This window comes from Phoxinus phoxinus (assembly GCF_949152265.1).
Source record: "Phoxinus phoxinus genome assembly, chromosome: 11".
Classification (NCBI taxonomy): Eukaryota; Metazoa; Chordata; class Actinopteri; order Cypriniformes; family Leuciscidae; genus Phoxinus; species Phoxinus phoxinus.
The window spans coordinates 11073044-11196265 of NC_136886.1; the positions used below are offsets into that span (position 1 = coordinate 11073044).

The following is a 123222-nucleotide window of genomic DNA, read 5'->3' on the forward strand; positions in this document are numbered from 1 at the left end:
TACATGCTAGATTATTTTTCTTTATGTTGTATAAGAGAGTAAAGTGCTAGAAAGATTAATCACATGCAGAGATGTTGTTGGTTATCAATAAAGATTGATCTAAATCAGAATTTGAAATATATATACTATAAGGGTCATTTAAATTTGTAGACCAAGAACCATTCTCAAAACTGGTCTTAGGCTGCACAAAGATGTTGATCCGTTAGACGAAAGATCCGATTCATCAGTCTAAGATTAAACTGCTCACACTGAGGCGAGAACAGTATTGAAACTTCTGAAAAACAAAGCGCTGAGGGGTGTGTGTGCTGGGAGGTGGGGGGTGGACGGAGAGAATAGAGCATCTGTCACACTCTGCTGCACAGTGACTGCAGGGAGCGCTTTTGGTTGGGGGTCGCCATAAGGAAGAAGTGGAGAGTCAAAAGTCAGCATCTGTGTTTAGTGTTTAGTTTGAGAGAGCTGAGGACTTCCAAAATAAAAAGATTATAATAGAAGGAATATTCTATGATTTTTAAGAGTGATTAAAAGGTTGGCCACTAGAGGGCAACACACAAATAATACACTGTGTGATAACTGTCAATAATCGAAAAGAACATAAAATTGTATTAGAATTATAGAATAAAATTAAAAAAATACAATTCGGTTGTGTGTGCTTTCCACGTAGGAAAAGAATTGAGTAGGTGGTTGAGAAAAGAATTTCACTTTATCACTAAACATTGTTTTAATAAAAGGACAATGCAAATATTGATTAAAAAAGAAAATAGCCTATAGAATTAAAAATGCAAAAAAAAAAAAAAAAAAAAAAAGGGAAACACAACCCCCCTTGACCTTTTCCTCGAAAGACCATGCGATTGAAGGGCGTATAGAGACACATCTGCACAGCCATAAGGTTGTGATTTTCTGTCGGGAGTTGAAGACCATGCTATGTGAATATCATCCTGGACAGGATACAAGGTGACCTAACGACACCAGCTGTGCATCTGGCCCTTGTGGAACTACAGTGCTAAGCATGAATACTGTTAACGGTAAAGCCTGTAAAAGCCTAATACTAGCAGATTGTGCAATAATTAAATCTCTGTGTATTTGACGACATGATTTTTTTAATATCAATATCAGTTACATTTATTTTGAAAGAAATTAATACTTTTATTCAGCAAAGATGCATTAATTGATCAAAAGTGCAGTAATGACTTTTAAATTATTACAAACATTTCGATTTCAAATAAGTTACGTTCTTTTAAACTTTCTATTCATCAAAGAATCCTGAAAATATATTATGGTTTATAAAATATAAAGCAGCACAACTGTTTTCTACACTGATAAAATAGGAAATGTTTCTCGAGCAAATCCAATTCAGCATACTAATGATTTCTGAAGGATCATGTGACACTGAAGACTGGAGTAATGATGCTGAAAATTCAGCGTGGCCATCACAGGAATAAAGTACTGTATATTTTCAAATATATTAAAATAGAAATTATTAAAATACTTGTAAATTGTAGTAATATTTAACAATACTACTGCCTTTGTGAATAACAACAAAAATCAAAAGACCAAATGCTGTATTGGTACAATAGTTTTTATTTTGTTTATTTTTCTTGAGGTAGACATTTAGACATGTAATACACAATTGCATACTTTGAACATACAGCAATGTAACAGTGAGGTAGATGAAAATTGTACATGTCCCATATATTGCATTTGTGAGTGTTAAAATAACATAAAAATTCGACTTTCAAATATTAGCTACACTGTCATTTTCATTTCGGTTTGTACATTTCAGTGTATGTCCCGCTTGCCTCTCCATAACAAAAGCTCTCTATTCTTTTACTTGCCTCATTTAAAACAGAGAAGGGTCAGAGGGTCAGAGGAAAACACATCCAGTGATCAACTCAGGGGGCTGGGACAGCTCAGTGGGTTTCCATAGTAAACGTCACAATAGGTGAATTGTGGAAAAGACTGCAGACCCTTTTAGCCTTTTTTTTTTTTTTTTTTTGCAGTAGCCCCTGTGAAATTTTTATTATGTGTTCTGTACGCTTTGCATTTTAATCATTGAAATGCTGTTTGTAAGGTTACAATTTTTTTTTAAATGATGGACATGGCAAAGAAACTACACTAACTAGACAATAAAAGACAAAAATATCTGTCAAACTCAAAAATAGGTATAAGATAAACATTAAGTATGGCTTCATTCACAATTCCTGAGGGAAATCAGATTTACATTCAAAGCTTATAGAGGAATCTTAGATAATATTCCTAAAATAAAAGTTTTATCCCACCGACTTCAGTGTTGAAGAACATCCATGACAATTACCACTGACATGCTCACTAACAAAATGTATGAAAACCATATGAAACTTTCATATGTGTGTTTTGATTTACCATATTTCTCTCTCTCTCTTCCATTCCTCTCTTTCAGTCTTTCTTTGGCTTGGATTTCATTGATTGAAGCGGTGGATTAGTGCTTGCCACCATAATGTGCTTCACTGCACAACATAATTATAGAGAGAGAGAGAGAGAGAGAGAGTAAAAGAGGAAAGGAAGAGAGTAATTTCAGGGATATAAAAGAGTGTTTGTGCTACAGGTCACATGGAAGCTGCAGTCAGGAATAATGATAATGTGCATAAGAGAGACATCTATCTGGTCTCCTACCGTAATAATAATATTCGCCCTGATGTTTGATACGTTCAAGTATTGCTATAATCATGTATAATAAAAAATAAAAAAGATAGACTGACTAGGCCTACATCAAGTAGACTCAGGGATACGTGTACTGTCCCGGACCTCCGTAAGACCTTGTCTCCGGAGGCCGTAGATGACTGGTCTTGCCCACAGGATCTGCCTCGAGATCGGACTGAGTGGAAAGTCTATCGGGCCTGTAGCTCTGAATATCCGTCCCACCACAGCTTTCATTGACACTTCCACCACCGTCGCTGTTCTGCCGTTCGCTCTTGTCCCTGATTGTGTAAGGTGACACTCTGGCAGTTTTGGACTGGTCGAAGCCAAACTTCCTGTTGCGTGGGAGATCAGCAGCAGCGTGGCTGCTGTGAAGAGGTGTGGGGGTGTGTAGACCCGAGGGCAGCAGAGCAGGGGTGCTGTGGGGGTAACTAGCCGTCAGACCGCATTGCTGGGGATAAGCGTAGCCTGGTGCGGGGGGCAGGTATGCAGACGGCAAGGCAAACGCTGGTGACGGAAGATAGGATGGTTTAGGTAGCAGATGTTGGCTGCTGTAGGATGAAGGGTACTCCTGAGACGTGGGTCCGCTGCTGTACTGCTGCTCTGAAAGATCACTTCCGCTCCCCTTAAGTGGGTCTAAACCGGGAGGCCCGTCCGTGCTGTACCCCCCAGGCCACGGCTCCTGGTGCTGCTCACTTTTCAGGAAACCCCCATGTTCTGGTAAGGCCGAGTTGAAGGAATACCTCTCTGCATAGCGCTTTAGCAAGCTAGAGGCACTGAGGGCAGTGATGTCATCAGTGTAGCCTGAGAACGCAGGACGACCGGGCTGAGGAAATGGGAGGGGCTTAGGGTGAACTGGAGATGATGTGGTGGAGGAGACATCATAGTGTTGCTCCGCCCACTCAGATGACCACATCATTGCCACACCTGGAAAATCAAAATATATAACGATAAATGAATAAAGCTTTTTTTGTTGTTGTTGTTGCATATTGTACATGCTAAAATAATACTTGATGGCATCTGTTTTAAAGAGATAAAATTCAGAAAATTCTGCACAATGTTACTATTACTTTGTATTCATCGTTGAAACATGATGCACAAGATAGCTAAGAGGTATTTAAGGGACAGTTTATGCAAAAATGAAAGTTTAGAAATTCTGCTACTTTTTATTCCTCGTTGAGAAATAATGAAAAAGATAGAGTAAAGAGGTGATTAAAGAGACACTTTATTTACTATTAGTTAATTGTTTATTTACTATTAATTTGTATTCATAGCTGAGAAAAGATGCGCATTATAGCTTGAGGATGTATTTAAAGGGATAGTTCACCAAAAAAATTAAATTCTGAAAATTCTGCATGATGTTACTTTGACTTTTTATTCATTTTTCACTGTAAAAAAAACTATGATCACTAAGTCATGACATAAGTCATTTCTTTAACTCATCAAAATAATTTAAGCAATTTAATTTGTGTTACGAGATTCAACTAAATTTCAGTTTAATATCATTTGAGTTGAAATGAGTTGTAAAGCCATTTTGATTATACTTCAAATGTAAGTGCAAAAGATAGCTAGAGGAGGTATTTAAAGGGATAGGTCACCAAAAATTTTAATTCAGAAAATTCTGTATTGTGTTATTAGTACTATTTATTCATCCCTGAAAAATAATGCACATGACAGAGAAAGGACAGTTTACCAATGATAAATTCATAAGCACTATCATTTACTCACCGTCATTCCAAACCTGTGAGTAAATGATGACAGAATTAGAATTTTTGAGTAAACCTTCCCTTTAAATAGCTCCTTTAGCTACCTTGTGCATTGTTTCTCCACCAGGAATAGAAAATAATAGCAAAATCACGAGGTTTAGTGGTTTTGCAGAACCACTACAAGTTCACAACTGGACTGCAGCAAGAATTCACCATATGGAACCGCTTAGTAATCTGGACAAGATGTGATCTATTCTTTGCATCTTAATCTGCGAGTGTAATCTCAGTAACCTTGCGCACATCATCCTCACACATTTTGATGAGGGGAAGACGATTTAAATGAGCGATTGAACGCTGGATTTACAACCAGTTATATTTATATAGGGTGTGTGTGCATGTGTGTCTATTTTTGTGTGCCTTCTGGAAGATGAAGGCAGATTAGAATCGACAGATTAGAGCAAAGTTCTAGAGAGGGTATAGGAGACTGACAGCACACTAAGGATTTAAGAGCATTTTAAACAAATATAAACGAACATTAACATATTAGCCAGGGTTCTAGAGAGTTGAGATTCCTCGCTAATCCCAACAAATCCTTGCGGAACACAACTACTCTTGTTCATTTAAAAATATTTCAAATGCTTGTTTCAACATACAAATCTGATTTTTATCTATGTCTTTATATCTTTATGCTGCTTCCCACCAATTGACACACTTCCTAGAACTTCCGCTGAAAACAGAATCCCATCCATAAATATGGCTGCACCCGGAATGTCAAGAATTCAGCCTGGAATCTTTTTACAAAGCACATCCTCCACACACACAGACACACACACACACACACACACACACACACACACACACACACACACACACACACACACACACACACACACACACACGCTCCAGGTTGAACATCATAAACGGCTGAAGATCTGTGATGCTAAATGTATTAGTCATTATATTACATAATTCCATGCACTGCAAATGATCTTTGATTAGATGTTGGCCGTCATTTAGTTTGAAAATGTAAATCTAAATAAAGGTTTTTGTTTTATCAGTAAAAAAAAAAAAAATACAAGACTTCTTATTCTTCCCTTGATATAGTGAAAAGGCTAATGAGCTGAAAGCAAAGAAACAGCTGGTAAAGTCATTACTCTTCCCTGGCTACTGCTGAACACACACTTTCCAGCAGAATCTTACCCAACATATGCACACATCTAAACAGAGATATAATAAATATGCAATTATTAATATGATCATTTTTGCATTGTGCATTAACTCACCATGCTGTTTTAACCAGAATTCTGTACCAGCGTGTTATTCTTGATTGTAAATACTATTGGTGTACACAAATCTTTCCACCATTGCTCATAAACACGGATACCTGAAAGAAAGAGAGGTCTAAATTATTTTGCATGATGTCACACTTTCTTAAAATTAAAATGGCACCATCTTAAAATCTCACATACCTATAACCAAACCAAAAGGAACAAACAGTAGACATTATAACATATAAACACCATGTGCAACCAAAACGTTTTTTTCTCTCTCACTCTCCTTAACTTCACAAGCAAAATACTATTAACAGATAATGAGAGACAAAGATGAAGACAGAGTGGTTTTAAAAATGTAAACAGATAAAAGCTGTCATTGTATTCCACATGCATTAAGAAACATACCAGTCCCTCTCTGTGAATCCCCATTGCACTGTTGAAGTTATAAGTAAATTCCCAGCTTTACGCTGCCATGCCTCTCACACTCTCTTTTTTTGTCTCTTGCCTCTTCTTTTTTTTCTTCTTCTATCCAACTCTGCACTACCTCCCTCTGTCCCTGTGACAACAGCCCACATGCACAGCCCCTCCCCCACCCAAATCCTCCCCTCCCCCTGCCCTCCCTTTTTGTTGAAAGTATTTAAGCAGATAGAGAGAGAGAGAGAGAGAGAGATAGAGAGAGAGAGAGAGAGAGAGAGAGAGAGAGAGAGAGAGAGAGAGAGAGAGAGAGAGAGAGAGAGAGAGAGAGAGAGAGAGAGAGAGAGAGAATGGAACTCTCTTTAGGATATTTTATAAATCATGCACACATGGCATTGGTGTTGCATTTTAATAAGTATAGTTCAATGCAATAACTTATGTTTGTTTAATATATGTCTGTGTTTCTCTGAGGGCTTTGTTAAACAACCCTTGTGAAAAAATTATCTGGATATCAAAACATAACTTCTATCTAGTAAACAGCTGAGGGCGCTGTTGGCTGTAATTCCACTGCTGAGGTGTTGAAGATCCTGGAATGCGAAGAGGAATCCTTCCACATAAATGAGCCTCGGAGAAGCTCTCTGTTGCGTTCTAAACACTTCCCCCTCATCCAAACAGCTTTCATGTAATCATTTGCATTCTTTTTATTGAAGTCACACAAATAATGACAAAATTGATTTATTTTATGTGGAAACGTTTCCCTGCATAGTAAAATATATTAAATAGAAAATTCATATTTAAAAGTCAAAACAAGACTGAAAACCTTAACGTATGTGCTTAACATATGCTTGTGCTTGTCATTGTTTGAACAGCCGCTATATGTCAGTCTCTGAAGGGACACTTGATAACCACCGGTCACTCTGACTCTGAAAAATAAATAAATTATGAAACTCTTAATTAACATGCAAAGTTTCATCTGTAGAAATACTTTTGCTAACTCTTGTTAGAAAAGCTTGTAAAATATGTTTTCTGTGGAACACTATATTGCCCAAAGCAGAGAAACAGAATGCCATTCATGTCATTACGTTCATTGGACAGTTAAAAAAAGTACTTCCATAAGTGTGTTTTTTTTTAAACACTGCTGCTCTCTATTTAAATTTATAGCAATGATAGGTTTTTCAGCAATGTACAAAAAAAGTTTCCCTTATTTTCCTTTGACATGTGATCCGTCACATGACAAATGTTCCTGTAGCAAAGATGGCAGCCTTCAGGCTGTAGGCTACTTCCAGTAAATCATGCAACACTAATTGGGAGTGCTATCAACTTTTCTTCAGGTATGGCTATGGGAGGTTTCTATTGTTAATAATGTATGCTTGTATGGCATCTTAGCCATCAAAATACATAAATTAATATGTTTTAAGCTATTCACCAGACATCAATTTAGGCATGACATCCCCCTCCCCACAACAATTTAATGTAAACTTTTTTTTTTTTTTTTTTTACATATTCTGTACGTTTACATGCACTCTCTGTTGTAAGTTTAAACTCTCAGTTGTTGCGTGATAAACATATATTATGTATATATGGAATACCCACTTGCAACAGGTCATTGATGGCATTAATGTCATTTATTTGTATACACTGTATACAGTTGTTGTATATTTCAGCTGATTTTACATTGCTTTTTGTCTAGTTGCAAATAGGCTATAATAACTCTTTCAGAATATTTTAGATGTGTGTGTTTAGTAAAAAACTATTTTATTTATTTATATTGTAATTTTATTTTAAAATAGCGTCCTTCGTGAAGCCAAAGTGTAACTGTGCAACATACGGAACTGTTATCAAATAAGCAGCTGCATTATATTTCTTGTTGATTAATTAGAAATGGGACTTTTGGAGCTATTCACAGTGTCTCAATCTTTTTGGAGACCTCAAAATCAATCCACCTAAGCTTTTCAGCTAATCAGTTTAGTTAGAGACTTACAGGACCCAAGCAATGGATCTCTAGCAAGCTAATTAGCTATCATGGCATTAGCTCATTGTGCAAAAGTCAAGTAAACAAATCCCAATGACTTTTCCAGATTGATCTATGCTTCATTGTCTTAGAGGAAAATTAGCTAACATGTAGCACAATATCATGTACTATTACTGTTTAATTTTTTCTTGATAAAATTAAATGTTTCATAAACTAGAACTCATATGGATTTGTAGTAAGAGGTTTTTCTCGGAGTGAAACCAGATGGCACTTCACAGCTCTTCAAATGTCTAACATTAAATGCTAACAAGCTTGTGTGTCTTGTTAGTGGAAGTTAACAGCATTAGCAACTAAAACATCTGTACCTATATATGATTTTAAATGTTGTCTATCAAATGCCTTCTTTTTGTATCCTGTCTTGGTGTTAGTCAGCTAACAGCTGACTTTAAACTAGACCACAAATATTAAACCAATCACTTGTATAAATCCAGAGGAATTGTAATGCTCGGTAAGTCCTGCCTTAAAAGAGCCAGTTATATTTTTGATAGGGTTTGTTTCATTTGGAATATATATAAGCATATTAATTTTGACCCACCTGACAACTGGAGACCGAATACTGAGCAGTAGCTAGACTAAAACTTGACTTTTTTGTAATGAACTTTTGTGTGAAATATACCATCCTAGGACCCATTTATGCTAAGAGCCATTCAATCTAGTGGACAAAAGTACAACTTCAAAGAGGAAACCATTGTACTGTGTTTAAAAGATTTTAGATGTCTGTTCATATTTGCTTGACTCCAAATTTCAGTTTCACAAATTTCAGTTTTTATTTCATTCCTGCCTTGGCTTAGAGAAGTTCACATTTCTCTTCACATTTAATGGTAATGCTTAGGTTTACTGTATAAATGTGCGATGACATGAGATTGTGTATTATTAAGACTCATACTCAACTGATGTTTAAAAAGCTGCCTCTGTTGTTCTGTAACTCATATTGTCTGTGTTAAGTCAGACTGTAGGGTGGAACAGGCTTTGTTGACGTAAAGTAATAATTAACCTGTAAATGACAACCAAATGAAACCAACATGACAGACTTTGTTGTCTAGACATAGTGGAAAGGGACTTTCAAATGATGAAGATTTGCCACAAGTTTCAATGTGAATGCTATCTAAAATTGTAACTTTATTTGAGGAGTCGTTTAGCCCACATTCTGGGGTCTGCTCTTCAAGATTCCCGCTTGTAATATCACTCTCGGCCGTCTAGTGCATCCTGGAGACTAAACAACAAAGAAAAAATCAGAATCAGCAAGTGTGTATTTATGATTAACTGTAAAATGTAACAACTTAAGTTTTACTTCATGTCTTTACTTGAAGTCTTCTCCATCTAGAAGTTTCTTGTAAGTGCTGATCTCTGCTTCCAGTTTCATCTTCATATTAAGCAGGGCTTCATATTCCTGACCCTGCTCTGTGATATTTGACCTCAGCTGTCCCAGCTCGGCTTCAAACTGCAGAATGATGCTATTGTACTTCTCCATCTCTGCATTTGAACGTTGCTCTGTGTTCCGCAGGGTATCTTCAAGTGACGCTTTCTAGAAAGTTTGGCATCATATATTGTCAACATGAACTTATTATTTGATTAAAAGTTCAGCTTTTATAGATCTGAAATATGATATCTGAAATGTAAAACATTCGTGGCGTGTATGTGCACGTTACCAGACTTTGTTGGGATGCGAGCTCTATTTGTAGTGTTTGCATCTGTCGCCGAAGGTCATTAATCTCCATCTGAGCTCCTTGTAATGCCTCAGTGTTCTGAGCGACCTGCACCTGAACTTCTGACAACTAAGGAGAAAGAGTTTGATGGTTAGATTGGTTAGATCATGGCAAAATTGCTGTCATGTAGTGGTCAAGGGTTCTGTACCTGGGATTCGTGCCACATTTTGAGTTCCTCTGCATTTTTGAGAGCTTGTTTTTCATAGTTAGACCTCATATCTTCCATCACTTGAGCCATATCCTGGCCTTTGGGTGCATCGACATCCACCTGGACACCTGACTGGGAGATCTGGTTTCGCATCTCCCCAACTTCCTGTCAAAGTTGAACAGAAAAGAAATCTAAAACACTTGGAGTAAATTATGCCTTTTCTGAATTTCGATGATGTTAATATGTTGTTGGAGTAAAAACAGACTGTGATCAATTTAAAGGCCCCATGAAGTTTTGTGTCTTTTAGTCTATGTCTGTAAGTTATAAATCCACATATATGCTAGAATACCCCTAAACGCTTACACAATATATTTTTACATTTTCAAATTTCCCTTCTGAGAATATCCATCTGATGACTCATCTTGCAAATCATGGTTTGTGGTTACTGACCACCCTGATTTGCCCCGCCCCAAATGTCTTCTTTAATAGGAAATAGCTACATCAACACAGGTAAAAAAAACTAAACAAAAACACTCGTCAAATTGTATCATGGGGTCTTTAAGCTTATTCTGAGAATCTCTTTCTGTGTGTGTTAAGTGGCTCTTATGCAATGGTTGCTTACATTTTCATGGTTTTTCTTGAGGAAGACAAGCTCTTCTTTCAAAGACTCAATTTCACCCTCCACATTCAGGCGTCCAATATTGGTGTCATCAATGACCTTCTTCAGACCTGCAATATCTCCTTCCACAGACTGCCTGATGGCCATCTCATTCTCAAACCTATAACACACACACACACAGACACACACATAGAAGTAAGTAATGCACTATAATGTTTCTGTGTGCATGTCAACAGTCCTCCATCATGCATCTGTCAGGCTGATGATTTCTGGCTTGTCTGTTTTGTGATTCTAAAAATGACTACATTCTCAGAACATGTTCATTTGATTTCGAGTTACAAGCTGCTTGTGGTGTGGTGTAATAATGGAAACTAACTTGACTCTGAAGTCATCTACAGCCAGACGAGCGTTGTCAATCTGCAGAACAAAACCAGCATTGTCCACAGTGGCATCAAACACCTACAGGCAAAACAAAGCACATATTTCACCAAACAAAACCTGTTTTTGACATCCATCCATCTTTTTTTTTCTTCTGTAAAGATAAGATTTGTCAGATGGTGTTAATTACAGCGTTCTTGGAATGAGGTTCAGACGTATGAGTTCTTATCAAATCATAATTATCTGGAATCATATTTTGTATTAATGAATTAACTTTCTCTATGAAATTCTGAAGCATTAAAGGGTCTGATGATTGAGCAAGACTATAAAATATGAAAAAAGGCAGAAAGGGTTTTTTGGTTTATTGCTATATGTTTGATGTGTGCGTGTGAGAGGATGTCTGTATGTATTCGCTATGTGTGCCATTACATATTTAAAACAGTAATATCCTATACTAAACCTAAACTAATCTTGACAAACTATATAAAATTTGAAAGCTTACAATCTCTAGTTTACATATATTTCAAAATAAATTACAGAGGGGCCGTAATTTATCAATTTGCAACAAGAATATTTTCATACTCCTAAGGCGTGTTCAGACCTTTATTTTGAAATAGTGATGAACATAAAATCATGAAAGAATAGAAACCTCAGTTTGTTTTCATGCCAAGAGTTCAAAAGATAGCATCCATTCAATTCTTTTAGAAAAAAAAGGTCTGAAAATGTTTTAAATATAAAGAAAAAAAGAATGGATTCACCATTTGTGATGTGGCAGCGAGCTATAATGCACATACGTGTTCTTTTTGTGTTTCTTAGATGTTGAATTCATTTTAAAATCTGCCAAACTTTTGCCAAACCATCCTATCCTTCTGAATAGGATGTCTACTTCATAAATTGTATGAAAATTAAAAAATAATGGTTCAGATCACTCAAACGACATTATATATGGGCAGTAATGTCAACTAGTGAAAAAGTTTGGTACTGCTCCCAAACAAAATCTCACTGAAAGCTTATTTTTTGAGATATCAAAAACTCTAGAACTCTAAATGTTCTGTAATGACTCACATCTGCTAAAAATGATGCAGTTCTTCATTACATTCTTGTTGTGCGAGAGAGTGTTGTTGTGACTGTGTGTGTGCATGAGCGTGTGTGCGATTGCTCATCCAACATCTGTTTTGCATCATGACTCTACTTAGAGACGGCAGGAAGTTTCAGCTGGCTATAGTCCGTCAAACATACTTCTAATGTTTTAGAAACAATTGTGAATGTTTTATTTGTGTTGACCAATGTCATGGTTGCTTATTTTTTAAAACCAAATTGGAAGGTTTTGAGGAAAGTCCTGGTAACCAGAATACATAATGAAAAGCAGAACAAGCACAAAAGAAATAAGAGAGAGAACAGCGTGCCACACCCTCCATTGAGATGTACGGAAATCTGATCATGCATTTTTATTTCACTGAAGGGTTCTCATGAACACATTTTTTGTTAACATATTCTTAAGACATGAAATAGGCTCAGGTTTTGGTGTCAAACAAACAACAACAAAAATACATATAGTTTTCATTAGTTTAATATCCACACAAACTGGAAAAAAATACCTAAAAGAAAATTATGTATGTTGTAAATTGACTATATTATATAAATTTTTACATACCATACATTTCAAGATGTCTACAGTACACTACACTCTAAGACTTCATTTTAAAATATAAAATGGCTATTTTCTGCTTGTGCAAAACTTTTACATAACTTCTAAGTTTTGATTATGATTTTATTTTTAGTTCAAAACACCTGGTATCTCCTCCTAACATAAATAACTCCCTGCTATTTCTCAAACTCTGAAATGCTCCCCACACATGGAAATCATATAAACCTAAATGTCTCTCACCTTCCTCCTCAGGTCATCCAGGATGGCGTTGTACTTGCTGTAGTCGCGAGTTTCTGGTCCACCTTTCTCCAGGGCCTCTCTGATCTGCATCTCCAGTTTGCTGTTCTCCTGCTCCAGCCTGCGCACCGTGTCCAGGTAAGTGGCCAAACGGTCATTTAAATTCTGCATCTGGCCTTTCTCATTGCCCATTTGGGCCCCTGAGGAGCCAGCACTGGATCTGAGGGACCCCCCTGAACCAGCACCCATGCCGGCTGAGCTCACCTTGAAGGCCGAGGAAGAGGAAAGGCCACCACTTCTAGGGGCCGAACGGAGAGACATGGAAGAGACGGACGAGATCCTGGTGCCCTGTCCTCCTGCCCCACCATACGTACTTGCAGCACGGTGTGTGGGCACAGAGCGGGTGAAGGACATGTGAGAGGCCTGAGGTGCGTAGTAGCTCATGGTGGTGGAGAAGTGAAGTACTGGCTGCACGAGAAAATGAGTGTACGCTGAGGAAGTCAACCCTTGAGAGCCGCAGGAAGAGAACTGTGCAGCTTATATACCCCCACTAAACTCTTTCTGTTCCTCCTTTTCTCTCTCTGACTCACACACACACTGACCAGCTAAGACCCTGCCCACATGGTCCGTTTTTTCCCTTACTTTTTTTCTTTTTTCGGTGTTCTCTAACGCCCTTCCCACATCCTCTCTCCCTCCTTTCCTGCCTCAATCTCACCCCTCTGCCTCCCTCCATCTGAACCCAGTCCCTGAGCTTGTCTGGCCCCGGACACATATACGTACTGCAACAAGATACAGCCTTGAGATCAGGCTCATTTTGTGCTTTCAGTCTCACAATGCTTTTGTGAAAGCTTAAATGACAAATCCAACTGAGAAGAACAGGGGTTGAGAAAGAAAACAATGGTTTATGATTTTGATCAGGCACCTTTGGGACAGGCTACACCTATGTACGTGCATTTTCTCAAAAGAATGGCCACATGTAGACATGTTTTTTACTCAAGTTCTTAAACGGATAGTTTAGCCAAAAATGTCATAATTTACTCACCCTCAAAACAACATTGGACCACATTGACTTTAATTGTATGGACAAAAATTTTTTTTTTTGTTATACAGAAGTAAGTAAGTTATACTGGTGTGGAACAAAATGAGAAATTAAATTTGTTGGCCGAATTATCCCTTTAAAACATCTAAAACTGTTTCTGCAAACTGCAGTGCTACAAATAGTTTCACTAGCTTTTGACCTTTTAAGGTCCTGCTCAAAATTACACAACTGTTCAAATATGTGATGTGCTATGTATAAAAAACATTGATGAAGTCTAAACACTCCAATTTAAAAAAAAATAAAAACAAGGTTGTTAAGGCAAAAGCTCAAGATAATGTCTGAATGTCTGGAGTTCAGTGAATAAGGAACAGTGTGAACCTCTATTTACCAAGTTTAAACTTTACGATTTTGGTAACAATTTTGCTGTCCGAGACCAAATTCAGAAGAGACATCTTATGGCACAAAACTTGGAAAATGTGCAAACCTGTAGTCTTGCTGCGATATAAAATGTTGTTGATGTTGCACAGCATGCCATTGCTTTTACCCAAGATCATATTAAACAGTCTGACAGGCAACAATTATAAAGGATTGTAAAAATCGTACAGTATGAACCCAGCCTTAAACAACAACAACAACAAAAAACCTCAGGACCTTAAAGTGATGTCATAATTTACTCACCCTCAAAACGACATTGGATCACATTGATCTTTATTGTATGGATTTGAAATTTGACAAGGGCAAAAAACAATAACAGCTAATTGTTGTGATGAAGATGTTGCTTTGAAATGTCTGTGATCCAAAGAACAAGACACCCAGAGGCCTAACACACCCAGGAGATAAAAGAAACATGAGGAGTTTTCAAAAAGCATTTTGAAAGCTGATCTATCTTTCTTTCTTTCTTTCTTTCTTTCTTTCTTTCTTTCTTTCTTTCTTTCTTTCTTTCTTTCTTTCTTTCTTTCTTTCTTTCTTTCTTTCTTTCTTTGAAAAAATAAAACATTTAATTATGAAGGAATGTCTGTTTTACCTTTTTGTTCTAATTTACCTTTTTTTTTGCGCAACAATAATTGAATCTCTGATGACTCAAGTGCAGTTAATCTTTATTCCTCAGGTGGCAATGTCTTATGCGCAATAATGACGTGATGTTTCACTCATAATTACTGCAGGCATAAAACAAAAGAATACATAAGTATCATCAGCGAAACTTGAAAGGAGAGTTTTATACTATTGCGGCAGTAAGAGATCCAGATCCATCCGTGTTAGATATAGATCCGGGTCACTAAAGACCCAAATATGTAATAATGGTGCAACATTCATGCATTTAAAGGTTAACATGCTTATCCAAACGTTTATCTGTTTTCTTGAGTTCAGTGATCTCAGCAGTACGTGTATTGTATGAATTTTGTACTGACACAATGTTTGTAAATTGCTTCAAACTTTCAACGGGCATCAAGGAACAAATCGTGACTCACTTTTTTCGATTAAACATTTGCATATGCAGCTTTAAATACATGTGATGACGGAACAGGCAGGAGACTGAACTCATTGACTTCATGGAATGTTTCTCTGACTTGGATCAGAATGTTAACTCCATCTTGTCTGTGGCTATAGTACTTTCTCTGTCAAAAGTGCTATCTGCAGTGTCTTTGTTTGGATGGGATGTCTATAGATTCCAGAGAGCTTTGGTTACCAGATGAGTCATCCATCCCATGATTTCCGAGAGCTCTGAATACAAATCACAAACTGCCCTGCAGGGGAAAAGTGCATGGTTTGTTCAACCCTCTCTTCTTTCTTCTCTCTTCTTCATGCTTTAAGTCCCCTGCATGCTCTCAAGCCAGAGCTTTTGCTTTATATGCACGGAAGGACATTGTCGTATTCAAGACCTTGAAGATTCAAACTGAGTGTTTGTTTCAATCATACACATGGCAACCTTATGTGTGTGTTTTGTTGTTTCCTAGCAACATTTTCGTTTCCTTTTTTGTGGCTACATCACCAATGCGCTGTGCACATCAACAATAGTCACATTGAGATACATCACTTAAATCAGGAGGATAGAACGCTGATCATAAGAAATTCTGTTTACAGCTTTTTCTCACTTCATTATTTAATTATTTCCAGTCAGTCTTAGTGGATGTCACATGTCTGAACAAAGATCTTCCTTGTGTTGATAAGGTCTGCAGAGCACAGACAAGCCATCGTGGTTTACAAATGAAGAGTCTAATGAAAAGTTGGCTACCACATCTGGCAGAAAGCAAGCAGACAGAGTTAGAGGAAAAGCAGGAAAATAGAGGGACAGCGAGTCACACTTCAGAGTGAAGGAATTTCACCACCCTGCCCCCTTTTTCAACATGTGACCACCCCCACTCCTAAACTCTTTTTCTTTATTTCTTTCTCTCAGCCACAAACGTGCATGCTTTATTTCTCAGTTACATGAATGCAATGGTTTAGGCTTATTACTTAACTAACAGGCTCAGATTTACATTCATTACATTTTATGAATCTGATAAAAAAAACTTTTTTTAAACTAATTTTTCATGTGTCTGCTTTGAAAAGGGTGGAATCACATTTTTAGTTCAGTTGCACCCATTTCCAGATGAAACTGCTCGACGGGATGTAGCAAGAACTAAATAAAAGTCCTTGGCAAATCAAATTAAAAATCAACTTTTTATTACTCTTTTGTGTTTTTTTTTATTTTATATTCATGTTTCCACCCAGTCACCCTCTGCTTTACCCGCTCATTATCTGCAACTCGGGCATACTCAGGAAAGTGAAATAAAAAAGAATAATGAAAAGAACAAGGAAAGGAAAAGCTGAATCATTCAGTGAGGGGAAACTGGAATCATGGAATCATCTTTTTTCTTTTTTCTTACTCACCACCAAACCAGCAATGTTTGTAGAATGTGTTTTAGCTACACACACACAGATCAAAAGTTTTGGAATCGGTAAGATTGTTACTTTTATTTATTACATTGTGACAGTAAATATACTCAAATATATATATATAAAAAATAAAAAATATATTTGTATATAAAAAAAGAGACTTCTTTAAAAAAACAAAATGTGAGTACAATGAGAAAGTAAAGACATAGGTTCTCTCATGACACAAGCAGTCAGAAATATACACAACAATGGCGACACCTTTAATGATTAATGACAATTAACGACTTAAATGACAACTCTTTGTAGAGGGAATGTGTGGCATGATGACCTATGGTAATGCTAATTAGGCAAATGTTTAAATGTGCACTCAGAAACATCATAGGCTACATCATACACAATCAACAGTGAATCTTTTATTTCAACATAATATTTGATATAAAGACATTGCCATGTTAATTTAAATGTCAATGAGATTTTTACTTCATGAGTCACCTGTGAGACTGTGAGATGTGTGATTGGTTCGGGTGAGGTCAGATGTTATGATGGATTAGTGGAACAGACACACCCTGCGACATGCTACATTTAAATTAATTTTCTCAGCAGATTAAGAAATAATTTTCATGATTGGCCTAATTCAGTTGGTGAGAAAAGGCAAAAGAGGGTGAAGCTACAGGGAAATGACGTCCTGACAACACTGAATGGCACCGCAAGAGTGCACACAGACCAAACCTTACCTCTTCTTTAAATTCATGGAATTCTGTTGCTTGCAAAAATATTTTTTCTTTAGCCTATACACTTACTTTTGGATGGCTGCTTTTTGCAAAAGTTGCTTTTTGCCCAACAGATTAGCGTAATATCTATCTAAAATAGTTATTTAGCCCTTGCTAACCTTGCTAAACCTAAAACTCCTTGGTTTAAACCAAAAGTCCTGTCAGACTGTCAATCTTCTGTTACTGCTCTGTAGACAAAATGCAATTCCAAACTCAGCCACTAGGGTGTGCTCAAATCCGCCACAAACTGGGGAAACACAAAACAGACTTACCAGAATGTCATTAGTTTACCGCTAGCACATGTTTTTGCTTAGCTTCTTTTCTACTTCAGCTCTCAGACAGTTTTTCTCTCATGATTCACTGGCTCAGAGCACTTGAGAGCTATTCATTCGATTCTATATTTCAGTCTGCTAATGGTTGCAATGCAACATGTTGCAGTCATCCAACATTACATATTTTCAGATTGCTTGTATCTTTATTACTGTATTGGACTGTTTTGCAACCGTTTCCTCAGTAGCATAGGAATACATGGATGTGGTATGCTTTATTAACATTTGTCTTCGTCTATTACGCCTATTAACACAACAAACTCATTGTCTGTTTTCACTCAAACTCACCTGAGTACTGTTTATGTAAAACAGCTCCCTCCTTCAGTTCAGCACCTTGTACTTACAAAGAAGGCTTTCTCCTTTGGTGAAACATTTATCCAAAAGCAAACAGATGTTATGCCTGCCTTCACATAGCTTGTCACTCATGAGCCAATTATTTCTTATTAGTGTTGTTCATAGATTTACCCCTCAAAAGGGAAACCAGTTGTGGTGCAATTCTCCATTTTAAAGATCTGTTTTAACGACAGCACCTGTTTTTGCCTTCGGGACACCACACCCTTTTAAAAAAAATATATTACAGAAATACAGACAGTGCGTATAAAGAGTATACAACCAGAATTACTACTGAAAACAAATGAAAGTGATTGACACACATTCCGTCATCAGAATTAACATGAAATAGTAGAAAGCCCTCAAGGAGAATTGTGTATTTATTATTACTCAGTGTCTTGTCTATCCCCATACTCTCCTCTGTGGTCTATTTAGGAGCACAATGAATTTACTAACAATTATTATTATAACTATATTATTCATCAATAATTAATTAATATATTTTTGATGAATAAAATAAGACACCACTCTTCTCACTCAGACCCATTTATTCATATTATAATTTTAATAATTTATTAGTTTTACAGGCTGTGATGTGTGTATTTGCTGAGAAGTGCCTGAGGGTCTGATATGTCAGGACTGCAGTATTTACTTCTTTATGGCGTCTGCCAGAGAATAGATATGCAGTTATGTTGTACTTCGTTTATTGATTTTTGTGTAATCATGTTTAATCATTAATTCCAGAGAGCGTTTCGATTTATATCTTCTTCTTTTTTTCATTTTGATGTGCACTGAATATATATTCAGTTTTGCCATCACGGGAATAAATTAAATTTGAAAATATCTTCAAATAAAAACGGGTAGGCCTATTTTAAATTAATATTATGTTTTTTGATCAGATGAATGCAGCCTTGGTGAGCATAAGAGATTTTTTGAAAACATTAAAACAAATCTTACCGACTTTACACTTTTGATCAATAATATATTGCTAGCTAAATGTATATAGAATGTTTTCTCTCCCTTTTTCCCCTCCAGGTTTCTTTGTAGACTGTTGTTAACTTGGCAGTTAGTCCCTGCTGGAATGCATCGTCTTGCCAATAACTTGGAATATTCCTGTAAAATGCGATATTTGTTCAATAATTTCTCATTTTGTGTATCATATGTCTAGACTGTCACATCTTATCGCATACAGTTTGCATACAAGTTGTTTGTTGAGTTCAGCTCGAGTTCCTACAGAGTCTGTCTGACCATAGGAGAGAATCCTCCTTTCTAGCAAAAGTAACAGTCATTGCACTTTTATATCTAATCTTACAAAAGAGTGCCACGTCTACTACTGTCTGTCTAAACGGCAAGCGCCCGGTATATTAATAGGTTTTCTGATGTCACGACAAGCCTCTCACAACCTACGTTTTTTCTCACCTATAGAGAAAAGACAGTAAAAATATATGTTTTAATCAACTGCCTTTAGTCTGCATTAACCTGCATTGGCAGAGGAGAACTGAAATGTGTCTTCAATCACACGTGACCTTCGTGAAAAAGGGGAACAAAAGATTTAGACATTTTTATGACAGAAGTACATAGACTTCTCCCCTATAAATTACACTCAGCAACAACACAAACATGATACACGTACATTATGAATATATCAAATATTGCCTTAAAGGCCATAACTTATTACCCTTTACTTGGATGGTGCCCTTTAGACATTCTGTTGACTATAAATAACGCGTACCTTCATGTCAACTAACTCTCATTGAAGTAGTTGAGTGTTAGACTGTTAGGGTTAATAGAATAAGGACTTGTGGGTTGGTAGAAATTTGGGAAGCTGTCACATTTAAAAGGGAAAGTCTATCTACTAATGAACATTTTGTCATCGTTTACTCACTCTCATGTTGTTTCAAATGTTTATGCATTTCTTTCTCCTGCTGAACACAAAATATGATATTTTAAAGAATGTTGGTAACCAAACAGTTTCAGTTCCCATTAACTTTCATTACATTGTTTATCCATATGATGGAAGTCTATTGGAACCAAAACTCCTTGGTTACCAACATTCATCAAAATATCTTCCTTTATGCTCGGCAGAAGAAGAAAAAGTAATACAGGTTTGAAATGACATGAGTGTGAATAAATAATGACAGACTTTTCATTTTTGGGTGGACTCTCCCTTTAATAGGCGCTATTATCCTGGGACCATGATTGTGTCTTTCCTGCTGATTCATAGTTTAGAGATCTAGAAACAAATCGGAATGCTTTTTCTGTAGGTTCACAAGAACATATTAGATTCTTAATAACATTATATGAATATATGTCATTCCATTAGGTAGGCTACTCATTTTCTACTATACTACCTATATGGCCTGGAGGTCACAGTTAAAGGGTTGGCTGCAGTTAGACTGTAACTTAGCTAGAAATATGCACCCAGCAGTTGAAAGGACTGTTATCTTTACAACAAGTTGGATGGATCAACCCATTATGCCTTTTGCCTCCGGAAAAGTACAACATACAACCAACCAATGGAGTGTTTGTATGGATAAGGCTACGAGGGGAAATCAGACTTGTTTTTATAATGAGTTTAAAGGGTAATGGTTTTTGCATTTGTTGATAGTAGGGACAGGCTCAAGTCAGCAATTAATGATCCATTCTAAGAGGGTGGGTATAGAACTAAATCTGTCAAATATCATACATACAACACTTATATACTCGTATGCACTCATGAAATGTTATACACTTGTTATACATGTTATACACTTTATTTGTGCAGTTTTTTTATTCTTAATAATTGACATAATATTTTTGGCTGGTCTTTGATTCGTTTTCTCTGATTGGCTGATCCTGGATCTACTGTTTCTGTGCTCTCATGTTAATTAAGGATGCAAAGTAAAAGTATAGATTTGCTTCATGGTGTCTTAGCATGTTCAGATTTCACCAAAACAATTATTGGAGTATTCTAAGCATTTCCCCTTTGCTCAGGGATCTAAGTGAAGCAGTTAATATATAACTGTATGATTGTCTTTTGACGTTCAACCCCATAACTCCACATACATATCTTGAAAATAGTTTATTAACCAATACACTGGTCTTGAGCCACTCCCTGCACTCCATATAAGAGTTTGAGGGCACGTCTGTCATCCCACCACTCCGACCACTCCGACCCCTCAACATCCTCTCCAACTCTGACTTCTGTGTTTTCCAGAGATGCTGAACACAAAGAAAACCGTGAGGTCTTTCAGCAGTCACTCCTCAGCGGGTGTGAGGAGCAACAGGCGGACCCCCCTCACTCGTTCAGGGATGGTTTCGAGGGAAGGTTGGGGCTCCAGTCCAGTTCTCTACCCTCCAATTACAGCTGTAAAGGTCAATGAAAGTCTTCTGGCACCTCTGAACCTAGAGATTGACCCAAACATCCAGGCCATTAGGACTGACGAGAAAGATCAAATCAAGACGCTCAACAACCGTTTTGTTTCATTTATTGACAAAGTAAGTTACTTCCTTCATCTTGTCTTCATTTTAACCTTTTGCGTGGGCCTTTTATTTTTCACTTCTAACCGAATGCATGTGCATGTGTGTGGTTCATATGCTGGTGTGAGGAAGTATGTGGTTGTAATAATACGTCAGTAACAGTAGGTCCAGTCCTATCAGTGTCATATTTTATCAGGACCCCCACTTCACTGACTTGCCGAAAGGTGCAATGTCCATTCTCTGCCATAAACACACCTTTGTCGTTTTTTGGGGCAATATCGGTTTACTATCAGGTGCAACGGCCGCTCCCTTATACATGCCTTTATTGAAAACACACACACACACACACACACACACACACACACACACACACACACACACACACGCACACACACACACACAAACACACACACACACACACACACACACACACACACACACACACACACACACACACACACACACACACACACACAGACACACACACACACAGACACACACACACACACACACACACACACACACACACACATCTTTGAACTCACAGAGAGACATTTGCACTTAGGCTGCATTTAACATTTCATTTGAAACTCTGCATGACTATAGGAAATTTTTTTTTTGTAATCTCAGCTTATTTCAATTTTATTGCAAAAAAAATATTTTATTCTTAAATAGTGACCTGTTACAGTATCTTAAATACACTGAACAAAATTATAAATGCAACACTTTCGCAACTGACCGAAAACCAGTCAGTATCCGGTGTGACCACCATTTGCCTCACGCAGTGCAACACATCTCCTTCGCATAGAGTTGATCAGGTTGTTGATAGTGGCCAGTGGAATGTTGGTCCACTCCTCTTCAATGGCTGTGCGAAGTTGCTGGACATTGGCAGAACCTGGAACACACTGTCGTATACACCGATCCAGAGCATCCCAAACATGCTCAATGGGTGACATGTCCATGAGTATGCTGGCCATGCAAGAACTGGGATGTTTTCAGCTTCCAGGAATTGTGTACAGATCCTTGCAACATGGATTGGTCTCAGGCGATCTTGGAAGTGAAGATGCTGGATGTGGTCCTGGGCTGGTGTGGTTACACGTGGTCTGCGGTTGTGAGGCCGGTTGTATGTACTGCCAAATTCTCTGAAACGTCTTTGGAGACTGCTTATGGTAGAGAAATGAACATTCAATTCACAGGCAACAGCTCTGGGGGACATTCCTGCAGTCAGCATGACAATCGCACGCTCCCTCTAATCTTGCGACATCTGTGGCATTGTGCTGTGTGATAAAACTACACATTTTAGAGTGGCCTTTTATTGTGCCCAGCCTAAGGCACACCTGTGCAATAACCATGCTGTCTAATCAGCATCTTGATATGCCACACCTGTGAGGTGGATGGATTATCTCGGCAGAGGAGAAGTGCTCACTATCACTATCAGATTTAGACATATTTGTGAACAATATTTGAGAGAAATAGCCCTTTTGTGTACATAGAAAAAGTCTTAGATCTTTGAGTTCAAAACAAAAGTGTTGCGTTTATAATTTTGTTCAGTGTATATCCATATACATAGACCTAAGTCAAAATAATGGCATAGGCCTATTTATTTTTTGACAAACATTAAAACAAGGCTGTACAGTTGAAGCATGGTGTGTTTAATGGATTTTACTGTTGTTTAACATTACAATTGTTCAGCTTGTAAGGAACACTTTTAGTGGATAGAAACTCCATAAAACAGTTCTGTATGGGATATGAAAATTAAAATTTTCATCTAGGTTAGTTCCATTGCAATGACTAAGTTTTTCGCTCACAGCCTTGTTTTCATTTGTGTTAAAATCAACACACCCTGACAGGTTTATACAAATTTTAATCTAAATCTTGATAAGTGTTGGAAAAAAAGTCAATTTATATCTATGTCATTTGTCAACTACCCATATGCATGCAATTGTATCATAATACAACCTGTAAATTCTTGTGTTGTCTTTCCCCAGGTTTGCTTCCTGGAACAGCAGAACAAGATGCTGGAGACTAAGTGGAGTCTCCTACAGGAACAGACCAGCCGCCAATCCAGCATTGATGTTATGTTTGAGAGCTACATTGCTAACCTGCGCAGACAGCTGGATGGCATGGGTAATGAGAAGCTGCGTCTGGAGTCTGGCCTGCAGGACATCACCGGCCTGGTAGAAGACTTCAAGATCAAGTGAGAGCATTGGAAACGTCTGCACAAATATTGCGTGTATTAAAGAGTTTAAGGACATTCCACACAAACTTTGTACATTTGTCCTCAGGTATGAAGATGAAATTAACAAACGGAATGATTCTGACAATGAATTTGTGGTGCTTAAAAAGGTCAGCACAAAAAAAATTTGCACACAGCTCAAACACTTTTACCCCCGGTTTCACAGACAAGGCTTAAGCTAGTCCCAGACTAAAATGCATGTTTGAGCTGTTTTAACTGAAAGCAACTTGCACTGACAAATCTTAAAATATGTCAGTGCCATTGTTTTGTCTCAAGATGCACACCAGTAATGTTTTTTAAGGCACATTTATAAAAGCTACTTTAATGACCTAATTGAACTAAGGCTTAATCTAAGCCCTGTCTGTGAAACCAGGCCATAAAAACTTGACAACTAATTATAATTACCATAATTCTATTATTAGAAATATATTTTGTACTGTTTTACGTTTGTTAGAATGCTGATGGTGTATACCTGAATAAAGTGGAGATGGAAAGCAAAGTGGATAGCCTAACTAATGACATCAACTTCCTTTGGCAGATTTACGAGACGGTAACATTCACTCACTTCACATTTCTAATAAATCTTTTCCTACAGTCACATATTCACTTTGCAGATAGAATGCATTAAGTTAACTGATAGTAAAACATAACTCGTAAGAGCTTATAAAACGTATTAAGTCTAAGCAATGTAAACCTTTAAAAATAGAGGTAAATGGACGCATAAACAAGATTCAGAATGAGCGTTTTCAGTAATTATTGTTCCATGTTTGCAGGAACTGCGTGAGCTCCAGACTCAGATCAAGGACACGTCCGTTGTTGTAGAGATGGACAACAGCAGAAACCTGGACATGGACTCCATTGTGGCTGAAGTTCGTGCTCAGTATGAGGACATTGCCAGTCGCACTCGTGCTGAAGCAGAGAGCTGGTACAAACAGAAGGTGTCTTAACTTTCTTGCAGTGTGTGTGCATTAAGCATATGCGAAATAAGCGAAATAAGCATTTTTAAACATGCTTATTTCATTGCATTGTAATATATGAGTTTTTCTAAATATGCTCTATTTTTTTGTGTATGTGTCTGTACATGAATGTTCATGTGTGCTATAAAATGTTAGTATGAAGAAATGCAGTTGACGGCAACCAAACATGGGGATGACCTGAAAAGCACAAAGGCTGAAATCGCCGAGTACAACCGAATAATTGCACGTATACATTCTGAGATGGAACTTATAAAGGGACAGGTAAGAACACAGGGCCAACTGTCAAAAAAAAAAAGAAGAAGAAAAAAGATGAATACTTCAAAATGTCAGTAAACAATGCACAGCATACTTAGAGCTTGATTGTTTTTTTTGTGACATTTGACAAGAATAAAGCAAGTGTATTATATGTGAGTTAATCTCAGATGATCTAAATTAATCCCAGTTGATCTCAGGTGCCAGAGGGTGGGAATGATGTAATCTTTTGTCTCCTCTTATTTTAGCATTCAAATTATGAGGTGCAGATCAAAGAGGCTGAAGAACGTGGTGTACTAGCTGTGAAAGATGCCAAACTCCGTCTGCAGGAGCTGGAAGCAGCTCTTCTGAGAGCTAAACAGGACATGGCTCGACAGGTGCGCGAATACCAATCATTGATGAACATCAAACTGGCTCTGGACATTGAGATCGCCACCTATCGGAAACTCCTGGAAGGAGAAGAGAGCAGGTGGGTGCAGCTTGAGACATCAGTGCTCTATGAAACTTTAGTGAATCACAATGGATATGAACGTCATATACTTTTTGTGTGTTCCTTCACAGAATGTATAGTTCATTCCAGACTTTCTCCATCTCTAAACCAAACTGTGAGTTTCTTTAGGCACATAAAGCATTTCTTTTCATAAAGATGCTGTTAGTATTTCACGTTGCAGCCCCACATATAAGACGCTGCATTTGAACAGCATTTGTGACTTTTCTATGTCCTTTTTTCTTAGCGTTGAACTACGACGTTGAAAGCAGACACTTCTCATCCCAAAGTGCTGGGAAAGATGTTCATAACACAGGCCTGGTTAAGAAGGAAGTCACGATTGCTAAGGGTGACAGCGCTAGCAGCTTTGTCAGCAGCACTGCCACTGTTACCAAAAGCACAAAGACCACCATCATCACCAGTGAGAACAAACTTGCAGCTATAGAGGGAAGTATGCAAGTGATGGATAAGTCTGCAGGCCAACTAGAGGAGGATGTTTTTGAATGACGGAAGAACAGATGAAAGGATTGTCTTGTGCACAGGGCCCAGGATCAGATTTTTATAGGTTGGCCTCCACCCCCTCCCCCGGGCTCCGTTAGCATGTCGAGTTTAGCATCTGTTGCATCTGTTGGTTTGGCAGATCAAAATAAATTACAGTTATACAGTATATCAAATTAAATATGTTGTATATTTTTAAGGCCCTACGACAAACTCATATATTCTCTTATTTGTACTTTGCTCCATATAACTAAAAATGACTTAATGTATGTCTGTCAATCTAAGCACAACATTAAAACAATTGGAGAAACACCATTTGTGCACTTTTCTGATTACTATTGTGGCATATTCAAATAAAGCAAAAAATGTATTAATACATTTTCGACCATGAGTTTTGAAGTCTTTATTATGCTTGACAGTCAGTTATGAAGTGTAGAATACAAATTAAGTGGTCAAGATCGTATCCATCCCTTCAGTTGATTTCTCTAGAAAAACCTGGGATGCAACGCAATAAAACTAGCCTACTTCCTTTGAGCTTTCACACGTTTGCAGTTCAGCAATTTACTTTGAATTTGCCTATTTGAAGGTGAACCAACCTTGATGGCACTTCCATTCTTAACCAACAGGAGGGGTTGTGCACAGAAAAAAGTAACCTAGAGTTTTCAACTTTAAAAATGTAAAAAAAAAAAATATACAAATATTTCTGGTTCAGATTATCTCAAGAAAATCCAATAAATTGCTTGCTCTTTTAACTCAAATAAAAAAATAAAAAATGCTTTTGCACAGACTAATATTGGCGATTATTTTAAAGCAAATGTGATATCTTACTCTGTGAGTAGACTGGTAATCTGTATTTATGACAGCGTCTCCTCCCCTTTTAGCTAACACTGCCGTAAAAGGGTTTGCCGGCGTAAGGGAATTTAGACTCCACACCTATGAACAGGTGTAATACTCAAACTGCTCAGACCCGACTTACATTCTTCACAATCATTTTAGCACTATTGAATTATTTTAGAGATAAACAACTAGGCTACTTTTACAAATCTATTAAATTATTATATTAATGTAGGCTTATGTATGCACATGATGTTCACAGACATAGCCCACTTTTGCGATTTTAATCCCGTCCCAATCTGCCAAGTTTGTTTTTTGTAAAAATCACAACCTCTGTAAAAATTCCAGGGCAAAATTACCTGCTATAACACAACGGTCCTCTGAGAAATCTAATGAGAATGTCTGTGATAGCTGATGTTGTATTATCCTAACTCTTCTCCTCATGTGTTGTGACCTACCCGAGCTACTGTCTGCAGTGCACACCAATCTTCGGCATTCTTTAATTTCGTTTCGATATGGATGGTAGCCTATCCGACAAAAAAATAATAATAGGCCTATTATAGAGCCAAATCACGGAAACTGCGAAGACTACCAATTAGGCTCTCAGGTACAGTAAGATACTTGTCTATATTTCTCTGCTCACTTATTTATAAACAGCCACTGAACTCGTGAAGTTTACTTTAATGTTTTTTTTTTTTAAATAATAAATTAAAAACATATCAACAAATAATAAATTAAAAGACATATACACACGCACAGCACATGACCTTCTGTAACGTCCACGTCTAGAAAACACTCCTACTTCTGTAACCTACGGAGATGTTAGTCCAGTCCGATTCGGTATACATGAAATTATCACAGACGTCGAGTGATAAGAATTGTAACTCAAACGTCGTTTAGAAAACTAGTCGCGTCCGAATAGTGCTATTGTTAAAAAACAAAAACAAAACAAAAAACCTGCCCTTCTGGTGATAAATGTCCTTGTGGTGTAGACAGTCACAAGTAGTTGCACTGGAATTTCTCACGTCTTGCCACAACATGCACAGAGCTATTATGTTCTGTTTCATGTGCCCTGTTGACTCCAGCTATGCAGTTATTACCATGAGATAAAAAACAGTTATGGCAGTTATTGTTTTCTGTGTTTTGTTATACAAAAGGTATAATGAGCTGAAAGGTGAGGTAAGAAAAAAATAAGTGAACCCTTGTAGAGAATACCACACATAGCAACAGTTCAGTGGATGTCTGATTTTGGTGACACATGTCAACGCTAGCTGTTTAACCTTCTTCCTGAGTTGTTCCACACCTAAAAAACACCCACCTAACCAGTCCCCTCAGATCCATATCTTCCCTCCCCCACAGCCATCTTGCAACACATCCATCTTTATGCACTCTGACTTTCTGCTATCAACAGCTGCAATCTGTTTCTCTTTGTTTGACCTTTCACTCCTCCCTTTTATTGATATATCATATTATTATTTTTATAATCTCCTGTCAAGTAGTTACAAAACCTTCTCTCTTTCTTTCACTCTCTCTATGTCAGTCTCTCTCTTTCTGTGCAGGCCTCAACAGGCAGATACTTTTTTGAGGATACCAACAGAAACTCAAGGGATTACAGGGCTGATGGTCTGGTCAAGCCTCTCCATAAGCCTCCGAAATATGCTCTCATTCTGCAGTCACATATTGCTCCTGAATTTCATTTCCCATTTATGGATAATAATTTGCAGTTTTTCTGAATTGCTAAAAACACATTTCTCAAAAACATCACCCACTTTTTCAAAACCAAATCTTCAAACTACATTTAGAGAACATCTGACTCTTCTGGTAAAATCAAACAATTGCCTTAAAAACATTTTATCTGTGCTCAAAATCAAATAATGCTTTCCAACACAGCCAGTCAAAATATAAACACTAAAGATCATTTATTAGACAATATACATAAAAAAATGGAGAACATAGCATCTCTAGAGCATGCAGTTACAGAAAAACACAGTAACACAGTAAAGAAAAGTTTGCAATTACGTAAAAAAAAGTATAGTAATTGAAACTTACAGTGGTAAGATGAATAAATTGTATACTGTTTACACTGCAAGTATAGTATTGTACTGAATATTACTGACTGTCTGTATATTTTGTAATGCAGAAAGTTCAGTTATAGGATTCCTGTGAAAAATGAGTTGAGATAAAAGATCTCGAAGACTTGTAGAAACAAGCTAAAATAGCATGATTGCACTTTTGTTTCATGTATGGGGATGACTTGATGTAAGTGGTAAGTTATTTGCATATAATGTGATAGAGCATTAACCATTTAGCGACATTCACCAGACATTAATTTCAGATCTGCCATGTTACAACAATTAACGTAATAAATTGTTGCCAGATTATCGTTCATAATTATCGGCCCGGTCCCTAACCGGATGGACTGAGGACAAGGTAACGCGCTTGGGTTGCCCGCCCCATGTGTTTTTCCAATGGTTTGCAAAAAACATACTTAGTAGTTAGTTCAGCCTAGACACTTAAACGGTGTATAAACCATTTAGAGCCAAAAACCTGCAAAGATTTACAGTAGGCTAATCTCAAAACATGCTGCTGTCTGACTTTTTTCATCATAAAGTGTAAGTGTGCTGTTTTTGTCTGTTATCTATTTCTATTATCTATTTTTTTATTCAATATTGCCGTGATTCAATGTGGGGAGGTCTATTCGGCCATATTACATTTCAAAGTAGGCTACATTTGTGAGATACCTAACAAAACATTCTTTAAAAATTTGACATTTTCAAAATGAACAGAATCGACACCTTAACTTCACGCAACGCACGCACGCATGCACACACACACACACACACACACACACACACACACACACACACACACACACACACACACACACACACACACACACACACACACACACACACACACACACACACAAACTTTTACATGAATATAACATAAAAAGTTTTTTTTCATACTCAAAATGCATACAAGTCAAGTCACCTTAATTTCTGTAGCACTTTACACAATACAGATAGTTTCAAAGCAGCTTTACAAGAGTAATAAATTACAATTCTGCTTTAAAGCAACTCTAACAAGCCAATGGTGTCGTTATTCAGCTAAAGTTCAGTGTTGATTCAGTTTAGTTCAATAACTGTAAAGTTGATCAATTGTGCAAACATATGTCCAGTGTATTTGTGCATACATGTATATGTGTGACAAACTGCACAATGAACAAGCAAAACACACAAGATAGTTGTGTTTTACATTTTTGACATCTGTGTGTAGTTTGGCGTGTATGTGTGGCTAATCGTTTAATGGTTTGTGTGTAAAGTTACTAGGCAAAAACACAATTCTTAGAAGAGTTAAAATAGTTCCACAGTTTGTAAATAAGTCCATTTAGGCTACATGCATAATTATAATTGCAGCAGATTTTGCATAGTCGAGCAACAGTGTTCATTTCTCTGTCCGAGTTTACATGATACAGCATAATTGAATGTCTTTCGGAGCAAAACGTGTATGCTTGCTGGATGAAGCCGAGTATTATTGCATTATCTCAGTCCTGTTATTACGAATTCACAAAAAATGTATGGGTAGGAAATATTTAGTTGGGTCTAAAGTGTATAAATGCTATTTTATAAAGGTGAATTATTACTTTTAGTCAAATTTAAGATCTACCTAAATTAAATGTCCCTTCCATTGCAGACAGCAATCAAAACCTAATTACCTCAGGCAAAAACACACACGAGAGAGAGAGAGAGAGAGAGAGAGAGAGAGAGAGAGAGAGAGAGAAAGTTTTGTTTAGCATGAGGTTCCCTCATCAAAATTACCAATAGAACCTGTTGTTAAATGTAAACATAAATCTGTGTACTGTACATTAGAGAGAGAAATCTAAGTGCCCCCCCCCCCCCCACACACACACACATCACACATTCATGAAAGACAAAACAAGGACAATTTCTTTACATCATAAATTTGCATAATGTTTACTGACATGCTGGTATTTAATCCCTTTGGCCATAGAAATACCGATAATATTTTCATTTTTAATTGAGCCGAAAGTGTTTTCAGTGCATTTTTAGAGTCATTGCACAGTGGGCAGAGCACATGCAAATGTCTGCTTTCTACTGTCCTATTCTGTCTTAGTTGAGGAAATGCATAGTTCTTAAAACTTTAGGAAGTACTCATGAAAAACTACTGAGGTTTGTCTGCAGAACAGGTTGCTTGCAAGATCACACAGAGACAAAAGCGTTATGTGAACATTTGAAAAGTCTATTGTTATTTTTCCATTTCTCCCAGCAGAGAAATGTAATTTATTGGCTCTGGATTAGCTTTTTGTCTTTCTCATGTTAAAGGGCCTTGAGTAACAGGTTTGCGGTTTCTTGCATTCCTTTTACTTTGGCTGCAGGGGCACATCAAACATTTTTCTCTTTCTCACTCTCATACTCTTTCTTTGCATAAGCTGATGGATATTTCTGACAGGTGTGTCTCATTCTTAAGCTGTGCTAAACAATGAAAGGAGCTATTTCAGATATTCTGCTCCATTCTCACAATCAATTGCTCATTAAGTGTTAAGATCCACCCGATACTGGAATGAAACTTGAGAAACCAACAAACCAAGGAGCTGAAATGACTGGCTCAAAGTTTTCTTGGTTTTAGGACTGTTTCAGTTGCATTAGATTTATTGGTAACACTTTACAATAAGGGTGCACTAATAAGCATTAATTCATGCTTAACTAATGCACAGATAATACTGAATTAATGTATTACTAATGATTATCTAAGCTATTCATTAATGATTGCCTCATTAGCAACTAATGAAGAGTCTGTCTGGTTAATATATTAGTTCATATATGAATTGTTATTAATTAAATATGTAATTGTGGATTAATTCCATAATCACTTATTTTATTAACTAATAGTGTTCATTAATTTGTTAATTACCACAATGAGCCTAATATGCATTAATACATTATTAATTACAGCATTAGTAGAGTGTCAATTACTACAATTACTAGATGATGAGTTAATAATGATGTGCATCAACAAGTAAAGTCACAACATAATGATTGTTAGCTAATGATTAATTAATCATTAATGACCATCACTAGAGTTTATAAAAGCTGTTTATTAAACACTGGCTTCCAAAAACATTGTAGTAATTGTATTCCATAATTTTTATTTATTTTTATGAAAACCTAAAAAAAACCCCTGGTTTTTACAGACAAGGCTTAAGCCTATTTCCAGACTAAAATGCATGTTTGAGCTGTTTTAACTGAAAGCAACTTGCACTGACAAAGCTTAAAATATGTCATTGCCATTGTTTTGTCTCAAGATGCTCACCAGTAATATTTTTTTTTTCTAAGACACGTTTATAAAAGCTACTTAAATGTCCTAATTGAACTAAGGCCTAATCCTGGCTTAATCTAAGCCCTGTCTGTGAAACCAGGCCAGAATGTTTTCCATAGGGATGCACCGATACGAACATTTTGGCCGATACCGAAAACCGATCATTCTTTGAATTTGAAAGCCGATATATCGGCAGATAAATCAAAATTCAAATTTGTTTATACTTTTTGAGAGCCTGATTACAAAAACAAAAATCTCACCATTCAAAGCCATGTCTCATAATGTTCTCATTATAATTTAATGTAGTCTATATGACAGACTTGCGCTGCACATGTTGCACTTTACTGTATTTTCCTTTTTTGAAGGGATTCAAATCATATTTCAAGCAATTCAAAAACATCATGGAGAACAGTGCACATCTGAAGTGTTTCAGCTGAATGAAATAATCCATTATATCGGCCGATAACATTGAAAGTGATCAAATATTTGCTGATACCGATGTGATATTTATAATAAAATCATTATGCCTATGGAGAATCCTCATAAAACACAAACACACACTCCCAGCATAATCAATATTACTGTCATATGACCATATTGCTTTTTTTTTTTTTTTTTGCAGAGGCAAGGGTGAAAGATCTTATAAAGGTTTGGAATGTAACATTAGGTGTTATTTGTTTTGTATAACTCGTTTTTTTTCTTCAATCTGGTTAACCTTTTAAACACTGTCACACTTTAAGATACACACACCGTCTTGTGACAGCTACTTGTATAGACTGTGTACTTAATTTTCTTATTGTCAATGCTGAAAACTGAAGAAGTTTATTTAGTGACATTTCCCTTCTGCCAGGAGCGGTAAATCCTCACACTTGTCTATCTTTGAGACAGTGGCGGCTTTGTTCAAGGTCTGTCAGCTAATCAAACTTCCAGTGTCCCATAAAGGCGAGTGTAACCTGTATGGGTGTAGATGTGTGTGGAAGGAGTGTCCACTTGTCCAAACACATACCCTCATCAGGGGTTATAGGTAGTTAAATCTTTGATTAATGTAGTGGCACATATGAGTGTGATAAGTAGTATACTTTTTTATATATATACAGAATATGTGAAGAAATAAAAATAAGTGAACAAACTACAAGAGTGAAACTAGTAATCCCCTCGACTCCACCCGCATTTTATGAGTTTGGATGACTGCACTCAGAAAGAGATAAGCTTGAGGAACGCCTCAGCGTGGTATGATCCACACCCTCAAGGCCCGGATTGAACATTCACTAACCTGTCACTTTGGGTAAAAACTGTGTGTCAATGTGTCAAACAGATTGAAAAAGTTTCATGCCACATTTGCATGCAGTACAGATACACCTTCCCACTTCAGATATTCTCAGAAATGAATCTGTTGTGCCTGTTGAAAGGTTACAAAAGAATTGCATGTGATTGGTTGGAGCGGGTTGCTGAGAGATGTTAAGACTGTCCACTGCCATTTAAAGGGCTTGTTTTATAGATAAGAAATCAATTATTTCACAGATATGGACTCAAAATGATCACATTAAGTAGGCTACTTTTTCTAATCCAAGCATCTCATTCTGCAATGTTCTATTACGGTGATTTTTTTTTAAAAGCTAACGTTTTACAATATTGCTCCTTAAAGGGATAGTTCACTTTGAAATTAAATTTTGGTATGTTTTAGCTTGCCTGAAGTGCATCCAAGATGTAGGTGTCTTTGTCTCTGCAGTAGTTTCAATTTTGATATTTTTAGGTCAAACCGTTCTTGTCTGTCAGTCATATAATGCAGGTCTATAGGCACTGTCTCCAAAAGCATGCAGAGATGTCTCTAATAGCATGCAGAGAAAAGTCCAAATTAAAAAATTCCCCATCGTAAGTGCACATTGATGGCCTAAGACACGAAACAAGCGGTTTGTGTGATAAAACGAACAGTATTTATATAGTTTTTATCTCTTTTACACAACCACGTCCAAGTGATCGGTTTACTTAGTCTGCGCAAGCCCCAGAAGGCTCCGGAAGTGATCTCTCGTGCGTGTCCGTCACTCATTGTTTACACCAGAACCTATGCACAGAACAGAGATTGGAGGTAGGACGGCTAATAGAAATGGTACTAGTTTGCGCTTATCCGGGATGTTTAAACCGATGTAAAAAAATACATTTACGTAAGCTCGCGCAAACTCATCCGGGAGACCACTTCCGGCGCTTGCGCAGACTAAGTAAACAGATCACTTGGACGTGGTTGTGTAAAAGAGATAAAAACTATATAAATACTGTTCGTTTTATCACACAAACCGCTTGTTTCGTGTCTTAGGCCATCAATGTGCACTTACAATGGGGCATTTTTTAATTTGGACTTTTCTGTGCGTGCTATTTGAGACATACCTGTATTATATGACTGACAGACAAGAAAGGTTTGACCTAAAAATATAAAAATTTAAACTACTGCAGAGACAAAGACACCTACATCTTGGATGCTCTTCAGGTAAGCTAAAACATTCCAAAATTTAATTTTAAAGTGAACTATCCCTTTAACGTTAGTTAAAGCATTAGATTACCAATGAAAAACTATCTTTTGAACATAATTTTTTTTTTTTGCATTTGTTAATCTAGTTTACTGTTGTTTCTGGTGAATTCACGTTCCTTCATAATAATGTTAATTTATTTTAAAAATGTATTATGTAACTTTCTTTTAGATTTAAAAATGCTGTAAAAATGTTCATTTTTTTCACACCTAATACTTTAATGTTAAAAAATAACATTATTGTAACATCCAGTAATATTTGTGCACCCAATTATCCATTTGAATATGAAATTATTCTAACATTCAGTAATCCAGCCTTTATTAGTCCAAAGTAATGACCAAAAATTAAAGGAAAGTTGACTAAAAAGTTCAAAATCTCACAGGATTCTTCCGTTAGTTTTGATTGACAATCCATTATGAATCCTTTAACGGTCACGGTTATGCTCCGTTTATGAATTCCTAACCATGACATTACCGTGACATTAACAGAGTTCTGAATAACTGGGTAACTAAAGACTGAAATAAAGGATGGGCTGGGGGATGGGGGGGGGGGGGGGGGTAATAAGAAAAGTAATGGGGGGGGGGGGGTAATAAGAAAAGTAATGGGGGGGGGGGGTAATAAGAAAAGTAATAAGAACAATATGCACAAATACAAGTGCAACAGATTAGACAGAGTAGAACAGATTACAAGCAGCAGATGTTTTAGTGGCATTGGGCAAGAAAAGCTAGAGTTTGCATGTTCTACTTTGAGGTTGATATGGTAAAAGTGCTTGGCTACGGTTGGCATGTGTTACCACAGGGGTGTGTGTGAATTGTGACTGTATGTTGCCATGGAAATTGTCTTTGGAATATAAGTGGAAACAATGATTTTAGATATCAATTACCACATAATTCTCCTACACATTAATGAAGAACTTACAGGAAAAACCTGCAAGTGAGCTAAAAACCTGTTTTTGTTTTTTTTGTTTTTGCAGGAATCCCACCCCCTTTAACAGAAAAAAAGTCTAGAAAAAAAATCTAGAAAGGCTGGAGTTAAGAAGACTGTTGTGTGATTATCTCTGTATGTTTATATGGCAAAAGAGAGTCAAACATATTTAAGCTACAGCAATATATTCACTGTGGGCTTTAGTCTTATGAATGGAGCATATGATGTGAATCAAATGGAGAGTAGGACTGAAAGCTCACTGTGTGTTACTGTGAATGGGAAGTCTTCGTCATAAACTCTGTGGTTGCTAGGCACTGAAAAACAAAAAAGCAACAAGAGTAAATGCTACAGGAATACCCTCTTCTGACTGTTGAGACAAGTCAGGTCTAAGATATTTTATCCTTTGTAAAGAAATATGATCTGACTGCTTTATGCAAACACTTCAAAATAGGAATCCAAAACTAATTTTAGAACAGAGAAGCACTTCCATGGGAAAAACATTCTGTGGTCATGTCACTGTTGACTGCTGGATTATAGGGGCATTACCATATGATGGGAAAATATGACTGTATCTGCTACTGATGTAGAAATCAACAGTTGTCCACCACCCAGCCGTCCTTCTCTGACTTCATCTCTCTGACTCCATCACTACACAAAGGACTGTCAAGACTAGACAATGTCGTTTAGGGAGTCTCCTCTAGACCAAGGGGTCCGTGTTTAGTGCGTCAGCATGGTCTAGTTAAAGGGATAGTTCAGTTTAAAATGAAAATATTTTGAAGAATGTCAGTAACCAAACAGTTAACTGGTCCCATTGACTTCCATTGGAAAAAAAAAATACTATGGCTACTACAGTTAACTGTTTGGTTACCGACATTCTTCAAAATACCTTCTTTTGTGTTCAGCAGAAGAAAGAAATGCATACAGGTTTGAAACAACTTGAGGGTGACTATATGATGACAGAATTTTCATTTTAAACTGAACTATCCCTTTAAGTCTGGCTCACACTAAAAGATGTTTTAAATCTTATCAGATTTTCTAAATGTCAGAGTCTACAAACATGACGATTTACCAGTGTGAAGTTTCGCGATGTGACCCAGTCAGCACAACACACAATAACAGATTCCATTCACAAACAACCAGATTATGACTGAACATGGGAAATCTCGCAAGATCCCTCACGGTCAAACGTGAGTTTAGAGTAAACAAACATGGCGGACGACGGGCAAGATATTTACAATTTGAGATCGGTGTGGCCCCGACGACAAAGGTCAGACCCAAAGGTTCCCTTAATGTAAAGTGTTACCATTTCCTTTTGAAAGCAACATTCATCCATCTATCCATTTTCCAAACTGCTTGTTCTAGGGTCACAGAGATGCTGGAGCTTATCCCAGTTAACATAAATCATAATCATAATTATCTTAATATTTTATTATGGTGTTTGTATTATAGTGGATGTTCATGACAGATTGTGAAAGAAATGCTGGTGCGGTCAGAGCCAATAGCCTTGTGGGTAGCGTGCCGACATATAGCGCAGTTGCGCTTCGGGCATCCCAAGTTCGAATCCCAGCTCGTGGACCTCTCTCTCTCTCTCTCTCTCTCTCTCTCTCTCTCTCTCTCTCTCTCTCTCCCTCCAACTTTGCTTCCTGTCAACTAACTGCCCTGTCATAATAAAGGCAAAAAAAAAAAAACGCACACAAAAAAAGAGAAGAAATGCTGATGCTGAATAAAAAAAAATAAAAAAATAAAAATAGGTATAAATATATATATAAATATATTTTTTATATAAAAATATAAATCAACTTTGCTCATCTCATCTGTGTGCTAATGTTTTGAGCTACTGTACGTGTTCTGTTTATCTCTGGTTCATACCAGCCAACCACACCTGCTGTCAAGGCCCTTTCTCTTCTTATAAGTTTAAGTATCATTAGTTTATTACTTAATTTTTAACTGCACCTTTTTAGGCTTACACTTGTTCTGTGTATACCTATCATAATATGGACAGCTCTGAACCTGTTTTATTTGAAAACAGAACAGATTATATGAACGAGTAATTGCTCAACATCATGTTGAACAAGGTAATTGCTCTCTGTAGTAATGATATCCCAGTCAGTAGTAGAAATGGCCATGAGCTACTGGCAATGAACTGTCTTAAAGCAAATCCTTTCATTCATGAAGTGAAGTCTTAAAGTCTGCCTGGAGCTGCAATAATATTCAAACACTCATATATTTCCATCTCACTCTATTTTTTTATTTCTGTTCTTCTCTGTGTATCTTGTGCATTTTTATAGAATGAATCACACATATTGTGAAAAAAGTGAACCTTGTCATTTATTTTGGTCAAATTCCATTGCCTAACCATTCCAGCTGTTTTTAATTCAGTGGCCTTTTGAAATGGTGTATAAATGTCAGAAATGCTCTTAAAACAACAAAGTCTTAAATTTCTAAGCAGATTTACTTAGTTTCTGGATAGGTCATAGGCTATACCTTAACATCTAAAGTCTAAAACAAAACATTTCCACATTTATTACAACGAGAATATGCTGCTTTATACTTATTGTATCATGTTTTTTAAAGTCCAAAAATATCTATATTTAAAATGTTTTATAGGCTACTGGATTTTCATAAATATTTAAGCAGAAAACATACAAATGTTTTAAAGCGAGTAATATACAAAAATGTCAAACCATGCATGGTTTTAATTAACATCAATAATAATTAATGGATTGCATAAAATAAAAATGCAATACATATGCCCTGACATTACATTTATTGTAAATTACTTTTTGGGTAAAATCCACCTTCAAAATATAGCTGAACCTAGCCTTCCCAATTTGTGTGTGTGTGCGCAATATTTTTTCCCTAATCTTTATTGAGTTCAATAGTAAATCTGTTGAGATTATGGGTGTGCCTGAATCCCATAAACGGCGGCTCTGTGAACTGGCAGACTTAGATGATTGTGGCTGTTTATATGAGCACCCTCGTTGTTTCAAGGTACATTGGTGGTTCACAGCATTTTCAGAAGTTGGCAACTCGCTGAGTGAGTAATGAGATACTCCAGAGTGAGTTCTCTAAACCAACACCCATCCACTATAAGAAGGCATGCTCATGTTATGAGGTAGGAGAGGGAGGAGAAAGGAGGCATGTAGAGACAGAGCCATTCATACACTTATTGCACTCCTTGGCCTTTAAAACAAACAAAAAAACAAACAAATGAAAATAAGGAAAATAAAATAAATCTTGAATAGATACAAAATCATTCTGCACTTATAGTCATGATGAATTAAAATTTGTATACCATCTCTATTGTAGTTTTTTAATGATATGATATCTAAAGAAATGGTTTGGCAGACCCCTAATATATAGACCCAACAAATTAAATAACTCACAAACTAAAATGCACTTCTTACTGCAAACATTAGTTTTTTTTTAGGGGGTTTCTGGATCCACCTAATAGATTGCGAACACATTGATGGTCACGATGAGTGTTGTAAGAAAAGTCTTGTCTGTGCAGATGCATGATGTACTTTTGTGTAAGTGTTGGTTGTGTCTTTAAGGTCTCACTTTCGTTAACATTATTGCGTGTGCACAAAATATCTGATACAGTACATATCATGATGGCCTTCAAAAGAAAAAAGGTTTGACAATAGCAGTTTTGGGTGGATGGAATGTGTGTGATTAGTGGCACCTTTTTATTGAGTGCTTCTTAAGAAGCTCAGTCATGCCAAGCTGGGACAGGTTAAGCAAATCATGGGAAGGGGGCTTCAGTACCCTCCATAATCTGGAAATACAGACCCGACTGGTTTTATTCATCTGATTTCTTACTAAAGAAACCTGAGATCTATAATTTAATTTAGTTTTGCATATTGGGTACAAAGCTGGGCGGATTTACTTTATGCAGTAAATGTGAGTTGGATCTAGTCCCAAATAAATCTTTACAAAACAATGCTGTTTTTGCATGATCAGCATACCTCAGAACTGACATCTTTTATTAAGAAAACATTGTGTAAACTTAACATTTTATATTCTAGAATGCTGAGTGACTCTCCATTGTCCATTTAGAAAAAAAACCCTGCTTATATGCAAATTATAGGCCTACATATCACAGCATCAGCATCAGCATCTAAAGTTCAAGTAAATCCAGGTATTCAACATTTAACAGTAGACAGACATGTTCTGTTCTTGATATTGTTTAAAGGTCAGTTCCAAAGATTTGAAAGATCTGACTGTGGTGTTTTAAAGTAATTGTTGACATCTCTACAATCCAGACATGCTTAACGTGAAAAACAAAACCCAAAATAATTAGTCCTTTTCAAAGTGTGTTGAAATGGAAATACTGAATGTATCATCCATGAATAGGACAATGAAACGATAATAACATCCCATCCACACATGCATTATTAAAAATGATTGTGCAGTTCAGTTGTGTTTTTGTTGTATTGACTTTTGTTTTGCACGCTTTTAAAATGCCGAAAGGTGTTTTGTCTGTTTTTCTTGTTAATTCCCTTTAGAGAAACTACTGCGACTAGACTTAATTGGATTAAAAACAAGATTTTGGCTTCATTTTATCAGATCTAGACTATTGGGTGCCATTAAAATACCTATCAGAAGATATTCTGTTCTGTACCACTGTTTGTTCTGCAAATACGGCGCTCATCTGAAAATGATTCCACCCTCGTGACTGAATGGTGGCCTGGCACCTGGAATGTGCCAGATCTCTCATCATCAAACATGCCCTTTACAGTTAAAAAATAAATAAAATAGCTTACACACAATTTCTGGAACTATGGCTCCATTTCTCAAAACTCTACACACAAAACCTCAAAACATGCACACAAGATGCAAAACGTCACACATCTCTTGCAAAAGCAAACACTTTTTTTCATTTTCAATTGATTTGATTTCATTCACATTCATTTGAACTCTTCTGAAAATGTTTTTGCGTAGTAACACTACACAAACCAATAAATGATTAGCCACATACAAGCTAAACTACACACAGATGTGAAAAATATAAAAACACTACTAACTGTACCGAGTGTTAGGACTTAAACTTACATCTATGTGCACAAATACACTTTATATAGAGTATGTATGCACGATTGATAAACTTTACAGTTATTGAACTAAACTGAATCAACACTGAACTGACTTGAGCTGAATAATGACCCTATTGACCCTAGTGTGTGTGTGTGTGTGTGTCCGCATATTATTTAGTAACTACTGTCATCACCCTTGACTTGACACAGAAATATTTGCATATTCTTTTAACAATACTAGCAAAGAAAATGTGGGTGCTGCTTACTGCATTGCAGTAATTCCAAGGTGCCAAGCCCTGTTACGTTACCGAAGCAAATAATGTACACATTGGAAAATATGCATAATACACCCTAACTTCAGATCTGCTAAACTTGCAAACACAAAAACACGCTTGCACACCAATATGTGCATATGAATAATTTCCAAAAAGTTGATGATGAGTCTGCACCCTGCAGATAGCCTACAGTCTCTAGCCAAACCCCACGCCAAACCCTTGTCTTATTACTGTAATGGTTTGTTACAGTAAACTTTCTCCACAATGTCCTGGAGATCCAGCCCGGACATGCATTCTCTTGCCTTACCTTCCCGTCTGACGTCTTTAAAGGGGCTTGTGTATATAAGACATATAAGACATAGCTAAAGCTTATTACTCATCACAAACATTCAGACAAAGCGATGATTGCTGTACCATGATCTCATACCTTTCACACCTGGTTTATACTATCATAGTGTCATGATAGTTGTAGATGATTGTTTAATACTATGCAATGGTGGCTGTGACACCCAACGTATGTTGACTTGAACTGGAAATGAGAAATGGTCTGACTATGCAGGGCGTATTGCGTGGGAACGCTGTATGACTGATCATATAGAAGTTTAAAGGTAGAGAAATGTACTGTACTTTTGTGGCACATTGTTTTCTCCCAGCTCTATCACACCACTTTGCTCCACCTCAAACACACACACTCATATGTACACACATATGGTGGAGTTTAGAGTCATAAAATGCATTAGCCACTAGCGCTACAGTGCAGAAGAATGTGTGCACATTTTCCCAATATCAATCCTGACGGAAACTCCGCTCGCTGTTCTTTTTCCCTTGCAAATCTCAACAATGCAACTCTTCTTCTCTTGGGGGGAAAAAGCCCTGCCGGTTCCAAACACTGGCAAAAGTAGATGGAAAAAGGCCATTCATAAACGTGAAAGTTGCAACGTGCCCCACCCTGCTGAAAAGAGCAGAGGTTAACTCACTCTCTACGGCTGCCCAGCCAACCAGATACTGAGGCAGAAACACTCCCGCTGGCAGACTGTGAGAATTACACAGTCTTGTCTGAGTTTCTTCAAAGTTTTACTGGAATGTCTGTCCTCAAGTCTCTGCCTCTCCTCTCATTTTCTCTCTCCGCCAGGGGCAAAGCCTAGGGCTGGGTGTGACACCATTTATCTTGAACTTTTTCTCCGTACCTGTTTAACAGGTAGGGTGTGTGTGAGAGTAAATCTGTGTGTGAGTGAGTGTGTGTGTGTGTCAAGAGGCTGGCTCCGCCCCCAAACCCCCCTTTCAGTGTGTATATAAAATCGGTCAGCCAGCTGCAGAGAGACACACAGAGGGACTTTGACTCTCCTTTGTGATTAACCTCCTCCACTCCACTCCTCTCTCAAAGAGCACTCTCGTACCTCCTTCCCAGCAACTGAAAAACACAGGCACCATGGCAAGCACCAGATCTATCAGCTACAGCATGGGTGGCAGCAGCGGTGGCTCCGTCAGGAAGAGCTACTCCAGCCAGTCAGCCTATGCAGGTCCCGCCGGCTCTAGCAGGATCAGCTCCGTCAGGAGATCTGGCGTGGGTGCCGGCCCAGGCTTCGGTGCTGGAGGCAGCAGTTACGGCTTCAGCAGCAGCAGCATGGGTGGAGGATATGGAGGTGGTCATGGTGGAGGTTTCGGTGGAGGCTTCGGTGGAGGCATGGGCTTCACTCCAGCTCCCATCACTGCTGTAACTTACAACCAGAACCTGTTGACCCCCCTCAACCTGGAAATTGACCCCACGATTCAGGCTGTCCGCACACAGGAGAAAGAGCAAATCAAGACCCTCAACAACCGCTTCGCATCATTCATTGACAAAGTGAGTATTCATGCATTTGTTCACTCTCATAATGACAATGTCTTTTACATATTATGCAAATATATTAAATGATATAGCTCTGCACAGTACCTGGAGTGCATTAAAATGCGGAATTCTCATTTTATTACTAAGTATGACCTTTGAACCAGTGGCTCTTAATACTGAATGCAGCAAGTGTTACTACACACCATAATAGCTTGCAGCTGTAAAACAATAAAATGAGTGACACTTAAATATGGTTTCCGTTGCACAACAGCATTCTTTGAGAATATCTGCAAGCTAGGCTTTTTGCTTAGTTGTAAAAAAAAAAAAAAAAATCATCTGCTTACACCAGAGCCTGTGTCGTACTATATTTACTAATTGGGGAGTACAAGCATAGTAGTAGTTTTCAGCAAATAAGCTAATGTAAATTCTACAAATGTTAAACCATTTGTGCTAGTTCTCTCTCCGTATGGCTTTTGCCTTGGAAAAAAGTACTCCAAAAAGCAATGACTGGTGCTATCCAAATATGGGTGGAGTTTAGGTAATAACCTAGCAACCATGTGAGTCATAGATGCAACCATGTGAGTCATAGATACACACATACATAGAGAGTGCTACTAGTAGCCAGTGTGTGCATAGTCCAAAGTCTAGACTTTTTTACACCACAAAAAAATCACACAGCTTGTGAAATGGATAGTCAATTAGATCCCTTTGTGCTGTGCATTTTTTATTTCACTTGAGTCAGCTGTATGTTACACCCATATTTGGCTGCAAACAAACACTTCGTAACTTTCTGAGTAAATGTGGACAGAAGACACACCCTAAAGGGCATTCAGTCCGCACACACACACATACACCTTTTTTTAGTGCCTGTGGGAGAATTTGCAGTAAGCAGTGTGTGACCAGGATGAGTCACCTCGGCCATAGATGCTATATGCTCCAAACGTTCACTCTGCTTTATAACTTGCTAGCAGTTTACAGGTCAAGTTACCTTTGAGCCTTTTCTGAGGTTTAAGATAACAGGGAAATGTAAATCATTGTTAATTTAAGATGAATAAATCAAGAAGTCTTGAGGAATAGGGCATTAGTATTTTTAGGGTACACTCATACTGCAGACATCTAGAAAATAAATAAAATTAAGTAGATTAGCTAGACTGGTACTGTCAGGTATGGCTGATCTCCAAAGACCACACACAAAACCTGCCTTAGGGTGTGGCAGGTATGTCTTGTTTCTCTGATGTTGCTGTTTTATCTAAGAAGCAATGCCGGTTTGGGGCGAGGCCATTACTGAAAGTTTTTTCCAGCCTAGGAGTATGTAGTTTGTGTACAGCTCTGCCACACCCAGTCAGTCCACTCTCACCTTCCCCTCCCCCTTCCCTCACTCCACCCTGGAGAAAAAAATGCCAGCTTAAATGACTCATGACTATTTGTATTCCCTTAAACAATGCTTCCAGAGAGCATACACAAAGAGACTTAAAGAGCCAGCACTACAAAGGAGTCATACAAGCCAGACAAAACCATCAATCCACTTTATTCATTCTTTTTTTTTTATTATAACAAAATCCTCCTCAACTACGTTTAACCCCAAATTAAGAAGCTTGACATTGAAAATCATTAAAAAAAACATAATCACTTATTTCTTTCTTTCCCCCCCCTCCCCAGGTGCGCTTCTTGGAACAGCAGAACAAGATGCTGGAGACCAAATGGAGTCTCCTCCAAGAACAGACCACCACCCGCTCTAACATCGATGCCATGTTTGAGGCCTACATTTCTAACCTGCGCAGACAGCTCGATGGCTTGGGAAATGAGAAGGTTAAGCTAGAAGGAGAGTTGAGGAACATGCAGGGCCTGGTTGAGGACTTCAAGAACAAGTGAGTGAAGTTGTAATTTTGAAGTTGAATAATTTAACCGACAAAACACTGAGAATAGAATTGATTTGCTCACATTTTTCCTATCTCTTAACAGGTATGAAGATGAGATCAACAAGCGTGCTTCCGTAGAGAATGACTTTGTCTTGCTCAAGAAGGTATAATGCCCATTCATATTTTTGGAGGGGTGGAGGGGGGATGCCTCCTTTTTCACTACATTAAGCTTTTTTTCGTCTTATTTTGTAATAGCAATGGGGTATAATGTATAATGTCCTCTCACTTTTTTCAGGATGTTGATGCGGCCTACATGAACAAGGTTGAGCTTGAGGCCAAGGTTGATGCACTTCAAGATGAGATCAACTTCCTCAGGGCAGTCTATGAGGCTGTAAGTTCAATTCTGTTGTGTTTGGCCAATAAAAACTACTTAGCATATAGTACTGCTGCTTTGTTATGGCACACAATTTACAGATTGTTTGGTCTGTGTTTGCAGGAACTGCGTGAGCTCCAGTCTCAGATCAAGGACACGTCAGTTGTTGTAGAGATGGACAACAGCAGAAACCTGGACATGGACTCCATTGTGGCTGAAGTTCGTGCTCAGTATGAGGACATTGCAAACCGCAGCCGTGCCGAGGCAGAGAGCTGGTACAAACAGAAGGTGGGTCAAGCTGTTATAGGTTCAACTCTTGAATCCCACCTCATCTGTAGCTACGTATGTGCTCATTGTCTCAATATGTGTTACAGTTCGAGGAGATGCAGTCCTCTGCTGGTCAATACGGTGAGGACCTCCGCTCAACCAAGGCTGAGATTGCTGAACTCAACCGCATGATCGCCCGCCTGCAGAATGAGATTGATGCCGTCAAGGGACAAGTAATGATGAGCAAGGATTGATACACAAATATTTCACATTCTTTTTATGTGAAAAAGCTGACCCTATGTATGTTGTTGTCATTTTAGCGTGTCAACTTGGAGGGTCAGATCGCTGAGGCTGAGGAGCGTGGAGAGCTGGCAGTGAAGGACGCCAAGCTCCGCATCAAGGAGCTTGAGGAAGCCCTCCAGAGGGCCAAGCAAGACATGGCCCGCCAGGTGCGTGAGTACCAGGAACTCATGAACGTCAAATTGGCCCTGGATATTGAGATCGCCACCTACAGGAAGCTGTTGGAGGGAGAGGAGAACAGGTAGGAAGTGTTAAAAGAGTGTTTCTCTGATATTTACACTCTCAGAACTTTTCCACCAACCTCTGGGTGTTGAAAAACATCACTCAGCAAATATGTCATCTTCTTTACTCAGACTGACCAGCGGTGGATCTTCAGCCACCATTCATGTGCAGCAGACCTCTGGAGGTCAATCATCTGGTAAGTAAATCTTCCAAACTCTCTCTCAATCAATCCACCTTTCTTATAATCTTATTCTCCAGGTCATGTTGGATATGTTTCTGAATCTTCTTTCTCTTGCAGGTTTCTCTGGTAGTGGCTCTGGATTTGGCTATGGTGGCGGTTTTAGCAGTGGTTCAGGATTCGGAGGTGGTTCAGGATACAGTGGTGGTTCAGGATACGGTGGCAGCTCCATCAGCAAAACCAGCGTCTCCTCTGTCAGCAGCAGACGCTATTAAGAAGAAGCCCTTCAAGCCAACCCAACTGAGCGTCCCACCTTCCTTACCTGCAAACAGATCACTTCAAACCTTTCTACAACTCAAACCATCTGCCGTGCTATATTCTAGCCAGACAGCTATCAGCTATTAATGAGGAGATGAGGACAATGATTTCTAAAAAAACAAAATATGTTTTAGGTTGTTCTGTGCGTTGATGGTAGTGAGCCATAACCTGTTGTCTGGCGGTGTCACTGCCACTTTAAATCATCAACGCAACCACACTTAAATGACACCAGGAAGAATTTAATGGAGAATCTGTATTCCCAGCCACTGAATTTTTATTTCTGCACTGGTATATGTATGGGGAAAGAGAAACTTGAATGAAATACACATAGAAACCACTGAAGTGAATTAGGCATTTCCCAACAATAGGATTTCAAGTCTCATTAGCATGACCACAAGCAGTACCATGGTTTCACTGGATCAGGGATGTGCTATACAGGTCCTGAAAGTCCTGGTTGAATGTTCTGTGCTGTGTTACAACTCCCTGCTGTATTTTAGTTGACTAATATGTCTTTTATCATTATGCAATGGCTGTCAGTGTCCGTTTACCGAATTGCTATAAAAACATGATCTACAGCCTGTAACTGATGACAATGACTTGTGGGCAACCAAAGTCCAGTTACCTCACATTCAAGGGAGATCTGTTACAGCAAAAAAATAGGCACAATGGAATTTCTGTGGACCATCCCTCTTTAACTTTGAGTACTTGCTGAGTTGGAAGCTGAGAACTCCATTTACTGTGTGGTGACTGTACTACCTTACACTTTCCCCAGTATTCAAACTGATTCCAGATCATATTTTACAATCCCTGTTATAAATTGAAAAAAGCAACAACACTGAAATCATGTTCAACCAGATTAATTTTGTATTGATTGACTTGACACCAACTTAAGATCTAAATACAATAAATCTGAGACCACAAGTTTTGCCTTGCTTTGTCTTTCATTGCTTTTTTTGTTTGGGTCCCTTACATTTTCAAATCATCAAATAGCTGCATATGGCTTCAAATTTGACATTGGAACCACCAAGAAACTATAAATAGTAAAAGATATTTCAACAGATATATATTTCCACTTATGTGTGCCTTAAACTATGATGATGACACTTGGCTCTTGGAAATCCTGCCTAACATGTTAATCTTCCAAGGCAGAAGTTACTTATTGGAACCATTACAGACTCCCTTATTCTTAATACTCTTAAAACACCAGGTTAGTTAATTTTCAAGATATAGTTTTAGCCACGTTAACTTTGTCCCACTTTCCTTCATGAAGCCAAATTTTGATGTCTAAAATTTATCTTAACCCTTTCACGCATAGTGGACAGCTATTCAAAAAGCCATTTTCTTGAGTATGCATAGGTTTTGATTGCATAGTTGCACATCAACCACTACAGTGGACACTAGTGCATCATCCTATACACTGTCACCAAGTGGCAAGCCGTTGTATGCAGATTTTATTTCTACAAACCAAGATGTCTGACAGCTGACTTGCTCCGGAAAATCCATCTATTCCTTATTTCCTAGGAGGCACTTGCAGGTAGAAGAAGAAGAAAAAAATGTACCATCTAAGGAGTCATATCATTGTTACATTTTCCAAGTATTGATTTTAGATCAAGAGGAAATTCTGATTAATCATCTGTCCACTAAATTGGACATCATGTATCACTAGCTATATTTCAGATACAATTCAAACTATTACTGTGACTGTTGTTCTTTAAAATACTCCAGATGTCAAAAAGTAACCTGATTACATAATGTGCTACTTGCAATGCATTACATCAAAGTAGTAATCTGATCACGTAATGCATATCACTTTTAATGAGTTACTTTACTCATTATTACATCAAAAAAGTAATTGATTACATAATGCACATAACTTTTAATGTGTTACATGAGGTTAAAAACACTTGATCACCAGTTTTTAGTCTGAAAACATCAATAGATCAATGTAGATTTTCTCTGAGAGGAGAGCTTTGGTAGAAATTTGTCCATTTTGAACATAATTTAAATGATCAGCAACAGGTAATTCAACGTGGGAGCATGCGCATTTTCTACATAGTCTGAGTTGGGTTTTCACAGAGTTGTATCTTGACCGCAGTTGTAGAGATCTTTGATAGAATCACGTGCTTCTATGTCCTAAAATCAAAAACTCGCAAAGTTCAACTTGTATGAAGTTCTCGGTCTGCTGGTCGAACGGGAACACACTCAATTGTGTTTGCAATAGTTGAAGCTGTATTCATTTTTTTGTATATATTTTATAGTTTTCACATGATTTTATATAATTGTATTTATTGTCTTGTTAAATACACACAGTTATACTATTTTATTATGTTTAATACAGTATCTTAAGTCAAAAATAAAAGCGCTTAGTATCCACTCAATCTAAAAAATCTTTTTGAAAAACGTTTTACAAATATCTTGTTCAAAACTTGTTTTTCATGCCCTATAAGAGCAATAAAAACACAGAGAAAATTCATGACTGAGGTTGTCATAACTAATGCAAGAAATGGTTAATGAACCTTTCCAGGAACTCTTTGTACAACTGCATTGCAAAATTCATCTCTTAACATTTCTCAACATTCATCAAACATCATATTTCAAGTGGAAAGTTGTTGGGATGATATATTTCTATAGTAAAGTTTAACAAATTTCAAGCCATAAAATATTTGTATTTGGTCTACAGTTGCTGTGATATGTAGACATTGTTATCTGGGGTTTCAGTATTTGTTGCTGGGTCCTGGGAATGTGCTGGAAACTCATTGCCCTGTACCTCTTGTGTCGTGGTTCTATAGACACAAATATATGTCAGAATTGCTACCCCAATAACAGTCGTGAGAACACCTGCAACAATTGGTACTGGATCCGGAGGATTGTAAACTGCAAAAGACAAACAGAAGTGAACATCAAGTATGGAAAAGTCAGGACAACATTTGGGGACACAGTCAAAGTTACATTTTAAACCAAATGACCTTGCCAGTGTGGCGGAAATGAATATTGTGGCAAACATTGTTAAACCTTTGTTATCAGTCCTTAAGAAGTGACCTGCTCCATTTAAAATAAAACAGCTTTTATTAGGTTACTGATATGACAGGGGTCCTGACAGAACGAACTTAATTCTTTAGGTGTAATTTTTAATGATGTAAAAATTACAAATTAGTAGCTCAGCACTGACCCCTGGTGTTTGTTCTTTAAAACTCTACATTAAACATGATAGATTATACAGATCAAGAGCATGACTAGACGCAAAAAAAGTGCTGAAACAAAATAATTCATGTTAGTTATCATGGATTAAAAAGTTAGTTGTTTATAGGCACTCACTGTAAATGAAGACTGTATTGCTGGGCTTAGACACAGGTTTAATTTTTGAAGAATAAAGTTGGTATACACAATCATATTCTCCAGCCACTTTGTCATACTGTGTGATAGACGCAGAGGTGCCTGGATTACGGTACATTTCACTAACAATAGCACCATCCTTTCTAAACACGATGTACCCCTAAACAGGAAAGAATAGACTACTGTAAAGAAAACTGCAGCATATGTTCCAGAGAAAAAAAATTTGCAATGTAATTATAAAACAATTCAGTGTAACAGTATAAGTGTGAATGGGGTGAGTTACATAGTCTCTTGGTTTTAAATAAGTTGAATCAATGGAGCAGGAGATTTCCACATTTTGTTTGTCCGTGACATACAATTTAGGGACAGGACCGTAAGTCATCACAGACAGTTTAGGAGGGGGCAATGCATCTGGCAAAGAGGAGAGTGAAAGAAAGACATTTATTAGAAAGGTACAAAGTATGCGGAAATTAGTCAGACCCCATGAATTGGTGTTTTGTGGCTTTTGGACCATTTTTATAAAGCCATAAGCATGTAAGGTATTGTACTCCTAAAATTTGACATGATTAACCTTTAGCTGATATACAGGACACATACATTAAAATTGGCATGAAAAACTCTCTCTTCTGGGAAAATGGGACAAAATGTTGATCATTCATCTAGCACAACAACGATTATTGTCCAGTTTTACCTTTCTAATAGTCTGTAGCCAACTAGCAAGTAGCAAATTATGGTTCATGAAAACATTTAATAGGGTCTTTAAATTATTTTTGGGTAAAATGAATTTTTTTATTTTTTATTAATCTCAATCTGTCTCACCTGAACAAATTATGTAGAGAATGCCTCCCTTTTTGCACAATTCAATTTCATTCATTGGGCAATCTCTGGTCTTTTCTTCTTCCCCACTGCATCTGATACCCCCGATTGTGTCTGAGAAATGCCGATTATTTTCCAAAATCCTCTTCCACTCCAGCACATGCCCACATCCCAGTTCCCTGCACACCACTTTAGCCGTAGCAATAGCGGCAGATTCATCGGCTACGGTATCAGCTTCCTTCTGACAAACCGGTTCCCACTTGCCTTTGAGCTTGACATCCAGGTATCCCAGACAACTTTCTCCACGATCTTGCTCCCAGAGGCGAACCGGAAGCTCTTCTAATGGAGCACAAGGGAAGACAATGCACCATGTCTTTAGAAAACATAGGTGCACTTGAAATGTGTATAAACATGGGAAAGAAAATCTCAATAGTTTTTTCTAGGCGTCAGTTAAAAAAATTGGTCATAGATTTGGCATCTCAGATCTCAAAGCCCATGTTAATCTCAACCAAGTCTCCTTCTTTCAGAAAAGATCTGAACAATCTAAAATTATACTCCGATTTCTCACCAATTTCCTTCAAGACAAAATGATCTAAAATATGCTATCCACAATTTTACAGTTTAATACTGTTTAATACTGTTTAATACTGTTCTCACCTGGAAAGGCTTGCTCAATTTTAGACTGCGGTGAATGCAAAACTTTTCCATTGTACAACATCTCCATAGTGCAGGCAAACTCTATTTGGACGACTGCTTTCGTCTGTCTTAAATAGATACTAGTGCCATCTGTGAGAAACACCGAACCAGCGAAGGTCCAGTTGGTTCCGTGTGGGACAGGGAGGATGCGGTAATACAGACTTAATGTGAAGTTTGTGACTGGATCAGCGGTTGAATTACAGTACACAGTGTAATTCCCACCCACAAGAAAGAGATTGGGGTGCAAAGACACTTTGGGAGGTGGGAGGGCAGCTGGTAAAGGGAAACAGAGAGAAATAGTGACATTTCAGTAGAACATTTCTAATATATATATTTTAAAACACACTTATCTATGCATAATCAAACTTACATACGACTAAGGGAACAGTGTTACTGAATTCAGAATAAGAATTCTTCAGTTCAGTTCGAGTGGATTGGTACCAGCACACCATTTTCCCTTCGTACTTGGCTATTGCGGGGATACTGAAGCCGACTGAAGTCGGATAACTGACGACATCAGAGGTCGCCCAGGGTTCTGTGGTCTCTGGGGTCTGTGAGGGGCTTTCCAGCTTGCCCACAGACACAGTTACAGGATACGGAGCACCTCCAGGGGCGTCACAGGAAACATGTAATAAAGTGTTTAGCACAATATTACTTTCATTCACACTGTATGCGAACATGAGTTTAGGGGCTGGAACAGATGCTAGAGGTGAGAGACAGAATGAGAAAGGAACAGAAAAAGAAAAGGGAGGACAATAAATATTAATGCAATATTGGAACAGAATTTATAGTTTTTCATTTAGTTACATGTGTGCTTGTTAATTTCGAATCAATCAGCAAACCGCATAAGCAACACTAAATAAAAACAAAACCAATGATGGGATTTGTTTTTATTTAGTGTTAGGATTTTATGTTGCACTGACTTTAACAGGCCATTTGAAGTCACACATACACTACGGTTCAAAAGTTTGTGTATTTTGGAAAAGAAGAGAAAATAAATTACTTTCATTAGTCAAGGACATTGATCAGTAAAGACAGAAAATGTTAAAAAAAGATTTCTATTTCAAATAAATGCTGTTAATTTGAACTTTCTGTTCATCAAAGAATCCAGAAAAGAAAAATGTATCACTGTTTCCACCGAAATATTAAGCAGCACAACTGCTTATGCACTATATCAGCAAATGAAAGATCATGCAACACTGAAGACTGGAGTAACCAGCTTTTAAAATGTCAATATATATTTTTTTTTTAGTATAAATTGTAATAATTGAGACTTCTTTCAAAAACATCAAAAAAATGTATCGACCCAAATCGTTGAACTGTAGTGTATTGCACAATAAAAAGAGAACCTGCATAAGTTAATGCATGGCATGATGAACTTAACATTATGAATTCTGTTATTTATCAGATTTTATGATAATTCACATTTTTACACATTTACTGTATGTATGCTACTTTTTAGGCTGCCAGACCCCTGATTTTTTTTTAGATAAGGACAAGTTGGTGAGAATACAGTACTTCTATAAACAGCATGACATATGTAAGATTATATGACCTGTCACATAACTGGAAAACAAAATTGCCATTCTTCCCTCGTACTGACCCATATGTGTGCTTCTGCCTCAGTACAGGAGTAGGTTATTCAGGTGAAATGTTTCTTACCCTGGGACACTGTGATTCTCATACACATTATCCAGCACAGCACAGCTAGCGCTATGAAGAAAGAGAAATTGCAATGTGAAAAACAGGACATTCCAAATGAAAGTTCATGAAATGTGCAAGTTTCAACATCTTATATGGGGAAACAAACAAGACATTATTTAAACCCAAATAAATTATTTAAACCCATAGTAAATGCAAATACATTGTATATCTTGTTGCAGAAATAATTGGGGGAGAATAAAGCAAGTTCGGGTAGCCCTGATTCATACCTTCAAATGTATACCATTAGTTGCAAATTTAATGAACTGAAAACAACAAACATTAACTGGAAATCAGAGCAACATGTTTTTGCAATTAGCTCAATGTAATTAAATGTTCCACTGATGGACATTGTACAGCAATAAGATGCGCCAGATTTACTTTAAAAACATCAGTAAAATGAAATAAACACTTACTTCTTGTGTTGGGGAGAAACATCCTGACAGAAAAGTACCGGTAAATGACACAGTACGAATGAACACTTAAATCCACAACAAAGCTGAGCTGAAATACCCGACTGGCGAAACACTGCATTGAGTAACTAACAGGAAGTCCATTGGCAAAAAAAAGAGGATATTGACCCTAAAAAAGGATGTGACAGTTTTTTTTATTTATTTATTGTAAAATATCATTTTAGTCCACTATACTGTGCGCAATGTATTTAAAAGAATTCTATTTAAAAAAAATGTAATCAATCTTGAGTATTTTTTGCATTATATTTTATTTATTTCCTTTAGTTTTGCATTAGGATGATAAAGGCTTAAATAAATCACCAAGAACAGTGTTATTTGCACACCTGAGATATTTAGATTTTTTCCCCCCCAGCACAATTCACTTATATTCTCACATTAGCCATAACTTGATACCTCTGTCCGTTGTTGTGGAAATTATCAATATTAAAACCTGGATGAAGGAGACAAAATCGATTCTCAAAAGATTAAACAAAGTATTTTATTTCATGCATGAAATAAGACGTTCCCACACAGACAGCGTCTGATATGAGAAGCCCCATGGCATTCTCACGCAGAGAGCATCTGACATGAGAAGGCAAAGGCTAGTCCCTTTCGCCAATGTTATATACCCTAACACATCCTGTGTAAAAAACCTTTGTTACCTTAAACCCAGACTTCTTAGCTCATGGTCTCATTCCAACTTTATTTCTATCTAGACAGAACACTTGTCATGTCAGCAAAAAGTTTCCTGCTTTTAGCTACAGATCTTAACTGCTGATCGAAACTACGCACACACATATTGTCACATTTCACATGACCCAGAGAACATTTCGTTCCTGTAAGTTTGTCCTAACTTATAAATTTCTAAAAGCTTGGTTTTATATCTTTAATAATGTGCTTTTTGCTTATATGATTATATTCCTTTAAATTCTTATGAATAAACAATACATCTTCAATGTTAATAAGAGTTGTACCCATCTAAAAGTAAAAGAACTCATTAAAAAGTAAAATTTCCATAACACCGTACAATAGCAAATTAATATCACATAATTTTTCCTTTTAAATTGTATACCCCTGGACATTCCCACATTCTGCTTGTCTTATTTCAAATCTAGTCCTTTTTCTTTGTAATACTGGGTGTACGGTATTTCTCTCCCCTTGTTGATGAAGATCTTATCACTACAAAAGTGATTCCAAAGCACGTCCTTTAGAAGCCAAACTTAGACCGAGGCCTCTGCTTGACCTGAGTGACCCGGTTAGATCTCTAATCCTGCATGGCTTTAACTGCTGCTCTTAGGATGGTTGTGTTGCATAACTTAAGAGAGCAGATTACTGACTGTTCCGTCACATTTGTCCCTGCCGTTCTGTCAGAGATGCTACACAGGTGGAATGTGGAGAGTGTGAGGAAAAGCCTAATAAGACCATTTTTGTGTACTACATGATACATAGTTTATTCAATCATATTTACAGCATCTTACAATGGATCATACATATTTACAAACATAATACATGATCAAGTCAGTCATGATAGCATTGTTCACAGTACAAAACCTCTAAATGTTCATTTTATTAGCAGCTGAATTACGACTGCACCTCTGCTGTAGGATAATTTAGCAAATATGGAATCCACAGCATTTAAATATATAGTAATTTTATAGATAAGCTATGGTTAATTTGTTTTTTAATTGTTAGTGATGGACTATGCTTAATTAAATTGTTCAATGTATGAAATTAAATATTTATAGCATAATTCAGTTCTGATTATGTTGGTATTTATTTAAATACATAATGCAGAATTAATTTAGGAACTACCCTACATTGCAAGTCATCCAATCAGATATCTTAAACTGAAGGACTGAAATGATAAATTTCCCCTTTAAACTGGCAATTATAGTAGGAAGTGATTTCGTTAGACAGGACTGCACGGCTGAGGTTTCAAAATGCACTTCTCCTCAGGACCCATGTGTTCTTTACTGCATTGCTTCACTGATTCATCAAACATTGCCCCACAACACTGAGGGCATCTACACCCTCATTGAGACCAAGTGCTTATCAGAATTTTGCAAAGATTTCATAAAGTCCTTTGTCATCACTTTTTCTTTTTTCTTTTATCCGTGTCTTTGCTTTTCTTCTCCTTTTCTTTCTCTTCCTTTTCCTTCAACGCTTTCTTCTCTTTCTTCTTCTCTTCCTTAGCCTCCTTATACTTCCACTTTGGAGGCTCCAGGTACCCTTTCTGTCTTTTATTCTTCTTCACTTTCTTTGGGGTGGGCTCAGAGGATTTAGTGACTTTGATCTGTGGGATACAGCCTGAGGGAAAAACACTGTTGCGCCTTGACGCTACGCTACGAGGAATGAATGTGCGCATACCGGACTGAGCAATGGACAGCACACTTCCACGCCTCTCTGTATCGGCACAGCAGGACACAGAGACGGACTCGACAGAGCGGATAGATGGAGAAATTGAGGAGACGGAGTTGTTTCGATGGCACAGTGAACTCTCCTCCAGCTCTTTCTCTGAGTGCTTCTGCATCAGCTCAGCCACAGCCAGCCGACGTTTACCTACCTGTGGAGGGCTGCTAGGGCAAAGCGGTCGTGTGGCCGTGGCTATGAGCGGGCTGTGTAGGCTGGTGGTCATTCGCACCATGTGATCCATGACACCATTTTCCTGTGGGTCGCGTGGGAAACTGAAACCGAACGTACTCTTGAGATGATGAGTCAACTTCTGGCCAGCACTCTTATTGGCTGTTGCTTTGCTGACCAGCAACTTAAGGTTGGGCCACTCTGGGACGTAGGTGTCACAGAACTGTTCCGCTGTGGGATGGAGTACAAGGTGGCGCAGACGTGTCAGTGTGTCAAAGCGACCTGTTTTCAGTGCCCAGTCACGTGCACATTTACCACGGTTGGTGTCTACAGCATTTACATCAGCACCTAAGACAGAACAACACAGGGAATTAAAAAACGAATAATTCAAAAATCCTTGGCAGATATATTGTGTATTAGAGGATGCTGCTAAAGCAGAGTATAGCTGGACATTTAAAGACTACATTAAAATGTGACTGAAGCCTGAGTAATTTAAAGAATAGTGTGGAGAGAACATGATAGTCATGTCATGCAAACTGAGAGGGCTTAGTTTAGCTGCACAATTATCTTAAGTAAAGGAAAAGAAAAAAATAGTTTGTCTAAAATGCTGTCAGAACTAATTTTGCGCCTTCCACAGATCTTATGCTTGGCTGCTTACTTAATCCAATAGGTGCCACTGAGGTGAACTGGGTCAATGCCAGCATATGCCATTCTTGATTGTGTGATAGGTGATTTATTCTCCCTACCAACCAAGTGATATGATAAACTATAAGCAATAAATGCTCATACCTCAGAGATAATTTCCAGCATATCAGCATGTGTGTTCAATTACTAACCGTGCATTATAAGAGCTGCCACCACATCATTCCTGCCCTGTATGGCAGCTTTAATGAGGGCAGTAAATCCTCTGTTGTCTCTGATCTCTGTCTCTGCTCCAGGGAAGTAATTCATGATGTAGTTACATATGGAGACATGACCTGTGTATAGAAATATTTAAAACGTTTTCACATTGTATTTTCGAAGATATACAAAATAAAGAAATGGGGTGAATTCCCTAAACAGTAAATATTTACCTTAAATAGTATTTAACATAACTTTAACACATTTAACATAAGTATTTAACGTAAATGTAACATTTATACAAATATACCTCCATTTTATGTAAATTATACTTATTAAAACCATATTCACAGAACTCAACAATATTATGTATATACTGTAACGCTATTAAAGCCAGCAGAATCCAGGCAGTAGCTCCTCTAACTACCATAAAAAAAGAATTGACATCACACGTTAACTGACCAGCTTGAGCAGCGATCATTAGAGCAGTGTTGCCATCATTGTCTTGGTGGTTAATGTCCAGGTGTGGACAGCCGTGCAGCTCATAAACAATCGGAAGAAATCCTTTATATGCAGCCACCATCAGTCCATTCTAGAAGAGAGAATCATGTTATAAGCACTTCTATCAATTTACAGTTAAAAAGGTTAGAGACATAGACTGCAGCACATGGACACTGAACATCAACAGGCAACACTTTCATAATCAATCAAACCATAATAACCCAGCAACACTTTGAGGCATAGGTTTCTTCAGGAATTTCCAACGATGATTTAATACGTGTTTTTTGATTCATGATTACGATAAGGTCTGTTAATACTCCTTAAATTGACTTCCACAAGCTGTTAAATTTCAAATGAAATGCAGTCATACCTCAAATATTAATTTTGTTAACATGTTGCTACATAAAGACTGCAATGGTTGTCCAAGTTGTAGTTTAAACTAAACATAAAAGTATCTTCAAGAAATACCCCAGACCCCATTTTACTCATAAAAATGTGAAACTCCCATAGAAAACCATGTCGAAATAGCCTTTTTCGATGACCTACAAATTTGTTTAAAACATTGGCCAGACTTTATATTAGGTGGCCTTAACTATACTTAACCGTTTGATGCAATATACTTATTACATACATGTGGGTGCATTTGCAATTGCATTTAAAGTACTTTCATTTAAATATGATTTGTTGTTGCACTTTTACTTTTCTTCTAACTGTAATCCAAACCCTTATCCCCAAACTCTAACCCTGCCTTTACTCCTAACCAAAAACAGTAAATGTGGGAATTTTCCAGAACAGTTACACAATAAACCCATAGTCTTCTTGTAGGTATTTAATGTTAGCAGTTAAGATCATCTAATATGTTCCCCATGTACATATTATAGTAATTACAATAACTGGGTAATAACTAGGTACTAACCCTGAACTTTCCCCTAAACCTACCCTTAACCCATGTTGTTACCTTATATTACCCAGTACATTCTTAGGGAAGAACATGTACTGCAAAATGAAGTGCAACCAATATGAAGGTACACCAAAACATCATTGGTTGACAATGATGTTATATATTTTTAATGAAAGGTTGCCGAAAGTTATTTTTAATGGATTACCTCAATCTTTCATAGCTCACTCCTAAACAGACTATTGCCAGAGCAACTTACCTTTCTGCTCAGTGATTAGACAGTCAGTCTCATGCTCTTTAATACTAATTTGCTACATCTTATAATATCTTACCCAGCCATTAATGTCAACTTCCATGACCTCATCACGGGTCACACCACGTTCCAACACTCTCTTCAGTGCTTCTGTATCGTTTTGGACACACGCCTCATATAGTGTGTTGGCAATTCCCCTTTTCCTGTCCTCTTGTTCATAATCAGGGAGAACAGAGTCCTCAGAGAGCAAACTACCAGAGTCAGACTCTTCCAACAATGATATTTCATCGTCAGCTGGGCCTGACCCCAGATTTGGGTCCTCAAAGGCAGAGCTATGAACTGCTGCCATGTCTCAAGAGTTTAATGTTGTCTACATCATCTTTTCTGGCATTTTAGGAAAGTGTTCCAACGCGACTGTAGTAGGTCAGCAACTTGAGGTGAAGGAATGCACTCCACGTGTTTACGGCCCCTGTCTTGAGGCAAACAGACCAACAGAGATAAACCACAAGACTCTCTAACCAAGTGAGAACCTTCATAAAAATAATTAATTTGCAGTGATTGCAACTATTACAGTTCAATTGACTCAAAAGCTTCTGATGCGAAACAATTGGGAGTTTTAATAGCTCTGGATTTAGCCTGGGAGAGCTGTGCTTTAATTGTCAGTGCTAAATCTGGCCTGCTCAGGCTTTAAATACACAGATACCAATAAACAAGCTTACGTACTCTTTAAAAGCATGTTACCTTAGTGAACTGTAGCATAAATACATATATACATTTCTGCAGCTATTTTAAGTTGTAAACCTATTTAATTTTGCTACAAAAATGGTATTTCTATTTCTCAAAACAGCAATAAATAAAACATTTCTCCAGTTGAGCATGTCACAAAGCAAAATGCAATCCAAAGATTACAATACAGCAATAAACATTCTCTTTAGAGCTCTAATGTACCAATATGAAGACAATCAGATGCTCTTTTTTAACTTTATTTAACAGAGATATTGTATAAATAAAGAGTATAACTCACCTGTGTCCACCTTTCAGAAGAAAAGAAGAGCCTTCGGTGAGCGCTGGTGTACTTTGAATCAACTTTCACATCCTTATTATCAGAAACCTCAGCTCCCAGAAAATACAACAGTCAGCTTCATGTCTTTGTAGTGCATGCGTGTATTTGATCCTAGAGGGGTGTATACATGCTCCGTAACACCTCAGGTTTAGACTAATGCCTTTCAGGATCAGAAAGGACCCAACACAGGCACTCTGAGCGTAATCACCTTTCACAAACACACACACACACACACGCTTACTTATCTAAATGGGGACATTGCATAGACTTCTATTCTTTTTATGCAGCTACTTAAAAATACTATAGGCTAACCTAACTGAAAACGTTCTGCATTAAAATAAATAAATAAATAAAAAATAAATAAACTTTACTTTCTTTTTATATTACACCCTCAAAATGGTCTCCTTTTCTTTCTCTCTGACAAACATTTAAATATAAAAATGATTATGAATCCAATGATGCTGATAAAGTTAAACATGCAGTGGGTAGGTTTCAGGACTTTGTGTGTATTTGTCTCATATATTGCTTGACTTATGTCACTGGGACCCTGAATTTAGTTTAGAGGATTTTATGGAATGTGAAGCTGTCTTTGATCAAATATCAGGAAACTTTTTACTTGAACTTCACTACATTTGAAAGACAAATATTGTACTTTTTACTCCACTACATTTCTGCCAAGGTCCTTGAGTGGAAAGTAACGCCAGTCAGTTGCATTTTGGTTGGAAATGAAAGTCGGGTTGACGTCATAACCCAACGTTGGATTGACGTCAGAACCCGACTGATGTTGGTTTCTGACATCCACCCAATTTTAATTTTCAACCACAATACAATGTCTGTCCAACGTTGGAGATTAACATCAATCTGACGTTGGATTCTGACATCAACCTCATTTTCAATTTCATTAATATAATTGAATTATAATCAAATTCAGTTGTACAGAAGTGTATAAAAATAGAGAGGAAGCAACATTTTTATTATTATTGTCACGTAACTGAACTCTGCTACTTTCTCAAATGAATTATTCATTTAAGGAAAATCTATTATTCCTAAACCTAACCCTCATAGGAACTTTTCAACATTTATAGATTTTTTTTATGCACTATTTACTATGCTTATTGAAATGTTTTCCTTATGGGGACAAGGATAATAGAACCAGAATATCCTAGATCTAGAATAACCAACCCCCACCTCCAAAAACCCATACAAACACATGGACATTGTTTTTAAATCATGTCGGTGGCCTCCCACTGACTTGTTCTAAATTTAAGATAATTAAACTAACCCTAAGGAAGAACCCTAATCCTACCTTTTGGGACTTGTACGTGTTAAATAATACATGTCTGAGATTTATGTCTGAGATTGGACGTTTGTAGGACAACATGTTGAATCTTTTCTCTTGTTTCCTCACGTTTCTCTCTCTCTCTCTCTCTCTGAGGTTAAGATGGAGCAAGAGGGTGTTGGAGAAACAGGAGGGAATGGGTGGTGGACAGCAGAAGGAGATAGATAAGAATGTGTGTCAGTGAACCAGGGAGAGTAGAGATTAAGCTGGACAGTACTGGACCAGTATAGAGAAGACAACACGCAGCCAAACATTTCCTTCATTCATCTGGAGACAAAGAAAGAGGAAAATGAAGAGTTTGGCCAAACTTCAGGGAAACCCAGAGCAACTGCTGATGTCTTTATCAAACCCATCCTTGGACTTGAGTAACCAGCAATGGGTGAGCAAACACATTCACACACATTTAAGTATAAATGGGAACACACTTTGTAGACAACCTTTTTGTACAAAATGTATACATTCTAAGGTCACTTTTGGAGACCAAACCATATTGTAAAGTATATACACATATTATTGACTGCTAATAAATATACACTGAAAAAGATGAAATTATTTTGAGGCCTTATTAAGTATGGCTGTTATTGTATGTGTCTTTTGATTTATTACAAACACTGTAACACTGTAAAATCTGTTAGCGCTCTTTAACAGACACGTTTCTACATGAATTTTTTCGCTTTAAGTTCAATGGTTTATGTTTTAGAGATGAGTTTTCAGTTGTCTTTTGAATGTAGTTAGGGAATCTGCATTCCGGACGAGGGTAGGGAGATCATTCCACCAGCATGGAACCGTGAATGAGAATGTTTTGGAGAGTGATTTTGTGGCTCTCTGTGATGGTACCACGAGCCGTCGCTCATTGACTGATCGCAGGCTTCTGGTAGCATTGCCCTACTAAATGATAAGTATATGGGTAGTTGATCCCCATAAATGTATATGCATCAATTAATACATTTGAATCACTGTTTCTTTTATAATGGTTCTGTAGTGTAACAATGAATAAATATTCCATGCTGTCTCTCAATTAATATTAGATCAAAAGAACTGTATTAGTTACAACATAAGCTAATAAACTAATTTATAACAACAATATGCATTAGTAAAAATGTAGTGATTTATCTGTAATACACCATATCACACCACAGGACATGACATGACCTGACTATCTTAATCAGTGCACTACACTTACCCCCGGTTTCACAGACAAGGCTTAAGGCTATCCTCCCAGACTAAAATGCATGTTTGAGCGGTTTTAACTGAAAGCATGTGCTAAAATATGTCCGTGCCATTGTTTTGTCTCAAGATGCACACCAGTAATGTTTTTTTTTTTCAAAGGCAAGTTTATAAAAGCTACTTAAATGCACTAATTTAACTAAGGCTTAATCCTGGCTTAATTTAAGCCCTGTCTGTGAAACCAGGCCTTAATTATTATTATGATTTACCCTTCTTGTAGTTATTTCTCAATTGTTTGTGTAAATAGCTTGAATGCTTTAGCAATACTCTAATAACTCAGATCAGCACACACCAGTCAAAACAAGAGTGACTGAAAGCAGGCCTGTGTCTCTTATCTTATGCCTTAGGGATGCTTCTTATTTTTGCCTATTCTAAATTTTCAGTCTCTCTTACCAGCATCAGATCAGCAAGAATTACATGGACCACGTGATAATTTGTCCCAAGTATTTTTTTAGTGAGTTGTTGTCTCATTGAAAGACTTTTTTGGGCTTCTTTGTACTTCCAATCAGAAAATGATTACTTCATGGTTAAGACTTAAGCCTTCAATAGAAATTTGCCAAACTTGTCACAACAAGTCATCAGCTCAATACTGATATTGCTCCAACTAGGCCAACTTACCAAATGTTTACTGCAAATGAAGGAAACAAGCACAAAAGATAAGGCCTCCTCCAGTACACTGTACTTTGGATGTATTTCTCTACAGTAGATACTCAAGATAAAAAAAATAAAGTGTTATTCTAGCTTAGGTGTTGTCTGGAGTGTTTATATGGAATTACATGTTAATACCAATTAAATGAATGCCTTGACAGTGGCAGAGATTTACTTTATTTAGATTGTCAATGTTTTAATAGAAAGGTCAATTTTTTTATCAAAATGTGATGTCATAGTACTATAGTATTATCTTTAATTTATGCTTATTTAAATAAACAGAATCTAAAGGAAATTACCATTGAGAACTCAAATATTCAAAAGCATTAGGTATTGGGTATTTAGAAGGAAATGGTCCTTACATTAGACTTAATTTTGTACATGCAAAATATATTTTTTATTAAAATTTTGGGGTGAATACTCTCAAGATTTAGTGTCTTGTCGGTCTAATTTGAGGAGATATGTGTTTTTTTTGTGGTCATACATGCATATGAATTGCTCAGGTGGTATAGACATGTATGATAGGAAAGCTAGTTACAGCTCTACCCCATCAGAGCTGAAGGATAACACTAACTTTTATGACCCGTTTCAGATCCAAGAAAGCAATGAAGGGTGTACTTTACTGGAAGACAGCTGTGGTTGTTCAAAGAAGGGCGCAAAATTGGAAACTGGAGAACAAAGCTGTAACTCAAGACCCAAACGCATACCTGAGGGCAAAGGTGAGGGGTCAAACATACCCTTTCATAATGTTTAAGAATTTTGAATTCTTTTTCACACAGTCAAAACATGCAAGCATATTCTTTAACTGGTTCCACACCAAGTGCAAGACCATTTTTTTAAATATTTAATAAATATACTTTGTCAGTTTGTAGGTCTATGTCTTTGAAAGAATGGTTAAAGGTCAAAAACGATGAAAAAAAAAAGAAAGAGAGAAACATTTCAGAAAAATCACGATTTTATCCCCATTCTCTTTCATGTTGGTTTTACTATTTTGCAAGTGACTGAGCATTACAGCCAAACTAATTTCCCTATTTTAAAAACAACGCCTTACAAAATATAAAATAAAAAATGAATGGGTGACAATTAGGCCAAAGTGGCGCAAATAAGAATAGGCTCCAAAATGAAAATGGTCATCATTTGCCCTCTCAAGTTGTTTTAAACCTGAATAAGTTGCTTTCTTCTGTTGAAAATAAAAGTTATTTTTAAGTAGTTTTTCCCCCCTAAGGAAGTCAATGGGGGGACCAGCAACTGTTTGGATAGCCACATTCTTCAAAATATATTCTTTCTTTTATTTTTGTTCAACACAAGAAAGTAATTAATACAGGATTGGAACAAGTGAGTAAATAATGAAATAATTTTCATTTTTGGGTGCAATATCCCTTTAAGGTCGGCAGCATGTTTACTGGGCTACTGTCACTTTAAGACCAGCGCATCTAATGGACACGCACCCTATTTTCCAATGTGTGCTTTCATTTTAGACATACAAAACTGTGTTTATGTAAACGGTGTGTATGCATGCTACGCGCTCAGAAAAGCGCATGTTAGTTAGAACCGCGCAACAGCACGCGAATTAAACTTTTATGAACTGCAGTATCCCGTCCCGTGATGTACCGGTGCGTTAACATGTGATGTGTCGATCATGTGTGAATGTTGAGATGGAGATGCCAGAACGGCAACTGATAGAATGCACTGTAGCACGATACTACAATATTTCTTCAAAAGCAGATCGTGGAGGCATTTTAATCGTCCACTATCAAAAACCGTGATATCGCACACCCTTAAAGGGCACCTATTATGGAATTTTGAAATGTACCTTTCATGTAGTGTGTAACATAGATCTAAGTGAACAAAAACATCCTGCAAAGTTTGAAATATGAAAGTGCACCGTATATAAAGTTATTGTCTTTCAAAAGTAAGAGTCGACTCTGAGTCATTTTTATGAATCGTTAGAAGACCGAAGCTTTTTCTGACTAGATGACGTCAACTTGTCAAGTTATTTGAATACGATAGGCCCACTTATTGCGCTCCAAGGCCAGGGGAAATATCATGGCGACGAGGCGCTGTATTCTGAAGTGTGACTCAAAAGACAACTTTTTTCATCTGCCCAAGGATGAGCATTTGAAGACTAAGTGGCTACAATTCAAATATACAACTATACCACAGAAGTATAGTCCGAGCCTTGTGCTTTGTTCACGCCATTTTGAAGACGATTGCTTTACCAACTTAAATGCAATCAAACTTGGATTCGCGAGCCGGATGATATTGAAGGAAGGTTCAGTTCCAAGTGTATTTGCATCAGCTTCCTCCTCCGTATCACAACCTGTAAGTGTTATTAATAATTGTTGATTTTATGTTTTATGTAGCATGCTTAATAATTATTTTGTTTGTTGTGTAAGCACCGTTTAGCTGCTAGGTCTTCAATGACAATTGTATTGAGATATGTGAAGTGTTTGTCGTTGTTTTCGGAGTTGTCTTAAAGAATAGAGTAATACCTCGTAGTAACGTAACTGCATGTTATTTTTTTTATTTTTGTAAAAACGTTATGTTTATGCATCGGGCTAATGCAAACAAAGACTGATTGTGCTTTTACAATATGAACTCTGGGCTATATGCTCGCTAACATAACATTAAATTCTTTATCTTATTTTTACTTTTTTACTACAAATTACAAAGCAGTGGGCTATAATAATTATTATAACACAATTTAATTGATAAAAGCATCATTGTACTCCGTGTTAAACAATAAGTATTATCTATGTAAACACTGCTGGGTCATCTGACCAATCAACGCAGATTAGCGTCGCGCAAAGGAGGGGTTTGAAAAATGAGTCGTTGAACGATTCATTTGGGAGTCGGTGAGCAAATCAGGTAAAAATAAATGCATATTATACGACAACAAAAGTGTTTTTTGTCATTGCATGCACGTAAAACTGTTGTTGGGGACTCCCAAAACAACATTAGGAACATTTTAAATGTCATAATAGGTGCCCTTTAATTTGACTGTTGTCTGTACAAAAATAGGCAATACATAGAAATGTTTCGGATGTTTCTCCACAAGATGGCACTGTTCCTTTTTAACTAGAGAGAATAGGCCTAGTTTTGACGTCTGTCGTTACGTTGTACGCGAGCAAGCGTTTTAGCTTTTCTAACCTCCATATCAACCATTCTACGCACGCAAACCACAACTGTTTTGTGTTAATCTGACCTGCATAAAACACAGGTTGCTTTATCTTATAAACAAGAGTTGTACAAACGGGTACCTTCAACCTCGCATGTCCACTTTGTTGCTTCTGTCTTCTGTGGATTTAGCGTTTTTCGTCTTCGATTAGTTCCAAAGACTTTAGAAGACGGTGCACTTATTACTTATGGTAGAAAGTTCAACACGCAAATGCAGTAAGTCCCGCCTTCTAAATAAAATGCAAAAGTGGTGGTACATTTTTTTTTTCTTGTTCGAGAAGCGGATGGAGAAATGTGCTTTTTCTTTTGGTGTTTTATGGCGGTTAGCAAAACGATAGGTGCATTCCCGCCACCTACTGGGCTGGAGTGTGGAGTGGATAATTGAATGGGAAGAACTAAACGAAAAAGAAAGAAAAAAGCCTGTATATAGGCAAGCTTCCGTTTCAAACCGCCTTTAAACGGCTAACCACATCCCCACTCTTTCACTCTGACCCTCCTCAATGTCTCATGGAAGGTGAAGAGGCATGATGAACAGTACCAGTGGGTCTATGTGGATAAAAGCAGGGATTATACAGATGTTGCGTGTGAATTCAGAGCTCAGGGATTACCTCTGAACTGAGAGTAGGAGTGCGTCTCCCTGTAAACATCGTCACAGTGTCATGCTGTAAATTATACAGCAGTGTTTACTCGGCTGGTATGAAGGGGCATCGTGCCTCACGGGTGTGTGGCTGTGTACGCTTCTGTCAGAAAGTTTTGCCCAGGTGTGATTGCTGCTTCAGACAGCAAGGTAAGAGATCCGTGTGTTGCTCTGTTACTTTTGACTAGTCAAATGTTGCATGGTCAGATTTCTTCAAATCTTATCTGTATTTGCATGGTGTTTTGGTAGGCTTTGCTGTTTTCAAGGGATGGAAATTCTGAATATGCCCAGCATACTTGATTAGGCCAGAGACATTAATTCATACTTTACACATTTTGGAGCTTGAAAAATATTATTTGCTCGTAAACAGAGTGTATTAATTATACCATTGTTTTGTTGCTTCATCATAATACCTGCAGTTTGTAAAAGTGATGAACCATTTCTTAATATTATTAGTATAATTTTGCACAGATTATCTATAGAAATGCTGATGCATTGTGTGTGTAAATTAATGTTTTATAGGTTATTGCAGGATTATGGTTATGCGACCTTTAGAAACAGCTAATCCATGTAGCCTACAGAAAAAGTAGAATCCTTTCTGTTTTGTCCCTCATTCTCTCTCTCAAAGTCTTTCCTTTCCTTTTGCCCTTCAGATAGGGCATGCTTTTCCCACATTGCGCTGTAAAGCTTTTAAATCAGGGAGGAAAAAAACAAACCATTTTTAAGCTGTATCATCTGCTTATAAGGCAGAATCTCATGTGTTGCCAGTTATATTTAAATTCCACCTTTCATGACTATGTGGAAAATTCAGGACAAATAACTGCAATATGAATATTAATGGTGGAGCTGGAAATTCCCTTGTGATATATGTCATTACTACTCCCGATTCTCTCCTTTTAAATCATTGCACAACATACACTACTATTCAAAGGTCTGGGGTCAGTAAGATTCTTCTCATTATTATTTTTGGAAGGAATTTAATTATGCATTAAATTGATCGAAAGTTACAATGAATAGACTTTTACCTTTTTTAAATAATAATAAATACAAAAGCACTTTATTTATGGCAAAAGAATGGCCAGAGTTGATGGAAATAAAGGTCACTTCTAATGAAATTAGGTAAGTCTTCGACCCCTTGTTTTATCATGGTGGTTGTCAGCACAATCGAGCAGTGTATATTCACTGCATATCATTTAATTATGCATATACTTAATGTTTACCTAAAAAAATGCCATCTAATAATTTGTCAGGTTATTATAATATTTTTCTAGCAGAGTTCTGACAATCATAGCCTCCATCCATTTTTTGCTTTACCATAAATATGACTTTTTTTCAGTGCTGTTTTTTGGAAGTGTTGCTTTAAATATCGAACAATTACCTTTCTCCGTCTCTCTCTGTCTCGGTCTCTGTAGAGTCATACTCATTGACAGGGCTTGGCGATGTCTCCTTGCCTGCTGATACACCTTCGACCTCCGTCTCCATTGATGACCTCTCTCCAATCTCACCCGGCAAATATCAGCCTCTTTCCACTAGACGACCATCTACAACATCTACCCACTCTCTCAAGGCCCTCAAGAGATGGTTGAGCAGCCCAGTTCGAAGGCTGAGTCTGGGAGGAGGTGGCAAGGGTCAGAGCTCAAAGGTCATTCAGAGCCCAGACAGGTCAGCCTATATGTTTCTACCCCTCTCACCAGCTCAAAGCCCATTGAGCCCAACAGAGAAGTCCAAAAAACTGCAACACTCCTACAGATCTCTGGTATGCACATAATTTACACTACTGTTCAAAAGTGTGGGGTCAGTACGATTTAAAAAAAAAAGAAATGACTACTTTTATTCAGTAAGTATGCATTAAATTATTCAAAGTGACAGTAAAACATCACATACCTTTACATTTTAACCTAAACATTTTTAAATTAACGCTGTTCTTTTGAACTTTCTGTTTATCAGGGAATCCTGAAAAAAAAGTGTGAGGGTGTCCACATAAATCTTAAGCAGCACAGCGATTTTCAACTGTGATAATAATTTATAAAAGCACCAATCAGCATATTAGAATGATTTTGAAGCATCATGTGAACATTTTCAAATGTATTAAATAGAAAACACTTGTTTTGAGTTTTAATAATATTTCACAATATTACTGCTTTTACTGTATTTTTGAGCGAATACATGTTGCCTTGGTGAGCTTGAGACCTCTTTCAAAAACATTTAAAAAATCTTACCGACCCAAAAACTTTTGAATATTTAATGTATATCACAGATAGAGAGGGAATAAGTGTCATTTTTTCATACTGCATTTAATACCAAAACCGTACACTTTCTTTTCCTGTGGCATGCAGGACTGTGATGCCCTTTCAGGGCCAACATCTCCTGACAGTCCCTATTACCCAAGATACCTAAATGATCTCTTGCAGGTAATACAATAAAACTGAATACTGGACAGTACTGAACAATTTTACTTAACTGTCTGTTGATTTGTGCTTGTGATGGCTAATGAGTCCAATTTCAGAGGCATCAGTCTTGCGATGTGCATTATGGGGAGAGAGGTGCCTCCTTAAATGATGAGACACACATACAATCGCTGAGCCTGGAGGATGAAGAACAGGAGAAAAAAACTGCATTAGAGAAAACCATGTAGGTATTTGATTGATGGTGACCCCAAACCCATGGTTAGTGGAAATAAATATTGTTAATAATCCTTCTCCAAATCTGACATTCCTCATATCTTACTCATAGATATGTGCTGACAGAGCTGGTCGAGACAGAGAAGCTGTATGTGGAAGATCTGGGGCTTGTAGTGGAGGTAACACATAAATGCATTCAATCCCACGCATCGAAGAGCTTAGTCATTCTCTCTTTTTAACTCTCGCTTTCTCCCTTCTTCAGGGTTATATGGCTACAATGAAAAGTGTTGGAGTGCCTGAGTATTTGGTAGGAAAGGATAAAATAGTGTTTGGGAACATTCATCAGATCTATGACTGGCACAAAGAGTAGGTCACCTATTGATAGGATCTGTGCCCATTAAGATGTGCATACATGCCCTTCTTACAGCTCCTACCTTTTTTTTTTTAAACAGCTGTTTTCTTGGAGAGTTGGAGAAATGTGTGTCTGAACCTGATCTGCTGGCACAACTGTTTATCAAACATGTAAGTCTGTTTTATTTCCTTCATCTGCTAATGATACAGTCATTATTTGTGTTACATGATGTGTTACATTTGGAGAGGAACAAATATGTCTGTGTGTTTCCCAGGAGAGGCGGCTCAACATGTATGTGGTCTACTGTCAGAACAAGCCGAAGTCAGAGCACATCGTCTCAGAGTACATTGAAACCTATTTTGAGGTAATTTGTGCTGAAATGAAGTCAAATCTGAGTATAGTTATGTGACCATGTTTACTATTTGATGTATGAGGGAAAGGTCTATGACTGTCCTGTGCTCTTTCTCAATGTAGGAACTGAGACAACAGCTGGGTCACAGACTGCAGTTAAATGACCTGCTCATCAAACCTGTTCAGAGAATCATGAAATATCAGCTGCTGCTGAAGGTGTGTTAGTGTGAGCTTGTACACAAGTACACACTCGTTAAAAATAGATACTTCTTATAATAGTGCACCAGTTTTTCCTCCTGTCAACCTAACAGAGTTTTTGGCCATAGTTGAAATATTATTATAATTTGAAATAATTGTTTTCTATTTATATATTAAAAAATGTAATCTATTCATGTTTTTAGAAATCTTTTGTAACATTGTAAATGTATTTACTGTCACTTTTAATCAATTTAATGCATTGTTGCTGAAAAAGTTTTAAAATCACACTGACATCAAATTTTTGAACGAATATGTTATTCAGCAATTCCCATTACAGAAAAAAATACCTAAAATTCCTACTGTATAGCCAATATGTCATACATCTTGCCATTGCTTGAACTGACATTAAGTGCATAACAACAAACAGGTATTTAGGAAATTATTTTGATGGTTTTTGTTACTTCTTAGTGATTTGTACGAAAATCAATGATTAAAGAGTCAGACTGGTAACCCGAATGTTGCGGGTTCGACTCTCAATGACGGCAGGAAATGACTGAGGTGCCCTTGAGCAAGGCACCAAACCCCCAATCGCTCCCCGGGGGCCGTAGCAAAATGGCTGCCCAATGCTCTAGGTGTCTGTGTCCACGGTTTGCCTGTCTGTTCACTACTCCTAATGTGTGTGCACTAACTTGGATGGGTTAAATGCAGAGGACTTCTAAAAAGTATGGGTTACAATACTGGGTCTTCACATGTGACTTTCACTTTTTCACTTTATTTAACCCTGATATATTATATATATATACACATAAACTGTTAATTCATTGACCTTAATTAGCATATTTATGCAAATTATGGAGTTCAGTTGAAGTCCACATGCCTGTTTGTTGGTATTCTGCCTAAATGTTGTTTATTTACAGGATTTTTTGAAGTACTACACTAAAGCAGGCAGACAAACAGAGGATCTTGAGGTAGGTACAGTCTGTACTGGCTTCTATAAGCGAGGACAAGAGAATAAACTCATTATCAGTTGACATATTGAATTATTATTCCGTTCTCGTTTTGTGTCCTTATCACAGAGGGCAGTGCAGGTGATGTGTTTTGTTCCAAAGCGATGTAACGACATGATGAATGTTGGAAGACTACAGGGTTTTGAGGTAGGATGAGACTCAAATACACTGCAGAAATAGAAATGGTTTACTTCACCTTGGACTGCTTCTGTATTTAAAATGAGCACAGCATGAGTCCATTATTTATAAAACAATTATACCATTTATAGTTCTTTTCTATTTGTATTAGCTCTCTTACCGATATTTGAAGCTAAAATTTCACTCAGATCACCTGTCATTGATTGTGTTCATAGGGCCAGCTGAGAGCACAAGGGAAACTCTTGCAACAGGACACCTTTACATTCATTGAGAATGAGAACAGCATCCTCTCCCGTCCCAAGGAGAGACGGGTGTTCCTCTTTGAGCAGCTTGTCATCCTCAGTGAGCCAATTGACCGCAAAAAAGGCTTTTCCCTGACAGGATACATCTATAAAAACAGCATCAAGGTGAAAAGAAGGGAAGGAAAAAGTAGGAGATTGTAGGCAAAATAAATATGAGGGTAATATTTCCATATATATATTTTTCACAGATTAGTTGTTTGGGCATTGAGGATCGTTGCCCAGACGACTCATGTCGGTTGGTGTTGACGTCTCGTAATGTAGATGGAAGCATGCAGCAATTCATTCTTCGTGCATCAACTCCAGAAATCAGAATGTCCTGGGCAAATGACATCATACAGATGCTGGAGACACAGCGCAACTTCTTAAACGGTACCAGCATCATACTTTCCATGACGCTTGTGTGACCTTGCCATAGATCAGAACTCCTAATGGACACTGTTCTCTTTCATCTCTTCTATCGCACCCATCATAGCTCTGCAGTCTCCTATTGAATTCCAGAGAAAAGAAATTAAATCCCTCAGCCTGGGAAAGAACATGACAACATCACCCTCACTGAACTCTGACCTGCGACCCTATAGCTCTGCCTCAGTGGACCGCCAGGGTCTGCCCTGCCTGCGCTCCTGGAATTCCTCACAACCTTCCACGCCTCATTGAAAGGTCAATGTTTGCTTGATTTGTGAAGTTATCATAATTTGTTCATTAAAACCCCCCAAAATATCCAGAGGTCCATCTGGTCTCATAGCGTTGTATTTTTGTAGAGTATTTGTACTAGCATATGTTTTCACTCTATTCCTTTAATTTTCAGCTTTCTGACAGTCCTGCAAAAGGCACTTTCTCATCTTCCTCTGCCCTCAACCCAAGCAATGGACCATCTGTTACCCTCAGGAGAACATTTTAAAGAGATAAAGGAAGACTTAGTCCATTTATGAGTTAGGTATGTGCAATAAACAAAGACTGAATTGATTATTCATTATAACTGAATTATTCTCTCACCTGCCATTTCAATATGATAATTCACACAAACCATAAATTCAACACGACCTTCATTGACAATGGTAAAAAGTATTTTGGACATACAAGACTACATTTTCTGTTACCATAACAAAAATAGAAAGAAAGTATTAGACTGTATGCACTAAACTTTGCGTCAGTGACAATATCATTTACAAAAGATTGAGAATGTATATGTAGCTACTGATAATTCTATATTACTGAAATTGTGCATGGGAAGGTTAACTTATTCCTTGTTCCATATGATATATAATGTGACAGTACTGTAAAATTTCAGGTATGTGTTATACCTGAAATCATGCTATCCAGTGTGTTACTTTTTCTTATTCAGATGTTTTCATTAGCATTGTATATTCACTGAATGACTCTAGATTTTTCTTTTGAAAGCTGTCAATTAAAAGATTCTTAAGTGATCCTAGACTTTGTCTATATTCTAACTTTACTCACCATACAAGATTTACACTTTTCTTCAGTAAGAAAGAAAACATGACAAATGTTATCACCAAAGCCTTTATCTCATTCCATTCAACAACAAATGCTTTTTCTTACATTTACAAAAGAAAAACAAAGAAAAATGTTATTTTTTTCCTTCTTTTGTTCTTTTCCCCTTTTTTATATTTAAGGGACCTGTGCCACTACATTGTTCTTTTTAAAATGAGCAATAGGCAGCCACACTTTTTGGGGAGACAGAAAATGATATCTGTATTTACAGGTACAAAACACCAACAGAAAATATCATGCAGACACAGTGAGAAACCCAGAGATGAGGAGTCAGAATCATTACAGTGAGGAGGAAGCAGGGAATTAAACTTGTAATCAAAAAGTCGATCTCATCATAGCCAGAGTATCAGATGTTCAGCTTTACTTCTGTTCAAGCTTAAGCTCATCTGAAACTAACTGTAATCAAGTAGCCTTAAACCAATGCTTTTTCATGCTCCCTTTTCGACCTTACACGCATGCACCTGAATATGCAGGACAGATAAATGGAAGCATTCTCCAGACAGCATCATAGTATTGCAGGACTGCATCCTCCACTTGTCTTTTTCAGGACTGAAATAAGCTCAATGACTGGTAGAGAGTGATAGTACAATCTAAAAGAATTTTAGGTAACACTTTATTTTAAGGTATCCTTGTCACAGTGTAATTATACATTTAAGAATAATATACTGAATACTATTAATTAGTATTAGTACTGAATAATATTAATTAACTATACTTACTATAGGGTTACTTGCATGTAATTATGCATTATTCATAGTTATTAGTAACTACATTTAACGTGCAACAAGGACACTAAAATAAAAGTGTTACCAAATTGTATTCCTTTTTCTGTTTTAAGGGGGTGTCACGTGGCATTTCAGATATAAAAAAAAGTGCAAAAGTGTTTTCAATTTCATTTTAAACCATTGCATGATGTATTCAACCTGTGTATTTAACACCATTACACACTGAACCTCCGAGCTCTTTCATTTCCTTCACCTCTTTAAGGCTTTTTAGACAGCCATGCACTTATTTACTCCTGTATGGCACCATTTTTAGACAGGATGTAACAGGAAATGAAGAGAACTATCACACACGCAACACACACTCATATAGAAATGTATAATCTTTGACATGGTATTAATGTTGAATGTTATTTGAAGAATTTGTGGTTCAATGGATAATGCAGCAAACAGTCATTAGGGCCTCATGTTGTTCACGGACGACAAAGTAAAGCCCACTCGATGTAGTCTCTCTCTCACACACACATAAAAACAAACAATATACAAACAAACATAACTAAAATGATGCTATACATTGGATTTGACAGCAATTACACCAGATTCTTACAGGTTTTTACTCTACAGAAGGTAGCTGCATACAGTACTAGTCAAAGGTTTGTTTCTCATGATCTTAAAGACCTTTTGATCTTAAAGCTTTATTTTGGTTGAGAAATATTTAAAACATTTAAAACTATCTTTTTTAATTCAATTATTGGGTTGAGTTTGGCAACTTAAAAAGCTGAGGAAATAATAATTAAGAATGAGATGTATCCAATTTTTTGACAGCTACTGTAGATATCACCTTAATGATCGTTTTATTTTATAGTGACTTCTTCATTATTTGCACATAATGTGCTATTTACTCTGAAGAGTCTATTAATATTGCTTTTTTTATATTGCCAACCCTCCCCCCGTCCCTAAAAAGCATGGACTACATGCTCAAGATGAGTGATTGCTAACTAAATTTATAAAAGGCGGCACTGGACCTCACATTGCTGCTTCAAATCCGGCTGATATTTAATCCAGGCTGCATGCTTCAGTACATAGGGACGTAATCTAAAAAAGACTCCGGAATCAATGAAATAAAAATGTACAAAAAATAAATTAGCTATACCAGGACAGTGATTTAGCCTTTGGCACAGTCACTCTTTAGAACAGAAAAATATCAAATTCAGGAGGTTTTACTGATATACACTGAATCACCCCCCTATCTCTCGCTTGAGTGTGTATGTGAGAGGGAGAGAGAGATAATGAGAGTGATATGTTGGATTGTCTGTGGTTTTAGCCTGCTAATGATGTTCCTCTGTTCCTTCTTTCAGTGATGCTGAGGGTCTGGTCTCTCCAATTGAACTCCATTTGTTTTAGTGCAAACGTACTGAGAGACGACCCTCAATAAAACCCACACAGACTCACAGTTACACACACGATTCGATTAATGCCAGACTGGGAGATTACGTGACATTCCATGCGAATGTCCCAAAGAAAATGTCTCCCTTTAACTGGATTGAAAAATTCTAAAAGTCATGGTTCGAAATTTTTACCTCCAGTTTTCTCTTCGTTCTTCAGTTTCAAAAGAAACTTCTGTACTCTCGTCAGTTAAAGGTCTAGTTCGTTAAAAAATAAATATTCTGTCATAGTCTTACTCCCATGTCATTTTGGGGCTTGGAATGTCTCTTTTACAGTTTAAAACAACATTCGCGTAAGTAAATAATGACAGAATTTTCATTTTTGGGCTTACTATCTCTTTAAATGTGATATTGAAACATGATTGGCAGAGGAGAAAAAAAGATGGCTGTGCATAATTTACAGAATGGTTTGATCTGTATCTAAAGAATTCTCCTGAACAAAAATAAAGCTAAAGAAAGGAGACACAAAAATACGACATCTTCAGGTATCAAAAAAATGTTACTCAGCCATCACTGCACATCTCATCCGCCAGTCATGTCTGATCACCACAGGACACTTTCCAAAAGAGCTCCCCCTTACTCACATGGTACCATACAGCACACCTCCAGTGTCTTCACAGGCTCCTTTAGCAACTCATGGAGAGAGTGTTCATTTGAGGGAGGATGAGAGAAAGGGAAGAAGGCATTGTCAGAGTGGGTTCAGTTGCGTGTTAGACACTGGAAGCGGTTTTTGAAGTACAAGAGGCCATTTTTGGTGTGTGTCGCATCAGATGAAGCAGGAGGGTAACGGAACTTTGCGTAAGTTTTGTCGCTTTCTGACTGGCCCCAAGGTAGCTTTATCTTAGTGGCGTGGTTCACAATGACATCATCACACGACCCAACATGCAGGGAGCCGAGCCCATCAATAAAGAACTCTGTAAAACAAAATATGGAAATGAGAATATTAGTTTCGTCACTATGAACTATTATGTTTTTTCATGTCCGTGTGGCTAATTTCTTCAGTGTACAATTATGATGATAATTGCTTTTTCTATAATAGCGTATAAAGTCATATATGTTTGAAATAACATATTTACACACGCAAACACACACATACATACACAAAAAAGTTTGGGGTCGGTGAGATTTTTTAAATGTCTTTGAAAGAAGTCTTTTCTGCTCACCAAGAATGCATTTATTTGATCAAAAGTACAGTAAAAACACTAATATTGTAATATATAACATTTATACTTAAAGGTATAGCGGAGGATTTTCTTTTTCCGGGTGGGTAGCCTATACTATTGGTCCACCTAAGTGTCAATCATTCTGGTGATATGTTTACGTAAGGCCGTTCACACGCTGGCGTGCGCTAAAAGCACAGGTTGGGCTTCCCACTGATGCCGCAGTCGCGAAGATTCTACTAGACAGGTAAAGTTTGTCATGCTATTTGGAGAAATCCATTTAAAATCACTGCTAGTAGGCGTTCCCTCTCGGGAGCAAATAGAGTGTTGCGCATGTGCATTTTTTAAAAAAGATGGAGAGGGCGGGTCTTTTCTAAAATTAGGAAAGATCCTCCGCTATACCTTTAAAAATTCAATGCATTTTATTACTGTGATGGCAAGGCTGGATTTTCAGCATTATTACTCCAGTCTTCAGTGTCACATGATCATTTAGAAATCATTCTAATATGCTGATTTGGTGCTAAATAAACATTTCTTGTTATTATCAATGTTGAAAACAGTACTACATAATATTTTTATAGAAACTGTTTTTTGCAACCATCTTGCAAACTGCAAACTGTATTTTTTTCCAGGAGTCCTTGATGAATTGAACGTTTAACTAAATTTATTGGAAATCTTTTGTAACATTATAAATGTATTTACTGTCACTTTTGAACAATAATTAATTCATTTTCAGATTTATATTTTAAATGATTTTTAATTTAAATTTATATTTTCATACTGTACAAACCGATGCACTGTATAACATTTGAAACCATTGATCAGGATTTTTAGTATTTTACTATAGGCCATAACATGAAAACAATTATTAGCTCATCAGTATTTGCCAGAATTTAATATCAGTAAATCCCTAATTTGTGAGTTTCATTTTTGCTAAATTTCGCAATCCTAGAATCACCTAATTGTGAGTTTGCACTCCATTGAAAACTCACCCAGATGAGCAACACGGGCAAGCCGGGGGTCAAAGCCAACCTGCTGCACTTTATCTGTCCTGGCAAGAAAGAAATTGATGACTCCATCAGTGACCACGCAGCGAGGAAACCCCTGGATGATATGATGGAAGCCTCGCCGCATGTGCAGACAGTCCCCGTCTTCCTCTCCAGCCTCAATGGAGATGGTCTGCCTGTAGGTGGCAGTGTAGCCTGTAGCTTCACGCACTGCTCCTCCAACCTAAACACACACAGAAGCCAAACACTAAGAAGAATGCAGAAAAGACGAATTGAAGTGGAGAACACTCTCTATGGGGTAAAGACAGTTCATCTATTTTTGTCTCTTCCTCTTTAAGAAAGTGGATGAGCTTGTCTCACTTCTCCAGGGCACGTCTCCAACTGGGTGGGTGTGCGCACAGAAGACTCGTTCACTGGAAAGGTCACATAGATGACACATTCCAGTGCAATAATCTTCCCGAGATCTGCTGCTGCCCACAGAAAACTAATGCAAACTGTATTGCACTCTTTCCTTAACCATATTATTTGATACAAACAGACTCTATAGAAATCTTTACCATTCAAAACTCTTCCTTTATCAGCATCAGAGTACTCAAAATGAAACAAAATGCAAACAAACTTCGATAATCTTCTCTGTTTGAATTCTAGCAATCACTGATAAAGACGGAGAGTAGAAAGGTCTCACAAAGCCTGTTTAGCTCTGCTGTGCTGAGCTATCTCAAAAGGAATCAAATCAGCAGTGAACACTGTGTTCTGAGATTCAGAGATTTGCCAAAACCTTGATATTAAAAATAATGCGAAAAACAGGAGTCAAATGTAATTTGTCAGATGACATACTCTGCTGAATGAACTTAATGCTATAAGACCGTAGTGTGCAGACTGATGCCGGGCTAACACTTTTAGAAGCAGATGCCGGATGCTGAGGGATGTGGCTGCTCGGTCTTTGTGGGTGTTGGTTCTTTTGCTGTTGTAGGCTTTAACACTATAACTACCAAGGCAGTCATTTTCAAATTTTGCAATGTAATAACTGTTGAAATAAAACCCATGTAACTATTTCCTAAACGTGTCTATATTTTATTAAAATTACAAGACACAAAAGAGTTTTGAGTATTTCTACCTTGAATGGCCATAACAGTCATACTGAACGTATGCATTACAGACCGTGTATCATTTGCTCCTTTTCGCCAATTGCGGAGAAACTGACTGCAAGAAAAACAAAAGGACACTTGTGACAAATGTCATAAGGCTGTGTGTGGGAGCTGCACATGGAAGGTAGAGATTACCCTTTGTTGACTGTAAGTAACTGATCCACAAGTGTCAGTAAAATTGATGCACCCAAGTTTAGTGGAGAATGCTTTCATTATGATTTAACAGCATGATATTTTCATTGTAATTTTACAGCATGATATTTTTGCTCACTAAAACAAATATTGGTTACTAAATCAGTTTGTTTTCTCGCAGTTTATTATATTTTCATATTATTTTCCCGTGACGGTCAGAATGACTGTTTTGGCCAGTTTGGGGCATATGCGTTTCATATGTGCCCATAAAGGTTTTACCTATGCATTGAAATGCATATTGGCGATGTTTTTGTTAGTTATTGTATTCTAATATCCAAGGATGAATACATTTGTTTTCATTTTACAAAGAAAATAATAGAAAATTTATAAATTTCGACTTTGCATCTGTAACTACAATAGCTGTTCTGTGGTTGTCGATTAACTAATACATTTTCACATTAGAATTAAAATGTAGTGTTCTGATGTTTATTATTACCTATCCTAACATTACAGATCCATTTATTCTTAGATTTGATATAGCTTATTGAAATGATATACAAATAATGTATGAGCGGTCAGAATGACTGCTATGGCCATTATAGTAGTTATAGAATTCCGGTAGTTCTAGTGTTAAGGACCTTTGAAATAACTGAAATCATAACTGAAATCATTAGTCGAAGTGATATGGAACTTCAATGTGGTCAACTTCAAGACTTGCCTGGAACTACTTCAGCTGGGCGTTTACTAGAATTAATTGCACATCTTAGAAAATTCGTCAACCAATCAGAATCAACATTCAACAGCCCTGTATTATTATTATTTTTAACCAACTAGTGTTTTTTTTAAATATATATGAAGTCAGTTCCCTTTATATCCACACAGGTGTCCTAACAAAGTAACCACGGGTCAAGTTCATCATATGCGAGTAGGTCTCACAAACCTAGAAAGATTATATTTGAAAAATATATTTTTCAACAATATATATATTTCTTTTCTTTTTTTGCTGGAAAGGTGTTTGTGCTATATTTTTGATGGTTGGTATTTTGTTATATAATGCAATGGAATTCATATACTTTGAGTGTCACTTAAGTGAGTGTCAATTATGTTTTGGTGTCACCACTGAATATGTAGAAAAAATAAATAAATAAATAAATAAATAAAAAAGATGCAGGGTTCCTAATTTTTACCATGGCACAGAGAGTGCTTTCTCTAAAACCATTGCTAAAGAAAATAATACCATGATGTATAAATCCAAAAACACTTGGTATTTTTAATTAGCAAAGACAGGTTGTTGCTGTGGATATTGTGAGGTGGGATGGTTTCTTGATTAAAGGTTTAACTGGGGACTCTGCCAGTTCCAAAGGTGTAAGTTCCCCCACCACAAGAGGGACCTGAAGAAACACTTTGCTTCCTGTGCAATGGAAAAAAGTCCTCTAGGGGTTTTTAAGCCATTGATGTGCACCTGAGCCACCCAACACATACAATGTCTCTGCAATGTCTCTTCACTAGATATAACTAGATTATAGGTGTATAGTATTGTTTTTTGTCTTTATTTGATGAAAAACATTTTATGGTAAAAATTTACTGTGCGGGAAGACCCTATATGTCATGCAATATGCAGTATATATTTGAACGTTTTCTCACCAGGTCAAGTGTGGTTTTCTCTAGCACATCCACCAGCTTCTCTAGCTTTGTGTTGGCAGTGAAGATGAAGTCATCATCCACCCACAGCACATACTTGGTTGTGACCTGTGACACGGCCAGATTACGACCAGCAAACCAGCCCTGAGACATAGACACATATCAGAGCCCATCATACGGCATGCACAGACAGGAATGGGTCATAAACTCAAAAAAATCTGGGTTAAAATCTGGGTCATTTTGGCAACCCAGTGCTGGGTCAAAAAAAAGTTGAACTCAGCAATCAAAAGTTAAACTACTATTGATTAGCATAGAAAATATATAAGAGACAAGATATAAAAATAGTGTTTGTGTATGTCAGTGAGAAAAAGTGAATAAAAGAATAGCAAGTTATACAGCTTATACAGTTAAACAAAATTGCTTTTAAAAAGTGTAATATTGAATATCTCCCGCCAATAAACACAGTAGTAGCACGGAGTAGTTTCTTAGGCTCAGTACAGACACTAACCACACAGACTGAAAGCCTGTAATAAACCCTGGAAGCCAGGAATTAACTATTTATTGTAGTGAATCTACAGGATTTCCCTTTCCGTTTTAAAATCTGGCGCCTTTTTTCGGCTTGTTCATTTTTCGTTCACCAGACACCAGTCACCGCTCGAGTGATTTGAATGTGAGAAAAAAACACAGACAAAACCCTCCAGTTTTAAAAGAACATGCTCCTCACTACAGGCAATTACAAAGTTTTCTATTTTCCACACATATTACGGTCATGAGCGACGCAAACACAGATAGGTGAAGTGGTATCGGCACACAGAAAACCGTTTGAGCTTGCTTGACATTCATGCTCTCTTTTAATGAGTTTTTTTAAAGGGATATTTTACCGATTAGCATTAAGCCAGAGCCCGTCTACGGAGAGCCTGCCCACTCCCTATTAAGTCCTATTGTACTGAATTTTTGGTTGTAGTTCCACCAGAGTTCCACTGGGGGCGATCGCCCGAGTGCAAAATGAATGGGAGTCTATGGGGCTAGACGGCTAAATTTGTCTCTTTAACCTGATTGCTGTTGAGAAATCTCAGATTTGATAGGTTTTGCGAGTTCAACATGGGTTATAGGTAGAAAGTTGAATGAACGAGTACTTATGTCCTTTCGATTTCTTACAGGTTGAGTTGTTGTTGCCCATAACATGCTAGCATTCTGCTAATGAACGCTGATTGGTCAGTGAAGGACTGGTTACGACCAGAGATACCGCTTGATGGTATCATGGCATCCGAAGCGGGACCAGAATGTCTTCAAGCTAAAACTCTTCTAGCACGTGTGTTTACCAGTGTCCGCTGTGTTGTCGATGCCTTGAGAGAAAAGAAAGTGCAGAGCGCGAAAGCACCAAAGTGACTGAATGATTGCCGTAAAGCAGTATCTCTGGTCGTACGATGTGTATGACGTCATTGACATTTTAAAAGACTTTTTAAAGCAAATAAGTGACTCTAAAAATCTAACACCCAGCAATGTGCAATTTTTTTGTATCTCCTTTCGAATACAACATTCAAATTACTAGAAAAAAAATTATATCCTGAGAAAAGTGGATTTTGAGGGGTATAGCTCCATAGACCTCCATTCATTCTGCACTCGTCCTGTGAGCGCCCTCATGTGGAGCCAGAGTGGAACTGCAACCAGTCAGAAGCCGGAAGTGTAGCGAGAGTAAACCTTCTCCCCTTATTAGACATTCTCTGATTAAGCTTTGTATCAGTAGAAACCCGGTAGTATTTTCGAATGACCATGCTTCCCCCCTCATGTCCCCCTGAGACAAGATATTTTTGTATTTTTTGTCAAAAAAATAATTGGATGATGCAAAAATCGTCATTTTGCGTCATAGGAGGGTTTCCTGGCCATAGGCTAAAAACTACAGCCAGTAGAAGGAGCTAGTTACACATGTTTTTTTCCAACCTGCCCATGGAGGGTGGGATCTCACTCACAGAATGTACAAATGTACAAACTTTTTTTTTTAAGCTAAGCTAACAGGCTCTTGCTCTGTGGAGAAAGCTGAGTAGTAGGGGTGACCATACGTCCTCTTTTTCCCGGACATGTCCGGCTGGGACCGCCCGGGCTCTTCCTCCCGACCGCCAAGCAGGTCTCGCTCCTCCCCTGCAGCAGCTGCTCCGGCCGCCACCCGCTCCCCGACCATCCGCAAAGTTGCACTGTGGCCCGCACAGGCAGCCACGAGCATCGGACTCGCGCACCAGACCTCGAGATCGCCCAAAATGTCCGGGACTCGGCTCCTGCTTTCCAGTCGCCATTCACTACGCCTACATTATTACAATATTTGACACTGACACGTTCGTGTCAAATATTGACATGATTCACGCGGATCCCGACCGAGACAAAAACACAGGAATTTTCTTAGCAATGCTAAAATGCACATCAACCAATCACTTGTTTAGCGTTCATGTAAACACTACATTTAGATTCACCAATTGGAATGAATTCAGTCCGATTGAAACAAAAGGTGTGTATGTAAACATAATGAATGTCGACCGCTGAAACAACACCGCGAGGAACAGCCGCTGCAGCAGAGGAGCGAGACCCGTCCGGCGGTCTGGAGGCAGACTCGTCACGGAGATTTACGATAAAACGGCGTCTTTTCAGTTTCGAGTCAACTAGTAACCTATTTGTATCAATTCTTCCGATACTGGCCTCTGTAACCGGTAGGCGTGGCCTTGTAGGACAGCGAAGCAAGTGCATTCTGGGAGTTGTTGTCATTCATCCACATGAGCCAAAAAATTATTTTCTGGCTTTTCTCAGTCTTGAAGGCACCAACTTCTAAAATAATTTCACATTTCTACTACATACATGACCCAATTTAAATACACATTCATCTTTCCAGCGGTGAAGTATCTATTTAAGTGATATATAAACTGATATTAAAAGGATGTGACCTACCTTTCCAAAGGGCATGATGTAATGTTCAATATATGGGCCTGACACAGTTTCCGGGTGTTCGCTGTCGTCTGCTATCACAATTGTAACAGTTGGATAGTACCGTCGTATGCTGTCAATTAAATCCTGGAGCTTGTCATAGCGCAGGAAGGTTTTGGTTGCTATGGTCACGAGAGCACTGATGTTGTACTCTTTGAACAGGGAAAGGTAAATGTGAGAGATTTAGTTACTATACCAATAATACTAAAATCACAGAATGAAACAAGTGAATCAAGTGATGATGAAACAAGTAATGACGCCTCTAATAACGGTTTTCTATTTTAATATATTTTAAAATGTCATTTTTTCCTTTGACAGCCATTACTCCAGTCGTCAGTGTCACATGATCCTTCAGAAATCATTCTAATATGATGATTTGCTGCTCAAGAAACAGTTCTTATTATTATCAATGTAGAAAGCAGTTGTTGCTGCTTAAACATTTTTCTATCTTTGATGAATAGAAAGTTCAGAAGAGCAGCATTTATTTGAAATAGATTTGTAACAATGTAAACATCTTTACTGTCACCTTTGAATAATTTAATGCATTCTTGCTGAATAAAAATTATTGCTTTACTGACAGTTTTTAAATGGTAGTGTAGTTGATTGATTAACCAAGTTTGAACTGACTAATCATAATTTGAAGTTTAATCCAATATAATTTAAAGTCTCTAAGAAGGACAAATACTGCATTATAGAATGAATCTTCAGATCAATACATCATGGAGAAGTGCAACTAACATGTAAAACTGTAAATGGTCAGGTAAAATATATAAGAATACCTAAAGTGGGTCTGATTGTGCATCTCAAAGCACAGGCTGTGAGTTACCAGATTGACTATGGCTTGAATTGCTCATGAATATTACAGTAATGCATTTACTTAGATCAGGAAATTCAGCAAGGTTACCTAGCAACATCAGCATGACCTAATTAATATTCATGATATAATCCATCCATGTTGTGATTTCACAAAAAGTCTATGTTTGTTATTTTAGTATTATTTATATACTATTGTATTTATTATTTTAGCTTTATGTTTACATTTGTTATGTGGATGTATGTGTATTTTTTATCAGATATCAGTATATTTATATTTTATTTCAATCCAACAAGCTATTTTTAACAGTTTTAGTTATAATAAACAATAACACTGTTGTATTCACCTTTATCTGCATCAGATCCTGTGTTGTAGAGTTTAGGTGTTACTCCATGACGAATCTTGATGGTGAAAAGAGCCTGATGTCCTTCTGTGTCTAACTGCACTGAATCATAATCACACAAAACACAACATATGAAATAAAGATTACCCAGTCCTGAGTTTACATGCACATTTGGGATGTTTTTTTTTTGTTTTTTTACAGGAACTACTAAGAAGCTGCATACCTGTGTCAGCTGTGCTGGGGTGGAACAGTGTGTTAGTATATGTGATAAACTGGAGCTGTCGATTCAGACTGGACAAAAGGCCGCTGCTCAGGGTCATGTGCATCTCGCCATCACCCCTGACCTTTACCCCCTCCACCTCTGCTGCCACATTAAATGTGCCCAGAGACGCTGAAAAGTTCAGCTACATAGATGGACAAAAAAAGTGTTCAGGGAGCATCCACAACATATGGGCACAGGAAAAAGACATAAATTATTCATATCACTTACAGTATAGAAATCTCTGGGCAGCTCTTTTAAGGCCAAACCTGAAACACATTACAGCGATGCATTGTTACTGTCCAGCCTCTATAACAACATCAAAATCCACTAAATTACCTTTAAAAGACACGGTTTATTCAGTAATCTAATAATATGCTCTTTTCAGATCGTGAAATCGTGAGCATCATGTTATTGTTCTGCAAAAACATATGTATCAGACTTCACTTCAGTCTGGAAAAGATCAAGCTATTTTCTAATTCAGATTGAATAATTAAATTTTTGGGTGAATTATCCCTTTATTGTCAGTGTTAATATTCATTATATTAGAATAAAGGTGTATTAATATAATGCTTTGCAATAGTCTCATCACATATCTTCAGTCATATGGCAATATTAATCTAACAAGGCACAAAAAGAGTAATACCTGGTATAAGGATAGTTTTAAGTGGCCGAACCTCCACACCCTGTGTTGGGTACTGCAGGGGGTTGTTAGCTTCAGATACAATCAGCAGATCAGCAGGGGTCTGCGACCTATACACACCAGAGTTATCATTGACTAAAATTAAAACGAAACATTTTATTACTTGAAATTAAATAAACTTATATATCAAAAAACATATTTTATTTTAGCCAGTTGCCGTACTAAAATAAATAAAAAATACTATGTAGACATATTTGCTACATGTTCCCTTGTGTTGTGTTTCTTGTTTTTGTTATTGGAACTTTTATATTGGCGTGCATTTTCTGTTCCCACTGTTCACGTCCTGAGTTTAGTTCCTGTTTTACTTTGTTTCTATAGTCAAGTGACCTTTATTTTTATAGTGCATTAATATACATTACAGATCGTTTCAAAGCAGCTTTATAGTAACTCTTGTTTGTTGCCATAGTGATTGATTTCCCACACCTGCTTCTTGTTTGCCTCTTGTTACCCTGTGTGTTTATATCCCAGTGTTTCTTTTGTTCATTGTCTAGTAGTGATGTGAGAAAAGAAGCTTTTCAAAGCTTTGAATCAATTTAACCAATTGCTTCGCAAAATGATTCACTGTTTCGAAGTGTTCGAAATGCTACATGCTGGTGACCCCTGCTGGTCAGAAAAAGTGGAAATGCAACAAAAACTTAGGCCAAACATGCATCAAAACCACCTTTTACAAACACATTTCAAATGTTTTATTGAAAGTAAAATCAATCATATGCTATTAATTAATCAATCATCTAATAAGATTAAATATCAAGTGTCTGTGTAATATGTTGTTTTTATACATTTTCAGGGCTTAATAGGCTAATACTGGAATATTAACTACTATTATTCCTTTTAATTATACTAATGTCTAATTTAAACCTCAACAAAGGTATAAAACTGATCAGAGATTAGGTAAAGCCCATAAACACTTTTTCAATGGTTCACCGCTAGGGGCGATCTCAGTGAATCTGCATGAATCATGGATTCACCGAGAACATCGCCCTTCAGCGGCAAACCATTGAAATTTCGAAATCGCCTTGTTTACCGAAATCACATGACTTTGGCAGTTTGACACACGCTCTGAACCACTGATTCGAAACTAAATTTTCGTAAAGGTTTCGAAACTTCATGATTAAATGTTTTGAAATCGCCCATCACTAATGTCTGGTGTTGTCCATTGTGTCCAATCATGTACATTGTTTTCAGTTCTGTTTTTTGCCTACCTCGCCACGTACTGGTATTTTGTTAATAAACTTTTATGCTGTTCTTTGATCCTATTCATCTTTTCCAAAGCACCACACATTACAGGATTTAAAAAACCCCAGAATAAAACTACTATAAATGACAAAATTTGTAAAATAACACAACTAGTAAAACTTTAAATTAAAATAAAACTATAAAATGTAATCTAATTCAAAATGTTAGCAACAACTATAACAGTATATCAATTATGCTAAAAGGGTAAACACATGTATGTATATAGAAACTTTATTTATCAAAACTTGAATAACTCTTGCCTTAAAATTGTCCCAAGTTCAGACATTCTATTAGATAATATATGGATTTATAAACCAAATATTGGCATTGTAATTAAATGATTAAATGCACCTCATTTGGAAGCTCTGATACTCTTTGGCTCGCCGTTTCTTCATCTCATGGAGCTGGGAGGCCTGGAAGGCAGTGTGCAGGGGATGGGCAGACACTCTGGGGAACAACAGCTGAGCAAAGGGCAGGTTCACCCCTCGGCTCTCTCCTTCACAAACACACCCGTTGCGAGCCAAAAGCCTTGCGGAAGAGGAGAAAAGTTTTTGACCTGAAGGAAAATGTTTGCATCCTCCTTGGATGTGACAGTAGACAATGCAGGCCTCTGTGTACAACTGTGTAAACAATTTTGATTTGCAAAGATTTGCAGATTTCAGAACAATTGTAATTTGTTGCGTATAAAATTTTGTGGTCAGCTGTCTTTTATTCAGCAACGACACACTAAATCGATCACAAATGACAGTAAAAACATTTATAACGTTCAAATAAATGCTGTTCTTTTGAACTTTCTATTTATCAAAACATCCTGAAAAAAAAATTATCATGGTTTTCACAAAAATATTAATATATTTTAAGATTATTAGGATTACTGAAGGATCATGTGACACTGAAAACAGATTCATACAGTTATGGCCATTCAGCTTTGCCATCACAGGAAAAAAAAATATTAATAATATTAATGCCTATCATTTTAAAATATATTAAAATAGAACACTGTCATTTTAAATTGTAATAATATTCCAAAATATTACAGTTTTACTGTATTTTTGATCAAATAAATGCAGCCTTGGTGAGGATAAAAAAAAACTAAAACATAAAACATATTTTACCAACCTCAAACATTTAAATGTTAGTGTATATCAAAAAGATAGAAGTAGAAAAAGTTTTTTACGACCATTAGTCTCCCTTACTTGAACTGATGTTTGTGAGGATTAACTAACCTGGCCACACTCTCCCTCACACGGTAAGGGATGGTACTAGCACTGGGATCCAGTTCAGGAAGTCTCTCCTCCAGTAGCCGCTCAGCTCCAGGACCTGGTCTGTACCGGACATCCACAGTGCTGTAGACACGCGTGGGCCAGGAATGTAGCACAGCCAAAACCAGCACCACTGATGCTACCAGAGCTAACAGCACAGTCTTACGTAGGGAACGCATGCTACAAGCTACAACACAAACAGAAACAGAAACACATAGTGTTGAAACTTCATTCAGTTTAATTAGATTAAATGATACAGAAATGATATGGGTTCTTCATGTGAAACTTCATACTCCCTGAGTATCTAAATCTCTTAATTCAAATAATGAAGCATTAACTTCACTTCAATTGTCTAATTAGCTTCCATTTGATTTCCCTTCACTTAATAACAATGGGGGGAAAACACTTCAGTAATTCCTATTAACACTTCATATACTCACTCTATCCAATCAGAGCGAGAGGTACTGCAAGTTGCCATTACTGCTTCTAAAGGTCCATGGTATTGATTGACTCAATCTTAATGTGATTGACAGTAGCTGATGGAGGGCTCTCTCCATCTGCTGAGAAAAAAAAAAAACCTTAGTCGTGTCAAGTGTATTCATTTACAAATGTATTTATTACTGTTCATAAAATCAGTCAAATCTACTCATTCACGATATTCAAAGTGTTCTAAAGGCAATACACTTTGTATGAGACAGGGCCAAATGTCAGGCTTTATCACTGGGAAATTCAAGTTTTTGACACAATAGTGGACATTTCTAAAGATGATTTTACACAAGATTCAGCTAATATCAAAAGTTCATACTAAAACACTGTAACAGAAACATGTTTTTGGTCACCCTGGCTATTCATTTATTTATTCATTTTTAATTTCTGCAGGTTTGGTCCTCCATAAAGTATGTGTTGCTTCAAGGTCGCCTAGCTGTTGGTTTATTGTTATTACTTGGAACATCTTCGTCTTCTTCGTCTGTTTGCCAGCAACCAGGGATTATTGTGTAGTAGTGACAACCATTGTGTTTTCTATTCTTTGTTATTAATAAAAACATTTAAACAAAATACCAATATCAGGGAACTCAAAGACTTTCCGGATGTATACAAGCGGAAGGATTTTTTATAGTGAAACATTTAAAAGAGAAAAAATAATTAGTGAGAATAAATGAATTATTAATAGTAGGGGTGCTCCGATCTTTGACTCGATCAGTCACTAAATTTGGCCGATCTCACGAACCGATCCCAATTTGATGACGTAAAACACGTGATAACGTCAAACTTTAGCACCGCAGTAACCTGTCAACTGTGGAGGAACATTGGCTAAAGGATTTAATACAATTAATCTGAACCTGATTTAATACTATGAGCATTTTAAAATGTATTATAATTGGATTACAAAAACATCATTATTTTTTTTTTTAATGTTTTTAATGTTATAGTTAATTTGACAGTTAAATGATACAGTATCAGTAGTGGATCAAAGCTTGCAGGCCTAGTAAGACAATGTGACAAAGTCTCTCTGGGGTTCTCATATCTCGGTTTTCTGAAGCTTAATTCAAATCATTAGCTCCTATTATAAAATTTGCAGTGGTAATCTAATCCAACAGTTCCTGTAACAGATAATGACAATGCCCAGTCTCCAAGCTCAGCTTACTATCAACCAGATGATTTTTGTAGTGTAAGATGGACATGTTTTACTGTATTGATAATAAGACAAGAATGTAAAATCTGAGACATTTTACCAAAACAAGACAGATTATTTCAATTTCTTTTACCATTACAACAAAAACATATTTCTGTGACTGAAAAGGCCTTTTCAATAATGTATTTCAATAATCCCCCTTGTGATACTGCATGAATTAAGCGACTGATGACAAGCTTCGACACAGATACATTTGCTGCATGAAGCTGAAATGCTGACAAAAAGGCATAATGAAGAATAATATTTAAAGGGATAGTTCACCCACAAATGAAAATTTGGTCATCAATTACTCACCCTCATGTTATTCCAAAGCTATATGAGTTTCTTTCTTCTGTTGAACGCAAAAGAAGATATTTTAAAGAATCTTGGGGGGAAAAAGAGTTGAAGGAGTAAAAAAATACTATGAAAGTCAATGGCTACCGTCAATTGTGTGGATTCTAGAATCCACTGCTGTTTCAATGTATATCGAGTGAGTGATTATAATCAAGGTATTAATCAATATTTTTCCTTCTAAATATCACATGAGTTGAATGACATCTCTAGGCTTAAGATATTTTACTTTGTTATAGAAGTGTGATTATCAAAAATTTTCTTTTCATGTATTCTTTTAAAGTCTGTATGGAATATCTGAGAGTTGACTGAGGGTCTGGTTCAAATGCAGGAATGCAGTAACAGTGCTTGCTCATTTAGCCCGGCTTCCAGAAATGAAATATGGACTTCTTTAACATGTGTCAATATATATCTGTTTTGTGACCTGACAGCAATGGTCACAGGGGTCATTGGAACCTAGTTGAGAAACCATTTCTTAAAGTCTTTATTGTGTTAGATTAAAGTGTCCTCTCCTTGAGAGAAAGAATGTATTATCTTCATGTTTTGAGAAGACTCTCCTGTTTATAGAGAGCCAAATCCAACCTTGAAAAAGCTGTGTGTCTGTGTGTTAGTCTTCTTGGTTATAGGTTAAAGGATTAGTTCACTTTTAAAATGAAAATTCTGTCATCATATACTCACCCTTAAGTTGTTTCAAACCTGTATGAATTTCTTTCCTCTGCTGAACACAAAGGAAGATATTTAGAAGAATGTCGGTAACCAGATAGTTTTTGGTTCCCAATGACTGCCATAGTATATTTTTTTCCTACTATGGCAGTCATTGGGAACCAAAAACTGTCTGGTTACTGACATTCTTCTAAATATCTTCCTTTGTGTTCAGCAGAGGAAAGAAATTCATACAGGTTTGAAACAACTTAAGGGTGAGTATATGATGACAGAATTTTCACTTTAAAAGTGAACTAATCCTTTAAGTAACAACTGCATTATGGGAGATTGACTGAGTTGTTGTTCTGGACATGTTGGTGTCCAACAACCCAAATCTGCGACCTGGAAGGTCACGACGTGCCAAACTTCAGGGTCCGAATGTCAGCTGCCTAATCGATGGAGACATGCTTCAGTCTATGTTTATTTGTGGGAAATGAATATGTTTATCAATTTTCTTAGCCAATCAGAATCATTCAACCTGAAGCAAGGTCGTAGCTTAGACCTGGGTGAAGGGTATAACTGCTGTGATCTTTGTAACTTTAATGGGGCGGCCTACAAACTCCTTATTAGCCTTGAAGCTGACTTCTGCCTGATGAAACAGCAAACTATCAGTAAAACTTTTCTTTCATTTATTATAATTCTGACCCTTGTCTTAAATTGACTGCACTTCTGACTCCGGGTCTTGATTCTTAATTAATCATATCTGGTCCTTGGGTCTTTGATTGTAAATCTCCTTACACTGGTTACCAATATTCTTCAAAATATCTTATTTTGTGTTCAACAGAAGAAAGAAACTTATAGCCTACAGGTTTAGAACAACATAAGGGTGAGTAAGTGATGACAACATTTTAATTTTTGGGGGGTGAACTAGTCACTGGTGAGCATTGCCTTATTTCTATAAAATGAACCACATCCTTTCTTATTGGGCTTAGTTGGGATTCAGGTAAACTGTAAATAAACATAATTTGTTCCGTATGTGGCCGAGAGAGCTCAAAACGCTGCAACAGCAAAAACACCAGCAAATTAAGAAAATATATTCATCAGTTTGACTTGACAACACATTTTCTGAAAATAACTCTCAACTCAACCCAATACAGAAAAGCGGTGCAAATACTCACAATGCACATACTATCAGGATGTTAAAATAAACTAAACAAAAAATACCTTTCAGGTCATCGACAACGCCACTGATAGACATTGAACAATAAGCATGTCCCAGCCAGATTCGTCACTAGTTGGGGTCCCTTAGAAACATTGCTGTTGTGGTCTGTGCTATTGCAGTGCATTACTGTATTGTGTTGTGTTGTGAGTATTTGCAGCACATGTGTTGACAAACTGATGACTTTTTGATTTTCTTTTTTCTATTTGCTTACATGTATTTTCCTCAGTTGTCTTCAGTTGCAGCGCTTTCTGTATTCGGCTGAGTTGTGAGTAGCCTATTTGCAGCAAATGTGTTGTCACATATGAGAGAGAGATGAGAAAAGACAAGAAAGCATTTCTCAACTAACGCAATAAACAACATCACTACATCCACAGCCGTGAAACCATTATGCGCATTCGGAGCTTTCTATGATATTGTGGTGTATAGCAGCGCAGGCCAGTGTGCGGTTATTCCCAGCCTACTGTAAACTATATCTCACATAGGCCGCACAGCTGACAGCATGCACCGTTGGCTAAATCAGTTCAAAACCTTGGCAAATAGTCAATAGCCATTAAGGGGCACGATAACTAGCCTACTCATCATTTCCACTGCCCATTCTGCCGTCTGTACAGAAATACACAGAGGTACCGAAAGCCCCTTGGCCTGTTGTCGCCATATGTCACATCACCCACAGAAGATTCTATCAGGCAATGCGAGCCATAGCTCTATTAAAAAACGTTACCATGGAATCCGAATCAAATCTTTTCTATTCAAACACCGGGAAGTGAGTGCGAACAATTACTTTAGCGGTGCTTATTTAATTATAGACTATGAATTTACTCAATAGTGCTAGCAGCAACAAACAAATATGTGAAAATTAGGCTATAATCACAACAGGGCGGATGAGCGAGCAAACGCGTTCAAATAAATCTCACCTGTAATGTCGCGACCAAGAGGGATCTCCTACCCTTAAAACACCCCCGGCGCTCTTGTCATGCGAACGAAAACAGCTGATAAATGAAGAAAATCCGGTGGCATGGCATCCACCTCCGAGGCAGAATGGAGGAGAGCGGAGAGACGTCGGGCTACCCCCTCTATGAATAGCGATGGAGGGCTGCAGCCTCTTCAAATGAAGAGGGGAGAGTGATGTAGCTGAACAGTGAACACAACATGCGGTCACGCCTGCCGCTCACCACAAGAAGCCGATTTAGCTCTTATGATTATTGAGATCGTTTTATTCCTGGTCAGAGTTAGCTACTTGTCACTGACAGTCGCGTAAAATAAAAATGCTCCATTGGCCAAAAAGAGTTCATTGCAAACAATAAAGCAACATAATTTAAGGTCTATAGGCTACAAATACAGGTTCTTTATAGGCATCATCTGGTTGAAGATGCTTTAACATGCATGGAATCTTTCTATTCCACAAAAAGGTTCTTAGTGGAAAAAGGTTCTTTGGATTTTATTTTAAACTTCTTCACTCTAAGAAAAAGAAATGTCCACTAAAAGGTTCATTTTGAAATCAAATGGTTATAGTTGCAAAAAACACACAAAAAACAACAACATTTGGAACCTTTATTTTTAAGAGTGCAATTTGGTACAGTCAGTTAGGCTTGTGCAAAACAGGGTTCTTAGTGCACTGATGTGTTTATGGATTGTACTTTATATGACCATAGATAATGCATCCTTAATGGACAGACACAGGCAAATGAAAAAAATCTGGACACCAGCAATGTAAAAATCATTTATCCACTTCTCCTATTTAGGGTTGATGATGGAGCTGAAGGCAGGGAGGCTGGACGAATGACCCAACAGGGATCCATGTCAAAATGTTCACATCAAGACAGTCTGAAATACCATAATGCATTTATTTCAAACCAAGGCTGTCAAACAAGAACATCCACTGCCCTATAACTTCATAAAATGTTGGCAGTACCCATGTGTAGCTTATTCCCCACAGACTGCTTTTGATATTATGATGTATAAAAATGTTTTATTTATGCACTTATTTATGGAATACTATTATGTAAAACTATAATTCCTGGCACTTTCAAGAATGTCTGTCTCCTCTGATCTTTAATGTTCTAATGTTCACATGCATTTCAAGAGATCTGCTAGCAGAGCTTTGTTCATCAAGACATTCTTAATAAATCTCACTAAAACGTATAATTTATTCTAACACTGTTGCAACTTTTAAAATTAACAAATAAGCTACAGCTAGTAAAAAGAGATACAAAAAAACAAGCCAGTAAAACAGGAACAAAGAAAATAATGTAGACATCACTGTATGAAATTGTGCTAGAGAATTATTGTATGTCAGGTAGTTCAGCAAACAAAACAGGATGCAATTGTTTACGTTCTGAGGAAACCCATAGATTAGAAACCAATTAGTAGTCTAGCTACAGATGATCTTATTTTAGTCATCATCAACTACAAGTAAACAGATCTGTATATGAAGATATCTCTGTTATCATAAAAATATACTGTTTATCTTACATAATGGCCATTTATTTTTTACACACAAAGACCATGACAAAAAATGAGAGAGAGATAACTAAAAGAACGTGCCTTGAGCGACTGTGCGTTCTTACCATGGTTCTCACACGCTCCACAGCGACCTCGTGAGTCCTAACTTTGACATTACATTGATTTACATTTACCTCTGCGTGTCCAATAGAAGTCAATTTCGTGGCTGGTGGGTGTCTATTACCGCGCGTGATCCAATGAATACACGTTCTAAACATGACTCTCGTTGGTAATAACCAATCATGTTTCAGCTTTCAACAGCGTTGTCCAATCCACGTTGCTTGGCACATATTGACATGCACCAAATAACAAATCATTTGACAACGCTAGTTTGCGATATGAGAGAACTATGGCTTCCTCCTTGATTAAGTGGTTAAGAGGATTATATGTTTTTTTCTTAACATGTCTCTTGTCCGTTTTTGCTTTTTTGAATTTAGAAGAATTAAATGAAATGAAATATGGAATTCAGATTCTCCCAGATCCTGTTATTATGGGACAGGTAAGATTGTTTTGGCCAGAGATGCAGCTAGCAGTTTGTTTGCTACAGACAGTTGTTACCTTTATGCACAGCTTGACGAATCAGACATTAAAGCCAATGCTTGCCTACGTGATTCGGGTTCCTACTGAGTGTCTACTCGTCCAATACAGAACAGTAAAGATATTAAGTAACGAGTGGGGAATTGGCTATGTGGCATAAGGTTGTTAGACTGTGTCTCCACAGGTATGATGTAGATCAGGGGACATAAGGGAGTGATAGGGGGGTCTGTGTAAATGTTTACAGAATAGTAATAAAAATGAGATGAAAATAAATAATCAAAAAGCATATTAAAATAAATAAGTAGATTATAATTAGATTAAATATAACAGTACTATAGTGAATACAAAAAGGAATAATGTAACTTAATAGAAGATTACAATTTTCCAAGTATTAGACCTATTTATAATATTTATTTTTCACAGTATTAATTGGGTCTATATACAGTAAACTGTCAATTTTTCGATTGTCAACCCTCTCATGAGGATGATCATATTTGAGGGTCTGTGGCATTTAAAAGAGTGAAAACCTTTTAAGAAAGATTTGTTGCTTAATTATAACTATGCATTTTGGTGAAAAACAAGATGGTAGAAATGTAGTGTAAACTATCTCGCCACTTCTCCCTGGTTCTCCTTTTTCTAATTAATTTTCTCTGTCTCTTCTTTCTGTTCCTGTTTTTAGATGGAAGATGTGATGTTGGTCTCTAACAAATACAAGCAGCTGTATGAGTGTCGTTTGCCAGCTCAGGCAGTGCGTTTCCATCAGGACCCGGTATCAGAGCCTGACATGCAGGGTTACAGTGGCCCAGGAGTCCCTGACCTCCTCAAGCCCATGCAGACTGCACCATGCCTGATTAAGGTGGACATGGCCTGCCTTCAATTCTATTCACAGTGAATAGATTTTAGATATTAGATGCTATTAGATATCAGTGACTATCACAAATAGTTATTTAGAAAAAAGCACCATTGGAGTGTCCATGTTTGTGTAAATAATGAATAAATTATTGCCATTTGCTATGGACTTTTTAAAAAACATAATTTGCAATCAATACAAACTACAGTACATGTCACCGTGACTTGAAACTTTATTTATTTTGTTCTGTTTATAGACCAAAGACTGGTGGACTTATGAGTTCTGCTATGGCCAGCACATCAGGCAATATCACTTAGAAGGTATGTTAAATCATGTCATGTATCTTTGTTAAAAAATATGTCTAAATTATGTTTTGCAATGTCTAATTGAGTTGAATTGCATAGGTGTACTGCCTGGTATAGCCTGTTATTTTTAATGGGGGAAAAGAAGGAATTTAGGGTTTGGACAGAGAGCCTGGGTGATCCCCCCCAGAATAATACATGTAGTCTATAATGTGTATTTAAACTTTGAATTTTCAATATATGTTAAATTTCTATGATTATAGATTCAGAGATCAAGGGAGATGTGCTCTTTTTGGGATATTATGATTCAGAGTTCGACTGGACCAATGAAACTGCAAAGGTAAGGCCAAAGGTTAATGTGCTTAAATTATTATTGTTTTTTTTATATATTTTTATATATATGTCTCATGTAAGATGTAATTCATCTTTTGAAAGTTTCTGAAAATTTAGCAATTAGGAATTCTGATACTACCAGTAATTATTAAAAATTTTATAGCTGATAAATAATATTTGTATAATCTTTTTTATTTAGATTTGCTGATATGTTTTCTTTTTTTAGGCATCTAAGCAGCATAAACTGAAGAGGTATCATAGTCAGTCATATGTCAATGGCTCTAAATGTGACTTGAATGGCAATCCCAGAGAGACGGAAGTCAGAGTAAGATTGCACACACTTACAAAGTGCCACTGTTTATTTCCAGGCCAGAAAATTTTATCAAGAAAATGTGCTATTGAATTCAATCTGAAAACCAAAAACATACACAAATAACTGTTTTGTCTATTCTCCTTTATTTCAATTAAGACTAATCTTAAAGTATACATTGTTTAAGGTGTGTAAAATAACTTTTATTCAGTACATTAAATTGACCAAAAAAGACAGAAAAGACTTTTACATTGTTACAAAAAAATCTATTTCAAAGAATCCAGATTTTTTTTTTAATCAAGGTTTTCAAAATATATATTAAGCAGCAAAACTGTTTTTAACATTGATAATAATAAGAAATGTTACTTGAGCACCAAATCTGCATATTAGCGATTTCTGAAGGATCGTGTGACACTGAAGACTGGAGTAATGATGCTGAAAATTCAGCTCCGCTGAAAAGTTATTTTTTAAAGTGTAATAATAATTCACAACATTATTATTTTTTCTCCTGTAATTTTAATCAAATAAATGCAGTCTTGAAGAGCATAAGATATTTTCTTTTTTTAAAACATAAAAAATTGTACGGACCTCAAACTTTTTTTATTAAATGTTAAAAAACGATATAAATGTGCTAAAATTGGTGCTACTGTTTTAAGGGCAATGAAAATTCCATTTTCAATTAAATCTAAATGTCATCTAAATGTTGTTGTTTTTTTAACAGTTTGTGTGTGAGGAGGGCTCGAGTGACTATATTGCACGGGTAGATGAACCTCAGTCCTGCCGCTACGTCTTGACAGTACACACCTCTCGTACCTGCCAGCACCCCCTCCTTCAGCCACCTTCCACCACCAAGCCACAAGGCATTGTGTGCCAACCCGCTCTCAGTCCCCAGCAGTATATGGACTATGTCAAGGCTCAAGTCTGTAAGTACGAGAAGTTCTGTTTGTTTGTTTTTTACCTCCATCAGGGCCTTGTCATAGTCATAGTCATATTGGGCAATATATCAAATATGGAACAAAATACAAAATTTTGCAACATTGTGATTGTCCCAATAATGTTGATTTGCTTTTTTTGCTTTTTATTTGACTTCAATAGTGTGTCATTAGGCTGGTTTCACAATCCTTCCTTGCTGTGCTGCACGACTATGAGACTTTCAGATGTTTTAACAACATCTCAGATTTAAAAGTGTGTGTGTGTGTAAATATATATATACTGTATACATGTATATTGTATGTTTCTAGGTAAATGTTTATTTCGGGAAAAATCATAATTTATTTTCGACAGGATTTTGTACTGTGATTCTTGCATTTTTAATCTATTTGAATACTTTTATTGTTTCGTAATTGTAACTTGGAACAAAAAAAAAACCCCGTTAAATTTCGAAATAAACTGAAATGTGAATCAGCAGAAGAATAAAGCATACTGAGATAGATATTTTTAAGATATATTCCTCAACCCAGATCCAGCACACTGTTTTTTTGACCTAGGAGAGATGACCTATCATTTGTTAATTAGAGGGGGCCTACATGGTTACAATAACATGATATGAATTGCTATTAGAGCAGGTAAAGCCCAGTCATCTGTAACTCAGTTCATTATAACAGTTGCCAGTTTCACTATTTCGTATTGCTGTAGAGGAACATTGTGCCAATTGGCTTAGACATGCTAACATGGAAAGCATTCAGGTATAGAGAATTCTTTAGAAGCTTAAATCAGACATTAGGAGTTGTACTTGAATTTTTATTATCACTCATTACACCATTCATGGAAAAAGTCCCCGGTGCACAAGTGGTGTCCTGTTAGATGAGATCTCCAGAGATGCAATCAGCCTATAATTAATCAGACTCTGTTCTCTAATTGATGCATTATTTTTAGCACATACACATCCCTCTTTGTATCACTCTCTCTTCCTCATGCTCTGTACTTAGCTGACACTAAACGTAAAGTGGAGCAGATCTCGGAGGAGCTCAAGAACTTGGATGAGATTCTCTCCAAGGATGACAAGAACAACGGACTGCAGGATGACAAAACAGATGAGGACCCTGTAGTCCATTCAGATGAGCCTCCAGTTTCACTGTCAGAAACCAAAGGTTAGCATCCTAACAATGATTTGGGCTAATTTGACTTCGATCATCCACAACACCCTTTTAACCACAATCCCTCTGAGTTTTATAAATCATGCAGTTGCAACTGAATGCATTGGGTGGCGCTGTAAAAAAAAAAAAAAAAGTTTGCATATCGCAATAGGTATTAAACTATAAACAAAGAAATTAAATAGTATTTTGTCTTAGATTTGCCTGCTGTCTGAACATAGCCCTACATAATAAGAACAATGTGTGAAACAATAAAAATATGCATGGATGCAATACCAGCTGTGGACCAATGTAACATCTGGTTCCTGAAGCAAAACTATTTGAGAAAAGCCACGTTACAGTATTTGACATCCTAACTACAAAATTAATAAAAGTGTATAATTTTAATAAAACATAGCTGATGTATGCTTGTTTGTGTGTTTATGTATATGTAGTTTGTAGTCTATTTCGGTCTTGGTTTTACTTCCTTTCTCTTATTTTTAGTATTCTACTTTTCTTATCATTAGCAGTCTCTGTGCAGCAGAATGACATCTGTGTGTGCATGTTTGTGTGTTAACAGAGGCCGAAGTAGCTGAAGTTGACTCCGTGAGTGAAGAGCCGGAGGACAAGGACTTCTGGGAGGGAGTGACCAAACCAGCAAGCACAGAATCAAGCACACCTGACTCAGAGGTAAAGCCTCGTTTAAAGCACCTCTTCACTCAATATATATATAACTGGTCCTACTCGACCTGCTCCAAGCGGGATTCAAACTGGATTTTCCGGAGTGGGAGGTGGGTCTGCTAACAATGACTGCAGTCTCTAGTATGCCTCTTGAGGCCAGGGCCTTACGTCCGTTACACTCACCCCCCTAAAAATCATTCTCTTCCTGGTCATTTCACCAAATGTAACCAGTCTTGCTCAACCCACTCTGAGAGGGCTCTCTGGCATGGGAGGTGGGCATGCTGACAAGGACGCTAAAGACTGCAGCCTCCAGCATTAGTCACTGGCGTCAGTTGCTAGCATGCCTCTTGAGGCCATGAGAGTGAGGTTTACACGCACAGCTCTTACTGGCCTACGTTACACTCACCACCCTAAACCTCACCCCCATCCGGGTCACAGCACCAAATATAACCGGCCCTACTTGACCGCTCCGGGCGGGATTCAAACCGTGGTCTCCTGTGCAGGAGGTGGGCCTGCTAACAAGGACGCTAAAGACCCCAGCCTCTGGCGACAGTTGCTAGCGCGCCTCTTGACTCGATCCTGTTGTGAAACATATACACTTTCTGTTGCTTTTAATGAACCTTTTAACGGGGTACTGATCATTATTATGTTTTACAACTGTTTTACAGACCCCTCTGGAGCCTCAGGACAGCCAATTACACGAAAATGAATGTAAGACATTTGTAGTCATTTGTGTAAAAAAAAAAAAAAATGTATTGCATCAAATAAGTTGTCCTTAAATTAAAACTATGCACCTTCCTCACTTTCTCTGTGGTCATCTTTCTCTTTTTGTTCAGTATTTGGGGAGGAAAAGTTTAATTTTAAAATCATAACAGACCCTGCAGACCTCATGAAGTTTGTACAACACCTCAGAGAGAGCAACCAGAAGGTGAGTCTTTTTTAATCACTGTCACAGACTTTCAGCCAACATCTAGCCATTTGGCGAGTATTGCCCAATAACGGCTCTTGTTTGGCAAAAAATTTTTTTTTAAAGTTTCCTGCCACAACGTGTTTCTAAGACACTGTGTTAAGTTAAAAGCTACTCACCCACTAAAAAAACACATATCAGTCGACCATTCATTTTTGCGCTCTATGTTTAGAACAAGAAAGCTGAACTGGAAAAAGAGAGCCAGCAATCAGCTCAGAAGAGAGAAATGGAGGAGGAATTAAAAAAAGAGAGGACAACAGAACGGGAAGTGGAGGTAGAGGAAGGGGATAATGATGAAAGATTGCTGCAGGAGTTTGAGGATGAGATGGCAGATCTGTCCGTTCCCTCCTCCAAGATAGAAGAGATCAAAGAAGAGATGCAGAAGGAGTTCGACAACATCATAGAGGAAGTATGAATTATTACTGTTATTGCCTGTATGTACAAATCAGCCAAAAGATTTTGCAGTGAATATATGCTGTTTTTTACTTTCTTATCTCCTAGGCTCAGCAGGAGTTAGAGAATGAAGGTCTTAAGGGGGAGTTTGATCGCTCTCAGGCTACGCAAACTCTAGAGAACACACTGGGGAAACTCCTGGACCGTCTTGAAGACAAGACCGAACATGAGAGTGAACCAGAAACAGAAAAAACTACAGATATGCATAAAAGCACACACTCGTCGCAAAAGACAGAAGGAGGCCCTTCTCCTGGCAGTCCAAACATGCTTCCCAAAACGCCAGGTAAATATAGAGAATGGATGCTGAGTGAACGGGTGCATGAATGAACAGATGGTAGAATAGATGGCTCATTCACATTGCTTGTAACTTTCGCCTTTGGACCCCATGCATTCATATAACCTGCTTATGAGCATATTATACTATACATATAGTATAATATCTGTAAATGTGTGCATGATGCGTATAAATGCATTATATACTGGCTCCAAAACAAACAAATGATGCTAGACCTTTTCGCTTCACTTTTAATTTAACTGCTTAACCTTTTTACTGCTCCCAAGGACAAGTTATTAGATGAAAATATTTAGATTAAAATTTTTGATGATATACCACTGTTCAAAAGTTTAGTCAGTAAGAAATTCTTTGTTTTTTAAAGAAGTATATAATAAATGCAGCCTTGATGAGCATATCTAAAATACAGTAAAACCGTAATTTTGTGAAATATTTTTCTATTTTGATCCGATATAAAAAGTAATTTATTATTGTATACAAAGCTGAACGTTCATCATCATTACTTCAGTCTTCAGTGTCACATGATCCTTCAGAAATCATTCTAATATGCTGATTTTGTGCTTAAGAAATATTTCTTATCATTATCAATGCAAAAACAGTTGTGCTCCTTAATATTTGTGTGAAAACCATACAAATATTTTTAGGATTCTTAAAGTAGAAATTATTTGAAAAAGAAATCTTTGGTAACATGTTTTTACTGTCACTTGACAACCCAACCTTTTGAACAGTAGTGTTTCTGTTAACTTATTCTCAACAAACGATGCTCCAAATACTTTTTGGGGCCACTGTATACTTTATATTCATGTCAAAATGTCATCAAATCATTGTCAGCACTAACACTAATACTATACCGTTTCATGCTTTTGTGCAACTTTGACTTAGCCATTGATGTTGTTAGAGAGAGACTATAATACGTGAAATGGGGAGGGGGAATTTTCCGCTGTGTCTGCGGTAACCTCCCCTTCCCTCTGTCTCTCATCACCCAAACCCAAGCGGGCAGCAGTGGCGAGCAGGTAAAAGTCAGGGTGACTAAGTATAAGGTGGGCGGAGGTGTGGCTGCAGGAGCGGTTACCGGGGGCAACGATGATGATGAGGGGGGTGTGAAGGTGAAGGAACTGGGCGAGGGCGACCCCCAGTGGCAGCAGATTCAGGAAGTGGTCAAAGAGCAGCTAGAGAGAGCCGGCATCAAGGCCGAAGGTAGGCCGGAACACACTAACACACGCATCTAAAGTATTCTTATTTCCCTGTGTGTGTCTGTGTGAGTGGAGCAAAGATTTAATTTTTCCATTCTGAAATCTTGAACTATTCTTCTGCCTGGTCTTTGCTTTGAGTACATTTACATTTATTCATTTAGCAAAGCGACTTAAAAATGAGGAATACAAGATGCGATTCACCTTAGAGGCAATTAACATGAGAAGTTCTGGTAATACACAGTTTCAGACATCGTTTAGAATAGTACAAACTAGAACAGGGACGAAGAATTTTCTTTTTCTCAGCAGGATGCAGCTACAGTATGTGCTCACGGAAGAGATACGTTTTCAGCAACTTGTCTGATTGTCTTCTCTTTGTCTCTATTCCATTATTCAAGATTAAGGCACTTCTAAACTTTATGATTTTCATAGATGCCAATGATTTAGTTTTTCCCTTGATGCTGGCTTTTTGCGTGCGTGCAGAGAAATTCATGGTGGTCTTTTTCTGCCGCCTTAAGAATGGCTTTGGAAGAAAACAACATGATAGGTTTAGTGTACACTCACTTTTGTCAGTACAGGCTGATGCTCTCTATTTTCCTGGTTTTGGAGAAGAAGTTCAGCCTGATAGAATGTGAGGATTTAGGAATATGACAGTGCTTCATTTGTCCTTCCCACATCCCACAGCCTTCATCACCTTCTCTGCATGCATCATTTCTATCACTACTTTTTTCCTCTATCAACTGTGTGCGCATGGGAATGAAAAATAGTCATTTTGTTTCTGTTTGTGTATAACAGTATATTTGTTTAGATGAACGTATGTCGATAATGACTAAGGATTTTGGGCTTGTTTTTCAGGAAAGATTGAGGTGAAGATTTTGACCCGTAAGACAGCAGAGGAAGCGGGAGATCAGTGGCTCACTGAGGAGGATACAAAATCATTTAGAGAGCTTCTCATCAACCTTCTGGTATGAATCTGCACACACTACTGTACAGGCAGCATGTAAAAAGCAACACCTGTAAGTTCTCTATCTAGTCAGAAGTTAAAGAGGACATAAGGTCAATAGTACGGCGATGCATGAAGCACAGATCTCACAGAACAACACAACAACTACAACAACACAACAACTACAACAACACAACAACCCACCTTAACAACAACTAATTAATGCTGAACACAAAGGAAGATATTTAGAAGAATGTCAGTAACCAGACAGTTTCTGGTTCCCATTGACTTCCATAGTTTATTTTTTTCCTACTATGGAAGTCAATGGGAACCTGGGGCCTCATTTATAAAACTGTGCGTAGGATCCTTATTAAAAGTGTACGTGCGCCCGAAAGCCAAAAATGGCGTACGCAAAAAAATATTCAGATTTATAAAACCTGCGCAGGATTCACTTTATAAATGCCACTCAGCGGAAGATTGTGCGGACATGCGTCTCCTCCCCGAAATAACCATATATGGAGCTTACAACGCCTAGTTTTACTATGCATATCCTCATCTGCATATCATTTGCATATGATTATTCATCCATGTGATAACATGTTTAACGGTACAAGACATTAGGAAAATATGAAATCCGGATGGGCCGTCACATTACATTAATAAAAATAATTTAGTAGCCTATCCTTGCCTTGTTTTTGAATAAATAAATCAAATAGTGTAAAATACATTTCAGAGAAAGTTTTTCTCAATCTTTTCCACTGGCCAAATAGTCTTTTTAATTTATTTATATTTTTAATGGAAACAGATCGACCTTGTTGTGCATTATATTTGCACAATCTTTGCACAGCATGCCAAAGGAAAAGTGTTCAAAAGCATTGCATCCACAACAAATATTTATAGGCTATTTATTGAATATATATATATTTTTTTATTTATTTATTTATTTATTTATATAGCCTAGGCCTATTTTTTTTTTACTTTTCAGTAGGCTAGGCCTAAATGTCATGTAGTTTAAGTGTTTAACTCCGTTAATGAGAATGGCATATTTAATCTAAATGTTTATATCAGAAATAAAACATAGTTTAAATCATTGTTTTATAAACTGTAGACTATTTATGATTAGGACTCATAATGAAGATTTACAGTTTTACTTCATCTGCCGTTAGATATGCGTCAGTTTCAATAAACGGCCCAACGCGCTCGCTGGCGCGGACATTTAAGATGTGGATATTTGCTTCAAGTGATAGGCTTGGTGAGTGAAATTATATTTGTATTATCTTTCTGTATATGTATAATTTTATTTAGATTTTCTGTCTAAAAGTGACCAAAAAGACATTTAACTCCAACTCACTATCGGTGTCGCCAAACTGCTCCGTCTCCAAAACGTTCGTACGCATGGGTCAGAGTTTGCGTGCAGGTGTGCACATTTTCCCGTCAAGTTTGTTTTTATAAATCACAACTTATGCGTCGGAAGTGGCGTACACCTCTTTCAGGGCCTGTTTTGTGCGTACGCAACGGTTATAAATGAGGCCCCTGGTTACTGAACTGACAGTTACAGGAACTGTCTGGTTACTGACATTCTGACATTTTTCCAGACAAAAAAATACATAAATCTCTCGTCTCAGGGGGATATGAAGGAGGAAAGCATGGTAATTCGAAAATACTATAGGTTTTCTACTGATACAAAGGTTAATGCTAAATCCTGAAGTATCCCTTTAAATATAAATGTCCCTTACACATTTCAGTGCAAGTTATTAAAATCGGCCTTTTCATGCCATGTTTCTGACACTGGTTCAACAGGTAAATAAATTGATGTTCACTCTCTTTGTGTGCAGACTGGAGGTACAGAGGAAGTGTATAAAGAGCAGAAGAGACAGCAAGAGTTGGAGAATAACTACAAATTTGTCTGGGGAGAAAAACAGGATGAGAACCAGTCCACAGGAAACAGTGATTCTGATGAAACAGACTTTTGAGCCTTTTCCTCTTCTCTCAAGCACTTTTAACTTGAAGAAGGGCAGCCAGCGTTCTCTGACCTCCGAACTCCGAACTCTAAGCCACCTGGTTGTCACTTTACAGTGTGCAGGGCAACCAAACTCCTCTCTCAGACTGTTTAAGTCATGTTAGCCCTGTAAAGGGTTCAGTCCACGGCCGTGAATTCTGATTATCCTGTTTGAGCATCTGTAAGTTGTTTATACTGTATCTTGCCTGTTTTCAAAAAAACAAAAACAAATATAATTCATGTTTCAGTTGTGTTGCGCTTTATGTCTGTGTGTGACAGTATGTGAAACAGACCTTGCTTTTCTCTCACATGGAAACAAAACATCAGTTAGTATGCATGTCAAAGTTGATTTTGAAAAGGCAGTCTGGACATACACATTTTCATCACTGGACAGTGCTGTTAAAATGCTGTTGATGATTAATATATGCAATAGTCACCGTAATGACAGGACATTGACAATATCTGCTTCAATTATTATTATTTTGTACATTGGACTTTTTTGAAAACACCTACAGCTTCTTCGACAAATCCTTGCCATGCACTAAGCAAAATATTCAGCTTCAGTTTTGTCTTAATTCATGTTTGACAAGTCTGTTTGTACAACCAGTCTTCAAAGGATTTATGTCTTACAAAGGATAATGTCCAGATTTAATTTAGAAATTGAACAAAAACTTTTGCCAAACATTGGGAATCTAATGCATTTAACCACTGCTTCCATATCCCCTGCAGATGGGCTCTTTTTGTTGTAAATGCTTCGAATGATCATCATAGTTTGGTCGATTGTAAATAATGTTGCTACAGCACTTGATTTGTTTGTTAATAAGACATATTGTCCGTTTCTAATTTCTAACGTAAGCACACTTTTTGTGAGGGAATTAGAGTGGTTAAAGCTGCTGTAAGCAATTCATTATTTATTTTAGTGTCTGACAGATACCACTGAAATATTTATCTCAGTTCAATATTTCTCGTGGTGCTCTCATGAACTCACGTCAGAAACCCACACAGAAGAAAATGAATAGTTGAATAAAGTCCTTTTTTTTTGCGCAAAAGTATTCTCGTCACTTGATAAACTTAAAGGACAAGTTCGGTATTTTACACTTAAAGCCCTGTTTACAGATCGTATCTGATGAAATAGAACGGTTAAGATTAAAATTGCTGCTGTCGCGAGAATTTTAGGTTTATTTAGGACCTATTTTGCCAAACGTGTCACACCCGTGATTCTTCCGTTGAGAGCTTGAATAATAGACACTCAAGCGGCGGAGTAATACCGCACCTCACTCAGCACATTCAATACAAGTCATGGAGTTGGACAAAAACTACGATAAAACCTGTTGGAATGCATCTTTTTCAGCGATTTTTTTTGGGACCGTATCAGTGAACACCCCTGACCACTCGGTGAGTTTCACGTCTTTGTAAACGAAAGTTTAATGTGTTTTAGGAAGGAATCTTCCAGTGGCCATAGACAACCATTGTGGGGGTGAGGGGGGAAAGCGATATAAACCTAAAATTCTCGCGACAGCAGCATCTGTCCAAAGTTTAATCTTAACCGTTCTATTTCATCAGATACGATCTGTAAACAGGGCTTTAAGTGTAAAATACCGAACTTGTCCTTTAAGGTTGAGCCACTGTAGTAGTCACTTGGACTATTTTAACAATGTCTTTACTAACTTTTCTGGGCCTGCAGATGCAATTACCTAGCAGCCTATGAAGGAGTGAGCCAGCTCTCAGATTTCTTTAAAAATATCTTAATTTGTGAAAAAGGAAAGTCTTACGTGGTTGGAACAAAATGAGGGTGAGGACTGACAGAATTTTCATTTTTGGGTGAACTAACCTTTTAAGGCCATTAGACCGCAAGTCCACATGAAGTGTGCCATTTGGGATCCAGCCATTCTATACTCTCGACCCTTCCCTGATTACGACACTGGCTATGCTAGGCCTAGTTGTAGAGTAAGAATCGTTAACCCTCTACTGCACACATTTTGATAGTACATGATCAAAATGATTCAACATCATTTCTTGGTTCATTTGGGAAATTTTTATTTATAAAACTTTTTTTTTTTGCCCAGACAGAATCATGGAGAAAATTATTAATTCACATATCATAATCTAGTCAGAGAGCAATGTAAAAAAATAAATCACAAATCTTTTTCAAGAAATCATACATAAATAAATACAACCATATTTAGAGCTTATATTATGCACTAATACGTAATAATATTATGTGATAACATTGTCAGCAAAGACATCCTTGAAAAGTATCCCTTATCGCACAACAAAAAGAAAAACTGAATTTCTGAACATGCAAAATAAAATAAAAACCTCATAAAAGGCTTCTCTACACCTTCAATGAATACATATTTTGTATGTAGGCCTATAGTTAATTTAATTTTAAATAAGATTACTAAAGCGAAGCCGCCTTCTGTGACCATGTGTCAGTGAAGGAAGTTCAACTTTCAAATGGCGCTTAGTGATTCCCACACTTTTTTGGACTGTTCTTTGATCCTTTTTGACCATTCTAGTTGGATGCAATCATTTTAAAAAAACGTGTAACGTTACTGAATGGGGCTTAAGAAAAAATTCCGTTGCCTAAGGGCTGTAGAGGGTTAATATACTTGTATTCTTGGCGTGATTTCATTTGCTCTGTGCCTTCGCTTGCTGAAACGTGTGTGTGAGAGAGAGCTACTGTCTACGGCTGAAAGTGTACTTGATCCATGTGGCCCAATCATAACCCTCCGTTCAAATGACATAATCGTTCAGCCCAAGATCGACAGGCGATCCATCCAATCAAATGAGCTTCCGTATGTCCTGTATTAGTTGTGACGCGAACAGTTCACAGTTCGCAGTTGACTTTTCTAGAATGTTGTAGTCGTAAAGATTTAGTTGTCTTTCTTTTTCTTTTCTTTTTAAACAACACAATTTAGTGGGGTGAGTGTGTGTCACTGTCCACAAAACAAAGACTGACAGAGAGTAGCTCTTAAAGAGGCTGGCTTACTAGAATGCGGAATTGAACCGCCTCCAACCTCTCGGCTTTACTTGGGGAACATAGGAAGCACGTTGCTAGTTAGCTTCAAGTAAAGCGTAATATTACCTACCAACCCAAATTTGCATGGGACAGAAAATAGCCAGGACATCATTTTGGAGCCAATGTTCCTGGTTAGGCTACCAAATGTCTTGCATTTAAGTTGAAAACCATAGCTTTACTGTTATGCTAGCTCCCTGAGTTGGACTGAAAGGCACCGGAGCCGAATATTGTAGTTTTTTTTTTTTCTTCACTTCAGTTATGGAGGAAATCAGCTGTCTGGTAAGATTGTGACAGTGTTTCTTTCTATACCTTCTTGTTCCGCTTATAGGATAAGTTATTTCCTATGGTACTTCTGCTGTAATCATTACATAGCTAAAAACGTTAACTTACTCGTTTTTAAAACTTTTTATTATAAAAAAAAAAAAAGATTAATTTCGTGATTACAGAAGCTGTAAGTTCTTTCAAAAATAACAAAAGCAACAGTTGATGATGTCAGTCTACATGTTGTATTACGATTATTTTTTTAACAGCTTTTATTACGTATTTAATGTGTTATTTTGCGGCCCTATTGGAAGTTTGCTAAGGCCCCCCTCGTTGTACGACTAAGTTACATTTTGGTAAACGAGACATTTATCTTAAATTTGCCTAATTTGTCTTCAGTATACAATACATCGATTATTATCTAGACAGGGATGGTGTTACATCTGATAGTGTTGCTTACACAAGTAGTAATTTTCTTAAGTAAATAATTTGAATTCAGTAGAATTTGTCGGCTGTCAGTAGTTGTATCCTGGTATGATGACGTATGCTGCTCTATCGCTACGTTGTTTGATGTTCAATCTGTCATATCGATCACGGAGCTGCTGTCAAGCGGACTGTATCGCTTCATCGGGTTTTTTTGGGCTTAAAGAGGTCTGATTTTGAAACATAACCAGATGATAGGTGTGATAAATACTAACGTTACGCCATCCTCTGCTCACTGTAGTCTTCCTTGTGTCTCTGTCTAGTCACACTGACGTGAGAGTCTCTAGAGCTCGTCATGAAAGCTCTCGGTGCGCGCTCCGCGTTCTACGTGGGCTTTGTGGTGGGCACGTGCAGCCTGTATCTGCTCCTGAGTCAAGTTGGGTTCACGCGAAACTTGGGGTCTCGTAAGAACGAGGCCCACGTGAAAAGCTTGCTCGAGATGATAGAAGAAGAAAACAAGAACTGGAAAAAGGAGAGGTCGGCTCTCTTCAACCTCAATCATCCGCACCATACAGGTAAATACACTGTAGAACTAATTGAGATGTTGCTAATGAAAACAATTATGTTATAATGAGCAAAACACATGGTAGTATAGTGAAACTATATTAAATGAATCATTTGCCCAGAAACTATTTAAACCGGTTGGGCTATGTGAAAAAAAAAAAAAGTAGGCTAATAAGCAGAATGACAGCCTCAGTCAGCATTTACTGACATCTTATTGCAAAAAAAGATGCAATTAATGTGAACGGTAGAAAGTCAAGTCATATAGGTTTGGAACAACATGAGGTTTCTAGCTGGACTGTAACGTTAATACCACTAATGAATTTGAATGTCATATTTATTTTCTTTTAGGCATATTTAATAACTAGGATTGGAACATATTACATAACATTATAAAGAGAACAATATTGTAATAAAACGTTGTGAATTCAATGGGTTTAGTTTCCGTATTGTTCCAGGAAGAGCGTGTCCACAACAGGAGTACACATTCTGAATAACACGCATCCGAGGTGGCATTGGTGACACATTGTATCTATTACTCGTTATATTTTATTATTGAATAATTACCGTAATTAAATTAAATGATAGACTCATTTTACAACCCTACTAGCTCTTTATTTAGACTAAAAACCCTTTTCGTTAATTTGATGAGGAACATGTTTTGAGCAGCATTTGCACACCCTGTCATACGGTTGGCTATATGCCACTGCAGTGTTACGTTAATTTAAATGACGATTGATCATTGGAATTTGTGTAAATAGACTTCCTAAGGTGTATCTGTGTATCTAACTGGAACATCTTAAATGGCACTGAATTAATGACATGCCTTGTGCTCTCTCATTTCACTTGTACAAGTTGTTTAACTTGTTTTGCATTGTTTCATTGCCGAAAATGAAAATAGCTCCCAGCTTGTTTCAGACAGTCCTTTTATTTTATTTTTAAATTGTTGTAGTTATTATTGTAAGCTTTTTAGGCATATTGTAGTTTATTATAGGCATTCCCAGAAGAGGCGTATTAGACCGGTAGAGCCAGGTGATGTACGCAGTACTTCAGCTTTATTACACCCTTTTATTGATATGATTTGTGGATATAGCTCCACACCCTGGTGTTACAATTGAACTAAGAGTTATCTGTTACATTTGAGCGAATCCCTCTTTGTGAGAAACTTTTTTGGGCATATGTTTGTGTGTTCTCCCTGGAGAGATGGACTTTGCTATGATTTTTGACTTTCAGGAATGTTTTGTCCTTGGTAAAGTGTAAAGAAATGAACTCTCATATGCTGACACTAAATTGTATGCATGAATAGTTGACAATTTAAAGGATTAGTTCACTTTTAAAATGAAAATTCTGTCATCATATACTCACCCTTAAGTTGTTTCAAACCTGTATGAATTTCTTTCTTCTGCTGAACACAAAGAAAGATATTTAGAAGAATGTCAGTAACCAGACAGTTTCTGGTTCCCATTGACTTCCATAGTAGGAAAAATATATACTATGGAAGTCAATGGGAACCAGAAACTGTTTGGTTGAAACCCAACTTGACTGTTTTGCTTTTTACTAGTTTCTAGTTTTACTTGTTGGCTTAGTTCACCCAAAAAAATAACATTTTGTCATAATTGCCACACCCTTGTTGTTCATGACTTTTGTTCTTCCTCGAAAAATACAACTGAACTGAAGATATTTAAATGAAACCTGAGATATTTCTGTTCCTCCATTAAAAGTGCATGCAAATAAAGTTCATAAAAAGAGTGTAAACTACATCATATGAATCAAGCAGCTTAATCCAAGTCTTCTGAAGAGACACGATCACTTTATATGGTGAACAGATATCATTTAGGCTATTTATTCATATTTAACCCTAAATATTTCATATTTTATTCACATTTTATTTAGCATGAACTGTTGAGATGCAGTTTGACAAATGAATTTTTACTATTGTTAATTTGCTACTTTTTAGAATTTGATTTTCATTAATTTTGTGTATTTTTCTTGGACTGTCTCTTGTAGGTGAGGATGGCAAACTGGCTGATGCTCTTTATAAGCGTGTACGCATTCTGTGTTGGGTTATGACTGGCCCTGCTAACCTTGAGAAAAAAGCTCGACACGTGAAAGCCACATGGAGTCGCCACTGCAACATTGTGGTCTTCATAAGCTCTGTGGATAACCCCGATTTTCCCACGGTTGGCCTAAACACCAAGGAAGGTCGGGATCAGCTGTACTGGAAAACCATTCGTGCTTTCCATTATGTCATGGAGAAGCACGGGGACGAGGCAGACTGGTTCCTCAAAGCGGATGACGATACTTATGTAATCGTGGACAACCTGCGGTGGATTCTGGCCAGCCACTCTCCAGAGGACCCTTTGTATTTTGGCCGCCGGTTTAAGCCGTATGTAAAACAGGGCTACATGAGTGGCGGCGCTGGCTACGTGCTCAGCAAAGAAGCTCTGAGGAGGTTTGTGGAGGGCTTTCGCACCAAAGTGTGCACTCACACTACCTCAGTGGAGGACTTAGCTATGGGTCAGTGTTTAGAGAAGGTAGGCGTTGTGGCAGGAGACTCCCGAGACACCTTACAAAGAGAGACATTCCATCCTTTCGTACCCGAGTCCCATCTCACTGGCACATTTCCCAAGACTTTCTGGTATTGGAACTACTGTTATTACCCCATTGTGCAGGTGAGTCTAAATTCAGTGAAAACTCATATTTTCTTTAATCAATATGTCATTACTTGATCTTTCAGTGAAATGAAAGACTTCTCTCTGGTGATGTATGCCAGACTCCAATCATTTAGTCCACTTATCCCCGCCCCTTTCTTACGATCTGCCTCCATTCAATCTACTACCGATGAATATAACCAAGATCCCACCCTACATTTTTTTGTTTATCCATTATCTGTTTATCTTGGTTGTACGACACAATACGAAAAAAAGATCTGTCGCTACATTCTTTACAGCACAACTTTGTGTTTCAGATCAGTCTCTTGAAGCTCCTGTTAAGATGCTGTCTATGTAGACAGCGAAGCAAAGATGAAAAAAATCAGTCTTTAGTCTATCAACGTTTTCATTTAATGCACCCTGAAGGTGTGATTGTCACCCTTCACATACATCCTGTTCAAACAAATGACACAGACCAACATTGACTATTCGGCCTTTAGTTCTTTGTGTCCTTGGCCCAAGTGAGCGTGAGTTTGTTTTGGCAAAGATCAAAAGAGTAAATCTGCGCTGTCACCACATTACTTTAAGCACTGTTGCATGATGATATTAAACGCAAGAAAAGACTAGCTAATAACTAATAGTAAAAAAAAAAAAAAAAAAAAACTGATTGTCTAACTAACACCAATGTTGTTTCAAAACTGAATTATTTTTTTTCTTTTTACATTGAAATTGCATCGTTTACTCAGACTGATGCCATTCCAAACTCATTTAATTTTTGTTTTTGTATTTTCTTTTTCCGGTGAACACAAAAGGAGGTTATTTGCGTAATATGCGCTATCAAATGGGCTCCATTCCATTACAATGAATTTCCTTTTTCTAGTTTTTAAATTTATGCAAAAGTACCACAAAAGAAGTCCCTTTGAATGGTGATCTATACGTCTTCTGAGAACTGACTGAAGCCTTTATTCACTAAACATCTTCCAGTCCAGTTGGCTAGTAACCGCTGCAACTTCTATTGTAAATTGCTTTAAATAAAAGCATCTGCTAAATGCATGATTGAAAGTGTAACTGAGTCAAAATCGATCTGGTTCGTTATTGTCTGTACCACTTTTATAATAATTGTGCTTTTTCAATCATCTTGAAAGCTGCAGTCCCCATTCATTAGAAGTGCATGAAAAAGAGTAATCAGTACAGTGTCATTTGTGTTTCACAACAAAACAAATAAATTCATATTTTTATATTCCTCATGTGCATAATTCTTTCTCTATCTCTCAGGGGCCACAGTGTTGCTCAGACCTGGCGGTTTCCTTCCACTATATGGATTCGTCACACATGTACCTGCTGGAATACTACACTTACCACTTGCGTGCCTTTGGCTACAAACACCGCTACCAGCCCTCTGAACCCAATATCTCCAATGCCCCTGTCCCAGACAAAATGGAAATTGGAGACTCGGAGCAAAAGCATGGGGTAGAAGCTCAGGAAGGAGAAAAACAATCCCCTGAACTTAATGAAAAGTCTTAGCAGCTTTTTGCATAGGATTTTTTAAACAAAAACCAACAACATTTAAAATCTTCTTCCAAAAGAAGCCTTTTTTTGGGTGTTGGGAGAGGGGAGAGGAGGAGGAAGAGGAGGAGGAGGAGGAGGAGGAGGGGGGGTTGCTTTACATTTTTACTTGGATGATCTCTTTAATTGTATCCTATATTGTGCCACAGAAATGTGTGATGAGAAAAGTTTGTGATTAAATGAAATGGTACAGTTTGAGAGGGTGTTCCTTTTAATAATGAATTTGTATGTGAATGTTTAAATACAACCCCAAACCTAACAGTGCATAATTGTATGAAATGAAGGTTAAGACATGTAGAGCCAGAGTATGCAGTTCTTGAGATATGTGATCAATTTAGCCTACGAGCCTGCCTTAACAGTATAATAACATGGGATAAGAAAGGCTGCCTCTGCATTTGTTATATTTGGCATTCATTTGTGATTTATTTTTAATTTTTAATACATATATAAAAATATGAATCGTATATTTGCTCTGCACTGTGTAATCATAAGCACACCCCCATTTTATGATTTAACAGAATTTCATAAGAACAAGGGGGCTTGATTTTCCTTTCATTTGCTCATTCCCTTGAATTAGTGCCTCTGCTCTGATCCAGAGAAATCATTCATTTCCATATGTTCCTGGACTGCGTTTGTATTGAGATTAGACAATATTTAAACACAGATCAGGTTGTTTTGTAGTTGTTTATATCTTGCAAACATTCGAGCTCCAGCATTGTCACATATCTTTGCCAAATTTGAGTATGTACACACTACTTTCCCTAACATTACATCAATATAAAGATTAACCAGGGTGTAGTCTTGATGTAGTCAACTGATACCCTTATCTGGAGGTTTCTTTGATAGAATACGGATTACTCCCATTAAGATCCTGTTGGCTGGCCCAATAGTTCATGAGCGCCTTGGGAAAAAGTAAAGGTAGATAAGACGGCTTAAGTACACTTTATCCGTGCTAGTGGGAATTTTGGTCTCGTAGATTAATGGCGTACTGTAACACACTGTGAAGCATGCAGGTTGTGAATTATTGGATTTTTCAGACCACATAATGCTTTATTTAATTGATGAGTATGAATGAAGAGGATTGTCTGGTTTTGCTTAATTTCACATCGCTAGTGTGGCAACTACTATCAGTTTGTGTGTGAGATTAAATGTGCTGATTTTACAATTGATGCAGCGTAGTGAAAATAATTCAGTTTCTTGTGATGTGTGTTTTATGTCTCAATTTTGTGTGTGTATTTGCTATACTTAAAGGGACAGTATACCCGAAAATGAAAATTCTGTCATCGTTTACTCACCTTTATGTTCTTCAAAATATTATATGCCTTTGGAAAGACATCAGGCTGAGTAAATGATGACATCATTTTTTAACCATGCCTTTAAATGTGGTGGTAATGCTGGTGTTGTTAAACTTTCCTTTTAAAATAACGCACACTAATGTGTATTATTCACATTCACTTTCTATTCAAGTATGGTAAAGCCAGGAGTTGCAATGCAGGCAGAATACAGTAATGAAGAAAACAGAGAAGAATCTTGGTCTGCACGGGCAAACACTTTGACTGTGTACTAACTGAAACTTGCCACAATTATGAAGGATTTCAAATGAAGTTTATTTGAATGATTAATGATTTGTGATTTGAACTGGAATGATTTTTATGTTAATACAAACCACTGTTTCTTTTAAACCACTCCCAGCATCACTTTTGGATTTGTTGTAGAAATGAATGGTTTTGTTGTGAATTGATCAAAGAAGCATAAATACATTATTGGTAAAATTATCCTTATTTGAATGCCTAATGGAATTCTGGGTATCTTAATTGTTGAGGGAATGAGTGGGTTTTGACTAAACATGAACAAGCTTAATAGTGAGTCTTCATTAATACGTATGGTGTGAATTCTGGGGGGGAATCAGTTTGCATTGTTCTGTTGATTTAAAGAGGATAAGTACTCAAGTTTGTGCCATCTACTTCAAGTATGATCTAATTATTTAGGGTTTTTGTGGTAAAGTTCTATTATTTTAACAAGAAGTTATGAAACGTTTGAACATGCTTATACTTCCCTATATGTTGATGATCTTCCTCAGAAATGCTCTTTAGCTAACATTCCTTTGTAAACGTTACATTTTCCTTGAGTTTACTTTTGTTTAGTTGTTTTTCACACTGGAAATCTGAACAGAACAATGAAATGCAGATCTTAAGAGGAGTCGTTTTCTTTGCAGACATTACATTGTTCCTTTCCATTCTTTTAAAAGCGAAATTGCATTTCTGAATTGATGCGTTTCATGCCCTTGTCTTTAATCCAAAAGTATCTTGTGTTGTTTTCTCAGTAGGGTCTTTTTATGTACAAAGGGAATCCTGTACAGCACTTTCACAGCAATCTTTAATTTATAAAAGCGTGTGTGAGGCAAATGTGTGACAAGAATAATTCAATGAGGAATAATAACCAGCATAAATAAAGACTTATTTTAAAGTAAACAGTTTTTCTTGTGTGGACTTCTCTATGAATAAATAAATAATTGAGGGTGGGTATGTTTTACAGCACTTTATGAATTAATTTGACTTTATGAAAAATGAATAAGTTATAAGCAAGAATATTTACAGTGTGGGGCTCATATATACTTCAATCTTCTTGTTGTCATCCCTTGAAAGAAAACATCCTTTATCTGATTTGAGATTACTCAGTTCTCGTAAGGGGGTTCAATGTAAGAATTATTATCCTACATAAAAACAACAAAATAAACATATAATATAGAATGAATGCACTTTGACAATAAACAAAAAAATCATACAGCTCAGTTATCTTGCAAAGAAAGATATTTTTTCTTCGGAATGGTAAAATAGATGAGTCTGGGCAGATGAGATCAGGCTTCATACACCACAGCAAAACCTTCAAAAAAATTAAATACAATTACACAGACATCTCGGAGAAATAACTTTGTTGATGTAGCTGCAATTCGTCAACTCCACAATAATTAGGCCTACTTTATTACAAAACTTCTCACCTTCTGTCCTTTAAGAAAATGTTGCCTCTCCTCTCTCTTCTCCAAGCAGGAATAGCTGATCAAAACAAAACAATATATACAGTATAATTTACTATAATTCTCCATAGTAGCCACTAGAGGTCAGTGTGTTGTCTGCACCGTTTTGTATGTCCTGCAGTCACTTCTGCATTGTGCAATGTTTGTTTGAGTTTGGTGACATATACAAACAATAATTAATTAATGCAATCACTTATTCCCCACTTACTCTTTCGGCTAACCCATATTGACCAGCATTAATTAATCTCTTACCAGACACAATGTTTCTCCGTCCCAACAGTCCAACAAAAATGTCATTCATGTTAGCTACAAAAGGACCAAAGAAACAAAGCTCTCATCAGCCTCTGACATGTCACTTTAATCAATTTCAGGATCGCACTGAAGCAAGATAATGATGAATATGGAAACTTACGTCTAAATGGTGAAATTGTGTCACGATTTGTTCCTGTGAAAAAAAAAAGAATAATAAAACCAACATTAAATACCCTAGCCTTGACCTCTAAGGAATAGAAATCTCAATTCTGTAATTTAATTGTGGATTTCCACAATTCTGTGGAACAACATGAAGGTCAGTAAATAATGACGTTTTCATTTTTGCATGAACTATTCCCAATCTTCTGAATGTTTAAAACTATTAAAAGCAAATTTCATCATTCATATAGTTTAGTCTTTTTGTGTCTCACCAGCACTCCTCCTGCCCATCAGGCCAATGAAACTGTCATAATCGATATCACCGTATCGTTTGTCATAGCGCTCAGACTGGGGGTCGCTGTTGTCCTGAACATAACACACAAACAGGATGGTTCAAGAACTCAGAAAATGAATGTCTGACTCACTAATGTGAATGACTCAATAACACGAAGACTCCAAACTGTGATGATCATTACAATTATAAAAACAACCAAAAGAAAATGAAAGGGAACTGCTTCGAAAACTGATTTCACAAACGTTAAAATAATAAAATAAAGCAGTGAGTGGTTTAATGTCTGTGATCCCATACATTGTTTTAGCCATTTGTGTGTGTGTGTGTGTGTGTGTGTGTGTGTGTGTGTGTGTGTGTGTGTGTGTGTGTGTGTGTGTGTGTGTGTGTGTGTGTGTGTGTGTGTGTGTGTGTGTGTGTGTGTGTGTGTGTGTGTGTGTGTGTGTGTGTGTGTGTGTGTGTACACATGACCGAACCTCCGTTTGAGCCCATATTTAACAGTCAGATATCACATTAAAGAAACCATTAAGGTTCTAATGGAATCAGGATTCATTCAAGCCACCTCCATACATTCTATGTATCAAGAAACATTTATTATTATATCAATGTTTTCAGGATTCTTTGATGAATAGAAAGTTCAAAAGAGCTTCATTTATCTGAAATAGAAAGCTTTTGTAACATTATACACTTAATTCAATAGTTTGGGGTCAGCTATTTTTTCTACTGTTATTCAGCAAGGATGCCTTAAATTGATCAAAAGTGACAGTTATTATGTTGCAAAAGCTTTATATTTCAGATAAATGCTGTTCTTTTGAACTTTCATCAAAGAACCCTGAAAAAAAATATTGTTTTCAATATTGACAATAATAATAAATGTTTCTTGAGCAGCAAATCAGCATATTAGAATGATTTCTGAAGGATAGAGTAATGCTGAAAAAATTCAGCTTTGCCATCACAGGAATACATTCTATTTTAAAATTCAAATAGAAAACAGTTATTTTAAATTGTACAAATATTTCACAATAAAACTTTTGTACTGTTTTGGATAAAATAAATGCAGCATTGGTGTGCAAAAGAGACTTTCTTAAAAAAAACATTTAAAAATCTTACCCATCTAAACCGTTTAAACAGTTGTGTATAGGCCTATTATAATTGTGACAGAATATATTTGTTCTATTCAATTTAATTGACATTGCGGTGGAAATTTTAAAATATTTAGTAGCCTATGCAAAACTTTTAAGTAGACTCTACCCTACTGACTTTAGAGTAAAACAAGAAGAAGTGACAGCCCCTAAACTCACTTTTTTTATCTCATATAACAGTCCGTCTAACAAACAAACGATTTCCTTTTAACAAAAGAAAAAGAGCCGCTGATTTTACATGTAGGCTACTTACTGTGAATGACAGGTAGTCGAGCGCACAGCGCGAGAGTCCAGGACACGCGAGCAACAGAGAGAACAGCACGAGCGACCAACTGCAGGACATCCTCAGATCCGCTGCTTTTCAAACACCTGCATCAAACTTTATTTAGCCTATGAAATCCAAACCAATACTTTGCCATTAATCTAAAATAATTGAATAAAACATGAGGTATGCTATACCTTTAAAATGCACGGAGATGAGTTGGTATTCAGGAGGATGGTGTTCAGGTTCTTCTGTTTCGAGCTGTGTAGGCTCGCAGGTGCGCGCGTTCTCTTATTTGTAGTGTTCGCGCGGTCCGCTCACACAAGCTTTGGCAAGCTGACTCTTCAATACGAATCAAATAATGATGCTAACATATCCTAGTGACGCAAAGTCGTTAACACAACAGAGCCTTGACGTATTTGTGCGGTTAATTACATTACAACCAAACTCACACCTCATCTTAGTCTTTTGAGCTTCGAATCGTGTAAAATTCTGTCTAATTCTTAGACCTTTGCGAATTGACTCGTGAAGAGTAGGCTATACGAGCCAATATATAATCAGACGATGGCAAATTTGCTTTGTATTCTGGTAACTCGTTTAGAGAAGGTTTAGCAGATTTGTTACTCAGAAGGACATGTGTGTGATTGGGGGTTCAATGCTTATTATCCAGTGGGATTATGAGTCATCTATATTGGTCATTCCATTCACTCCATCTCAGACATGTCCTTCATTAGGACAAAGCTGTCGGTTAGCTATAGAAAAGGTGATGTCTTGATTAAGATCTGTTGGACCCTGATTGATGAATGCTTAAAGCAAGGCTTATTTAACAAACTGTCTCTGAAATTGAGTGAAATATTCTTTCAAAAAAAGTTATATGTCAAAAATGTTTAGCAGACATTAGACCTCTCTATTTAGTCTTCTGTGTGACAAATGATTTATATCTTTAATTTTTGTTGCATATGTGTTTGTGAGACTGAGATGAAATCATGATTGACATTTGCCATCAAAAACCTCAATACCAAACAGTTCAGTAGTGAACTTGGTGTTGTGTTAATGGAAAAAAGAAAAACTAAATTAACAAATAAGAGAAAATTAATTTAGTCACCATGACAACAGTGGTCGGGAATCACCATCTATTTCTTTCCGGAGAAAAAGTGACACCTCTTTCTCCTTTCCCTCTTTCTTTCTCACAACCTCTCTCACTCTATATACTCACTCATACAAACACATTCTGCTTTTACTAGTCTTTTTGAATTCAATTTGATTGACCTCCGTTTTTTTTTTAGAGTAGGAAAATCTAAATTAATTTGCATAACAAAGCCCTGAGCATTTAATTAGTTTTTCAAATTATTCTTATTTCTCTCTTTTGATTCCTCAGCAAGCAGGAAAGCTCTTGATGACACACCAACGCACTATGTCTTCCGGAAGCCGGATTTACTGTATACAACAGACGTGGAGCTGGAAAACAGGACTTTGAAGTGATTAAGTCTGGTTGCTTGCATTGAGAACAAATGATTCCCTCAGTTCTTAACATTTCCATTACCATCAAAACAAGTGATTACTTTCTGATAGACTTGTCAGTGGAAGTAAGAATCATTAGTTCGCCTAAGACTGATTTGTTCCTGGATTTGTGAGAAAGTGTGCATGTGTTTGCTGAAGCAGACGTGAAGCATTAGAACAGTTTGGAAGTACACCCACACTCAGTCCAGTCAGTGCTTCTCAATGGTGAATGACACCTACCATCTTTCGCTTACGCAAATAAACTCTCACAAACACGTAAACACACACAGAGCTTCTCTCTCATTTCCTATCTTATAGCGTAATTTCCTTCTATTTTTAGTGTATTTCTGGTCTCATTCAATCACTAAATGTTGATTCATATAACTTACTTTTTATATGAATAACATTATCTGTCAGATTAATGAAAGATTGAATGCAAAGTTCAATGCATGTGCAAATTTTGTTCTGCCAGCTAAAAAAACCTTCACTATCGTCATCATGATCATCATTTTTCTTACAGGCCTATACTATATCCAAATGTGGCATTTACACTTATTATTGGTATATTTTATTTGTGTGCACTCTGTCTCAATGTCATGCAGCTTGGTTGTTGACAGCTTGCGTCCAACCCTCGTCCACCTACATACTCACACACACACAAACACACCTTTGAGTCTTTAGATCAAGGATAGAAGTGGTTAAATGCTTCCTCTTTCTATTCAAATAACCCTTATTTTGAAAAGAAACTTCAGTTGTCTGTCTCATGGTCAGTGGTCATTGAAAGTGTAAGCATTTACAGAGCATTCATCAGACTTTGTGTCCTCATTGAAAATTTAACGCAAGGTGACCTAGGTTTCTGAAAACTTTGTAAAGATGATGCATCACTTTCCCTGAATCACACGCATGTAGGGTGGCATAACATGCAGCAGCAGTGAGAGAAAACATGATTTCAAGGCTTTCAGCGTGAATAAATATCATAAATCCAATACGTATTGCTGCTGGATACTTTATCCTACATATTTAGGGTTGAACTGATTTAGGGGACTATTGAAATGAAATGTGCACAAGAGGTACTTACACACGGGTTTGCAAAGGAGTGTTGCACATCCTTTGGTTGATTCAGAAATAATGCAATTGCTTTGTTGATGCCCCATCCTGAGGCTACTCCATGTAATTTTGTTTAATTCAATTATATATGCAATTATAACTAAATAAGATTGCTTTCAGTCCTATCTAACATATTTTACTACTCTCTGGTGTCCATTATGACAAATGTATATTGGGGACATATCTGACATATTTCACTTGGACACACACAAAATCACCCAAAGCCCATCTATGATAATAAGGATTTGTTAACACTTGATATAGCACTTTGTGTGTGTGATCATGACATAGTATGTCAAATGTGACTCCCTTTGTGTTTTGGGCCAATAAGTTGGCATGTGAAAATGAGAATCACACTTCTACATATTTCTTCTTGTACATCACTCCTCCCACCCGTTTCTGAGTTTCTCACTTCATGAGAAATGATGCCATTGACGTTGGATCCATTAGTGAATTTTAATAAGCCCTACATAACCAGACAGATCAGCATAATGTGTTAGTCCATGCGGGTGCAATACAAATTTTTAAGTTTATACTTACAAAGGAGTCTAGTTTATTCTAGTCCAGTTCTTTATATAAGGAAAACTTTAACATGTATTTGTATGTGCAATTAAAACTGGTAAGCAATTGTTATAAATAATTGTTGGAATGAAATAACCAACAACATCAAAAGTCCAGTGAGTTTGTGTGTTTGGGGGAAGTATTCCCAACCCATATTGGGTGGCTCATTCCCAACTCTACACCAAAATGATTTGTTATTTTCTTAGTGCTGACATCAGTCCACCAACGTCATTTCACAAGTTCCTTTGCCCATATAATCTTTAAAGGCTAGTGTATTTGGCTTGCTGTCCACAGTGGAGGGTCTCGAGGAAGCAGCTTCAACTCAAGCTTAGATATACACCCTCAGTGGGACTACTAATGCTTGGATGATGAGTATGGTAGCAAGATGCCTAAATTATGTGGGTGAGGTGGGCGGGGCGCAATGCCACAACAGCTGATGCCAGAGCAAGGTGAATGGCTGCTTATATGCTCTGACAGTTAATTGAAAGATTAGATGGGTACACTCCTCCCGAAATTACGTTGTGAACTTCACTTAGGTCAATAGAAAATGTGTATGGCTAAGGCTTTTGCTAAACATGCTGATACATTTGCATAATCTAAATCAGATTGTAATTCTGGTTACCCGTGGTGAGTGATGGTTTGTGTGAAATGTTGCAATGCCCTCTTATGGCAAGTTTTGCATTCTGAACGTCTTGGTTACTGATATAATCCTCATTCCCTGATGGAGGGAAGTGAGACATTATGTCGACTGACAAATGGGGTCTCACTTGGGAGGCCTAATCACCGTTGAGTTTTAGAAAAACGGCCAATGGAATTGGCCAGTGGAATTTGCATGCCGAGCCACTCCCCGTATACGGATATATTTGATGGCGGCACTCATCCACTCATGCAGGTTTATGGTGAAGAGCAGAGACGAGGGCCCCAGCCATTCAGCTGTGTTTCAGGGTTGTGGCAAGGGGGACATAATGTCTCCGTTCCCACCATCAGGGAATGAGGGTTACATCAGTAACCAAGATTTTCTCCATCTGTCATTTACTACAACGTTATGTTGACTGACAAATGGGGTCTTAATGAAAAGCACCACAACCACTGAACTGTGTGTTACAAGTGATGGAGATGCAGATGCTGGCAAGCTGTAGCGTGCCCTTTTGGCAACTGCTCCAGTTGAGTCGTAACCTTCCCAGCGCCCCATGTAAGCCCAGAATGTTAGTCCTCCATGCCAACAGGATGGAAGTGACAGGGCTTACGTGACAGTCATAGGTGCT

General features: G+C 37.2%; 11 protein-coding genes across 20 annotated transcripts; 5 read left to right on the forward strand and 6 right to left on the reverse strand.

The window, feature by feature from the left end:
* Positions 1-1559: 1559 nt before the first annotated feature.
* On the reverse strand, positions 1560-6248 carry LOC307007274 (fidgetin-like protein 2). Of its 2 annotated transcripts, XM_079629087.1 has the most exons (3): positions 6059-6248; positions 5663-5763; positions 1560-3600 (listed from the first exon to the last, which is right to left on the reverse strand). In XM_079629087.1, the coding sequence occupies exon 3, from the start codon at positions 3590-3592 to the stop codon at positions 2756-2758; it is 837 nt and encodes a 278-aa protein (XP_079485213.1). In that variant the 5' UTR covers positions 3593-3600; positions 5663-5763; positions 6059-6248; the 3' UTR covers positions 1560-2755. The 2 variants fall into 2 exon arrangements, with proteins under 2 accessions (XP_079485213.1, XP_079485214.1); XM_079629088.1 differs by lacking the exon at positions 6059-6248 and having other exon boundaries at positions 1600-3600; positions 5663-5870.
* A 2938-nt stretch (positions 6249-9186) lies between these two features.
* krt18b (keratin 18b) lies at positions 9187-14158 on the reverse strand. 2 transcript variants are annotated; one of them, XM_079628805.1, is made up of 7 exons: positions 12839-14158; positions 10949-11031; positions 10576-10732; positions 9954-10118; positions 9749-9874; positions 9404-9624; positions 9187-9312 (listed from the first exon to the last, which is right to left on the reverse strand). In XM_079628805.1, the coding sequence occupies exons 1-7, from the start codon at positions 13277-13279 to the stop codon at positions 9282-9284; spliced, it is 1224 nt and encodes a 407-aa protein (XP_079484931.1). In that variant the 5' UTR covers positions 13280-14158; the 3' UTR covers positions 9187-9281. The 2 variants fall into 2 exon arrangements, with proteins under 2 accessions (XP_079484931.1, XP_079484932.1); XM_079628806.1 differs by having other exon boundaries at positions 9391-9624.
* A 7107-nt stretch (positions 14159-21265) lies between these two features.
* LOC307007124 (keratin, type II cytoskeletal 8) lies at positions 21266-26479 on the forward strand. 2 transcript variants are annotated; one of them, XM_079628813.1, is made up of 10 exons: positions 21266-21657; positions 23628-23836; positions 23925-23985; positions 24330-24425; positions 24649-24813; positions 24988-25113; positions 25353-25573; positions 25666-25709; positions 25839-26125; positions 26257-26466. In XM_079628813.1, exons 1-9 carry the CDS (start codon positions 21379-21381, stop codon positions 26096-26098), a joined length of 1461 nt encoding a protein of 486 aa, XP_079484939.1. In that variant the 5' UTR covers positions 21266-21378; the 3' UTR covers positions 26099-26125; positions 26257-26466. The 2 variants fall into 2 exon arrangements, with proteins under 2 accessions (XP_079484939.1, XP_079484938.1); XM_079628812.1 differs by having other exon boundaries at positions 21267-21657; positions 25839-26479.
* A 15541-nt stretch (positions 26480-42020) lies between these two features.
* Positions 42021-47286, forward strand: krt4 (keratin 4). Its single transcript, XM_079628811.1, has 9 exons — positions 42021-42863; positions 44508-44716; positions 44811-44871; positions 45003-45098; positions 45204-45368; positions 45455-45580; positions 45668-45888; positions 46001-46065; positions 46168-47286. The coding sequence occupies exons 1-9, from the start codon at positions 42450-42452 to the stop codon at positions 46320-46322; spliced, it is 1512 nt and encodes a 503-aa protein (XP_079484937.1). The 5' UTR covers positions 42021-42449; the 3' UTR covers positions 46323-47286.
* Positions 47287-48161: 875 nt separating this feature from the next.
* Positions 48162-66169, reverse strand: LOC307007122 (uncharacterized protein). 2 transcript variants are annotated; one of them, XM_079628810.1, is made up of 8 exons: positions 65973-66169; positions 52873-52923; positions 51581-51913; positions 51172-51483; positions 50518-50853; positions 49982-50109; positions 49681-49858; positions 48162-49239 (listed from the first exon to the last, which is right to left on the reverse strand). In XM_079628810.1, exons 2-8 carry the CDS (start codon positions 52898-52900, stop codon positions 49040-49042), a joined length of 1515 nt encoding a protein of 504 aa, XP_079484936.1. In that variant the 5' UTR covers positions 52901-52923; positions 65973-66169; the 3' UTR covers positions 48162-49039. The 2 variants fall into 2 exon arrangements, with proteins under 2 accessions (XP_079484936.1, XP_079484935.1); XM_079628809.1 differs by lacking the exon at positions 65973-66169 and adding an exon at positions 53328-53561.
* On the reverse strand, positions 54799-59653 carry ankrd33ab (ankyrin repeat domain 33Ab). Its single transcript, XM_079628814.1, has 5 exons — positions 59460-59653; positions 58515-58908; positions 57246-57375; positions 56780-56920; positions 54799-56291 (listed from the first exon to the last, which is right to left on the reverse strand). Exons 2-5 carry the CDS (start codon positions 58782-58784, stop codon positions 55453-55455), a joined length of 1380 nt encoding a protein of 459 aa, XP_079484940.1. The 5' UTR covers positions 58785-58908; positions 59460-59653; the 3' UTR covers positions 54799-55452.
* Positions 65814-72925, forward strand: arhgef25b (Rho guanine nucleotide exchange factor (GEF) 25b). 2 transcript variants are annotated; one of them, XM_079628808.1, is made up of 15 exons: positions 65814-66105; positions 67939-68282; positions 68863-68937; positions 69033-69157; positions 69260-69326; positions 69410-69513; positions 69600-69669; positions 69774-69863; positions 69974-70066; positions 70966-71016; positions 71125-71202; positions 71409-71600; positions 71684-71864; positions 71968-72152; positions 72301-72923. In XM_079628808.1, exons 1-14 carry the CDS (start codon positions 66078-66080, stop codon positions 72147-72149), a joined length of 1680 nt encoding a protein of 559 aa, XP_079484934.1. In that variant the 5' UTR covers positions 65814-66077; the 3' UTR covers positions 72150-72152; positions 72301-72923. The 2 variants fall into 2 exon arrangements, with proteins under 2 accessions (XP_079484934.1, XP_079484933.1); XM_079628807.1 differs by lacking the exon at positions 65814-66105 and adding an exon at positions 66167-66676 and having other exon boundaries at positions 72301-72925.
* Positions 72926-73004: 79 nt separating this feature from the next.
* Positions 73005-92853, reverse strand: b4galnt1b (beta-1,4-N-acetyl-galactosaminyl transferase 1b). Its single transcript, XM_079629374.1, has 12 exons — positions 92651-92853; positions 88290-88409; positions 87814-88036; positions 86939-87115; positions 85295-85401; positions 84880-84917; positions 84613-84793; positions 84393-84491; positions 83197-83384; positions 80266-80406; positions 77327-77564; positions 73005-76088 (listed from the first exon to the last, which is right to left on the reverse strand). The coding sequence occupies exons 3-12, from the start codon at positions 88026-88028 to the stop codon at positions 75874-75876; spliced, it is 1599 nt and encodes a 532-aa protein (XP_079485500.1). The 5' UTR covers positions 88029-88036; positions 88290-88409; positions 92651-92853; the 3' UTR covers positions 73005-75873.
* Positions 92854-94497: 1644 nt separating this feature from the next.
* Positions 94498-105161, forward strand: os9 (OS9 endoplasmic reticulum lectin). 2 transcript variants are annotated; one of them, XM_079628985.1, is made up of 15 exons: positions 94498-94737; positions 95455-95631; positions 95882-95945; positions 96191-96267; positions 96487-96585; positions 97292-97493; positions 98499-98660; positions 99223-99332; positions 99992-100034; positions 100160-100251; positions 100463-100699; positions 100792-101026; positions 102029-102232; positions 103081-103190; positions 105004-105161. In XM_079628985.1, exons 1-15 carry the CDS (start codon positions 94588-94590, stop codon positions 105139-105141), a joined length of 2100 nt encoding a protein of 699 aa, XP_079485111.1. In that variant the 5' UTR covers positions 94498-94587; the 3' UTR covers positions 105142-105161. The 2 variants fall into 2 exon arrangements, with proteins under 2 accessions (XP_079485111.1, XP_079485112.1); XM_079628986.1 differs by lacking the exon at positions 102029-102232 and having other exon boundaries at positions 94518-94737.
* Positions 105162-106482: 1321 nt separating this feature from the next.
* On the forward strand, positions 106483-115336 carry c1galt1lb (core 1 synthase, glycoprotein-N-acetylgalactosamine 3-beta-galactosyltransferase 1, like b). Of its 4 annotated transcripts, none has more exons than XM_079629010.1 (4): positions 106483-106562; positions 109197-109448; positions 111442-112106; positions 113361-115336. In XM_079629010.1, the coding sequence occupies exons 2-4, from the start codon at positions 109229-109231 to the stop codon at positions 113607-113609; spliced, it is 1134 nt and encodes a 377-aa protein (XP_079485136.1). In that variant the 5' UTR covers positions 106483-106562; positions 109197-109228; the 3' UTR covers positions 113610-115336. The 4 variants fall into 4 exon arrangements, with proteins under 4 accessions (XP_079485136.1, XP_079485133.1, XP_079485134.1 ...); XM_079629007.1 differs by lacking the exon at positions 106483-106562 and adding an exon at positions 107582-108468; XM_079629008.1 differs by lacking the exon at positions 106483-106562 and adding an exon at positions 107963-108092.
* Positions 115337-116398: 1062 nt separating this feature from the next.
* On the reverse strand, positions 116399-118898 carry tac3b (tachykinin precursor 3b). The gene is made up of 6 exons (XM_079629011.1): positions 118781-118898; positions 117369-117462; positions 117098-117130; positions 116938-116991; positions 116650-116704; positions 116399-116534 (listed from the first exon to the last, which is right to left on the reverse strand). The coding sequence occupies exons 1-6, from the start codon at positions 118868-118870 to the stop codon at positions 116516-116518; spliced, it is 345 nt and encodes a 114-aa protein (XP_079485137.1). The 5' UTR covers positions 118871-118898; the 3' UTR covers positions 116399-116515.
* Positions 118899-123222: the final 4324 nt, after the last annotated feature.

What these genes read in the sequence shown, in the direction of transcription:
- LOC307007124 (XM_079628813.1), top strand. Translation starts at nt 21,379, where the DNA reads ATGCTGAACACAAAGAAAACCGTGAGGTCTTTCAGCAGTCACTCCTCA. An exon ending in AATTTGTGGTGCTTAAAAAG is followed by an intron (nt 23,986 to 24,329) that starts GTCAGCACAAAA and finishes TACGTTTGTTAG; the next exon opens with AATGCTGATGGTGTATACCT. An exon ending in TTTGGCAGATTTACGAGACG is followed by an intron (nt 24,426 to 24,648) that starts GTAACATTCACT and finishes CCATGTTTGCAG; the next exon opens with GAACTGCGTGAGCTCCAGAC.
- tac3b (XM_079629011.1), bottom strand. Translation starts at nt 118,870, where the DNA reads ATGTCCTGCAGTTGGTCGCTCGTGCTGTTCTCTCTGTTGCTCGCGTGT. An exon ending in TCGACTACCTGTCATTCACA is followed by an intron (nt 117,463 to 118,780) that starts GTAAGTAGCCTA and finishes TGTTATGTTCAG; the next exon opens with GACAACAGCGACCCCCAGTC. An exon ending in ACGGAGAAACATTGTGTCTG is followed by an intron (nt 116,705 to 116,937) that starts GTAAGAGATTAA and finishes TGTTTTGATCAG; the next exon opens with CTATTCCTGCTTGGAGAAGA.
- c1galt1lb (XM_079629010.1), top strand. Translation starts at nt 109,229, where the DNA reads ATGAAAGCTCTCGGTGCGCGCTCCGCGTTCTACGTGGGCTTTGTGGTG. An exon ending in CAATCATCCGCACCATACAG is followed by an intron (nt 109,449 to 111,441) that starts GTAAATACACTG and finishes TGTCTCTTGTAG; the next exon opens with GTGAGGATGGCAAACTGGCT. An exon ending in GTTATTACCCCATTGTGCAG is followed by an intron (nt 112,107 to 113,360) that starts GTGAGTCTAAAT and finishes TCTATCTCTCAG; the next exon opens with GGGCCACAGTGTTGCTCAGA.
- os9 (XM_079628985.1), top strand. Translation starts at nt 94,588, where the DNA reads ATGGCTTCCTCCTTGATTAAGTGGTTAAGAGGATTATATGTTTTTTTC. An exon ending in CCAGAGAGACGGAAGTCAGA is followed by an intron (nt 96,586 to 97,291) that starts GTAAGATTGCAC and finishes TTTTTTTAACAG; the next exon opens with TTTGTGTGTGAGGAGGGCTC. An exon ending in CAAGCACACCTGACTCAGAG is followed by an intron (nt 99,333 to 99,991) that starts GTAAAGCCTCGT and finishes ACTGTTTTACAG; the next exon opens with ACCCCTCTGGAGCCTCAGGA.
- LOC307007122 (XM_079628809.1), bottom strand. Translation starts at nt 53,445, where the DNA reads ATGCAGTGTTTCGCCAGTCGGGTATTTCAGCTCAGCTTTGTTGTGGAT. An exon ending in GTTTCTCCCCAACACAAGAA is followed by an intron (nt 52,924 to 53,327) that starts GTAAGTGTTTAT and finishes CTTTCTTCATAG; the next exon opens with CGCTAGCTGTGCTGTGCTGG. An exon ending in GAGAATCACAGTGTCCCAGG is followed by an intron (nt 51,914 to 52,872) that starts GTAAGAAACATT and finishes TCTCACCTCTAG; the next exon opens with CATCTGTTCCAGCCCCTAAA.
- ankrd33ab (XM_079628814.1), bottom strand. Translation starts at nt 58,784, where the DNA reads ATGGCAGCAGTTCATAGCTCTGCCTTTGAGGACCCAAATCTGGGGTCA. An exon ending in AAGTTGACATTAATGGCTGG is followed by an intron (nt 57,376 to 58,514) that starts GTAAGATATTAT and finishes TCTCTCTTCTAG; the next exon opens with AATGGACTGATGGTGGCTGC. An exon ending in AATGATCGCTGCTCAAGCTG is followed by an intron (nt 56,921 to 57,245) that starts GTCAGTTAACGT and finishes TTCTATACACAG; the next exon opens with GTCATGTCTCCATATGTAAC.
- b4galnt1b (XM_079629374.1), bottom strand. Translation starts at nt 88,028, where the DNA reads ATGCGTTCCCTACGTAAGACTGTGCTGTTAGCTCTGGTAGCATCAGTG. An exon ending in TATCAGAGCTTCCAAATGAG is followed by an intron (nt 85,402 to 86,938) that starts GTGCATTTAATC and finishes TGGTGTGTATAG; the next exon opens with GTCGCAGACCCCTGCTGATC. An exon ending in AGAAAACCACACTTGACCTG is followed by an intron (nt 77,565 to 80,265) that starts GTGAGAAAACGT and finishes GTGTGTGTTTAG; the next exon opens with GTTGGAGGAGCAGTGCGTGA.
- arhgef25b (XM_079628807.1), top strand. Translation starts at nt 66,586, where the DNA reads ATGAAGGGGCATCGTGCCTCACGGGTGTGTGGCTGTGTACGCTTCTGT. An exon ending in ACCTAAATGATCTCTTGCAG is followed by an intron (nt 68,938 to 69,032) that starts GTAATACAATAA and finishes GTCCAATTTCAG; the next exon opens with AGGCATCAGTCTTGCGATGT. An exon ending in ATCTATGACTGGCACAAAGA is followed by an intron (nt 69,514 to 69,599) that starts GTAGGTCACCTA and finishes TTTTTTAAACAG; the next exon opens with CTGTTTTCTTGGAGAGTTGG.
- krt4 (XM_079628811.1), top strand. Translation starts at nt 42,450, where the DNA reads ATGGCAAGCACCAGATCTATCAGCTACAGCATGGGTGGCAGCAGCGGT. An exon ending in AGAGCTGGTACAAACAGAAG is followed by an intron (nt 45,369 to 45,454) that starts GTGGGTCAAGCT and finishes TATGTGTTACAG; the next exon opens with TTCGAGGAGATGCAGTCCTC. An exon ending in TTGGAGGGAGAGGAGAACAG is followed by an intron (nt 45,889 to 46,000) that starts GTAGGAAGTGTT and finishes TTCTTTACTCAG; the next exon opens with ACTGACCAGCGGTGGATCTT.
- krt18b (XM_079628805.1), bottom strand. Translation starts at nt 13,279, where the DNA reads ATGAGCTACTACGCACCTCAGGCCTCTCACATGTCCTTCACCCGCTCT. An exon ending in TCGCATCCCAACAAAGTCTG is followed by an intron (nt 9,625 to 9,748) that starts GTAACGTGCACA and finishes CAAACTTTCTAG; the next exon opens with AAAGCGTCACTTGAAGATAC. An exon ending in CTAGATGGAGAAGACTTCAA is followed by an intron (nt 9,313 to 9,403) that starts GTAAAGACATGA and finishes TTTGTTGTTTAG; the next exon opens with TCTCCAGGATGCACTAGACG.
- LOC307007274 (XM_079629087.1), bottom strand. Translation starts at nt 3,592, where the DNA reads ATGATGTGGTCATCTGAGTGGGCGGAGCAACACTATGATGTCTCCTCC.